The sequence below is a fragment of the Vanellus vanellus genome (genome assembly GCF_965231255.1).
Source record: "Vanellus vanellus genome assembly, chromosome: 4".
In the NCBI taxonomy this organism is placed as follows: Eukaryota; Metazoa; Chordata; class Aves; order Charadriiformes; family Charadriidae; genus Vanellus; species Vanellus vanellus.
The window spans coordinates 853,576-997,754 of NC_138909.1; the positions used below are offsets into that span (position 1 = coordinate 853,576).

At 47.6% G+C, this 144,179-nt stretch overlaps 2 protein-coding genes and 1 long non-coding RNA gene across 9 annotated transcripts; 1 reads left to right on the forward strand and 2 right to left on the reverse strand.

The window, feature by feature from the left end:
- Window positions 1–18,544: 18,544 nt before the first annotated feature.
- On the reverse strand, window positions 18,545–21,101 carry LOC309671036. Of its 5 annotated transcripts, none has more exons than XR_014269092.1 (4): window positions 20,248–21,101; window positions 19,099–19,273; window positions 18,899–18,981; window positions 18,545–18,784 (listed from the first exon to the last, which is right to left on the reverse strand). It is a non-coding gene; the product is annotated as an uncharacterized lncRNA (long non-coding RNA). The 5 variants fall into 5 exon arrangements; XR_014269093.1 differs by having other exon boundaries at window positions 18,545–18,794; XR_014269094.1 differs by having other exon boundaries at window positions 18,883–18,981.
- A 12,746-nt stretch (window positions 21,102–33,847) lies between these two features.
- G3BP2 (G3BP stress granule assembly factor 2) lies at window positions 33,848–59,763 on the reverse strand. 2 transcript variants are annotated; one of them, XM_082482223.1, is made up of 12 exons: window positions 59,579–59,763; window positions 51,526–51,644; window positions 47,072–47,153; window positions 45,871–46,044; window positions 44,885–44,975; window positions 43,835–43,937; window positions 42,878–43,058; window positions 41,798–41,896; window positions 37,206–37,308; window positions 35,497–35,625; window positions 35,186–35,304; window positions 33,848–34,414 (listed from the first exon to the last, which is right to left on the reverse strand). In XM_082482223.1, exons 2-12 carry the CDS (start codon window positions 51,618–51,620, stop codon window positions 34,142–34,144), a joined length of 1,449 nt encoding a protein of 482 aa, XP_082338349.1. In that variant the 5' UTR covers window positions 51,621–51,644; window positions 59,579–59,763; the 3' UTR covers window positions 33,848–34,141. The 2 variants fall into 2 exon arrangements, with proteins under 2 accessions (XP_082338349.1, XP_082338348.1); XM_082482222.1 differs by lacking the exon at window positions 41,798–41,896 and having other exon boundaries at window positions 59,579–59,642.
- Window positions 59,764–62,174: 2,411 nt separating this feature from the next.
- Window positions 62,175–96,739, forward strand: USO1 (USO1 vesicle transport factor). Of its 2 annotated transcripts, XM_082482277.1 has the most exons (25): window positions 62,175–62,309; window positions 62,728–62,814; window positions 62,931–62,995; window positions 68,871–68,950; window positions 74,127–74,227; window positions 76,216–76,318; window positions 76,483–76,538; window positions 77,159–77,279; window positions 79,015–79,193; window positions 79,984–80,124; window positions 80,925–81,013; window positions 81,728–81,882; window positions 82,133–82,344; window positions 83,179–83,199; window positions 86,482–86,592; window positions 87,246–87,364; window positions 87,754–87,935; window positions 88,913–89,034; window positions 90,044–90,182; window positions 90,929–91,092; window positions 91,680–91,769; window positions 92,530–92,616; window positions 94,419–94,517; window positions 94,991–95,206; window positions 96,290–96,739. In XM_082482277.1, the coding sequence occupies exons 1-25, from the start codon at window positions 62,244–62,246 to the stop codon at window positions 96,365–96,367; spliced, it is 2,883 nt and encodes a 960-aa protein (XP_082338403.1). In that variant the 5' UTR covers window positions 62,175–62,243; the 3' UTR covers window positions 96,368–96,739. The 2 variants fall into 2 exon arrangements, with proteins under 2 accessions (XP_082338403.1, XP_082338404.1); XM_082482278.1 differs by lacking the exon at window positions 83,179–83,199.
- The last annotated feature ends 47,440 nt before the right edge of the window (window positions 96,740–144,179 follow it).

Genomic DNA, 144,179 nt, shown 5'->3' on the forward strand with positions numbered 1-144,179 from the left:
CACAGTCAAGTCAGTCACAGGGAGGACACTTCTGCTGTAGTTGAACCCTTAAGCTGCAGCAGGAATACACAGGCAGAGAGTGTTAAGCTATCTTCCTCACCTGCTCTCTAGAAATTTCAGCCAATTTCTAATCAGTTCTTTCTTTTAATCTGTTCCCTGCAAGGAAGGATTTCTGTAGAGGTGGAAGCCAGAGGTACAAAAAGAAACCTGTGGCTGATTTTTGAAGTGCTTTATTTTTTTGTATTAAATCTTGTGATGAGTTAAATACAGCAGGCATTGCTACAAGGGAAGGTAATTATATTAAAAACTGGTCTATAGGGAGCTTAGCAGAGATGGCTTTTTTTTTTTTAAAAAGCACCTGCAATGATTCCATGATTTAATTCAAAGGCCACTACACTGAGCAAGGCACGTGCTAAAACAGGAGGATATGGATTAAGCCCTGCACCTTCAAGTATGGCCATGAACATTTCTTACCTCAAATGCAATTTTCTGGCACCAAAGCAGGTCAGTATTTCAAAACAGGTACCTGCACCAGCAAGTCTTTCCGTGCTCCTGTTGACAATATTGTCTTGAATGGTGTGAGGGGTTTCCAGGCTGCCCATGTAGGCACTGCCTGGTTATCCAACATGTCTGAAAGCAGATGAGCCATATGGCTGGGTAGTGCCTTGCTGTTCTCTGCTGTGTTCCAGAGGTGTTCACAGGAGCTGGCAGCAGTACCCTGTGGACATGTCAGGTCCATTACTGTGGCCAATGCCAGACTGAGTAACCGGACTCTGCTGCCAAACCATGGAGACAGGGAAAAGCTGTGCTGCCTAGGTGGAGCTGGGGAGATGCCTGGCTGCCCTCAGGGGACCAGGCAGGCTTTGCGAGTGCACTGCCGTTGGTATACCTACTGGGTGAGGGTACAGAAGACCCCAGAGTGATGTGCTGCACAGCGGCAGCTCAGTGGCGTTGTCAGTGCTACCACAGCATGTTACTGGGTACAAACTTCCGCAGAGCAACTTGGTGCCTTTTGCAGGTTACTGTGAGGTAGCTGGAGAGGTAGAAAATCATTCCTCACCTTCCTGACAAAGTTTCTTGGGCAGCAAGCTCTTCTTCCAAATAAGGGTTAAGGAAGTAGCAAAGGCAGAGGTGAGCTGCACTGCTATGGGTTTGGTTCCGCCATTTATAGTTTTAAGTTGAACTAGTTCTTGTTTTAAAATTAAGTTTTGCTTGAAATTGGAGAAGTTCCTTTAGCATTCTTTTGTTGAGATAATGGCAAGATAAGGTTCTCTTGCCCTGGTTTTTAAGTAATTACTTTGTTTTTATCACAGTTTAGGAGTCACAACAGTATTAATACCGTTATTTGAGGTGTGATGTGCATGAGCTGTCTAACTAGCTTGCTATGATCAAGGGTGGGCACATGTTCTTGGTAGCAGCTCTCTTAGGAGGGAAACTCGAGCCTGGATCTAGAAGTATTGTGGAGCTTGCCAGATGGCTGTTTCCCCTGGTTTGATGCATTGCCTTATGTTCCATTTCTAGCATATCTCTTCTGGTGAGGTGACACCACCTGCTGCCAGCCTGCAAAGCTGCCTCACTCTTTCCCTGGCTGCTACAGCCACCTGCCAAGGGCCTGTGCTGACAGTGCACTAAGGCTCAGGCAGGGACATTCAGACAAGGCATCACAGATTAAGTTTTCTCTTAAATGTATTCCCACATCTTGGTGGCAAGGTTGCACGCGGGGTGTAGATTTAAATAGATGTGCTTGAACGCCTTCATGACAGCCTGACCAGATTTGGCAATTGGGAGATAAAAAAGCAAGTACTCATCTTGTCTGCTCCTGCTCTGGTATTTTGTTGAAGGTCGTGAGATCACCATCAAGTAGGAGATGACTCTATCTCCAAAACCTCCTTCAGAGATATAAAATAATGCCAACCCAGGGAGAAGGTGCAAAGGTGTGGAAGCCTTCATGGCTTTTTATTACAGCTGTGATAGTAAAAACCAAACAAACCCCAAAGACCAGCATGACTTTTCCCACCACAGTAACAGGTGTTTTCCTTCTGTGATAATCTTTTAGATTTAGGGAGGTTGAAATTAGATTTAGACTATTGAAAGCAGCTGCTTTACAGCCTACATCCTTAACTGCCCAAGATAATGATCAGAATGGCAGCAACTAAAATGAGAGGCAAAAGACAGGAAAGAGACACCCATCCAATAAAAACAAACAGACAACAAAGAAGCTCCCAGAAAGGATTATTATTTTTGGAGAATTTCTGTGAGCAGAAATAACCAAACTGAAGTGGAAGTGACCATGCAGAAATTGCAGCCATGAGAAGACTGGTCCTGCCATTTGGTCTCATGTGAGAAACAAAACCCCACCTGCATCATCAGCTAATGCTGAGAAGCTGCTCTGTGTTGCAGGGGCAGAATTGCAGTCTGTTTTTACTTTGTTTTCTTTGATTTATTCTGGCCGGAGTAATACATTGCCATGTGCTTGCCGCTTTGTTGTCACTTCTACCTTCAGATTCAAAACTGCAGCCAAAATCTCTTTGCCGGGATCGCCATCTCTTTTTGCTATGATAACACATATCAGGATAATCGTGGAATCTTCTAACTGCCTCCTGCAGGACTGCTGAAATCTGTGACTGGCACTTACCAGCGAGAAGGTGGTGTCAAACACAATGTCGTACACTCAAATTTCAGTGGATTTATTGGAAATGAGTCCAGGGGTTAGGTAGGTAGCTGACAAAACACAGCTAGAATATTAAGATCGGAGGAGGGTTTTACTGTTTCCACTGCTCCAAAGTTACATCACATTTTCTTAAGGCTATACAGCTGCTGAAGTGCTGTTAGTACTTTAAAACATGCTTTTACCTTGCAGGCAGCCACAGTCTTTGTATTAGGCAGAATCAGCCTCTGATAATTTCTAAGCACAGTTTACCCCCACCACCGTATGTGGCAAGATAACTATCAGCAACTGCCTGAAGAAATGAGTTAAAATAAGCATCTCTTTATTCTGATGCTTAATGAGAAAGCAGTTAGTGTCTTGCAGTTTGACACTTACTTAAACATTTAAGAGCTTTGTGAAGTAAATGGCAGTAAACAGGAGAAATGTAATAGCATTGCGTTCATTTAGAGTTTAACTTCGGTTACCTCCTCTACAGGTTGTCAGCAGTGGGGCTGTGTAGATCTCAGAAGTGTGGGACTGTCTGAGAGAAAAATCGAGCTGAACTGCAAGATAGAAACGCTTGTGGGGAATTTCTGTCTGGTAGTGGAAAACCACCTGGTTTTCTAAAAATCAGTCTCTGCTATTGCTAGTCTGTGTTCACCCCCTTCTTGGATTTTTGACCTAAATGCTGATGGGTGGAGGTACAGGGATTTGATTTTCCTTTAAAAATCAACTGCTAAGTTTTTGGTTTTGGGGGTGGGGTCAAAGATGATTGTAATGATTTCGATGGAATTCACAACTCAACAATGAAAAATGGTGCTCTAAAGAAATAGAACTGGTCAGGGTCATGTATTGGAAGTTACGGGTTTTTTTTCCTAATTTAGTGAAGGACTACGTTTTTTAGAAAGCCTGCTAGAGTTAATTGCTTATTAGAAATGGAAGGTTGGTGGCCCCTGTTATGACTTGACTGGCAGTGGTTTAAACAGATCCTGTCAAAATGAAGTGGTGCTTAAATTGTAGCTGATGCTTTTAAGTTTAAATGAAGGCTTTGTTTCATTAGTTCATTAAGATATCCAATGACACTTTCCTTTCTAAGGAATTCGGGTCCAGGGATATTTTAGATTACCTTGAAAAGACTGTCATTTGAAGTACAGAAGTGAAACAAGTATGTGTGGAAGTGTTTGCCCTCGGTCACCTGAATTTAGCTTCATTATTTGATCAGAGCCAACTTCCCTAAGAAAATCTGAGGTTATGATGGAGAGTTCCGCCGGAGAATATATGTAGGTAACATAAAAACTGTGTAAAGGTGTAGATAAATATATATGTAGCATTTCCAAATAAATTCTGGTGTGACAGTACAGCAGATGGATTAAAAGCAATGATGCCAAACTCTTGAAGGGGAAGGGGGACCTCAAAGATCCCAAAGGGCACTTCATCAGTCTCTGAAGTGGGTCTGGAGCATCTGTGCATACCTGATGTTCCTCAAGAACTGAGTCACTCTGTCACTGATTACACCAGTCAGTGGGCTCAGACTGTACCATCCTGCACAGTTAACATCTAATGTGACCACCAAGGTAAGGTGTAGGACAAAGCAAAGAATAGCTATGGGACACCTGTCAAAAGTTGTTTTGGAGTGATGGACCGTGTGAGGTCCCTGATCTTGCTGTTTCTGGAATGCTTCAGATTAGCACCACTTGTGAGAATGCAGGTAGTGAGTTAACTGTAACCGTGACGGCCACTGATAGCACTTGTGTCCTTCTGAAGGGATGAGTTTTATGCAGCAAAGGTTTTGTACTTACAGGCATCTTTTGGACAGAGAGGGTGTGTTGAGCAGCGTGTTCCACCGGTTGTGGTGGCGCCCAGCAAAAATACAGTTGCCTGTATACAGTTTTGTCGGTATCTGGTCTGTATGCTGCATTCATGTTGACACTATTGTGTTAGAACTGTGCTGTGATCCTGGCTGTCTTTGAGAGAATAGGGAAAACATTTGCTGCAGGATTTAAGACCAGGAATCCTGTCTTTTCCCAGCGAAGGTGGAGAAGACACTCAGTTCTGTGGGGGCATATTGATTCTGAAGTCAGGAGTACTCAGCTAGGACAAACCATGCTCTACAGCAATTGTTTCAGTTAGCAGTCTGATTAAAGCTTACTTACACAAATCATGTGGTATGGTCCATCTTCATGAGCAGTCCTGGATAACCGGGGAGGTCCCAGCTGACTAGAGGTTGGCAAATGTGACACCCATCCACAAGAAGGGCCAGAAGGAGGACCCAGGGAACTACAGGCCAGTCAGTCTGACCTCAGTGCCTGGGAAGGTCATGGAACAGATCATCCTCAGTGCCATTACATGGCACATGCAGAACAGGGTGATCAGGCCCAGTCAGCATGGGTTTGTGAAAGGCAGGTCATGCCTGACAAACCTGATCTCCTTCTATGATAAGGTGACCACCTTAGTGGATGAGGGAGAAGCTGTGGATGTTATCTACCTGGGTTTTTGCAAAGCTTTTGACACTGTCTCCCACAGCATTCTCCTGGAGAAACTGGCTGCTCATGGCCTGGACTGGTGTTTCCTTAGCTGAGTAAAAAGCTGGCTGGCTGGCTGTGCCCAGAGTGTGGTGGTGAATGGAGTTAAATCCAGTTGGTGTCCGGTCACAAGTGGTGTCCCCCAAGGCTTGGTGCTGGGGCCTGTTCTCTTTAATATCTTTATCAGTGATCTGGATGAGGGGATCGAATGCACTCTCAGTAAGTAACCCTAGGCACGCGTGTTGATCTGCTTGAGGGTAGGATGGGTCTGCAGAGGGATCTGGACAGGCTGGACCGATGAGCTGAGGCCAATGGTATGAGGTTCAACAAGGCCAAGTGCCGGGTCCTGCACTTGGGTCACAACAACTCCATGCAGCGCTACAGGATTGGGACAGAGTGGCTCAAAAGCTGCCCAGGGGAGAAGGACCTGGGAGTGTTGTTGGATGGCTGGCTGAATATGAGCTGGCAGTGTGCCCAGGTGGCCAAGAAGGCCAACACCCTCCTGGCCTGCATCAGGAATAGTGTGGTGAGCAGGACTAGAGAAGTGATCATCACCCTGTACTCGGCACTGGTGAGGCCCCACCTCAAGTACTGTATTCAGTTTTGTGCCCCTTACTACAAGAAGGACTTAGAGATGTTGGAGCGTGTCCAGAGAAGGGCTACAAAGCTAGTGAGGGGTCTGGAGGATAAGTCTTATGGGGAACAACAGAGGGAACTGGGGTTGTTTAGCCTGGAGAAGAGGAGGCTGAGGGGAGATCTTATCACCCTCTACAACTACCTGAAAGGAGGTTTTAGAGAGATGGGAGCTGACCTCTTCTCCCTGGTGACAAGTGATAGGATGAGAGGAGATGGGTTCAAGTTATGTCAGGGGAGGTTTAGTTTAGATATTAGGAAAAAATTTTTCACTGAAAGGGTCATTAAACATTAGAATAGGCTGCCCAGGGAGGTGGTGGATTCGCCGTCCCTGAAGGTGTTTAAAAAAGGGGTAGATGAGGTATTTAGGGACATGGTTTAGAAGTGTTTTTTTTCAGGGTAGGTTAATGGTTGGACTTGATGACCTTAAAGGTCCCTTCCAACCTCAGCGGTTCTATGATCCTATGTTTCATATATTAGAAATTTTAAGGACTTAATGCTAAGGGGTTTGAAGTCTTCAAAAGATAACCAAGACAGTGATGACAGAACAGTGTTATTGCCTTTATCAGCTCATCTCTAAATTTAACACGTGGCAAGATGATCTGCAGAAATAATCATCTCAAAAAAAAAAAAAAAAAAACTAACAAACCAGTCTCAGTCAAATTACACAGGCCATTTCAGTTGAGGTTTGCTCTTAAAGCACAGAACGGTGGTGAGTGTACTCTGATCCCTAACCCACTTCTTGTCAGCATTGCAGAGAATAGTTCAAAGGGAAAAGAAGGAACAATAATATTGTCACTGCATCATACCCTCTGTTCCCCGTATCCAAAGTTAGTTCTGGTCTACCACAAACCAGCCTCCAAATTCTCTCTCTTCTCAAGGCTGGCAGAAGAATCCCCTATACGGGCATTTCTGTAGCTGTGCATTGTTCCTGCTTCTTTAGTAACTGAATTTCAAGCTTTGCATTTTTTTTTTTTTTCATCCTGGTATGTGTCATTGTAAAATGCAGAATTCATTTTCAATTCACTTTAGGGTTCAGTGAGATCTAAACTATTGTGAAGAACAAGATTAACAGATTTTGGTACTAATACATCACTTGTTCAGTTCAGGACATGGTTACTAATGCCCCACCCCGCTTGTTCTGTGGTGAAGCCTTCTGGGTCCCTCTTGCCTCTCCAGACATGGACTTGACAAGTCCTTCTGCTGACACAGCTAAGGGAAGCTGTTTGCAGCATCTTGTTGCGAGCCGCCAACTCTATTGAAGAAGCAGCCTCACAATTAGATGTTCAGAAGATCCTGAGATACATCACACTGATGATCGGTGTTAGTTCAAAGTCCTGAAATCCAAACTTGAATTTTCATACGTGACGAGCATCACTGTTTTATTTTGCTAAGGGGATGTCCATTGTAATGTCAGCGTTCCTCTCAGGCATTTAAAGATATTAATTTGCACTACTCAGCTTTTAGACTTGGAAAAGCACAAGTCTTAATAGGTAGTGGAACCTGTGGAGTATAAGTAATGCCACATTTATTTTGAGAAAGCAATAATGTGAGCTTATCTGGGTATCTTTGTAGCTTTTATTTGACTACCTTCTAACAAGAATTGAAAGAAAATCCTCTGGTGCTATACTCTTGCTATGTTTTGAAGCTTCTCAAATGTCAAACTTTATCACATAAGGCCTGTTTCCAAAGATAAGTCTTTGTCTCACAGCAAGAGTTCTTCCTGCTCAGGCACTGTTCATTTAACTGTACTTGTGCATCTTTCTTTGCGAAATGTTCATAAACTTTTAGACTTTATTTATTCTGCCATGTGTGGATAACAGAAGTGCTTCAAATTAGTAAAATAGCCACTAAAAAGGAGGTGGGGTTTTACAGGGACCGGCAGTACCTTTAGCCGGCATTTCACACACACAAAGAAGATCAACGAGCATGGAATGTTGGGTGCAAGCATATCATGCTGGATGTCCCCCGTTCCCCTGACTTCACATTTCTGCCTGGCTATAGGAAAGGCTTTTTTATTTTTGTGGAAACTGAGACAGAAATGCATTACCAAATCAACCTCAATCAACACAGCAGTTAATCATGACCCAAATGGCTTTACCCAGCCTCGGGCCTTTGTGATAGAAGTACGATGACTTAGTGGTTCTTGTAAGGCGCTTTCATAAGAAAAATAATTGTGTTCTGACATGCATCATCGGGGTGGTACCAAGCTATCTCCATGGAGGACGGGAGGCATTTGCTTTTTACAGGCTCTGGATTTTTTTTAAATCCTCATCCTGTACTAAATATGGGAAAATGCCATTCACTTCTCTTTTTTTAAGGTTTGTCTCAGCCTACTATTTTCTGGTTTAGACTGAAGGAAAATTATGTTGGCTTGGTCCTGACATAGAGGGAAAAGGTCATTGTAGAAGGTTGGTGCTGTGAAAACTGAAATAAACCTTCTTGAGTCTTATTTAGCCTGAATGAACACACTGTAGCTGGCATACAAAACTTCAAAGAACTAAAAGAGAGAAATTGATGGTAATGGAGAATGGTTTCCTCCTATCTGTAGCTTAACAGATCTCCCCGCAGGTCAGTGATCTGCAGGGGAGAGTGAATGGTTACCTGAAAGCAAGCACAATTGGGTGTAGGGGGTGAAAAGGAAAAGCAATTTGTTGCAGCAGTGGTTAGTTAACACAGTTTCGGGCCGTGTGGATCTAACGCTGAATATCAAGGTTATAAGGAAAAAGTTTCTACATGGTTGAGTCAGGTTCAAATACCTCTTACATAGACAAATCATGCAGATGATTATCAGTGGAAAGATTTGTAGCAAACAGGATGTGAGCCAAAACGGGTAGCACCAGCATCATCTACAGAAATGAGTGTGGCATCTGCTTTTGGCTGTATCTGTGTAGCCTGCATAGGTTGTCACAGGCTGGGTGTTTCAAAGTGATAGTGGGGAGCTATAGGTCCAGACAGCATCAGTGGGAGCTGCAGCTGCTCTTTGCTCTCCGAGCATCCAATCCAGCTAGTATCCCCTTGGGTCCTGCTGAAGTTTGTGTCCTACTGGGACCCGAGACGGAAGGACGGGCGGAGGGGTGGCATGAGCAGAAAGGTGCAGCTGCACGCCCTGCCCATGCTGCGAGTGTCCTGCAGCACCCTGGTCCCTGGCAGTGCCGTGAGGACACTGGTGCCATGGGTTGTTGGAGCAATGGGCACCGAGTCATTAGCTCTTTCTCTGAAAGGTCTGTCCTTCTGGCTGTTAGCCTGGAAGATGAAACGCTGCTTTTACTGCTGACTATAGGTACAGATTTAAAGACAAGAAAAGTCAGGGTTAATTTGGAGCCGGATCCAAACGTGTTTGAAAGCTAAAGCTGCAAGTTTCGGTGTGTGTGTTTGGCATATCACAAGCAAGGCTTGGCAGAGAGTCACGCTGTAATATTACTGCATAAGCACCACTTCTGCTTGCCCTCCGTGGCGTGTTTAACAAATGCTAACAGACTCCTTTTAGGAACATGCTGATACGTGTTTGGGAGGAAGCTGGTACATGTAAGTTACTGCCTGAGGTCAAAAATACTATCCGGAGTAATTACCTCAACAAAAGATATCGGTGAAAAATACATACTTAGAAATAGTAATTACGCTGCCAAGATTTCATTATTTTAAATATTCTCCGTCTTTCCCTCCCAAGTTCTCCTAGGTATGTAGGCCAACCAAGACACTGCAATTATTGTGTTTAATAGTAGCGTAAGGATAATTGAAAGTCACTGTTCCCTCCTACGTTATTCAGTATAGCAACATACAGAAACTGAGCTTGTAACATATATATTCACAGAATAATTTTTATATCGCCTTAACAAGCTTTGACAGTAATGCTAATTCTTCATTAGACGTGACAAGTAGGCTGATTTAATATGCATCTAGCACTGAAAGGCTTCTAGCACATGCAGTGAAACTTTTATTACTGTTTGACAGCTTTGGATATCTAAATGCTCTGCTTAGTCACAGAGGAGGTGCAGGCAGCAGCGCAGGTTTTCCCTCCTTTGTCTAAACTGTGGTCCTGATGCAGAAACGATTTATTTGCGTAAAGGCACAGGCATTTAATTTTCATGCCTGTTTTATTTGAGGTCTCTCTCTGCAGACATTGCAAAGGTTGCGAAGAATTTGGAGAGGGGGAGGTTGTTGCTATCTAATAAGTGACAACCTGGCCATAATCAATAAAGCTTAACACCACAAAGATGAAGTGGCAACTAAACTTGTTTCAGTAACAGGAAAACCCAGCCAAGAAAGGGCGCATTTGCACAGTACGGGGGAAAAGCAGACAAAAGCACCCAGGAACTGTTACTTGTGGCACAAAGGTCTGGTTTTCCCGGTCTGTTATTTCACCTGAGGGTGAGCTTTTAACTCAAGCCGGGCAGTTTTCTGGGAGTGATGCTTGCTTGTGGCATTGGTTCCCGTAGGATCTGAGAAAGGCACGCTCTGCGGTACGGCTGGGAAGCGGACGGCGGTTCGGGCATGTAGATGCTGGAGGGGGTACCGAGTCCCTCTGTCCGTGTGGGAGCTGCAGCCTGAGTCAGCAAGCGGTCCCTCTGTCCCTTGCACAGCTCGGGTGTTCACACAGTGGACCCGAGCAGTAACCCAGCCTGCGCAGGCAGAAGGAGGGGAGTAAGAATCCAATGCTGGCGAGGTGACAGACCCGTGTTCTTCGGTAACAAGGCAGGGGCTGTGGAAATGGCACCGCTCTCTTGTCTGCACGCTCACCGGTTTGGCTGGGGCAATGGGTGCTTGGGAGAGGGACACCCCAGCTGCCGTGTGTGCGGCGCTTGGTGTGGCTGAGCCACGCTGCCAGCCGGCCGCTGAGTCCTGCTGTACTGCACATAATAAAATAAAGAACTGGAACGTGTCAGTTAAGTATCTTTCAGTTACAGACACTATATTTTCAAAGCTTGGGGGAGCTGACGCAGATCTGGCTGACAAGTTACATCATGCCCTGCCAGATGGTGCTTTTCAACTCTTCGGTGCACTGGGAGGGGACAAGACACATACAGGGGTTGATGGCCGAGAATGAGGATACTGAACACAATTCTGATGCTCATAAAAATAGCAGATATTTACCTGACAGGTCTTTCAGATGAACCTGTGACAAGAAGTAGGAGGTGGAGTTGGTACCAGAGTTTGTTTTCATTCACTCATAATTAATTATTGGCCTGGAGGAAATAAGGGGTTTCCTTCCTCCTCTTCTCACCCATCTCTCTGTCCCATACACTGGGAAAGGACTGCAATTCTTCTCACTGGGGCTCTGCTGTAAAGCAATGTTATGGGAAAATCAGGAGGAAAACTTACTGACAGCTACACTTGGGGGAAAAAAGAGTGAGAAATCCATATGTATCATCTTATCTTCTCCTGCAAGAATTCAGATGATTGAAAGAGAAGACCAGAGAGTTGCCCAGGGGTGGGGAAGCAAATCCCAGCCAGGGCATGAGCTCAGTCTGTTAGGAATGTTGACTTAGTTGCTCAATTTAACAACCCAGCAAATACGCATTCGCCTATTTCTGTGTTCCTGTCCACTCTGCTCCTCTCCATGGGTTTGATTGGGGGGAGCTGGGAGAAGCAAAGACAGACAGGCCTGGAAAGCACATTGCCAGGAGTTTTTCCCACTACCACTGCCATGCTGGGACACTGTACACCCGTTTCTCTTTGGTGCACAGCCACTTCATTCAAACAGCCTTTTGCTGGTCCTGTGGAAGTGCAGCGGGGACAGGTAGAAAGCAGAACGCATGGCAAGAGCGTAACTTTGGCCCCAGTGAGACCTTGGTCTGGGTGCCAAATGAGGCGATCAGCATTGCTTCTTTTTCTTGTCCCCTCTGCTCTGCAGGGCAGTGAAATGTGTGATGCAGAAGTGCTTGAGATCATTCCTGCTTCAGCTCCAAGTGTTTCCCACAGTTGTGAAGCTGAGAGAGCACTTTTTCAGAAATACTTGAATAGGAAAGAGAAGTCTTAAGGAGGTCTGAGTACAGCTGTCACAAACCCAATTAGCTGGGTTCCACTAGTGCTAAACATGCTGCGTTTGAGGTCTCTGAGCCAGCCAGATATCCCGTCCCCAGCCTTCTCTTCTTGTCCCATCACCAGCATTGGTGTGGTGATGCCCCTGGGGAAACAGAATCTGCACAGAGCTAGATCAGCAAAAGGGAACAAGCTGGGTCCTTCGTAACACTAGTCAGCCCCCTGGTCCGGTTCTCTGCGAGGACGCACAAATGCTTTTGTGGCTCATGCTGGGTAGGAACAAGCGAGGAGGCAGGGAGAAAGGGAAAGCAGGCTTGGCTGTCTCTGCTAGTGCTGGCTTACTTCCTTTGCTGCACAGCAGCTGAAGTTTCCTTGCTCACACAGCAGTACCAGTGTGTTCCCAACCTCAGGGTGGAGACAGAGTCAATGAGGCTACGTGGGAAAGGCAGCCCAGCTTGTGGTGCTTGACCACAACTTTCTTCACCTGCTTTCCCACTTGAAAGCACGGTGGTGGGTACCTCCGGGACCCTCACAGCTGATCAACTGCACTATTTTCAAAAGTAGTTGGCAGTGAGGGGGTAAAGGGGCAGCTCCTAAAATCCAGGAGCCTGATAAGTGAGCTCCCCGGGCATCCATGCCGACACCTGCTGCAGGGTGTCTCTGGGCTGCTCGTGAATCACACAACAGCAAGTTTCTGCTCTTGCCAGCCAAGCTCTTGCATCCGACCGCATATACAGGGAAAGTGCTTTATCGGGAGGACAGTCAGTCACCGGAATGGGTTGCCTGGGGAGGTTGTGGCATCCCCCTCCTTGGAGGTTTTCAGAACCTGACCACACACATTCCTGAGAAGCCCAGTCTGATCGGCTGGCTGACCCTAGTCTGAGCAGGAGGTTGGACTAGAGACCTCCCACTGCCTCTTCCCACCTGAATTATCCTACAATCCTGTGGCAGTTCTGGATTCTTACAGTACCAGTTCGTTACATGGTCTGCAGAAAAGCTCCTTTGGACAGTAGGCAGTCCCTGAATGACCATGCATTGGCATCAGAGATCCCCAAAGCTGCCATGTGCCCCAGATGACCCTGATCCTCAGCATTTCCCTAGGCACAGAAATGCTGCTGGGGCCTGTCCCTGCTGTGCAGCTCCACAGGGCTGCAAGAAACAGGCATCAGACACCGTGCACAGCCGCTGGGCCCTGGCAGCCCCCTCCCAGCCTGTGGTTTCTGATGCTCAGGGAGCTTTCCTCAGCCTCTGAGACTCTGCTACTTTTCTCCTAGCATTTTTTATTTTCCCTGGTGGTTTCCTACAGGCCTTCATTTTGTGAACTTTCCACAGTCGAAGCTCATACACTGAGATCCATGAGAGACAGGGGAGATTGAGTGAAGAATTTAGAGCTATTCTGTGGTTTGGGCTGTCACACAACATTGCAGATAAGTTAGATGGTGGCTTTTGGTGACTGGGAAAGCTTCAAGCTTGGCAGTAGTAGGGTCACAGATTTTAGTGTCCTTCTGTCTCAGATGATGGCCAGCGAAACAAAGATTTCCTGTGACTGGGTGCAACACACCACCTTGGCAAGACAATAAAATTAACCTGGTTTCAGGTCACTGTGTCCAATTTCATATACAGTTTTTTCACATCAATAGCAGCTTCTTGTCATCAGGCTCATAATATCCCGAAGCACCACATCCATCAGCCCAAGCTTCTCCACAGCAGCAGCTGTTAGCAAAAGGGCAGATTTCAACTTTTTATTGCCCAGTGGTGAGCGGCTAGGAGGCTGATGTGTCAGCCCATGCCAAGACACAGCCCTCATTACTGTAATTGGGCCAGTGGCAGGGATGTGGCAGGTCCTTGCTACCATGGCCCTGCTTTCAGTTGAGGTCTGGGGCTGAGCCGGGGGGACACATCCAGATCTCTCAGCTACACAGAACACCAAAAGCCCTGCGTGCATAGCTGGACATTAAAGCAGTTGCACCCTCCAGGACTAACTGGCTACCCCACTAGTGAGATGCCTGAGTTTCCTTTCCTTTTGTAAGAGCCAGAATTGTGACAGGGTCTCTCCTATTTCTGATTTCAGGCGGTGAAGATGCACACACATCCCCCCAGCACAGGTCACACTGACTTCATTTCTGCTGCGCTGGATGGGATGCTGGCCCTCAATCCTATGTGTGCTCAGGCAGCTGGCGAGTGGCTGGTGACCATCCTGGAGAAATGCAGGCGGGACAGTTATTCAGAGAGGTAAAATAGACACTTTTTCCCTATGGCGCTGAGCTTCCCACCTCGGCTGCCGCAGTGCACCGCGGGCAGTTGGTGTGGACTAAAGCAGCAGACGTGGTGTGGACAGCCAAGGGCTTTGTCCGATCCCTGTGCAGGCAGCCACATTCCCGACAGCTTCTCAGTTGGGTGACACTAACACACCCAGACCAAAACGAGCTCGTTCCCATGACCATTACAGCTGAGACACCCAAATTTCCCAGCTGCTCCCCATTTCCCAGGGGAGTGTTCAGCCCTCCTTGCCCCTGGGCCCTACAGGGGACAGCACTGTCTTCTGCAACAAGAAGGCGGGGGGCTGCAGCGAGCTGTTGGCACCCTGAGTCCTTCCCAAAGAGGAATACTATGTTGGCACTGGGGGGTTTGTCCTCCTCAGTCATGGCACTGCTGATTTTTTTTTACACATTTTCTACACAATCCCCTTATTTTCTCTTTGTTGGTCCCCAGTTCCATGAACTTCCCGAATTTTATTCTGTATTTGGTACATGTTACAACATTGTCTACCTGCTCTTGGTTCTTCTTGTCTTCCCTGAGCCTGGCTGCTCCCAGTGTCCCCTGGGCTGTGTGGCCATCACCCACAGTGGAGAGAGAGATCAGCTGGTGCCTGTGTCACTGTCTGAGGGCCAGCCCCATCACGAGAAGCTGAGTGCTCCCATGAGACAGTGACCCCATTGTTTGGCTGTCCCTATCCCAGACACAGTTTCTAGCTTTGAAGGCTCAGGGGAAGGTCCTCTCCTGTGGGGAAGGGGGTGGGCATGGGGGAAAGGAGGAGGCTGGAGGAAAGAAAAGTGTCCCCAGAGAGCTGGGTTTGTCTGGAAGGGAGGGCGAGTACCTCGGGCAGGGGATCAGACTGATGCAGCTGCGTCGGTGGGAAAGGCGGGTGTGCTCGCAGTGCGCACAAGGCATTCACGGCAGACTGCTGGGGTGATATTTAGGGCTGCATCCAGAGTAATTGTCAGGGGAACTGGTATCATCTGCACGGCTGTGTCTGGGCTCTGTAGGAGGACAGGGAAAGGATGAACAGAACAGGTCTTTTTGTCTTCTTCAGTCAGGTACCAGAAGTCCTTAGCACTACTTATGTCCAGATGATGACCGTGCAGCACAACACCATCTGAAGCTTCCTCTCTCAGGCAGTGTCTGTGCTCGTCCTCGCTCACCCTGTGACTGTTAATAGCCCCCTGGAGCTGTGGCTGCCCCTGGACAGGTACGTGTCCTGCCCCAGCCCCTGCGGGCAGGCCTGATGGCTGAGGAGGAGCTGGCGAAGACGCTGGCCCTCATGCTCTGGGGAGAGGAAGTCTGAGTGTGGCCAGATCCAGCGTTCCTGTGCAGACCCTGGCCCCCAACAGCCGCTTTGGGGCAGAGGGGAACTTGGCTGGGTCAAGAGCATTGCAGGTGCCACAGCCCATGGGCCAAGTGGTGAACTTCTGCTCCCTTGCAGTGACATGATGGAGCAGTGGGGGGATCCTGGGGAGGAAACACTTCACCCTAAAGGTTTTAATGGAGAACTTCTAGAGAACTCAGGCAAGGACAGACCTGGGACCAACTCTGCTGATCTGAGGCCACTCTGCAGATGTTTGGTGTGTTTCTGGCACATCCATTTCTGCAGCTCCTTGTCTACCTTTCTGACTAACTCTTCACCCTGAGGCAATTTTTGGCTCCCAGCCTGCGGGGCTGCGGCAGAAGGCCGAACAGCAGACAGCAAAAGCCCCACAGGTGGGTGTGGGCCAGTGGGAATGGGCCTTGGTTTCACTGGCAGTTTCTCTCAAATGTCTGGGCAGATCACATGTGCCACCTTGGAGGTGCTGTCCATGCATCAGAGCCTGGAGGCCATCACTCCTGAGTGGCTCCCCGCCCTCCTGCAGCCAGTCAGTGCCACCCTGGGAAGGGAGATGCCTTTTTCCCCACTCAGCCCCGGGGAAAGGTAGTTCCTGCGGGACGGGCATCCCTGCAGGTGGAGCAAACGGACATGGGCTGGGCTTCACTCCCCAGGAGCAGGTTGCGGTTGCTCCTGGCAGTGGGGCAGAACTTCAGCCTCTTCATCTCCTGTGGGGACAGGTTGCTCCGGTTAGTTTCCCTTCCATTTTTTCTCATGGACAAACGTTGATCCTCTGGCAGGAAGGTGTTGCCCAGCTCATAACCCCTTGCCTCCCATGTCTCCTCACCACCTGGTGCCCGGCCTTCTCCTCCCTCCTGGTGCCCGCTGCGGGGGGGCCCTGCCACCCTGCCCGCCCTCAACGCGGGGACACCCGTGGGCTGCCCGTGGGACTGGGGTAACTGGTGCAGCCCCGGGGTGCCACGATGGAGACATTTCCCTGGGGACGAAACCTGACTTTTTTGTTTGGTCGGTGCCTGCCAGAGGAGGTTTGTTTTTTCCCTCGGCATTGTTTATTTTGGTTTGGGTTTGTCTGGGTGTATTTCTCGTTTTGTTAGTGTTGGCTTGAGAACCGCTTCGGTTTCTGTGGTGCTTTGTGCGGGGTGGGTCTCGGGGGATCCCCGTTTCAGGGCTTTAGGGGCCGAGGCCTATCCCTGTGTCCCCACCGTGTCCCCATCGTGCCGTGGGCCGGCGATGGGCGACCGTCCCCGGGGGAACTCGCGGACCGGGCGCGGAACACCCGCCCCGGCGGGCCGAGCACCGTGCGGGGGGGTGTGTCCTGCCCGGCTGCGGGGGACACCGCCTGGTGCGGCGGTCCCCAAGTCCCCTGCTGGCGTCACAATGCGGCCGGTGCCGGGGCGGGGCGGGGCCGGTACCGGGGCGGGGCGGGGCGGGGCCGGTACCGGGGCGGGGAGGGGCGGGGCGCCGGTACTGGGGCGGGGCGGGGCCGGTACCGGGGCGGGGAGGGGCGGGGCGCCGGTACTGGGGCGGGGCGGGGCCAGTACCGGGGCGGGGCGGGGCGGGGGCGCCTGCGCGAGGCCAGAAAAGCGGCAGCAGCGGCAGTGGCCACACGTTTCTTTCTGCTCCGCTCTGCTCCGCTCGGGGCCCGGCCGGGCGGCGGCGGGGGGAGCTGCGCTGGAGAAGGTGAGGGGCTGCGGGACCGGGGGAGGTCTGGTGCGATACCGGGCCGGGAATCCTCGTCCCGCGCGCGGGGCCGGGCTCTGCCCCCCCGGGGCCGGTGGGGACAGAATAGGGCCCGGGCCGAGCGCTGTGTCTGGGCAGCCGGGGAGTTCTGGGGCGGGGGGGAGCGGGGGTAGCCCCGTGTCACCCCCGGGCGCTCCGCGCTGGGGCCGGGGGGACTCTGCCGCTGCCGGCGCGGCTCGGGCAGCGGCGGCGCGGGGCGCTTCTGCGGCGGCAGGCGGGTCCCGGTGGCCGCACGGGCGGGGAAGGGCCCCGGCTGCTGCCGCCGCGGCTTCTCGGAGCGGGGGGCAGGTGGAGGTTGGGGGTGTGTGGGCCCCCCAGTGGGGGTTTGGGGTGGAGGGGGATGTTACCCCCGAACGGGGCTTTGGAGGGTGGGGGTTTGTGTGTTTCACCCGGAGAGGTTTTGGGGTGGGGGGTGGGTGTTCCCCTGAGCGGGAGGTTGTGGGGGGATATTGCTCTGGAAGGGGGCTGTTGTCTTCTTTGCCCGGGGGGGACTGTGTTCGTGGGGTGCTTGGACAAGGCTCTGTACGGGGGGGTTGTGTGTGTGTGGCTGCTGATGAAATAAAGATAAATAAAGTAATTCCCTACAGGTGCTAGCGCTGCCCCTCCAGAGACAAGGGGGCTTGCTCCTCCCTGTAGGGAGGGTGCCTCCACCCCAGTTCCCAAGCACTCACTGAAAGAGCATCTGGGCCCCTGGGCTGTGGGTGGGCTGCACTCCCCCTTCCCCCTGACATCACATGTGGGCTCAGAAAACAATTTCAGTGCTGGGTTTAGGGGGTGTAGAAACATGCTGAGTTGGTTGGGTTGTAGAGTGCAGAAAGGTACCAAGTAAAGCATTCTGAACAGTTGAAAACGGAGAGTAAGTCTTGTGTTTTCATGTTTTGAAAACACAGCCTTAAGCTTCTGAAGCTCAGAAAAGGACTAGATGTCCTCGGTTTTCATGGCTCAAAAAAAACCTTAAGTTCTTTATTTTCCAGGCTGGAAAATAGAGATTATGTGCTGTGTGTTTTGAGACTTAAAAGCAGAGGGTGAGCAGTGCCTTTCTGAAGCTCAGAAAGAGACTACATCTTGTGTTTTCAGTACTTGAAAATGCAGGTTAAGTCCTGTGTTTCTGAGTCCCAGAAAACAAAAAAAACTAAGTGCTGCGTTTTTGGAACTTGGAAACAGAGGCTCAGTCAGCTGCTTTCAGGCCCCAAAACAGGCACAGGGGGAACAAACTTCGGGTGGGTGGGAGACACAGGTGGGTGGTGGGAGGGTGTTTCAGTCTTGGGGGGTGGGAGGGGAGGGGAGGCAGGGTGCGTGGACCCCCACCGGAGGTGGGGGTCCGGTCGCGTTGGTCCCCGAATTTAGGGACGCCGGCATGCACCAGGCAAAAATCAACGCATGAGATAGTCTCTGGGCGAAAAAGCACTTTTCCCACTGTTCGTGTGTCCAACTCTTTATTCAAGGGGGGTACAACCCCCGGACTAGTTAGTGTACAATTATGACAGTTCATATTCATACACAAGTTATGACAGTGATTGATTTACGACCTCGGCTAAAGTCGAGATTGCTTTAAATGGTTGTAAAAAGAGAGCGTGTTTATTGAAGCAGCAGTACGAGCCCGGAATGGAATGAACTGGACTTTCCATCAGCTGGAGCATCTCAAAGCCAAAGGTGGACCTGAAATTACCTCAAACAGAAATAAGCCAGAGTTACAAATTGGAGTATGCAGTAGCTAGAACTGAAATGAAAACAATCACAGCAGGAATTGAAATTACCTGTGGCTTCACATACCCTGAGCAGTAACACACTGCAGAGCACGAACATCTCTTGTCCAACGTGTGCTGCTGTACAGCCGCAGTGTCCACTACCTGGAGCTGTAACAAGCCATGACGTAGCCTCTATTAGGGAGAACAGTACTTACACCTGCAGCTCTAACAGGAAGACACGACTGTCAATCATCAGGAACAGCTTCTGGATGGAGCTGAAATTACCTGGAGCTATAACAAGCCAGGGTGTCCATCCGCTAAGTCTGTACTGTGCAGGGAGCCTGGTCTCTTCCCATGGTGATTACGTCCACATCTTGGGTCTCTCCTGGTCCTGAGGACAGAAGCGAGGTGGGGAGCCCCGCTACCAGGGGGCGCGTGCAATGCACCATCTCCTCTGTACCTGCAAAAGTGAAACTGGTCAGTGAGAGCTCCTGGGGTGCACAACACGGCCCCACATAATGCAAGGGAGGTGCGTGTCCGCCTCCAGGCTGCGCAATGCCACACAGGGGCAATAGGGAAGGAGAAACAACAGCAGGCTCGGAACTCAGCCTGAAAAAACACATTGCTCCCCAGAGAAGCAAACAAGAACACACACCTTACTGAAACCCCACTGCTCAATAAGGAGCATTTCAAGCACAAGACAACACTGAGCAGTACTGGGGCCAAGAATGGGCTATTCCAATACAGCACTCGCCGCCACCACCACCGTCGCCCAGGAACAAGACTGGCAGAGCCACAGGCTGCACTTCACCCCCTGCTAAAAGTCATCGCCAAGCTCAATGCTAAACATCAAACAAAGCTGAACCAAACCAAAGGGGTTTCAGTGAGGAACTCAGAACAACCAGAAGCCCCACAGGGAAACACAGGACAGGGCTGTCGCCAGCCTGCCCATGGCCAAAAGCTACACCAGCACCGGTGCAGGCTGGATGCGCTGATGGTGTGAGGAGAAGCCGTCCTGGGGCAGTTCCACACCAGAGCTTCCCCTGCAGCGACCCATCCCAGAAGCAGGGGCACGGTCCCGGTCCCAGTCCCAATCCCAATCCCGGGCCGGGTCCTCTGCCCAGGAGTGCTGCCGGCACTGCCCCACAGCACGACATGCGACACCACCAGAAAGCACAAGCAAAAACGCTTTCCTGCCAAACCACAGCCAAGCACAACAAAGAAACGAGGTGTAGCTATAACCCCGAGCCCGAAAGCGGTGCCAGCCCCAAACTGTCCCACAACAGGGCCGGCACCAGCAGCGCTAGCCACAAGCACGGCACCTCGTCCTCCTCACCCACAACCAGGCACAACTTCCAGAGCTCGTGGGCGTTTGGGGTGTCCCCGTGCGCCCGACGCCCCCCGAGCACCGCACAGACGCTTCAGAGCACTTACCGGACTTCTCCTCCCGTGCCGGGGCCGTGCTGCTCGTCCAGCTCATCCTGCCGGGTCGGCGTCCCCCGGCGGGGCCGTGCTCCCCGCCCTGGCCCGGGCTGACCCCTCCGCCTCTCGGCTGCCTGTGGGGGAAACCCCCCCGAGGAAGCGGCCGCCGCGTTGCAGCCGGGGCGAGGGGGCGAAGCTCTCGCTCGAACGGGAGCTCCCGGCCCACACCAGAGCCAACGTGTGTCGGTTTGCCCCGGTGTCCGGGGGGAGCCCGGGGCCAGCGCCCCATCCCCGAGCCGCCGCGGCTGCCGTGGGAGCGCGGGGCCGGGCCGGGCCGACCCCGCTCCGCTCCCCCGGGGCGGCCGCAGTCTCCCGGGCAAAAGCGAAACCCGGGCGCCTCCCCGGGAAGCTGCCCCCGGGCAGGCTGGGCCCACGGCGAGGGTAGAGGTTCTGCCGCCTTCCCGTGCCCCCTCCCCGGCTGCACCCCCCGCCTGAGCCCGACCTGCGGTCCCGCCGCTCCCCGCAGCTCCCGCCGCCGCTCCGTCTCCGCGGGCCGCGCAGGGGCGGAGGCTGCCGAGGCCGGATCTCCGCTAACGAGGCTCAGCCCTGCCCGGCAATCAGAGAACCTTTCCGCAGCTTTTCCCAATCTCGCAGGTGCAGCCGCTCGGGGCGGGGGGAGGGGGGCGGCCCCGCGGCCTCCGCGCCGCCGCTCACGGGCTGGGGCCGAGCACCGGCAACCGGCGGGGAAACAAACCCCGCTCCTGTGCGCGTTCCACGCGGATCAACCCCCGGGAGCCGCACCAGCCTGATCCCCCACCCCGCCGGTCCCCCCGCCCCGACGACCCCCGACTCACCGCGTGCTCCCGGTCGCGGTCCCGCCCCGCCGACAACGCCCCCTGGCGGCCTCGGGGGATAACGGCGCCGCCGCCGACAGCACAGCGCCCCCTCGCGGTCGGTCTCGCGACCAGCGCCCTCCGCGGCCCCGCCCCACAGCGCCCCCTGGCGGGCACGACGCGGCACTGCGTGCGCGGCACATCCCCCCCAACCCCCCCGGTACCGGCGGTGGCGGAGCGGCCCCCCGCGCCCCCCGGGGCCGGAGACACCGCCCACCCCCGGGGGGGAGATGTCCGCCGCGGCCCGGACACATTCCGCAGAGTTTTTGTGTATTTCTCGGCGGAAGCGGCACCCACCGGCGGCGGTCCCGGTCCCGGTCCCGGTCCCGCCGGGGACGGGGGTGCGGGGGGCGGCCCTGAGCACGGGGGGGCAGCGCCGGGCGGGACACGGACACAGAGCGGAGAGCGCGCGCTGGGGCGGCGGGAGAAACGGGGACAGCGCGGGAGGTGAGTGAGGGCGGCGCGAGAGCCACGGAACGGCATCGACAGGTGACACTGCGACACACACGGTGACACACACACGGTGACACACTGACACACACACGGAGTGATGGGGACACACACAGGGACAGGGGCACACACACAGTGCAGGACAGACGCACTCACACTGACACACACAGTGACGGACACACACTCACAGATACACGCACTTACAGACAGACACAAAGAGTGACAGACGCACACACACTCACACACAGTTCCAGACACACACAGTGGCGGACAAACGCACTCACACTGACACACACACGCACTCACACACAGAGTGATAGACACGCACTCACAGACACACACACAGTGACGGGGACACACACGGTGACGGACACACGCACTCACACACACAGTGACGGACACACGCACTCACACACAAAGTGATGGACACACGCACTCACAGTCACACACAGTGATGGGGACACACAGTGATGGACACACGCACTCACACACAGAGTGACGGACACGCACTCACAGACACACACAGTGACGGGGACACACACGGTGACGGACACACGCACTCACAGACACACACAGTGACGGGGACACACACGGTGACGGACACACGCACTCACACACAAAGTGATGGACACACGCACTCACAGTCACACACAGTGATGGGGACACACAGTGATGGACACGCACAGTGATGGACACACGCACTCACACACAGAACGACGGACACGCACTCACAGACACACACAGTGACGGGGACAGACACGGTGACGGACACACGCACTCACACAGAGTGACGGACACGCACTCACAGACACACACAGTGATGGGGACACACAGTGATGGACACACGCACTCACACACAGAGTGACGGACACGCACTCACAGACACACACAGTGACGGGGACACACACGGTGACGGACACACGCACTCACAGACACACACAGTGATGGGGACACACACGGTGACGGACACACGCACTCACACACAAAGTGATGGACACACGCACTCACAGTCACACACAGTGATGGGGACACACAGTGATGGACACGCACAGTGATGGACACACGCACTCACACACAGAACGACGGACACGCACTCACAGACACACACAGTGACGGGGACAGACACGGTGACGGACACACGCACTCACACAGAGTGACGGACACGCACTCACAGACACACACAGTGACGGACACACACGGTGACGGACACACACACTCACACAGAGTGACGGACACGCACTCACAGTCACACACAGTGACGGGGACACACACGGTGACGGACACACGCACTCACACACAAAGTGATGGACACACGCACTCACAGTCACACACAGTGATGGACACGCACAGTGATGGACACACGCACTCACAGACACACACAGTGACGGGGACACACACGGTGACGGACACACGCACTCACACACGGAGTGACGGACACGCACTCACAGACACACACAGTGATGGACACACGCACTCACAGACACACACAGTGACGGGGACACACAGTGATGGACACACGCACTCACACACAGAGTGACGGACACGCACTCACAGACACACACAGTGACGGGGACACACACAGTGACGGACACACGCACTCACACACGGAGTGACGGACACGCACTCACAGACACACACAGTGATGGACACACGCACTCACAGACACACACAGTGACGGGGACACACAGTGATGGACACACGCACTCACACACAGAGTGACGGACACGCACTCACAGACACACACAGTGACGGGGACACACACAGTGACGGACACACGCACTCACACACAAAGTGATGGACACACGCACACAGTCACACACAGTGATGGGGACACACAGTGATGGACACGCACAGTGATGGACACACGCACTCACACACAGAGCGACGGACACGCACTCACAGACACACACAGTGACGGGGACACACACGGTGACGGACACACGCACTCACACACGGAGTGACGGACACGCACTCACAGACACACACAGTGATGGACACACACAGTGACGGACACACGCACTCACACACAGAACGACGGACACGCACTCACAGACACACACAGTGACGGGGACACACACGGTGACGGACACACGCACTCACACAGAGTGACGGACACGCACTCACACACAGAGTGACGGACACGCACTCACAGACACACACAGTGACGGGGACACACACGGTGACGGACACACGCACTCACACAGAGTGACGGACACGCACTCACAGACACACACAGTGACGGGGACACACACAGTGACGGACACACGCACTCACAGTCACACACAGTGATGGGGACACACAGTGACGGACACGCACTCACACAGAGTGACAGACACACACTCACAGACACACACAGTGACGGACACACACAGTGACGGACACACGCACTCACACACAGAACGACGGACACGCACTCACAGACACACACAGTGACGGGGACACACACGGTGACGGACACACGCACTCACACAGAGTGACGGACACGCACTCACAGACACACACAGTGACGGACACACGCACTCACACACAGAGTGATGGACACACAGAGTGACGGGGACACACACGGTGACGGACACGCACTCACAGACACACACAGTGACGGACACACACGGTGACGGACACACACACTCACACAGAGTGACGGACACGCACTCACAGACACACACAGTGATGGACACATGCACTCACAGACACACACACTGACGGGGACACACACGGTGACGGACACACGCACTCACACACGGAGTGACGGACACGCACTCACAGACACACACAGTGATGGACACACGCACTCACACAGAGTGACAGACACACACTCACAGACACACACAGTGACGGACACACACGGTGACGGACACACGCACTCACACAGAGTGACGGACACGCACTCACAGACACACACAGTGATGGACACACGCACTCACAGACACACACACTGACGGGGACACACAGTGATGGACACACGCACTCACACACAGAGTGACGGACACGCACTCACAGACACACACAGTGACGGGGACACACACAGTGACGGACACACGCACTCACACACAAAGTGATGGACACACGCACTCAGTCACACACAGTGATGGGGACACACAGTGATGGACACGCACAGTGATGGACACACGCACTCACACACAGAGCGACGGACACGCACTCACAGACACACACAGTGACGGGGACACACACGGTGACGGACACACGCACTCACACACAAAGTGATGGACACACGCACTCACAGTCACACACAGTGATGGACACGCACAGTGATGGACACACGCACTCACAGACACACACAGTGACGGGGACACACACAGTGACGGACACACGCACTCACACACAAAGTGATGGACACACGCACTCAGTCACACACAGTGATGGGGACACACAGTGATGGACACGCACAGTGATGGACACACGCACTCACACACAGAGCGACGGACACGCACTCACAGACACACACAGTGACGGGGACACACACGGTGACGGACACACGCACTCACACAGGGAGTGACGGACACGCACTCACAGACACACACAGTGACGGACACACACAGTGACGGACACACGCACTCACACACAGAACGACGGACACGCACTCACAGACACACACAGTGACGGGGACACACACGGTGACGGACACACGCACTCACACAGAGTGACGGACACGCACTCACAGACACACACAGTGACGGGGACACACACAGTGACGGACACACGCACTCACACACAAAGTGATGGACACACGCACTCACAGTCACACACAGTGATGGGGACACACAGTGACGGACACACGCACTCACACAGAGTGACAGACACACACTCACAGACACACACAGTGACGGACACACACAGTGACGGACACACGCACTCACACACAGAACGACGGACACGCACTCACAGACACACACAGTGACGGGGACACACACGGTGACGGACAAACGCACTCACACAGAGTGACGGACACGCACTCACAGACACACACAGTGATGGGGACACACAGTGATGGACACACGCACTCACACAGAGTGACAGACACGCACTCACAGACACACACAGTGACGGACACACACAGTGACGGACACACGCACTCACACACAGAACGACGGACACGCACTCACAGACACACACAGTGACGGGGACACACACGGTGACGGACACACGCACTCACACAGAGTGACGGACACGCACTCACACACAGAGTGACGGACACGCACTCACAGACACACACAGTGACGGGGACACACACGGTGACGGACACACGCACTCACACAGAGTGACGGACACGCACTCACAGACACACACAGTGACGGGGACACACACGGTGACGGACACACGCACTCACACACAAAGTGATGGACACACGCACTCACAGTCACACACAGTGATGGGGACACACAGTGATGGACACACGCACTCACACAGAGTGACAGAGACACACTCACAGACACACACAGTGACGGACACACACAGTGACGGACACACGCACTCACACACAGAACGACGGACACGCACTCACAGACACACACAGTGATGGACACGCACAGTGATGGACACACGCACTCACAGACACACACAGTGACGGGGACACACACGGTGACGGACACACGCACTCACACACAAAGTGATGGACACACGCACTCAGTCACACACAGTGATGGGGACACACAGTGATGGACACACGCCCTCACACACAGAGCGACGGACACGCACTCACAGACACACACAGTGACGGGGACACACACGGTGACGGACACACGCACTCACACACGGAGTGACGGACACGCACTCACAGACACACACAGTGATGGGGACACACAGTGATGGACACACGCACTCACACAGAGTGACAGACACGCACTCACAGACACACAGTGACGGACACACACAGTGACGGACACACGCACTCACACACAGAACGACGGACACGCACTCACAGACACACACAGTGACGGGGACACACACGGTGACGGACACACGCACTCACACAGAGTGACGGACACGCACTCACACACAGAGCGACGGACACGCACTCACAGACACACACAGTGACGGGGACACACACGGTGACGGACACACGCACTCACACACAAAGTGATGGACACACGCACTCACAGTCACACACAGTGATGGGGACACACAGTGATGGACACACGCACTCACACAGAGTGACAGAGACACACTCACAGACACACACAGTGACGGACACACACAGTGACGGACACACGCACTCACACACAGAACGACGGACACGCACTCACAGACACACACAGTGATGGACACGCACAGTGATGGACACACGCACTCACAGACACACACAGTGACGGGGACACACACGGTGACGGACACACGCACTCACACACAAAGTGATGGACACACGCACTCAGTCACACACAGTGATGGGGACACACAGTGATGGACACGCACAGTGACGGACACACGCACTCACACACAGAGCGACGGACACGCACTCACAGACACACACAGTGACGGGGACACACACGGTGACGGACACACGCACTCACACACGGAGTGACGGACACGCACTCACAGACACACACAGTGATGGACACACACAGTGACGGACACACGCACTCACACACAAAGTGATGGACACGCACTCACAGTCACACACAGTGATGGGGACACACAGTGACGGACACACGCACTCACACAGAGTGACAGACACACACTCACAGACACACACAGTGACGGACACACACAGTGACGGACACACGCACTCACACACAGAACGACGGACACGCACTCACAGACACACACAGTGACGGGGACACACACGGTGACGGACAAACGCACTCACACAGAGTGACGGACACGCACTCACAGACACACACAGTGATGGGGACACACAGTGATGGACACACGCACTCACACAGAGTGACAGACACGCACTCACAGACACACACAGTGACGGACACACACAGTGACGGACACACGCACTCACACACAGAACGACGGACACGCACTCACAGACACACACAGTGACGGGGACACACACGGTGACGGACACACGCACTCACACAGAGTGACGGACACGCACTCACACACAGAGTGACGGACACGCACTCACAGACACACACAGTGACGGGGACACACACGGTGACGGACACACGCACTCACACAGAGTGACGGACACGCACTCACAGACACACACAGTGACGGGGACACACACGGTGACGGACACACGCACTCACACACAAAGTGATGGACACACGCACTCACAGTCACACACAGTGATGGGGACACACAGTGATGGACACACGCACTCACACAGAGTGACAGAGACACACTCACAGACACACACAGTGACGGACACACACAGTGACGGACACACGCACTCACACACAGAACGACGGACACGCACTCACAGACACACACAGTGATGGACACGCACAGTGATGGACACACGCACTCACAGACACACACAGTGACGGGGACACACACGGTGACGGACACACGCACTCACACACAAAGTGATGGACACACGCACTCAGTCACACACAGTGATGGGGACACACAGTGATGGACACACGCCCTCACACACAGAGCGACGGACACGCACTCACAGACACACACAGTGACGGGGACACACACGGTGACGGACACACGCACTCACACACGGAGTGACGGACACGCACTCACAGACACACACAGTGATGGGGACACACAGTGATGGACACACGCACTCACACAGAGTGACAGACACGCACTCACAGACACACAGTGACGGACACACACAGTGACGGACACACGCACTCACACACAGAACGACGGACACGCACTCACAGACACACACAGTGACGGGGACACACACGGTGACGGACACACGCACTCACACAGAGTGACGGACACGCACTCACACACAGAGCGACGGACACGCACTCACAGACACACACAGTGACGGGGACACACACGGTGACGGACACACGCACTCACACACAAAGTGATGGACACACGCACTCACAGTCACACACAGTGATGGGGACACACAGTGATGGACACACGCACTCACACAGAGTGACAGAGACACACTCACAGACACACACAGTGACGGACACACACAGTGACGGACACACGCACTCACACACAGAACGACGGACACGCACTCACAGACACACACAGTGATGGACACGCACAGTGATGGACACACGCACTCACAGACACACACAGTGACGGGGACACACACGGTGACGGACACACGCACTCACACACGGAGTGACGGACACGCACTCACAGACACACACAGTGATGGACACGCACTCACAGACACACACAGTGACGGGGACACACAGTGATGGACACACGCACTCACACACAGAGTGACGGACACGCACTCACAGACACACACAGTGACGGGGACACACACAGTGACGGACACACGCACTCACACACAAAGTGATGGACACACGCACTCACAGACACACACAGTGATGGGGACACACAGTGATGGACACGCACAGTGATGGACACACGCACTCACACACAGAGTGACGGACAAGCACTCACAGACACACACAGTGACGGGGACATACACGGTGACGGACACACGCACTCACACAGAGTGACAGACACGCACTCACAGACACACACAGTGACGGACACACACAGTGACGGACACACGCACTCACACACGGAGCGACGGACACGCACTCACAGACACACACAGTGACGGGGACACACACGGTGACGGACACACACACACAGAGCGACGGATACGCACTCACGGACACGCACTCAGACACGCACAGTGACGGGGACACACATTGATGGACACACACACACACATTCATACACAGTGACGGACACAGAAAGTGACGGACACACGCAGAGTGACGGACACACAGTGACTGATACGCGCACCCACACTAACATCGAGTGATGGACATACACACACACAGTGACAGACATATACAGTGATGGACACACAGTGACAGGGACACGCACTCACAGTGACGGACACGCACACACAGTGACGGACACTCGTGCACACACTCATACCCAGTGACAGATGCACCCCCACAGGGACACACATAGTGACAGAGACACACGCACAGGCAGTGATGGACACACACAGTGATGGGGACATGCAGCGTGACGAACACACACACACAGTGACAGACACACACAGAGTGACGGACATGCACACACAGTGACGGACACACACACAGTGATGGACATACGCACTCACACTGACACACACAGTGACGGACGCACACAGAGTGATGGAAACACACACTCACAGACACTGTGATGGACACACACAGTGACCGACCCGCACTCACACACACAGAGTGATGGACGCACACAGCGACAGACACACACAGCGATGGACACATGCACTCATAGTGACGGACATACGCACTCATACTGACACGCACACAGACAGACATGCATACACACACACAGTGACACACATGCGCACGCACAGGGACAGACACACACAATGACAGACGCGCACAATGACAGACACGCACATACTGACACACAGAGTGACAGACACACTGACACGTGCACACGCAGACACACTCTGCCCTTCATGCAGTTCCCAGGTCAGCGGGATCATCGGCGCAGCAGCGGCAGTGGCGGCAGCCGGGTACCGGGATGTCCGCTGGTGCTCAGGCCCCACAGCCGCCGGCAGAGCAGCAGCGACAGGCGCCCACGCCCCACGGTGGTGTTGTCCCCTCGCACCAGCACAGGCGCCCAGCACAGGTTACAGGCACGTGGTGGCTCCGGCCACGTGCCCCACAAACCCGCTGCTCTCGGCTGCGTTTCCCCATGTGAACTGCACAACCCCAGCAGTCGCGGGGATGGCAAACACCTTTCTAACATCACCGCCGCAGCAGTTTACAATGGTCCTTTCGCGCAGGCTGTGCCTGCTCATGGCGACAGCCAAGGGGACAGGCGAGGCCACCACAGCGCTGAAGCTGTCATAGCTTTCCGACACCTTTTGGCTGCCCCCCGGCACTTCCCCTCTACAACCCCCCCATCCCATCCCTACGCTATGCACGTGCACTGACTTTTACCTTGCAGGCAGCTCTCGTAGCTGTTGAGGCTGCTCCTCAGAGCAGGTTTTGGTGACTTGGTCTTAGGGGTCTTCTACAGGGTCTCGTTTTTTCATCCCAGTATTTCAACTCACACAACTGTGTAACTTTTCAGACGCTTCCCAACTGCCATTTAGCAGAACCTATTACAGCCAGACATGCGCTTGGCAGAGGACTCGAAGACCCAGCAGACAGCAGCTCCCAGGAACTTCACCCAGAGCAGACCCGCGCTGCGTAGATTCCACGACTCCGACACAATTTATCTACAAGCCGTGTAAGAATAACCCTTTTTACCAACCTTTTTGGATAAATGCTGGCATGGCAATGCCACCGAACACAAGAAGGGCAAAACCCAGGGATTATCTTGCAGTATGACAATCAGTTGCACAGTATTAAGAATAAGCAACATTAAAAATGAGAGCAAGACTTTTTTTTTAAGACAGCTTAGCTCATGTTCCTCCCAGCACCATCACAGCGTTCATTCAAGATCTACCCCGAAAGCCAGGCACCGCAGCGCAGGCCCCACAGCCCGGTGGGGCGTGGGGGAATCCCACCTGGGACCTCGAGTCCTCCCTGGACCACGGCGCCCCGAGGGGAGAAGAGCCGCCAGGCCGAGAGGACCAACCTGCACCCAGGTCAAACACTCGAACCAAAGTATGTGACACTGCGCTACCGGGGCTTCCCAGCACCTCCTGACAAGCCAGCAACAATTTCCTGAAAAAAGCATTTTCTGTACAGAGAGGGATGAAACGGTGCTCTACGGGGACCTGCATTCAAGAGAATTAGGGACGTGGATAAATGCTGCAGACATCAGTAGTTTATTGGTATGTTTAGTCAAAACACATTCAGAATGGAAACTCAAAAGTAAAAATACTTTCCACCCGCAACAATTAAACTAGAATCTACTAGCATATAATGCTTGACACGTTACAGCAATAAAGATGGTAATCCACTGTCTTGTATACCTACTAAAGCCAAGATGGTCAGCCAAGTTTGGTGAAATAGAACCGTAATGACAAAATACTCCCACCATCCACAAATCAGCAACTAACAGAAATGGTCAGTGAATCCCTTCCTTTGCTCTAAGAGGTACATTTACTACCGAGAGGGTCGAGAACACGTAAGAGTCCACAGTACAGCAGGTGAGCTATCACCATGTAAACTTCTCTGGATGACGTTCCAATGGTTGTTCGTGTCACTTAAACAAGAAGCAAGCCAGAAAGCAGAATGGCTCAGTAGCTCTTTTTAATGCTCCGGTTTTTGTTGTTGAGATTATTCCCAGTGCCATTCGCCATACAAATTAATTAGGTGGCAGCAATACACCACAGCACTACAAAAAAAAAAAAAAGGGGGGGGGGGGGGGGGAAGGCTACACAAAACACACTGGTGGCAAACTGCTAACTGCTGACAGCAATTTGTCCGAAGGCTTCAAACCTAAGTAGTGGCGGTGTGTGGCGAGCAGTTCAAGTACTACAGATTTCCAGGTAACAGCTGAAAATGCAAGACCTTCAAAAAAAAAAAACAAATATGGAAATGGAAACTGGAAGAAATGTGCCCCGGAAAAAAAAGTGTATGAAAATAGTGCAAGACTTACCATCGAACACAGAAGACCTCGAGTCTGGGAGAAAAGAGAGAGATGCTGCTTCACTTTGCCTAACGTATTGGAAAAATACGTGCACAGTCTTCCAACTGACTCAAAACCAGCAAATGATTGCATGATCCAGAGACAGACTGCTATGATGCCCTATCTGCTTTTGCTTGAAATTGCAATGATTTTCTCTGAGGTCTTCCATGCTGAGAAGCAGCTTTAAGTGGTCACACTTTCACACAGACGCACACACAAACACCCCCCCCTTTTTACTCGGACGCCTCGGCGCCGGGTGCTCGCTGCACGCCCTGGCGGCGAGCCGCTGGACCGTCTGCTGCAGCTGCAGTTCACAGGAATACGCTGCAGCACGTCATCCTGAAACAGACCTCTCCACTGGAAAAACCCACCAGTCAAACGGAAGAAGAGGTTTTCTCCTTGCTATCCTTCAGTCCGGAGCCACATAAGTGTCAACTTCAGCTGAGAGTTATGTGCAAAATGAGTAAGAATTTTTCAAAAAGCGCAACTGGAAAATGCAAATACTTAAGAGCTGCTGCTTTGTTCTCTGAAAATTGCAGTATCCTCGTTTGATAAGCTCACCCTCACAAAGGATGCTCAGTTCTAGCGATTATGAGCTGGCCGAAAGCGTTCACCGTTCTTGACTGACTTCCGAAATTCACGCCCGAGAGAGAGATTTCAACTCCGCTTTCTTTAACTTTGACATTGATTAAAGAGAAGAGACAACCTGGAGACTAGTTGGATGCCTTCTTCCTCCCTTCCCCCCCTCTGCAAAAAAACAGGCGAACTTGTTAATTGAAGAGCAAGGTGGATGATAATTTTAGCAATGTTTACTGATTGAAAGATACTGCAATTTTTTTTTAATACAATTTTTCAATGATTTCCTTTAAATGCTTTGCAGCCGGTCGGCTTTGCAGCACAGTAATTCATACACTATACTGTACAAAATCACCAGCAAGACTGGAATGATGTATTCATAGAAGGCACCATCATGCTTATTACATTACCAGAGAACTCAAATACAGTCAAGACAAATTTCACTGTACAATGCTTATCGAAGGGGAAGGGGGAAGGAGGAGAGTGTTGAGCAGCCATCCCTGTACTGAAGAGGGGCAGATAGAAAAATCTGACATGAGCTATCAAACTTGTTGCGGACTCAGGGCTACGACTTGGAAACTCTGGGTTCTGTTTAGTTTACAGCTAAATGGATTCCTTCTGGAATAAACTTGTAGTCTTATTAAGGTTTGTGTGTGTACATATGTTGGTCACAGCAAGCAGATCAGATGCCCGCATCGTTTCACAAGCTATTCTGTCTGAATAAGAGGATGAAGGGTTTTTTCCTCCGATGCCTCCTGCAGATGTCAATAGAAATGAGTTCAGAGTACCCATTAGTGCATTTTGATGAGTGCGTAAACACGAGTTTGTTTGGAGCCAAGTGTTCTAAGAAGGAAAAAAAAAAGGCAAGCTTCTCCAATTGCACAAATTGCACTATTTGTGTTTCCAACAGTAATAGGCAGAAACAGTAACACTTACACAAAATGTGCAGCAGAGGGTTTTTTGACTGAAAAGACCTGAATTCTATTGGGCATGTCCTTTAGTTCACTTTTGTTGCAGATAGTTAACCGGTCTTTTTTTTTTTTTTCTTTTCTTTTTTTTTTTTTTTCAGTCCTCAATTCTCCAAGTCTACATTTATAAATTAACAGTGTGAGTCCTGTTGTGAAACTGGGGAAAGAACGTCCACCTCAATTTAAACTGGAAACCAAAGGATGCTTTCACATCAAAGAAATGATCAGAAGGGCTGTGTCACATTCCAAAGCCAAAAAAAAAAATTAACAAGAATGCAAACACGATGGATAATGTACCACTGCCAAGACTGTCTGCCCACAGTGGAGACTTCAGCGACGTTGTCCAGTGAAACGGCCTTCCATCTGCCCGGTTCCTCGTCCAGAGCCAAGTTTCTGTGCCATGCCACCTCTCGGAGGGGGTCCTCTTCCGTCACGGTCTCGCATCATGCCACCACCCACTATTCCACGGGGACCCCCAGGGCCTCTATCATTGCGACGAATATCCCTACGATCATCGCCTCCACCTCGGGTCTCTCTTTCACGAGCGGCTCTTGTTTTTTTCTCTTCTACGTTCAAGCGCACCTCACCCCGGAACATAATAGGCTTATAGGGAAAAGTTTTCAAGGCACACGTTAGTCACCATTTCACAAAGTCCACTTACACAAGGCATATGAAAACACTGCATTCGCTGCATGCCTCAGCCTACCTTCACTCACAGGTGAAAGACAAAAACTGTTAATGGTTCCCTGCAGCACATAACTTTAGCCCTAGAGGTCTACAGTAAATGGAACAGTGTTTTTAAATTCAGTTTTCATGCAAGGAATTAAAACGTCTTCCTCAAGTAAGGGCTGGGTTGTCTTTAGCCTCTTCACTGCTGGTTTTAGCCTTTTCACTTCAGGGCTAAAGTTCCCGAAGAATTGCTCTACCAGGTCTCACTCACACATACTAGAAATGATAACTGCTGCTTTCTCCTCTCAAATTCCTCAAGTCACAAACACAAATAACCCTGCTCCTTTTTCTCAGCCCCAGGACGCAGAATTGAGAGATCCATGCGATGCCCTTCTAAAAGGTTACGTACTCAACTTTCAGCTTAAAAGGATCTCTAAAAGCAAGCGTTAAGCTGCGTGTGGTGTCTATGTGCAGAGGTAAAAAAACTGAATTTGGTATGACGTGGTTTGAGGAACGCTGGCACAGCTTTCATAAGCTACAGAACACTCCCGACAGAATGAGTGTGCCAAAACTATGTTTTTCTAACAACTGCTGTTAATGAAGGAATGCTAGAAACAACAGCAACGCAAACGGAGATGGCCTGCACTACTTGGGGTTTAAGGCATTCAGTCCATCCCTTGAGGGTTATTCAGTGCCAATACTTACTTTTGCAACTAAAATTCGTTGGACCGGCTCGGAATCGTCAAATACCACGAAACCAAAATTAGGCAGTTTTCCTCCCACTCCTTTAGTATTTATGCGAAGTTCTACCACATTTCCGAAGCCTGGAAAAGCACAGGGGAAAAGCCACGTTATCAAAAACCACAGTGCTGGCTCTACCACCCCTCCGCTTCTTCCAGACAACACCTGTAGCGTTACATTGTGTAAAAATTCTCCTGTGTGGCCCTAAGTGAACGTTATGTGACTTTCCAACACAGATTTTCTTCTTAGTCTCCGCAGCTGAAATTGCTACTTACTCATGAAGAACTCTTTCAGTTCACTCTCATCAATATCGTGCGGCAAGTTCCCAACAAAGAGCTGGTGGCTGTCTGGATAGCGAATTATTCGACGATTATCTGACTCGTTCTGTTCCATGTCCCCTCGCCCTATTGTCAAGAGACAGAGGAAGGTAGAGCCACTGAGATTAGAATATGCGCGTAGATTGAGATGAACACATCTACGAACAGCACTGAGCATGTTCACTCAAACAATCCCGTACCTTCAGCTCTCAAGTGGGTGACACAGTGGGGAGGATACTGTCTTCCTCTTTACACAGTCCTGACAATTTTTTGATAATACCACAGAGTATTTGGTTTCTCTGGTTAGGTTAAATAAATCTGTGTTAACTAAAACATCTGGGCAAGTTTGCTTAAGAGCTTGTTGTTATATCTTTAATCATTAAAAAGCTCGCTGACACCCTTTGAAAATAATGTGGTAGGGCTTAAGCTCTTCCATTTTGTCAACTGAGATTTCAGCTTTTTCTCCCCTGCCTCTGCTACCCCCAGTGTAAGATCAGCTCGGTTACACGTTTTCCGTGTGACTTTTATTACATTCAAAAGTAGTAGAAATGCAGATTTGCAACTTGATTTAGCCACAGGTTGCAGCTTTTGCTTCCTACTGCAGATGACATTAACAAACCAAGAAATGTTAACCGGTAACAGATGCCATGGTTCTTTCTCGGTGCCTTAAATCCTTTTAGTTTCACTGCTGTCCCTGAGTGAAGATACACTTGCACTGATAAAAGCCAAGAACACTTTTTAGCCTAATCCATGCCACAGTTGCACTTACAGAAAACCTTCCCTAGAACCAGTTTTAGCTAGTTGGTGGAGATACTTACATTCTCTGAGACTCAACCACTTCTGCAGGCAGCACTCTGCCAGCTTCTGCCAGCTTTACACTACCACTTCAGGATAATTGCAAATACCACCCCTCCCTTTAGAATTCATGAAAACGATCAACATCCTGTAACTCTGGGCCTTTGACTAGATAGATTTGGCCAGCGCTTCACAGAGGTTTACCAAACGACCAGGCTGGACTGACGAATGCAACTCAGAAGGCTTTCACCTCTCAACACCACTTCTGATGACTGTCAAGTAAGCTGCGTGGTTTTTAGCCAGACCATCCTACAGATTTGGGTACTCTGTATGAGAAAGAAAATGCAGAGAGCTGGCTGCTCATAAACTAAGACAAACATGAGGCAGCCAAACCAGGACCGGTATTTTCGACAATTATAGAAGATGGAAAAATAAGTATGAAATTATTAACTGACTGAGGCTGACACGGTGGGAAGGTTTTCTTCCAAAACAAAGAGCAACAACGGGCATTTATGAACTCTCACTTCCAAGTGAGAGCAAAATTAGAGGACATGGAAAAAAACATTCAGATTTCCATACCAGCTTTTCAGAACTGCATCGAGCCACATGACAAGTACTCAAGCATGTAAGCGAGTGGCCTACTTACTATTAAAAAAAAATGTCAACAAAACAGAAGTTTGGAAATAATGCCTGATTTTTACAACAACTCATCATCTGCTTGGACTCCAAACCATATTCCCCCATTTCTACTTGAAGGCAGTAGGAACAGACAGTTCATCATCAGCCAAGCACAATACAGGTACAGACAAGACCCATCAAGGAGACACCTCTCATTAACTAGCCCCAAACAGACACAAGCCGATCCACGTTACCTGGTCGAGGTCCTCGGGGTGGAAAACCTGGTCTTTCCCTGGGACGCTGTTCACGTACACGAGGAGGTTGAGACTGAGCTTCAGGTTTAGCTTCAACTCTTGGCTAAAACAGGAGAAGAACATGCATTATTAAACACGGGCCCAGTAAAAAAAAAAAAACAAAACCAAAATTCACCAAAACAAAAAACCCCCACAACACAAGACATAGGTAAGCGGCATGCACAAAACGAACTCCAGAAGATATACATCCATGTCAATGTGTCTGGGAATACAGTTTTTTCACCTCTACAAATTCCTCTGTACCAATCCAGGACTGCAGTGTTCAGTTCTCTCTGCTAAAAGGAGCAAAGCAAACATCCCTCAATCAGAGCGTCTCCCCAAAACATAGCTAAGATGAATTGTCCATGTTCGCTCAGGCATTGAGACCCCAATGCTCCGTTATTCAAGAATCCCTCAACCTGACTAAGAAGCCCACATAGATCAAGTAAAGCTTCCTCATGCCAAGCTCAAACTTCACGGATTAGGAGGCACCTCAAACTTCACCGATTAGGAGGCACTCTGAGATGAACACGAAGAGACGGGCAAATTACATTTTCTGTCTGAGTCCCTGAGGGATTCTTTTCCTCGAGTTCAGAACAACTATAAAGAAATCATTTTAGCACAAAAAGAGAGAAGAACAAAACAAAAGCCCTCAGAAGTGTAATAAGTATTTCTGATACAATTAAAACCACCTGAAATGACAATTTCTACAGAGTACTCGCTGAGGATATTCTTCAACTGTCCTGATGTCAAGACCGTCGTGCTCAAAGTAGTCCCCTCTCAGGGACTAGAACATCTATTCCATTTTTTGCAAGCAAAAAATGCTTTTAAAGGCAATTTGAGAAAAAGAGGCAGGACCAAAAAAAAAAAATGCTATGCAGCCTGCTGGTTACTGAAGCCATTTGCAACATGTTTTAAATTCCATTTTCTGTACAACAATCCAGCAGCTGCTGCTGTGCTGCGTTCTTATCTTAGAAGAACAAAATTATCCTGAGGAGCATAAAGAACACTAGCTTCTGAGGAAGATTAAACTCAAGGACAGCGGCTATAGGCTCAGACTGCTGCGGAGAAGAAGTTTATATTAAACATCTCCCTTATTTTCCTTTGAGGACTCAAGACAACTGATGGTTCCACCCAGAGAGTACCTCACAGGGGTAAAAAGATTGTATTTTACGTGAAACATGCAGGTATTACTCAGCAAATAAATGTTTCAGCCCTCCTGCCACTCGTGCTCCACCCCACATTTCTAGGGCCGTTTTTTCAACTCCAAGAATAAGCTAGAAAATCAGCCTTCCCGTTAAATCTCTTTTCATTATACCTCCTCACGGGTCACTGCAGCTCCCCTGCCATCTTTCACTCACACATCTCTACTGCATTATAAATTACACCTCCAAAGCGAAACTCGATACATTCAGACCCCCATTTCTTAGATGCTTACGGCTATCAGGCTTAAACACACTGTCTTTCCCTCAACCATAGCAAAGACTTGCTAAGTCACTGATGTCCTTCTATTAAATCCCAAATAACAATTAACTTCTACCCGCTTGCTTTGCATTTCGCTGAACTTCTCATCTATCACACAAATACTCTCTGTCTACCCAAGCAACAAACAGCTAATCTCATTACTTCCTTTCTAATCAGTACCACCCCTTTTTACAGAGAAGACTGCCTCAGTGCTCTCTGGCGCTGCCTGAAGAGAAACGCACTTGCAAAAACTGTGCTCCCCCAAAACACCGCAATTATCGGCAGCATCACAAGATGCCTATAAAGAGCTGCCATTTACAGCCCAAGCAGCAGCTAATTGCAACTCTCATTTCACAGAGAGCACACAAAGTGGCCTGAAAGGCACAGAATAATGATTTCAAAAGCCAAGGACTAAAGGAGCGCTCAGCCCAGGAGCTAAGTATGCCACAAACCTCAGCCTAACGGAGCTTTGAGAACAATTAAGGAAAAGGTGACGTTGTCTCTTCTCTCCAGGAGCTCACACGGGGAGGGAAAGGGACCTCTTTCTGCTACGGCAATGCTACTGGCAATGACAGCAAAACCAGCCACAAGTCAGCCTTTACTCACCAACTTTGGAACTGAATACACCCCTGAAACAGAGGAGGATGGGACAGAAAGAGCAAGAGAAGAGGTGGCTCCAAAGGCTGGTACAATTTTATTTATGAAATCTTACAAGGCTTAGAAGTTTCTCTAGAGCGAGATGCCTGCCAGAACCAAAACGCATGTATGCACAGAACCAACTAGCCAAGCAAACGAACAAGAAACCACACTTCACGTGAAACAAAAGAAAAAAAAAGCTACGTCAAATCACCAGAATTCCAGTAGCTAGGTTAGATGCATACCTCAGATAGCTTACCACACTGTCTCTGGGGTCAACGTGGACCACGCAACTTCCTGAAGGCACTCATCAATCGCTTCCACAAAGGCGCAACACATTATAGAAGAGTCTATCCAGAGTCTGAATAGACTTAAGGTGGTGAGAGAATGCAGCACCTATAAACAGATCTCTCTCTCCCCGAAGTCACCAATTCCAAGCCAGAAGAGTCAGGGAGCACCGTGCCTGCCTCTGCCTCTCCGGCGCCCCTGCGACACCTGATGTCTTAATGCAAATGGGAGGTCAGAATGTCTGAAAATCCTACACAGAGAAGGCCCAATTTAGCAGTGTAGGCAGGTTGATTTATCATCGCCCACAAGAAGAAAAAGAGCAAGAAACGCTGACCTGTTTAACTCCATAGCTGTAAATAAACAGGAACCGAACTGGTTTATATCCAAAAGAGCGCGTGTGCAGTCCTTTGAGGGGTTCTGAGCTAATGCTACAGAGGCTGTATTTTTAACTTGAGCAAAGATGGGGAAAAACTGCAGTGATGCAGAGAACAGAACGAGAAGGACAGTTAACTGCTGCTTTGTAACATCGCTGATGCTGGCTAGGCCAGCACCCCAAAGGAGCTGCCCGCCCACTAGTGCAATCTACTGGCCTCATACACATGCACAATATCTAGCATTAACGGATCTGAGAGAACAGGAAAAAGCTGCTACTGATCTGTAACCCTTGTAGAAATCGTCCAGGTGCCTCTTCCACCAGATTTCTGTATACCATGTCTGAAAAGCGTGCAAGAAAAGGAGCCAAGAACTGACTAATTTTCTCTGCAGAAGAGCTGGGAGTTGAAATTCTTGCCACTCCAGTATTGTTCAGCAACTTCCACATCAAATTACTTAAACATGAAGTCACAGCAGAAGTAATCTAAAAGGCAGAAAGCATGACAAGCTGCAGAGGCAACACACAAGAGTGTAAGGGGACAGATATAAGCTGCATTCTGCTCTCTTGTACAGATATTTTTAAATTATTTTTGCAGTCATGTTGCAAAAATCCACCTGCTCTACTGTAAATAAATCAAAACCAATGTTGGTTTTGCATAAGGAAAATCTATTCTGTATGAGAAAAAACACAGTTTTTACTGCTCAAATACCACCTAAACGCTTAAAGCCCTGTTGAAGCTGATGAAGATAGACAGGCTTCCCAACTCATTACGTAGCCATTATCTGGTTTCCATGACAGCCCTGTCAGACCAGAAGCAACACCATACAAGGTGGTGGCTTTTTGTTGGTTTTTTTTTTCCTGTTTTCTTTTTTATCATGCATTTGGCTGAAGGGCAATCCTAAACAGGTTCCTCTCTGCCAGTAAAAATCGAAGCAGAAACCGGTGCAAAAACAACAGCTGCAATAACCCAGCTGCTCTACTGAAAATTGCAGTCTTTCGAAAAGGTTGGACGTGAGCTACCATGACATAGAGTCATTCAGTACACAGTGTCAGTAGAAGAGGTTAAAGCACGCGTTTTCTATTTTGAGGGTTTTTATATAGATGGAGGCAGCTGAATTGAGTCTCACACCAGCTTGGCATGTGCGGGACATGAGCTATCACCCAGTCAAACGTTCTTTCCTCTTTCCCCTCCTCACCCAGTCAACCTAGGAATGGGAAGATAGCATTGTCCTGGCAAGGAAATGTGAATCCTTCCATTCCTGACACAGTCATAAGTTGGTACAGGGTTCTGTGACAAGTTAATTATTAATCGATAATGAAATCAAGCATATTTCTATGGATATTAGCCTTAAAAGGACATCTTGCACCTTCTCAGAAACGGTGCTCTCATTTTTTATTGATGGGGGAATATTTCCACCAATGAAATACCCCTTTCAAACACACTAGAAAACTACCATTTTGTGGGGAGTTGTTTTTTTTGGTATTGTCTCTCCCCCCCTTCTCCCCCCCGCCCCCCCCTTTGTAAACCAAACCATATCCCGTTCAGATAGGTCAAAAAAATTTCAGTACTGATTTCCTGTTTCCACATGAACAGATTTTAATGTCACCATCACCCAAAGTTACGCCTGTTACGTGTACATGCCTGTGCTTGCGATAAGAAGGTGAGTTCATTAACATTTAAGACACAATTAATTTGTGCAATTTAAGTCAAACAAATTGATCTGTTAATTTAAAAAACTGAAGCAGTTTGCAGAAGTAATGAGACAATCCAAGGTGTTCACAGATGGGTTACCTGTGAGACTGGTGCTTTAACATGGGGTGGAATTCCAGAGGAAGAAACAGTACCACTAGGAGGCAGGTTTTTACTGGTCACTGAAGCCCAAGAGAAAGCCTGCAGGAAATGCAACAAACCTAGGCTACTAATCATGGCAAACCACTGACATTCCTACAGGGAAACTCGTCTGCTGAAAATACACTTTTGGTTCCTATCTGGCTATCAAATAATTGTTGTGCAAGCATTACAACGAAGATACTGAAGGATCTGCAGTTCTGGCCGTCTGTGGACTCCAACGGCGTGGAGCAAGCGTGTACCGTGCCCACTATCAGTACTCGAGTGAGCCCAGCTCCCTCGGCAGCCCCACATCACTGCTTTCCCATGATGTAACAAAAGCTAGGACCGAAACCCCTGTAGTGTTGAGTGTCTTCTGCACAAAGAAAGAAAGTGGATGCCAGAAGTCAGAAGTAAAAACGGAAAAGAGAAAAAGGATTGAAAAAATAATACGGGAGACACAGTGAAGCTAGAAAATGACCTCTCTCCAGCTTTCACCGGTTCCTCCCATGTCTCTGAAACTACCTAAGTGTAACCATACCAGATGACGCACGGTGTGCACGGTGGTTTCTGATTAGGCATCCTGCCTCTAAGGGAGACAGTCAATGCCTCCATATTGATTTTGAACCTATACTGCCAGCAATTTTGCAAGTGTCAATGCGTTATGGTTTTTTTTCAAGGAAGAGCAGTGGTTCCCATTGTATGAGATTTTTGCTGGTGGTAGTCTGAGGTGTTTTCTTAACATACGTTAACTGCACATTTAAAAAGGTTTACACATGCATAAAACCACACACACACACTTTACGAGCAGAGCATTAGATTTACGATAGGTGACTTGAGCAGCACTTAAAAAAACCCATTCTTTCCTTTTTTAGTGAAACTTTGCATTTTTAAAAGTTCAAGGTTCAAGTCTAGCTGTTCATACAGCACGACACTGAAACGAGGTACCAGTTTGGCTGCTCAAAAAGGCTAATAATAAGTTCAAAGCCAAATCTTCTAGTTTACCAGCTGCACCTAGAAGCACAGGTATGACTTTTAACTAACCTTTGGTGGTTCTTGTGGTAGTGAAACAGGTTCTACAGGAGGCGGAGATGGAGACTTCTCTTCTAGCTCCTCAAGGGTCTTTTCTTCTACTTCAGCTTTCAGCTCCTCAGTTTTCGTTTCAGATTCCAGTTCCGGCTCAGGTTCATGAGACGATTCTTCTAGCGCCTCCTCTATCCCATTGCTAGAATAATCAAATGCATTTAATGCAGCTTATCAATTGCTTTGTATTTTATGACTTTTTATAAGCTCCGCTACGGTAATGGCTGGTATTTAAAAGATCATTGTTTCCAGTTGCTGCCATATGGTACCTAAATATAAAATACTGTGAGAAGTTAAGCTGTACCCCTAAGTTGCATACAACGCCAGATTTTACTCTTGCTGAAGCAAAGACATGTTTTACAATTCTCTGCAGAGAATCTGAAAATCGCACAGACATATAAACCCTTTAAGGGATAGGTGCTAAACTCCAGAACTGCTGCTCCTAAAAGAATAGAAGCACAGTGAGAGACCAAGGGAAGATTAAGCTGTACACATAAATTAAGCCAATTTTGGAATGAAACCCACAGCTTATTTACAAAAATGCCATACAAGTTCCTTACCAAAAGAGTCGTGAGCCTTGTTTACTGAAAATCACATGCAACTTCTCTACTCTGTGTGTTTGAAATATAAGGAATCTGAGCTTCTTCACTGCATTAAGTGTGTACATAAACACAGTTGCTACCTTTTCACCTGGCCTTTGAAACCAGAATTGAAAATACAAATGTAAGAACATCTCCCTCACTTCCTCTCTCCCCTTAAGGAGCAGTGTTTCAAAATAATATAATGTTAACATAACACAGATCCATATTAAGTGCAGTTTCCTAAACTACCTGTTAAATTACATCCAGAATCCAAAGCCAGAGTAGTTTGTAATTTTTATTAAAAATGCAACTTTATATAATAAATTGAAGTTCTTACGTTACAGGATGATTTTCATAGTAAGTACTGCTTGCATTCTCTTGCACAGGTTCAGGTGATGGTTGTCTTTCCTCGTGCTCCTCTTCCACCTCTTCCTCAGACTCTGAAACAAAAAGAAAAACTTCCTTAAACTTCTCTGAAAGCGTGCAGAAGCCACAGTTAAAATAAAAGCATATTAAACTAGAAGTAATCAAAATAAAGCTTCATCCACAAAATAAGCCAAATTAGCTGCAAGAACAGATAGGAGACCCTTCCACGTGTTCAAGAGGCTTTGTTTCTTACTATTTTCACAAAATGGAGAAACTAGAGACATATTGCGGCTACGAAGTTCTGGGAGGAGGGTTCGAGGGACTTCTAAAGCAGCAGATGCTTTTCATATGGTGGCAGTAAAGGAGAAAGATTGGGTTATTAGCTCATAAATCTCAGTACCTAAAACTAAGAAAATTAACCTCAAATACAAGGATGATTGCCTAAGATGCTTTGTTCCACAGAACTGAGATGAAAAAAATCCAGACATTACCCAGCAATCACATATACATACATTCTGGCTGTACTCTGATTTGCTTTGCCTCAGTGAACAGAGGGGAAAAAAAACACCCAGGTCAAGTTCAGCCCCTAAACACAAATGAATTACTGAATGGGATGATATCAAAGTGAACTATATGTCATATCTGAAAACCCAATGACATTTTTTTTCTTCCAATCACTTTACCTAAAAATTTGACTGATCAGAAAAATCAAGTCTACCCGATGAAACTAGTGGCAGCAAAAGTACCACTGCTCATTATTTCCATTCTCTGCCAAGCCTCACCCAACCCGAGCCGGTTCGGCCATTCGAGGAATAAAGTACCGCTATCTTCATTTTACAGAATGCTTTGGACCAGCAGATAGTTCCGGTAACATAACCTACAGTCCCTGCCTCAGCCCCCTCCCAGATTACTACACTCCACGAGAATGGAATATCCATCTCCTCTAGACGCTTCTGAAAGCTCTGCATACATGCTAGAGGAACAAGAACAAGACAAACTTGACATGTACAGTTCTTCTCACCTTCATCAAGTTCTCCTTCTGAATCCCCAAATACTTCATCTTCGTATCTGAAGATATCATTATGGACATAGAACTTGTTTGGAACAGAACCCTGTAAAAGAGCAACGTGCATTTTTTTTGCATATACGATACATTATTAGTCAAAAACAAGGATGGATTACAGATACAAGCTTTGGGGTACACACCAACATTTTGGAATAGGAATATTTCATTAAAGCCATTTTCCACGTGGTACCTCTTCTCTAAGCAAACAATTGAACGGTAACTTCGCCCAACTGAAAAAGGAAGTTTCAAACAAAAAAAAATATTTTGCTAAGTCATGGCAATCGTAGGTTTTAACTAAACATAAAGTCCCTTGGTTTCATGAAGGAATTTGAATTTTCCCTATTACGAAAACTTTACAATAAAAAACCAGGATGAAGTTTTTACAGGGTGACTGGATGCCTACAGCGTTGCATAGGGAAACAACGAAGAAATTCAAAAGACTCTAAAACATTAATCATCGACCACACAATAGTTTGTGATGAAGTGGGGGGAGAGAAGTAGAAAGAACACAAGACCCCCTTTACCCTTACACAGCTTTGGTCTCGCTAAGAGCTAAATTTGAGCAGTAACTTGTGCAGCATCAAACCATACTCACATTTGCCAGCAGACTCGAAAAAAATACAGAACTACCCTAGAGACTTGATCTGCAGAGCTCAACATTTATTTATTTATTTATTTATTTGTGCAGCTCCCAAATGCAAGCTCCAATTTGCTTTGGATTACCCCTCCAATACTTCAAGTCTAAGGATGCAAAACAGCTCAGGATGGGTCCAATACACTTGTTTGTCTGCACTCACATACTGTGACACATTTAATAATAGCCTCAGGGCCAAGCTCTAAAAGCCAGATCATATCTTTTGCCCCAGTAGGACAAATTGTAGCTACAGGTCAGGTTTCCATCATCATTATTTGAAGCTAAACACGATCTTCCATATACTTACTTCTGGAGCAAGCACAAAAGTCTGCATGAACCTCCTCATGGGCTGCCCGTTGTTTGACAGCTCTCCCATTACTTGCACAACCACCCCATCACTCAGTGTAGCATGAGCATCCACGTGACGGATCTTGGTGTGGCATTCGCTGAACTGTAATGACATCACTTTCTTGTGTATCTCCTAGAAATAGAGAGTTACACTGAGTTTTGTACAGAGCTTGCCGCCTCTTAAATACCTCAGTCTGAACTAACACAAAAAAGCATTCCACTGAAGCTCAAAAGGTAAATACAGGAACCAAGAAGCATCTTTCACTGAGAACAGTCTACCTAAGCTCTTCTAACTTTTATTCTTAAGTTTTCCACCGGGATTCAAGTACTTCTCAGAGCATTAAAATAACGTACAACTTGCTATCCGATTTTTCCAGTTCTATTACAGCATATGACCTATTTTAAGGCTTTCTTTTTTCAAAGGGCGTGTGAGAGGGACATGATTTACGCTTAAAAAAAACCCAAAACCACCAGCCCCCCAAGCAAAATCCCCAACCCTCTATGCATCCACGTAGTACCCAAACGTCGTGGGAAAGGGTAACATCTGCACTGCCGAGATTTTTATGCTGCCAATCAGGTTCTGCTGGTGAAAGAAGAAACCAAACCTGCCCTGGGCTAAAAGCCACATTGCTCAAAGATGTGGCTATCACAGAACCGATGCCCCTAGGTGACAGACAGTACGCTGATTATGAGCTACCACCAAAGCGAAAACTTGTGTTTCCTGGACATACTTCACGTCTTCAGAAGTCATCTTCCCCTTCAAGAAAACTCCACTCACAGAAGAATTTGGTAACATAGAGAATTCCACGTAACACACAAAGATCAGAGTCCCCTTCCCAAGGAACCCACTTCTAACTGAAATGAGATACATCAATAGGGCAAGTCTAACAGGTCCTCTCGATTTTGTTTCCCATCCTAAATGTATTTCCTGCAGTCCAGACGCAAAGCTGATGTATCAAACACAACTCACAGTAAAAGCACCAGCAATCAAATAAAAAAATTCAAGCCAACAAATTCCTATCTGCCTCTGAACAGGAGGCAGTATCACAATATGTTATTTACCAGATAAGAAAGTCAAAGTAATTGGTAAAGAAAAAGACCGACTTATACACTAAGTTCTGAACATTAATGAGGACTACAGGACCGATTTTGATACGCACAGCTTGACCGTACACTGCTTCTTGCGGTTTCCCACTGGCATCCAGTCCTCCATGGACATAAGAAGAATTCCTTCCATAAAACCTGGAAGCAAAGAGATGTAAAGGTCACAGCCATGAAAAAACAGAACCTAATCCAAAAAGTATTTTAGCCAAAAGTTGTACAGCTCAAGGCATCAGGAATTTTAGCACAAACAGAAATTCAAGATATATTTTCCACTTGTGAGGCTCCACAAATACAGGAACAAATAAAGCTTATTATTCAGCATTCCAGTTTGCCCAAGATATGTAGGAAGCTCGTAAATCAACCTCAAACTTTCACTTGCTTCCTTTAAGCAAGGTGGCCGTTTTGGCTTGAAGGTTCCCCAACGTCAAAATCATCTGCGTGTGGTAAAGCCGCGCTACCCAGCCAAAGCGTTAGCCTAGGGAGGAAGAATCTGCTTACCTCTCCTCTGAACCCCGGTTCTCTTCAAAGCTTCGGGCAACAGGGAGGGATTCTACCTTGGATTCAGACTGTACAGACAACTTGTCTGATCAGCCAACTCACCTCCCCACCCATCCCACCTCTCTGCTACATGTGGCTGTTATTTCACACTTCAGCTTTCTCAGAAGCAATGGCCAAAGAGCTCATTACAAACCTCCGAAGTATTAGAAAAGACCAGATTCCTCTTAGGCATCGCAGCTGAACACAAAGCCTCCAGAAGAAATGCTGTCTGAAATCAAATGTCAAAAACCAGCAAAGGAAACAAGGCCAAACAAAACTGCATCTTACTGCTGCCACAGCAAGGGACAAATTCAGTACTAGATGTAGCCCAGAAGCAGAGTTCTATCTGTGCTTCTTACAGCTAGGCAGTGAACAGTAATTCATTTGCATTAATTGCATGATTATGTACAAGAAGTGAATCGCCACTCATAGCAGCCTCTACTGTATAACTTTCGACACAAAACTAATATTCCATATTTATGCAAACCAACAAGTAGCAGTTGTGGTTTTGGTCTTGTAAATAGCACAAATGTCTCGACCGCTCCAAAAAACCCAAACCCTAAGACCCTCTCTTGACCCAGCTGCTGGACTGGATTTCAAAAACTTTTATTTTTTATATGTAATGTGCGTATACTTGCTTCCAATATTTTTCTTATATTTCAGAGATCTTTTTGCATCTTCATTTCACTTCCACATTTTGAGTCTAGAACAGTCTAAGTTGTGGTTTGGATTTTTACTGCCAGCTTATAAAGCATGTGACAAATGCTTAATATTTTCTGGACATCTAGATTAATAGCTCAGACACAAACATCACATCACACCTTTTTTTATTTAGAAGCATGCTTTGCCTTGGGAGTGATTGCCATGAGGTCTGAACGCTAACACTTGCCCTACTTCTACAAGACAACATTATGATCCACCCCTGTAATGTACATATGAAATAAAATTTTCATTCAGTACTTCTATAAAGTCACTGTCACACAGACTAGGAAGGATACACAACATTTCTCCCTAGTTAAACAAGCCAATGCAGAGGGTCAGTGTTAAGATACAGAATTAAACACTAGAACTTCCACATTTGCCATTTCTTGGTTCATCCTGCTAACCCTAGAAACTCTTCCCAGTTTTACTTTCCTGAAAATACCAACCCAAGACTTTAACTCCCATCACCATGTCCAGAAAAAGTCTGGCAATTATTAGATTGTTTTCTTTGGCACCAACTGGACAACCATGTTGTTGAGCGTGGTCCAGCACTTCCTAACAGCAAGGAAAAACAGAAGTTCAGTGGAAGCAATGCACAAGCAGAAAGAAAACATCTCTTCACGCTCTAAATTCCAAAGTAAGCCCTCTAACAGCATAACTTATTACATGCTTTCATAGGGAAACCTTGCTTTTAAGTAAGTATTCCAACTCTTTGGTAGGCAGAAAACCTAACAAGTGGGAACCGCAGATCAGGAAAGGATTAAACATTAAGTCCTCAGTTATATGGAATTACAGATTTTCACTTAAGGAGACAGTAAAGCCATATAAATTTACCTAAAGTGCAACAGGCATAAAAACTACACTTAGAGGGCAAACTGATCTCTGCTTACCCGTAACATCAAGCACCATTAAGCCAGGAAAACATTCTGTTTCTGTGGCAGCGAGCAAGTTGTTGTTCAGACAAACAGCAAGAGAAAGAGGGAAGGTAAGATCCCTTCTCAGAAGAATGTCACTCATAAACAAGGTGGGGCCAAAGAGCAGAAGGGCAAATGTCTGCCGTATCTGAGCCTCACTAGAAAAAAGTAGCCACCTCCACAGCCCCCAAAAAGGGACAGCCGTGGCAGAGAATAAAACTGGCTAGAAGACATTTCGCACACGCAGCTCGAGAATCAGCTATGAGTCAACCGAGCCAGATCAAAACCTCTAGGACGCTTCTGTGCAGAGGTATTTAAGAGAAATTTCACAGATGCTATTGTGAGTGACACTTGTGCCAACTTTAAATTGAACAAAAAATAGTCATGAGCACAGAATTATCACCTGCACCAGGGGAGCTCCATAATGCTCCCATAGCATGTGTTAATGTTGATCCAATGGAAGTAATTTTGCCGTACTACAGGAAAGTAGGAGGGAAGGCAAACCTGGAACGGGCTGCTCTTCTTTGACTGAAGCTGTTAGGGAGGAAAAACGTACCAACAGGATTTTGCTTCTTAAAACACCCCACCCCACCCCACCCCCCCCCCGCCAAATCCTGCCAAGGTTACAGTCACTGTCATTACAGGTAAATGTTCTTACGAGCGGAATCAAAGACTATTTTCAACATCAAGTTTAATGCATGGATGATTTACCCCAATACACAATTTAACTGCCATCGAAAAGAAATGTTAAAAAGGAAAAGGCAATCTCACTGTAGAGCTAATATAATTCTCCCTCTGCCTTTGGTATTAAGCTGTGAAGCATGGCCTAATCGTCCCTTATAAACTCTTCTCTGTCTCTTTGTTTATGCAAACAATTTCTGGGTTTTAGAGCAAAACGACAGCACATTTCTCAAGAAACTTGTCTTACTAACTCGGGCTTTTCTATCATTCAAATATGGCCCTGCGGTTCCGATATCAGGATTTCCATTGCATTGTTCGCTCAAAACGTAATTGTTGCCTTGAAAAAACTGTACAGTCACACCGTTTCTAAGTCTTTTAAAAGATTTTCAACTGCCTGACCTTTACTGGCAACGGATAGTTATTGATACGGACACGATACTAACTGCTGCCAGACATGCCTAAGAGGTGCCTCCGAAGCTGACTCCAAGGCAAGAGGTCCTCTCCCAGGCCACCCAGGGAGAACATCCAGGCATGACGCGTCCTAAGGAATGCAGTTCTCGAGTCAGAGCGAGCTGTCAGTTCATATATCAGGTATTAATGCATTACATGGACATACTTGTCCAGTTGTTGATCTGATCCGATGCGTTTGTTGATGTTTTGGGGGCGAGGAAAAATTCTGCGATTAAAAATCCTGCTTTCAACTTCTGTTAGATTACTAAACATACATTAGGAAAGCTTGGAATACACTGCTCAGACACCTTAAAAATAGATTTAAACACATAAACAACATGGTTCCACAGCAGTTTGGTAATTTAAGTAAAAATGATACCATTCATTTTCCTTGTCTCAAAGCTACAGATGAAAAGAGGCATTATTCAAATGACTGAATTCTTAAGTAAGCCATCTGAGAGCTGTAAGTTGTGCTCAATCAAACAGTCCAATTTTTCACCATCAACCTCATGTCAAGTTCTGAGACAAGACCAGCCCAAGCAGCGATTGCTTTTTTTTTTCTAATACACTGGCAAAGCTACTTTCACCTTTATTTATTACAAGTCCATGCTGCACTAAGTCCAAATGTGGAAATGCAAAACCTTAAGTGACAAGATCTATGTAGTCAATCAAAACCAGAAAAAGTTAAAAAAAAAAAAAAAGGAAGAAACACATTCAGAGTACCACTTAAATACTGGACACAGGGGAAAAAAGAACCTACTGTATTTTGCACCTACCTTGTCCAGGCCATAACATTTATACATAATGTGGATAAAGCTTCTCAGAGGCAATGCAAAATACGGTATCCTGAAATAATGAGCATGATTGTCTGAGGTACTAAATGCAAGTGATTAAGTGCTTCCTCTGCCACTTTCTTCCCTTTTCTTTTTTGTCTTTTTAGAAAATTATTTCTGGAATACGTTCACATTACTGGCCTTTTTATCAGCTGAGAAGCAGCTCACTTTTCCATACAGGAAATACCTTGATAACGTGCCATACATCCATATGATCAGACTTGCTTCTAGAGCCCAAGGAGTTTTCAGTAAGATGAAATAGTTTTCCAAGAGCCCAAAAGTTAGCCAGGTCTATTTCCTCCCATCCTCAGAAATTAATGTTTATTTGATTTATAACAAACAGCACAAACTTTTGTTCAAAAACATTAGTCACATTGTGTGTGAAAGCGTTACCTGTGCAAGAAGTCAGGAGCTTTATTTAGCAGAGTGTAGTACTGTCGCACGAACTCCCGCCCTACAAGCAGGGGACTCGGCTTCTCCATCACCATTTCTTTGGTACGCAGTGTCAGATGCTGTAATTAAAAATACTCATGTTAGTTTGATGGCGGCCCTATATATCACAACTTTCCCATAACAGGATGAGCATAATGATATTAGAATTGAAGCATTTATTTGAACAAGAACTTAATTCACACAGAAATACTCTACCAATTCAGGACACCCCCTCCCCATCTCCTTTGAGTAAGTAAAAAGATTTCAGTCAATTCATGTGTTACTTGGACAAAAAGGGAATGGTGAAAACAAAGTCCCTTACAGAACAGGTGCTTTTTAAAACAAACAAACAAACAAAAACAAAACAAAGAAAAAACCCAAAACAAACAAACAAAAACCCTTTTAAAAAAAGTCTCCTCTCTCCAGGTGATCCAATCATCTAACAACCCCGGTGATCCTACACCAGACCCATTCCAGCATGTTGGTTTCTTTCCTGTACTGAGGAGTTAAAACTGGGGGCAATACTCCACTTACGGGAGTTACAAGAGTCCAAACGGAAGGGAAGAATCACTTCTGCTCACTACGCTCCTGCTTACGCAGCCCAGAATACAACTGCCCTTCATAACTGCACAGGTGTGCTACTGACTCAAGTCCAACTGTTCTGCCAGGACACCAAGGTCCGTTTGCACAAAGCTGCTTCGTATACAGTCGTTTCCCAACCTTCACTTTTGCATGCAGTTTTTCCACGCACATGCAGAACTTGGTAATTTGCCTTTGTTGAACTTAATGATGTTCCTGTCAGCCGTTTCTCCAGCCTACCCTTCCAGAAACTTGCTGTGGATCACTGCATATCATCCAGGTCACAAGAAAGGTGTTAAACAGCATTAAACAGCATCAGCCCCAGTACTGCCCCCAGAGAAACTTTGCAAGCAGCCAGATACCAGTCGGACTTTGCGGCGCTCACCACAACCCTTTGATGCTGGCTGTCCTCAGACAGTTTCCCACCCACCTCATAGGCTATCTGTCCAGTTTGGCTCCAAGGATAGCACAGGAAACCAAGGCCTCACTGAAATCAAGTTAAATCACATTTATTACGCTTTCCTCATCCCCTGAGCCAGTCATGTCATCGCAGAAGGCAAGCTAGTAAGTCAGTTATAATTTGCCCCTGGTAAATCCACGCTGGCTGTTCCAGACACGTTCTTGTCCTTCACGGATCTCAACACAACTCCCAGGAGGACGTGCTTTGCAAGCCTTCCCAGGGATCAAGGAGAAGCTGGCCAACCTGTAATTCCCCCAACTCCACCTGCCTTGAACGGTTCTTAGTTTTACTTGCTATGCTCCTACCCATCCATGCTGTCTTGCAGATCATCCATCTCATAAAACGATCTTCATCACTCCGGAAGTCTTTCTGATGGCTTGCCAGCACCTCACCTGTTGCTTTTTCCAGCTCGTGTCAGCTTTTTCCAGCTCGTGTCGTGAATTCACCTCACAAATACCAGCGTCTGCGATCACGAGATTCCCTCCATTTCTCTAATAAAAGCTTAATCGACTTTCTCTCTCAAAAGCAAATGCATAGACAAGGCAGCAGGCAAAGCCCAAATTATAAGTTTTGAACTTGGAGATAAGAAATCCGAAAACTTACTTTAGAATTATCCAAAATTTTTACAATAACCTTCCAGGACTCTGAAACACAGTATTAGTTGTGTGTCACGGGAAGCCCCAGGGGAAGCCATTTAGATAATCAGACCCAAACCCAAATGTCGGGAATACCAATGGACATCAGAGGCTTGAGCCCTGTGCACGTTCAAAGAGGAAGCCTGTCAAGAAACAAAATCTGAGCCATTTGGGGATCTTCCTAACATGACTCATACTACAGCAATAGGACACTTGTGAGAATTTTTCTTGGAAACCAACCTTAAAAGAACAAGGACCTCAGTTTCTACAGGTGAGACTATTTTTTTTTTTTGCTTCCCTGTCCCACAAGCAAATGATGAACACAAAATTGGTGATACAATCTTTTCCACAAGCGCTTGTGAGAGTACACAAGGACAGAGTTTCATCACAATTTTTTTTTAAGATCCTATTAAAAAGCAGATCATAGCCAGCATACACTCTTATGAATACAGCAATAAGCAAAGTACATATGTTAACAAATTGCTGGCATACCACAAGGAACACTGAAAATGCCTCTGGGTACAAAACATAATAATCTGTGACAAGTCATTACACTACATCAGATCTGTATCACACTAGATCTTTTCTTCATTGGAAGCTGTGCTATTTCAGGAAAGGCTGCCGAAATCTTTCAGAAAAATCTGAGAAAGGCAAGTAGGCAAGGATCAGACATAGCCAGTTCTTCCCTAACAATTTCAAACAGAAGTTGGTTTACACACTCCAAGACATGAGTACTGTCCACCTCTGTCCATATTTCAAGTGACAGCAGTATTGATTTACACCAGAGAATCACAGTACTTTACAGAACGTCTCAGTACAATTCTTCACCTGTCTCAGTATTATTTCCTTTCATTATCTCTTCAGAGATCTCAATAGGGGTAGCAGAAGCTTAATGAACTGTTCAGGTCTGCAAGTCGTTAAAAAGCAGTAAAATAAAAATGCAGGTACTCCTTGCTATCAACATGGGTGCCATGAAACCAATCTTTTAAAAAGATTAAAATCTCCACATGTCCCAATTAGTATAGCACCTCCTTAAAGTCAAGGACCTGAGTCTTAGCAGGCCCGAGGGGTTTGGAGGTAAAGGCACCAGTGAAATATAAGCCAAAACCCAAGGCATCGGCATCAACAATTTAAATAGTCCAAACTTACAAAGAACGGCATCTCCATGTTTTACCAGGCACTAATGGAAGCCACATAGGTGCACATACTCTATAAAAACTATTTTTCCAGTTTTAATCGGTACATAGTCAAGAGTCAAGGAATAACAGCTAAGCAATAAGAATCTAAGCGCTCTTCTCGCTTGAATAAAATGAGCCACGTTCTTAGATGAGCCTGAGCAGTCATTGGGAAAGCATCTTAATGAGAACTTATTGCTGGAGGCACTCACGTACACACTAGCCAGAAATAAAATACTGAAACTGAGATGGCAAACACCAGGAATCAAATAAATTTATCTGCTAGTTTCTTTATGGTGCAACTGTACTGTTAAAGAAGCCCCCTCCAGCACGCACACTGATAAAAGCTACACAGACAGGGTAACACGAGCACCCATGCATCTGTTGCCCGCCCACAGGTAATCCTGCCTACATCAAGCTGACATAACGATTAATCGACAAGATTTAATTTCCATCCTGTTCAGCACCTCTGATTGCTGTGCTACCAGGAAGGGACACTGGATTTGCAGTGCATTCTTGAACCAAGGAGAACCGGCAGCCACGTGATAAATTTCGTAATAGACTTGCAAGCTGGAGGACCCAACAAAATGTGGAATTCCTCTCTTCCCCAGGCAAGGCTCACAGGTAACAGACCCAGAGGCACCCATCGGAGGGACCGGACCCCAGAGCTCAAGGAACATGCACACGTACCAGTGCGATACTTCTTGCAATTTCAGTTAGCATGATTCAAGTGCGTAACAACTTGACAATTTAAGCCTACAGACGGGACTGGATAAGCTTGTCAACGTTACCTCAAACAACCAAGTTCCTATTTTGAGTTATTTCCACACCCACTTCTTTCAAGAAAACAAAAACAATGGGAGAGTTAGCACAGAAAGGAATTATTTGTAATTTGCATGCAAAGATAAGCAAATGAACAAAAGCAGAAAGGATATTTTCCTCCAAAGGGCAACACCAAGGGCAACTGCAGGGTAGCGCTGAAATAAACAGTAACATACACTTAATTTTCCCAGCTACGTTCTGCTAGATTCAGGTACAAGATTATTACAGACTTTGCTCAGCTCTGCAAAAAACATCTTTGACGGCCCAGGATAACAAATGCCAGCTGTGACAAAGAAAGCAAGAAGTTTGCCTTTGGAACGAGATGAAACTGTTAAGGGCTAAAAGGATGAGATCTAGTTCATGTTAGGACAATTGTGCTGAAGTACTTGGCAAAAACTGCTACAATAGTTTCTCAAGTCCACATCAAATTAATAGCATGCAAATTCATCCAGCCTGTAATCACCTTTATACATAAAACCTTACTGTGTCTGTCACTTCTTCAACTAAATGAAAAAAAAAACAAAACCAAACACCAAACTATTGCCTATCAGTTCGCACAGGAGGGCAGAAGCAATTTTATTTCTGAAGAAGTCCTCAAGGCCACTACATGTTGAGTAGTCAAAACGTTCTCTGGCACGCATCTTGCTCGATAAGCAGCTCTCACATTAGAGAAGATGTTTTTTCCTAAATTATCTGTAAGCTTTCTCATTATTATTTCCCTTATCCTGTAGCAAAAAGAAGTGTGACTAGTCATCTGTAGCAAGGCATTAAGTTATCTGAGGCGATGACTGAGCTACAGAGTGGTGGTGCACCTGCTCAAACCTAGGTATCCAGAGAATAAACTTTGGTACAAAGTCTTTGGTTGCTCCCAACGAGGTAGTTCAAGGCCACTTCCATCCTGTTTCAAGACAGACCAACAACAGTGACACTGCCTGGATGCTTCACCGAAAGAAACCCCCCAAATGCTGAACTGAGTTCTGATGGGAGCTCAAAAACATGTCATCTGAACTTGAAGATAACCTCCATCAAGACAAACTTTTAAGCTTTGGGAGGGAGATGCAGGCCTCACCATTTGTTTTACTAAACAACTATAAGCAACTAAAATACTTTGTTTTATTGACAGGTGAATTTCCTCCTCTGAACATAGAACAATTTGTCCATGAGTAAAGGCACACAGACATTGAGCTATAGTTTTACATAAATCTGCAACAGCGTGGTTTGTTCTTAAATCCATAAAAGTCTGCAACTTTTATGCTGATCAGATTTGAATACACCACTGAAACTGAAAATAAAATTTGGCAAAATGCTCTTGCGAATCAGAAAGATGTTCCCCACACAGCAACAACACAAACCAAAGCCACGAGGGACACCATGCTGCTTCCCACGCCACAGGAGCTGAGGGAAAACGGAAGGGAAGGGGAGAGCAGCTTTCACCGTCTTGGACAGGTTTCTCCTAAATCCAGATTATCACTTTTAAACTGCACTTCCTGATGTAGACAAGCAAATAATGCCTTAAAGAGTGTGTCTGTTACTGTGATCCACAACCGTGATGCTGAGATGCTGCTACTGCAACACACTGTGTGAGCGGCCACACCTTGAATAAAGCTAAAAAACCGAATGGCAACTGACAGTCCAGCTGGTGCAAGCCAGAGCATCTGTAATACAGCCCTGCACAGGCTGGCGCGTACTCTGTGGTAAAGTAAAATAAGCATCGACTAAAATGAAAAAATAGTGAAAGAGCAATCGAAAGTCCCAAACGACCCAGCTCAGTAGTGAAACCACCTTCGCTCCTTCATGCTCTGCAAAGTAAGCACTCAGATCATCCTCCATCCGCAGTAAGGGCCAGCAAACCTGTATAATCTATCAAAATCCCTTTACTTTATGATCTCCTTTACCTAATCCGCTACAATCTGAACTGGCTGAGGCCCAAGGCACAAATCAAGCTGTCCTGGAGGGTTGGTGGTTCGTTGGGGTTTTTTTGAGAGGAGCTTAATAGCACCCTGTATTTTATGCACATGACTACCACAGGAGACCATCTTCTGGGCAGTTAAGCTGCACTATCCATAAGAGCTAACGCTCACCCAAATAGCAATGACAATACAACTGCAGCCAATGGCACCACCCATTCTGGGGAAGCCACTGCATCTCCCCCTGTCACCACCCAATGCCAGGTTCAGTGCCATTTTTCTGGTATAACCTCAGATATACCTATTAGTCTGGCATATTAATTTTTTCACATGTTAAACTTGAGTTGCAACGCAGTTCTTCATTTGTCAAATACTCTCAAAAGAAATGACATCAAGTGTCACAACTGCTACAGTAAGAAGGAAGACTCAAATTCAACACTGTGCGTTAACATACTGTGTTTCCTCAGCATATTTTCAGCACTGTAAAATATTACTTAAGTGTGAGAGCAGATGTATGATTTGAAACCTCAGTTCCATAAAGGAAAACATTTTATTCATCAGGACACCGCTGGATAAGTAGACTGGACGGTCAACTCATTCTGTTTTCTCATCAGTTTAAGCTAGCTATCACAAAAAATATTTTATTCTGCTAATAAAAAATCGTATGATACAGATGATAATTACACACAGTGAGCACACATCTGCCAAACAGAACATTCCAGTGGCAAACAAAGATTTGTCTCTTACACCCAAGCTACCAGAGTCCCCAACAAGAAGGAATCCTTAAGAATGAAAAGTCTTTCCTAGGGCAGGTGTGGCCCTGTGGGCATACTTCAAATCACAATGAACACAGAATGTCTCGTTAATGATAAATTAACTACAGAAGCTAAAGCAATACCGGTTTGTCTCGAGCACCACCTCGGGCTCAGATGCAAGTTGACAAACCCTATACCCACTCGCAGAGCCATGATAATACAGCTAGACGCACGGGTAGACACAGCAGTGCTTGCTCCATTTGACCTCACATGAAGTCTGCCACAGCATGGAGCAGGACAGCATGGCCGATGCTGCAGAGTAAACATTTCTTGTAAGTTGGTCACTGATCTTTATTCTGCTACTACTCCTCAATTAAAAGTGTCCATAAGAGAAAAATAAAACCAACCCTGAGATATCTGAGCCAGCAGAGAGTGCTTTATACAAAAAATAAATGCTTACTAAGAGAGGATATATTTCCTCTCATACTCCTCCATCCCATTACAGATCAAAGAACGCTGTGCTAGCTTTAAACATACAAGTTGCGTATAAGTTGTGTACCTGTTTGAGAAATAAGCAAGGAACAAAGTAACTTACCCTATTTCTCAACAGATCAAAAATACCTAGGGCATCTTTACACTTCTTTCTATAGCAAAGTAGAACACTTGCACCCTGAACTCGAAATGCCTAGAAGATACAGAGTTTCGGAATTGCCAAACCCACATGGAAGGCCACATTAACAAAACCTATGTGACTGTCTAAGTTTTTCGGGTTGAAATCAAACAATCTCATATACTCTACTGCGTTAGTTCTTTCATGCAGTGGCGCTTGGCACGACGTTCAAGATCCAGGGTGACCCAACTAGCCAAGGGATTTAAAAAGCTTTGTCGTGGGGATGGCTCTTGTGCCCCCACACTGGAGCGGCAATGACCTCTAATTTAGCCCTGCGAGGTTAAGGCGAGCAAACGCCTGAGAAACACATCGGGCCCAGCTCAGACGCCAAATGCGAGGAACTCTGAGACCTACTCAAGGCATCCAGATCTGCAGAATAAAAGGTGCTGCGGCAACTTCAGCCATGTTACGTGCGAAAACAGAGAAGCTCAGGTCGTGATGGGGGAAAGGCGAGGTCCGCAGAGCTGGGAGAGACGCTGCGGCCCGCCATGCCGCCGCAGTACCGGCCCGGCGGGGCAGAGGAGGGCTCGCCGGGCGACGAGCTACGGCAGCTCCCGCAGTGCGAGCGCGGCGGCGGCCGCGCCATCCCGCACAGGCCGAGGCCAAACACCTCAGGAGGCCCCCGGCAAGCAAGGCGTGAGGCAAGCCGGGCGCCGGGCCGAGCGCCGCAGGGCCCGGGGCGTCCCCCCTCACCGCCACCCCTCCCACCCCGCCCGGGGGCCGCCCGGGGCTAGGCGGGAGAGCGGGCGATGGCCGGCGGCCGGCACGCCGCCAAGGTGACGGCGAACAAAAGCCCACCCTCCCCGCCGCCCCCGCGCCGCACCGGGCGAAGAGCCGGGCCGGCAGCCAGCAACGGGGCTCGGCCGCGCCGAGGCGGGGCGGGCGGCGAAGGGCAAAGCCGGGCTGCGGGGCCGCTCCCCTCAGCCTCGCGACCGTTAAACGGCCACCACCACCCCCCCACACACACAGACACCGCGGCGGGGCCTACCCCCGATCCTCTCCATCGCTCACCCAGGGAAAAACTGCGGGTGCGCGGGGCCGGGGCACGTCCCCCCCAGGGCCTGCTCGGTGTCCCTCGGCGTGTCCCGCGGCGGGGACAGGACGGGGCGCGGAGGCGGAGGTGGAGGCAGCGGCGGCGACAGGGCCGGGCGGGGGAGGGACGGCCGGGGCTCCCGTGCGCGCGTGCCTCTGCCTGCCTGCCAGCGCGCCTGCGCGGCGCCAGGGGGCGGGCGGGGCCGTCAGGGGAGGGGCGGGGCGGAGCCACCTCCTCCGGGCGCTCTCCGCCAATCACCGCCGAACTGGCGCGGTGACGTCTACTGGAGCGCCCGCTTTGGGCCGGGCGGTTGTGAGTAGAAGGGCCGTTACGGGCGGGTTCCGCTGAGGGTCGGTGCCCGCGGCTGTAAGGTAAGGTCTGTCACCCTGCCGGGCTCTCCCGCCCGTCGTAACTTCGTTAAGACCTTCGCTGAAACAGAGGAATTTCGCGGAGTTACGGTGGGAGCGGTCAAAAATGATGGTTGTGGGATTAACAGCAAAAATTCCCTTGCCGGCGTGGCGGAAGCTGGAGCCCGGAGCGCGCGGTGCCTCCCGGCTTGTCCCGGTGGCTTGGGAAGAGACTGCCCGCTGAGGTGCGGGCGCGCATCAAGCGTCTCCCAGAAGCGAATCGCTTTCTTTACCCGAGGCGGTATATGTACGGATGGAAAACTTTGCAATAAAAAGCTCAGTCTTTCGCAGGAGAACCTGGCTTCGTTGTTGTTTTTTTTTTTTTTCCCGGTGAGGGGCGGAGGCCCCTTGTGCCCAGGGTGAGGGTGTCTGACGAGCGCTGGTGCGTGTCCGCTGCGGGCTCAGGGAGGTAAGTGCCTTTGACCATCCCCTTTGAAGGAGGGATTCTTTTTCAACCTTTATAGTATCCAAACCCATTTTACTTAAGACTTTTGTTTTTCTTGAAGAAAGCCTCACTTCTACTGCTGGGCAGTAAGCGCAGGAGAGCATCACAGCAATGTACGTGCCAGGATGGACTGGCTCCAGCTCCGTGCTGCTGGGAGGAGGGTCAGCAGAGCCAGCGACGCAAAGTGCAAGCTGCTGCACTGCCCTGGGGTGGCACGGAGCGACGCCAGCCTTGGGTGAGTGCTGGGACCGCAGGCGGGCTGTGTCCTGCTGTGACATGGCCGGGTTTACTGTGAAGTACCCAGTTATGGGGCGAGTAAACCTCGGTGAAGGCTGCCTTGTTGCCCATCAAGGTAGAAATCCTCTGCTCCCTGTGCCAGGTGGTGTTTGTGCAGAAAAAAACCCAGCACCAGAGTAAAAGGGAAACCATGGCCAGCTATGAGGTTTGGGCAGGTTTCTGGTGGCACAGCCAAGCAGTCAGCAAGCTGAATGTTGGAGGAAGCTTGTGGGTTTTTTTTCCCATTATGGAAGATGAAGGTGGGGAAAATGCAGCTGCTTAGAAAAGGTGTTTGCCTTAAGGAGGGCGAATGTAGGGCAGGTGAGAGCTGAATTGCAGGTGTGTGTCCCAAGGGATGCAGAAATGAGCTGTGATTGTTCTGTATTTTCTTTGCATTAGGCTGAGGGGTTTGCTGCATCCAAAAGCCTATGTAGCTTCCTATAGGCTGTAGGTGCTCAGGTCTTCATTTTTGATGTTACAAGAAATGCAGTTAGAAATGAACAAAACTGGCTTACGAATGCCTGTTTTGTAACGAATGCTGTGATATCTCATCATTTTAGACAAATGCATTGATTTTTGCTGTCTGTCGTTGGATGGGGGAGGAAGCTATTAGTTTTCAAGTATAGGAGGAGTAAAAGTTTAGTTTCAATTAGATGATTTAAAATGTTGATTTTGTTCTTTAGTTGATGTGAAAGTAAAATCCCCGAAACTCTTAATTTAAGTTGCGATGTGAGAGGGTTTTTTTTCCCTGGAATAAAATAAACTAGTTTTAGTCCCCAATAAGATGATCAAGTCCTTTCTGTGTTAATTTGCAATTGTTGCTATAAACTTTACTGTAACTTGGTTCAGCAGTATTTTGTGGTTTCTGCATATCAGAGGTATTATTGGGAACTGCTGAGTGGGCTGCACCAGGCTGGGAGATGGGTGCAGAGGCAGAGCCCGAAGGGTCTGTGGTTCCCCAGCAGAAAGCACGAAGTGCAGCAGGAGCATCCAACCAGGGGAGGTTTAGCTTCTGAAGGTAATTTCATTACTTAGTGCTCTTCTCTTGGACTGCACCGTCACTGGCATCTGGCTAAGCTTCTGTTGTTCACCAAGAGATTCCGTTCCAAAAATGTAAGACTGTAGTCCTCTCCTTCTCGGTAGGAGTCGGTATCGCGTTTCCCTTTTCCATTGTAAACACAATTTCGGTATTCGAGGCCTTGGCGTTTGCCGTGGGCTTTTTCCGCACACGTGCACCCCTCAGGTGACGGGGCTGGGTCGGTTTTTAGGCAGGTTAATGCGGATCTGGTGTTCGTTGGGAGGAAATGCACAGCCAAACCGCTGCCACCTGACCTGTGCTCGTGGCCCCGCCCCCTGCCCTCCGGCCCCGCCCCCCGCTGGCCACGTCGGCGCCACGTGGCGGCGCAGGCGCGTCGGCCGCTTCCGTGGCGGGGGCGGCGGCGGCTCCGGGAGCGGCGGCGGGGCCGGGGGCGCGGGGCGAGCTCGGCTGGCCGCGCCTAGCCCAGCCCAGCCGCCATGAACTTCTTACGGGGTGTTATGGGCGGCCCCAGCGCCGGGCCGCAGCCCTCCGGCGCCGAGACGGTGAGCGGGGCCTAGCGGCGGGGGAGGCCGCGGGCCGGGGCGGCGGGGGGGTGCGCTGCCGGGGCGTCCCCAGGTACCGGTCGCTGCCCCCGGCGCGGGCGGTGACAGCTCGTCCCGCGGTCGGGCCGGGTGGCGGTGCAGCGGCAGGGAGCGTCCTTCCCCTGGGTTGCGGGCCGGGGCAGGGCCGGGCGGCGCGGTGCGGTTCCTGCGCCTTCCCCCGGCTGTGGTGGTGGTGGGGGCTGTGGAATCGGGTCTGTGCCGGTAGTCCGAGGGCGCAGCGCCTTGTTCTGCTCGGAGGAAGGCAGCTGGGGTGCGGGGGTTAGAGGTCCCCGTGCCGTTCCCGGGGACAGGCTGTGCCGTGCAGGGTCACGGAGCCGTGGCGTGCTGTGGGTTGTCACGCTGTCCTGTGCGTTTCCAGATTCAGAAGCTGTGCGACCGAGTCGCTTCTTCGACTTTATTGGATGACCGGAGAGATGCCGTACGTGCTCTTAAATCGTTATCCAAGGTAAGTACGGAGCTTCTTGAAGCGTGTGTGTTTTAATAGATTCATGATGCGTTGCTTAAAAACCTTTGTTTGGAGTTTGGGATAGACCGTTAACTATACAATTTTCCTCCCAACAGAAGTACCGGTTGGAGGTGGGCATACAGGCTATGGAACACCTCATCCACGTTCTTCAGACAGACGGGTAAGCATGTTGCTGGCTCCTGGCAGCCACCTCGGGCTGATAACCTCCTCCCTTCCCCGCTGCCACGATGGACAGATGTGGACTTGGTACTGGTACCGGGGGAGCTAGGAGGGGAGCTGGGCTCCAAACAACTCTTCTGGCATGGGGGCTTTTCTTGATGACGAACTGAAGCAGTAAAAAGAACAGAATTCCAGCAACTTGGATGAGAGACAGAAAGACCAGTTCCAGAGTAAAGACAGTACCAAAGTGCGTCTTAAGACTTCTTGGTGGTCAGTTTCCACTACTGTGGAAAGCTGAATCTAAAATGGCAATGTTACTTAAGTACAATATTTGAAAGAACTGAAATCAACCTGTTATTGGGCAAAAGGTGAACTAGAGAGAATTAAGAGGAGATGAATGAAGTCAGCAAATGTGTGTTTTCTCAGGTGTGTGTCATGAAATGAATTGGTAGAAGGATTCTGTGATGGGGAGCGATGTGGGCATTTCTAGTGAAAGGTTCAAGTAGATGGGGGAGCTGGACTGCACGGCTGCTGTTAAGACAGGTGACACTACTCTAAACACTGAATGTAAACGAGAAGATCGTATCTATGCGATTCAGCATTTACAATACCTCTGCTACCCATCTCTTTCTGCAGTTGATGGCATTGCTGCTGTACTTGACAGTACCCACATGTTGTAACTTGGCAGCTTTTTGCAGTGCTCTGATTTTAGCTCCAAATCCTGCACAGCCATGGTGCTTAGGTAGGGCGGTGTACTGTGACAGGTGCTCAGTCTGCATTTGAACATGAAGTTGGTAAATATTAGTATAAAAATAAAAGTTGTAGGGGCATATGTGGAGTACTTACAGGTGTGTACATGGGAAGGAGTGCATCTTTAATGTCAAGGCAAAGGAGAAGTAGCAAAGCAGCAGTTCAGTGTCTAGAAGGAGGCATCTTGCTCCACTTCTGTATATAGGACAAGAGACCCTTGAGTGCTCAACCAAAGGCTGCTGGTGGCCTTCCTTGCCCGGCTGGTGTCTACATGAGTCCGTGTTATTTCTGTTGTGTTGGCTGGGTAGTTAGAAATGAATGTCTGGCCTGCGTGCGACTGGAATGCTGCAAACAGTAAAAGGGAAGGTTATAGGAGTAAGTGTCACTGCCATGAAGGGGAAGCCCTTTGAAAAATGAGGTCAAGGAGCCTGCCTTCATCCACTTAGCTGCTCTGGAGGCCAGACTTGAACTTTGCGAACGTAGGCGGGGCTCTACTGATCTCCTTTACTTGGAGATGCTAACCTGAACCCTTCAGAGCAAGAACTTCAGAGCTTTTCCATGCTTTTTGCGCTTCACTATGAATGCTGGGGCTCTGTGCAGATGCCTTGTGTGACCCAGGCTGCAGTTCAAAAAACAAGAAAGACTTATTTCTGTGGTTTTTTTTTGATTTTCAGCTGAAAAAATGCCATTTTCAACAAAAGGTTGATAGGCAGATTCCCTATTGCATGATTTATAGAGGACCAGCATGTCAGCTGGCCTACCTGTTGGGTGCTGGGCTTCATTTGAGAGGTGTAGTTGAATCCCCTGTATCTGACAAGGTCAGGTTCGTGTTGCCAGTGGTGTGACAGCACCATTTGGTATCAGTGGCTGTGGAGGTGAGGCTTGTGGGGCTCTTCTAGATGCAGGAATACAAATGAAAGCCAGCTCTTCTGCATTCCCAGCTGATATGAGTTGTGGGCTCAGCTGTCTCCGCTGCCTGGTGTAATTGGCATATTGAACAGGGAGCATGGTGGTCTGAGAGAGGACAGTGCTGTTGCGCTCTCATCGCTGTTTCAGTGTGTGCCTGTAGGTGTGATCTTTGGACCTTTCCTGTGTCCACCTGAGGTGCCCTGAAGCTTTTTGCAGAAGTGGAAAATGCTCATTTCCTCCTCCTGTGCTCTTTTTTTTTTTTTCCTTTTGTGTTGCAGCTGCTTAAGATTATTTTTACAAACCAGCAATTCAACTTCAGAGAAAACAGAAGTCAATGGTTGTCTTCTGACATGTCACTGTATTTATGTGAGCGACTCGCGTGTGCTTGTCCTGTACGCTGCCTGTGTTGCTGTGAAGTTTTAAGATTATAAAAGGTCTAATTTGATTAGAAAAATGAAAGGACCAGGAAAACAGTATGCTGGAGACATTATACACCTGTCTGTTTAGGACGTACACCTCTAGTTGCTATGGTTTGTGTGCATCAGAAAGGGAACATAATCCATGAGGAGCCCCTTTTGGTTCCCAGTCGAGTAGAAGCAGGACTTGGTTGGGCTGTAGCAGGTGAGACTCTTCTGCTCCGCAGCCTCTTGTGCGGTGCTGGGCTGTTTGGGTGGGAAGAATGTTGGGGAGGAGTGAGCAGTAGGTGTGGGTCTGAATTCACAGGGCTTGTGTGGAATGGATAGCTGTGGACGGAGTACTGTAATGTGAGAACAGTGACAAGTGGAAACATGTGTTCCTACTATGTATTTACCGGAAATTAATGGAATAGTTCAAGATGCACAACTGTTTGATCTTCAGCAGCATCTGTCTTGCTGAAATATGTAATAGCAATATGAAAAATTGCAGCAACTTTGCTGGTAAGAGATGGTTATTTCCTAATGCAAATCAGCTCATTGTGAAATCGGCATCTAATCGAAAAGTCATTTGGTTTTAAGACCTCAGCCAAGCACGATAGTACAGCTCTTATCTTTTCCGAGAATCACGCTAACTATTATTCATGTAGCCCTTGAGTAGAAGAGTAGGTGTCTATCATCTTTGGTGTGTCTCTTGATTTTGGTGAATAAATTGTTCCTTCCCTCGGAATCTGATGCTACGAGCACGTGCTACGGTATCATCTCTGTAGTAGTTCTTCCCTTTCTTCCATCCATTTGCAGCCTCATTGCTCCACAAATAACTCGCTTCCCTTGCGGTGAATCAGTTTTCTTTAGCTCTTTGCATTATAAGGCATGCTGATATTTTGTTAATTCTGAAGTTAGCGCAAGGTGAGACGCATTGAGAGTTTCATCTCCGAACTTCAGGAGGGGGAAGGCCTAGTGTGCATGGTTGTGCTGAAATGCTGAGCGTTTCTTGTGTCCTCCTCTCATTTCTGTCCTCAAATCTTGCACTGCTGCTTTGAACTATTTACAGTCTTTATTCTGGAACAGAAATGCACCACTTCAGTCTCTGAGATGAACACGTTTGTTATGTGGTTTACTTGTAGATTGCCTTAAGCTCTAAGTCCTGCCTGAGTACTTAAAACTCACTTCTTTCACTAGTTTTTCAGCTAAGTGCACCAGCCATCCTGGAGCCCAGTAACACTCCTGAGTCAGCCTGTAAATGCTCCAGACTCTTATACACACCAGTGTTGTTATGCGATATGTTTATTTTGTAATATGAAGTAGGAACTGTGATCTACTAGAGGACTTATTCCTGAGTTGCTGTCCAGATGTTGCTACATCCCACCAGGGATTATTTTGAAAAATAACTTGGCGTTGACTATAGAACAGGGCAGTACCACTTAGCTGTTGGTGTGGGAGAAGGCACCAGAGCGAGGAGTCAACTTGATCTTTAAATGCTTTGGTTCGGCTTACATAACAAGGTTTTTAAATTTCGGTGTGACAGTTCTCATAGTTGGAAACCTAATATGAACCGAAGAGAAAGAATTCTTTCTTTTCTTAAGGCAGAGACCTCAGTTATTTATGTGCTATTAGTTCCAAGTTTTCAAGTTGTAATACGCTTCTCATGAAAACTTCTGTAAGAGGTAATATAAATGTCATTGCCCCAAAATGCCCTCTATTCTAGGCAGGCTGTGATTGATGACATGACAGGAACACTCTGCTTTCGTATGCTTTTTGTAACAGCATGGATGATGCTTGTCTCTGGTCTGACAGTGAAATGCCATAATCTTAGAAGAATGGGTAAAAGCATCTGTGAGGCAGCCTGCCTGGGCAGGACAGGGCACGGGTGCCTTCACTGCCGTATGATTCTTCTCTGCTCTTGTTTGTGAACTCAGCGCTGCACTGACATCTTAGTCGAGTGCCACATAAAAGCACGACTAGCAGAGGGACGATGCCTGAGGTGGTTTACGCTGCATTGTTGCATTGCATAAAGGCTGTCTCTTTTATGGATGCCTGAGGGACTGGTAGTCTTATTCCTTGACCAATTTTCACTACAGAGCGAAAGCTGTGCGACTTCAGTCTGAACAGAATAATCAATAAAATGTTGTATCTGGTGAACAGCAGATGGTAGGAAGGCAGCGAACAGCAAAGATAGGATGCTGCTGTCCTCATTTTGTGATGTTGTTCTTTCAACAAGAGAAACGAGACCTGCTTTTACCACATCTACATAAAATTTGCTTACTCTTTTGTAGGTGCTGTGATTTCCCTAGCAAGGGAGAGGAAAAGCAAGGCTGAGGCTTGGGTGTGTGCTTTTTTTTTTTTTTTAAGTTTCCAAGAAATAATTTCTATGTGTTTTTCAGATGTGGAATTGTTTCAGTAGCATGAAAAGGAAGCCATAGGTTTTGTAGTGTTGTGATAAAGAACTAAAATGACAATAGAGGGAAAATGTAAGCAGGCTGGAAATGTGAGCATACCTGCTGGATGAGACTGTTTAAATGGACTCAAAGCTTCCTTTACTTGCTTTGACTAACAGTTTGGCAGAGGAGGAGATAATTTTTTCCCGTTTTAGTTTCCATTACAGCCCAGCTTAAAAGTGGGTGGTATGAGTTGAGTGACACTGAGGAAAAATGCTCGTGTCCTGGGAGGACATCAGCAGGACCAGGACTCAATTCAAAACCCAACGTGAAAGAACAAACTGCACTGCCACATGATGACTTCTACCTTTTGGTTTAGTGTAGGAGTCATAGGAAGAGAGATGAGGTGTCGCTTTGTCAGCATGCTAAAGCCCGTGCTGGAGTGGTACAGGAAAAGTAGGTAGGGATTGCTCCATTGTGCCTTGTCAAAGCTAATGGATCACCTTGAGGTGTCTCCAGTTTACTTGGTAGCATCAACTGCTGTAGGTCTGTCATCTTTGATTGGTGGCCTCGCTGGCCTCAATTAAGGCTTGGCTTTGAAGATGGCTGGTTAGACAGGTTGTTTTTCAGGCCTCTGCTCTGAACTGGCTGAGTGGCTTCTTAAAATGCAAACTGATCTTTGGTGTGGAGGAGCAGCACAAATGTTTACATTCCTCCCCAAAACTCTTGCACTGGATCTTTGTTGCAGCGGAGGGTTTATGGATGGTTTAGGTTTTGTAACACAGAAGAAACAGTTTTCTCTTAAAGCAAGGCTTACCAAGAGAGGAGTCCTTGGTGTAAGCAGGTTACCTTATGCTTTGGGGTTGGGTTGCTTGCCCAGCAGCTTCCTGGGGAGTTCAGAAACCCTTAATAACTGGGTGTAGTCCGAGTCGGTGACGTGGGGGCTGTCCTGTTTGGGAGAATCTGCAGCTGTTGCCATTCCCTTCATGTGCAGTACAAGGTTTGGCCCCTGGTTCTCACTGATGGGGTAGCGGGGAGGGCCTTTGCTGGAATGGTGCTGAAGCTTCTCTGCAGCTTCCTTGGGTGCCTTTCTGGGACAGGGTCTGGATCCTTCCCAGAGATTTCTCCTGGTATACTTGAGGAGCAGGTTGGAAGGAGTAACTCTGGAAACGGAAGACATGCTTACACCTGAGGTCACTTTGTCTCACCAGACCTGGATGTGGCCACCTGAGGGGATGGAACTGGGGAGTTTGACTCCATTTAGGAACAGGACAGCTCATGGTTATGTGCTATTACAGAATGTCTGTCAACATCAGTTCTTCTCACTCACTGTAATGCTGCAAAGGGAACTGCCTGTGCAGAAAAACAATGTTGTAAGAGTAGTTGGAAATAAGTTATTAAAGAAAAGTGGTTCTTTTATTTGCAGTTCAGATTCTGAAATAATTGGCTATGCCTTGGACACTCTCTACAATGTAATATCGAATGACCTAGAAGAGGAGGAGCAAGGTAAGCGCTTGGTAGTAATAGTTGTACTAACGGGGGGGGGGTCCTTCCTGGGTGGTTCTGTTCAGATTATAAACTACAACACTCTGCAATTTGCTAATGCTGAGAATTGCTTTGCTATTGTGTAGCTGTTATGACAATGCTAAATCTTGTTGTACGCAGCTTGTGTTAAAGTAATACTCAATGACTTGCTTATTAATTCAAAAAACTATTCTGTGAACAGCAGCCGCGTTGGAATGGGATAATTCATTTTTTCTAGTAAATAAAGAATTGAATCATTCTTTTTACTGGGAGAGGACAGTCCTGTGTTTTCCTGTCAAATGGGACACTGCTATCTGATGATTTGATGAGGATATTGAGATGAAATCTCAGGTACCTGTGATAAGGTGGCTATATTTATGTGTGAAAACCTTTTCCAGCTCTACTGCGGCATTTTAGAAAGAGACTGTGCCTGTCCTTCCCACGATAGTTAGGAGTAGAAGTAGACACTCTACAGGTAGGCTCTGAAACTCCCTGCCCCCCTTGCCTTTATTTTATTTTTGAAAGCCTGTCTCGATAGCCCATCACAACTGGTCTCAAAGGCCAAGGAAAGGGCTGCAGCTATTAAAAAAAAAAAACTGCCATATTTCACAGAAACATCAGTACCCTGAAGAAAATGACAGCAGTAACCCAAATTAGGCTTGGGCAAGAAGAATGTTCTTAAACCTAAATCCCTGGATTGGAGCGGTGAGTGCCTAGCCTGAGTAAGAGCCACATGGTTCTGACAAGTAAAACAGCTGTGGATGATAACCATTTCAGGCTGGTGAAGGGTGAATGGTGTGGAAGGCAGGACAGTCCAAGTGTCCCTGTTTTTAGCATCTAGAGAATGCGGATGGGATGTAGCTGAGGGCTGTGCAAGTGCTAGCCTGGGAGGCGGCGCTGATCAGAGCGATGTCTGTCAGATGCTGAGCCTGTGTGCGCGCTTCTCCCCATCACAGTCACTGGGGAGAATGAAGACCAGGTACTAGTTACAGGCATGCAGGCAACTGCCAGGTAGGTGAGCCTGCCAGACATGTTCCTAGCTCTCACACTGACGCAGGTGGTGTAGCAGAGTGGGATTCTTCTGATGCTTGACCTGTACCATGTTGCAGGTGTTATTTGGAAAACCAATTCTGTTGGCATTTTCACATCAGGTCTTGGCTTGATAGCTATTTAAACTGGTAATTGAAGCCAAATGGCCATAGATGGGCTTTCCAAGGTTTTGAGAGGAAAATATCAACAAAAAATAAACTGTTTTGTAGGATATCCATTCTGCTTTTGGGTGAATGAACATGAAAATCCATCATACCAGCTTGTCCAAAAAAACAAAAGACGTCTTGGGCAAGCATGAATACAGTGTGAGCTGAAGGAGACATTAAAGGATACTGAATATTTGTGGGGTCATAACATCCTGCTTTTGCCATGGACCTCGAGTCTTTCTAGTTCCTGACAGAACTTGTATCTCATTTTTTAGTTTCCATTACATGTAGTGGAGTGGAAAAGCTCCTGTGAATGGGCAAAATAGAAGGTGCTACTGCTGTTTGAGCTCAAGTCTCTTGTCTACAGTATTTACCCCAAGATCTTTCTTCAAAGGCCCCATAAGTGATAAATAACCTAATGGAAAGTAGGTGAGGGTTCTCCAGTATGAATGAGTTTTTGCCAGTATGTTGGCATTAAGGTTGTGCAGTGTGTCCTGTCACGGTGCCTTCTGCAATCAACTGTCTTGTCTTAGGTAACTGCAAGAGGCTTGCAAGCTGAAACTCTTCTGTGACATGTTATTCTTAGCCAAACGACAGCTTGAAACAGTTTACTCGCCCGTCTTTTCCTTGTTCATCCAGTTGCCTGCTCTTGATGCAAGAGGGTTTGGACAAGATCAGTTTCGCAGTGCTGCTGAATCCGTGTTCATGGTTGTGGCCTTGATTATGGACTTGACAAGAATGCTATTAGTAATCTCTTACGAAGAGCAAAGCATTGACAAACTTGAGTTATATATGTGTGATCACCAGTGTTAATAAGAGTTACGGGATTGTTTAGTTTGGCCGCTTCCACAAGAACCACCTGAAGGAGTAATTGCTGCTATGGACAGCTAGGATGGCCGCTTTGAAAGTCTGAGCTGATGCTGCTAGTGGTTGTGCTGTTGGGAAAGCTATTCAACTTGTAAACCTTTCTCTTCTTTCTTTTTCTTTTATCTGCACTGACAGATGATTCTGAAGGTAAAAGAACCTTTACTTATACAAATATGGCACTTTGGTTTAGGTCTAGTTGCTATGCACACCTGTAACACGCGCTGCTGTTTAAAAAGGACACTGTCAAGGCTTGAGTTGGAGCTTAGTGAAAGCTTTTTACATCCTGCTCTACACATTTTCATTGGAGCTGAAGTGTCTTCCCAGTTTTATTTCTCATACGATGTGGGCGTGTTGAATGCCAGCAGATCTCCAGAGATGGTATTAACGACAAATTGTTGTTTTGGATGCCATGAAGGCGTGCGGCTTTAGCATGGGTAGGATTTAAATGGGTGAAAATTTTTGTGAATCAAGCTTATGTTTTCAAGAAGCCCTGAAGTTGGACACAAATGCAACCGCTGCACGTGAGCATCCTTCACAGTGTCTCTTTTAAGCAATGCATGTTAAAATACAGTGTTCATTTCTATTGTAAGTTACCACTAATGCTTCGTATGTTCTTTTTTAAACTGGTTTTATCAAAATGCACTTCACTTGTGTATCTTAATATTAAATTCTTGTTTGCAGTGCTGCTTCTTAGTGAAACACTAAGAGCTAAGCTTGTGAAGGACAAGATGTTAAGTCACAGCTCATAGGAGAACTCAAAGTGAAATGTTTTGACTTAAGCATCTATTTAAAAGGAAAAATGTTTAGATCTATGGGCTTTCCTTGGTTTGCAGTAAGCTGCACCGCGTGTAATCCATGTATGATTCTCAGCGGAGTTGCCTCTTGCTCTACAGTAGCGAGTGAGCAACTGAACTTCGGCGTTGGCTTACTGGGGTGGTTTTGTTTACTCATGTAAACCAGGAGTGACCAAGACTTGATAAGCCCCTCAGCTTCAGAGAGCTCACGATTGGACTTGTGTTCTGCTAGATGCTACATAAATGGGCTAGAGTTATTTTTGCATGTAGTCTGTCCTCCCTTTTTTTCAACTTTTGTTAGTATTTCATAATTTCTGCAGCAGAAAATATAGTGCAGACCGGTGCTGCTTATCTCTCCCTCTTGTAAGCTACCTACCGACAAGCCTGCTCCAGGGGAGAAATGTAGCTATACTGCATTAGAGAAACAATCGGCTACTTTGTGATGTCTGAAAGGCCAAACAAAAACCTCTTTCCTGTACTGGAAAGCCTTCAAAACTAGATCTTAAACTTACACCTGGCAGTGAATCACCTTTGCCAACAGTTTGAATTGGGTTGGTTGAATTAAAATTGTTTTCTGAGCACCAAATTTTTACGGTAGTGTCCTTTGCTTTCTCCATTTTGCCATACCCCTGACAAGGTACAGAGTTTGAAGATAATGTGTGGTCTTTGACCCTTTTTATAGCTGCTCAGTTGTTAATGGTTTGTTATTGACTCCTTGATGATACAGTTGGTCCTGTACGTTAAGCAGGAGGAAAAATCCTTGTTTTGCCTTCGCTGAACCAAATCAGACCATGAGATAAATTCATTAGCTTTACCACGTATGTTCTGTGCTTTATGTTTCAAGCTGTTCCCGTGCCCGTGGTTCCATCAGCTCACATGGGATGGTGTCGCAGTGCTGAGTGTACCTCTGTGTGATTTGTAGGGCAACCCAATTTAGAAGATGAGCAGCTCTTCAAGGAAGCGTTGAGCTCTCCGACTGCCTGAAGCACAGAACAGAGCCTGGGCAGGGGGGCTCGGAGCTTACGGAGAGGGGGCAGCAGAGCACCGAGCTGTTCAGGGCAGTGTGGGGAGAGAAAGCTTTGCAGGAGAAGGGCGCTCAGCGGGAGCTGGGTGTGACTGGACGTGTCCCGCATATTGCTGGCCTAGCAGGTAGTTTGTGTTCGCAGGCTTTCTGTGCTGCAGGGAGAAGCCTTGCGTAAACATAACCAAGCAAAAATAGGATTGGAATTACTGTGAAGCAGCAGGGCTCTCGGGGACTGTAGTGGACTTAAATGAAATGTCTTCTCTTTCTGTCTAAAATTAAAGTGTAATAAAACCAACTCCTGTTGAATTAGAATTGGTCTTCCTCAATTTTTCAACTGAAATTCCTTAGGTATGCCAACCTGTAGTACCTATGTAGGATTGCTTTGTGAAATAGCTTTGTGAATTGTCACACAGCCCAGAAAAACAGCAGCGGTGCAGAGCTGCTGCTTGCATGTTTTCTGTTGTTTTTTCATTGTGCGGGAATGATGCATGAAATAATTGTGTAAGATGAAATTCATGTGCCACCACAATTCTACGCAACTGAAAAACAAATAGCAATGAAGTGCCATTCTGTTCTTGTGAAATTAATTCACGTTCTAAGACTGAGAGGTTTTGATGCTAATCTTTCAAGCACGCTCTCCTCTCCTGACATTTGGGTCTTTCCTGTTGCTAAACCAAAAGAAATGAATGAGGTGTTTGAGCCATTCTGCTTTAGATGGTTTATATTCCCCACCGCCTCGGTTCAAGCCTCTTGGTATGAAATATGCTTTGCGGTTTAGTGAATGGTCCTTAGGAGGAGCTTCTCAACTGGTCAGTTCAGCTGCACATAGTCGTAGCTGAGTTGAGGCTTTCTGTACCTCCTCTGCTGGGAGGGTTCTCTTTTTTTTTTCTGAATTCTCTGCTTGCTGAAGAGTGCTGGGTTTTATCTATTACAGGCAGCTGCGGGGGTGAGAATTGTGAATCTGGTTGGGTATGATAAATGAAAACAGGAATTTTTTTTTTCTTTTAATGCTGAAAGTAGTTTGTTTAGTAGATTCTTGGTTCCCTCCTGTTTTTAAAACAAGGTACCTCTCAATAAAAGTTATATTTGGGGTAATGCAGGTTTTCATTTTTATGCAAAGCTTGTGTTTTGTGTCTGTTTTGAAAATAATTCAATTAACATCATAGCAGTGACTCTAAACCTTTGTCACCCATAGCCCTATTTTAGTAAGAATAAAAACCACAACTACCTGAAGTACTTCCAATCGTGTTGTAATACATAGTTTTTTACTGTTACAGAAGAAAACTTGCCAAAACAAGTTGATGATTTGGGAAGTCAGTTCACGGAGATTTTCATTAAACAGCAAGAAAACGTCACGCTCTTGTTGACTCTTGTGGAGGTGAGTAACAGTATCATACTTGGACTACTGAGACACGTAGTGCTGTACAGGGAAAATACCTTAATGCAAGAAGCTATGGTTTTGTCTTCCTAGTGAAGCCCTTGTCAAATGCCAGGTGTTCTTAGACATAGGGAACGTGGGGTTGGAGGTGAGTGAAGACCGTGACCTGGATGAACGCTGTTAGTGCAGCTTTTAAAGCAGCCTGACAGTGAAAGGCTTTTAGATACTTCATTAGAAACAGTAAAAAATATTGCTCCACAAACAGCAACTGTTGTAACTCATGCAAGGATAATTTTTCAGATGATGATTAAATGATAATGAGATAGTAACGTCTGTTGAAATGCAGTTGAAGTAGAAAGGGTGACTGCTTCCTATCAGCATGATGAGTTTTCCAACAGTTTTCATTTTCCAATGGTTTTATCCTCAAGAATTGTCTCTTTATTCAGAACTGTTCAATTTTGTTTCCAAACTAAAAATATGATGGCGCTTGAGAGGAACAAGAGCGACATGAATTTTTTCCCTGTTTTTTCATAGTCCATCTTCAATAAAAAGATGATATTCTACTCTTCCTATATGGAACTTAAGTCATGCTTTCTGCAGTATTAAACACTTGCCGGTATATCTCAGGCTTAATCCCCAAGTGCCAAATTTTGGCTTCAGTAGACGGATATGCAAATCGGGCACAGTTTTGTAGACTACGTTTAATGAGTTAGTAAAATTATCTTTCTGAAACTTCTCTTTGTGGCTGACAGTCCTATAAAACTACTTAGTGAGTGTAAAAGCTTGGCTTATAAACATATTCCTGGGATAGATAAATGCAGTAGATATATTAGGAAAATCCTGGATGTATCTGATTGACGTATCTGTTAAAAGTTAAATTAGGGCCTTACTCTGCAGCAGGGTGCTGTTGATTTTATTGATCCAAACTTGATATCTGCAAGTTCAAACCAGCAAGCATCTGTCCTAAAGATAGGTGAAGCCTATAGGTGGAGCTGTGCGACTGCTGAATAGCACACGGAAGTATCATTTGATAAAAACGTATAGAGCCTTCTGCTGGAAGCTTGCAATGTGTTTTTTAAGGTTTTTTTCCTCTGTGGATGCCTTAGTTCAGCGTCCTCTTTGCTAGCGATATTATGCCATTTAGGCTTTGTCCTGTACAAGAGTCAGTTTTAGAAAATACTGTATAAACCATCGAGCCTGTTTGGCGAGATGGTTAGAAAATTGAAAAGCTAGCACCTCTCTGCAGCAAGTAGAGTGGAGATGTTGATGTGCTGGAGAAATGGCCAATGCCTGAGGTAGGTAAGGTGCCGAGGAAAGGAAGACGCACTCAGTTTTCACTTACAACTAGCAACAGAGTTAAAAGAAGACTCCTTGCCCAGATTAGTGATCTACTGCCTTACTTGAAGGTGATGCTTTAAAGCCAGCAGGATTAGAAGTACAGAAAGCGCAATGAGATGACTCAGTTGAGATGAGGGTCCAGTCAGCAGCTGTTGAATGAGTTAGAGCTGACCTTGGGAGCCCAAAGGTTTGTTGCGGTTGATGAAGTCTGTCAATGGACACATTAGTTCTTGAGCTTTCTCTTGCTGACAAGACCCAATTTTGACAGAGAAGCTTTTTGGGAATAGGAAGGAGATATAAAAGGGCTTGCTTTTCTTTCCCTCTTGGATGTCTGGGTAATATGGGCTGATCCCTGGAGGGTCAGACTGACTGGCTTTTAGAAAGACAAAATAGCTAGGAAAGCTACCCCAGCAGAGAGGAAGGAAAGGACGCTGCTGGGAGTGGATGCTGCTGATAATAAAATGGAAAGAATCACGAAGAGGACAGTGTTTTGATTACTGGCCATGTGCTCTAATAGGATAGATGAGAAAAGAAATTGATAGGAGATGAAATGGTTTGTCTGTTTGGTGTCTGTTCATAACTGGTGACTAAACGAGGAAGATGAATAGTGAGGAATTTATTTCTTAATGTACCCCTCTCCATCTCTGCAGGAATTTGATTTCCATGTTCGTTGGCCTGGAGTGAAACTACTTACATCTCTTTTAAAGCAGCAAGGACCTCAAGTGCAGCAGATAATTCTTGTCAGCCCTATGGGTAAGCAGCTGAGTTTATTGCTGATGTGAAGCTGGAAGCTCAGCAAACATTTATCATGGCAGAGGGGTGGAGGAGTCTTGAGCTAGGTGTTTTAAAGACCTTCAGCATGAAAAAGCTGCATGTTTTTTATGCTTTTTTTTTTTTTTCAAATGTGTTTCTTGCAGGTGTTTCCAGACTCATGGATTTATTAGCAGACTCTAGGGAGGTTATACGAAATGATGTAAGTACAGAAAAAGGCAGTTTATCCTCTTTAAAAATAGTAACTGTCAATTGAATTACTTAGTACTTGTGCAGAATTTGGTTTAAGGTAAGCGAATGCATGTGAAGAAACCATTGTAGTTGCAAATTGGGAATATTTCATTGGGTGGCTTTTGGATATCTCGCAACAATTCACGTAACAAGCTGTTACCGTTCATTTACTGTAACCATTGTCCCTTGGGTTGGGTTTTCCTATTATGTTACGTGATCCTTCTCTCGGCCTTCTGTCAGGTTCACTTCAGTTCTTCCTCCGCGCTCATCAGATGCCAAAGTGCTCTAATTACTGACTGCAGAAGAGATGAAGAGCTTCACAAGTTCCCTCTTTCTTCTGTATAGCCACTTACTGTCCTTTTTAACTTGTAATGTGCTTCTGTTTTTGAAGTGCAAAGAGGGAACTGTTGCATGGTGTCCATGGTGGGCTTTGTTAGTTGTGTTGAGTTGCAGGGCGCACAGTTCTGGCCTCTTATTCTGGCCGGGGGTTATGCTGCTGATTTAGCATCCTTCTAAGAGCTGTGACTTGTGAAAAGCAATGTAGTTCTAGTAAAACTAACTTTAATTTCTTGTCTCCCCCCACCTGTCAAGGGAGTCTTGTTGTTACAGCAATTGACGAAAAGTAATGCAGCCATACAGAAGATTGTTGCCTTTGAAAATGCCTTTGAGAGACTTCTGGATATCATAACAGAAGAAGGAAACAGCGATGGAGGTACAGAAAAGTCTTGACTTATTCATAGTCTTGTGCTCCTGCACAGGCTATTAGGTGACTGTTCATAGGCCGATGTTAGTTTGTAATTGGAGCTGGGTCAGTGGGTAGAAGGATCAAAACGTACAGCCTGGTTGTAACGAACCAGGCAAAAACAGGCTGAGAGAGTAGGCAGGGTTTCAGCAGACTTTTAAAACTAGTCTTGAGCTATTTAGTTAAAACAACAGTGAATTTCTCTGAACATGTGTGCATGAGATTGTGTGTTTCTGTTAGGCTTAGCCCTGTGAATGTGTATACTTTGAATGGCAGTGTAGGCACATGCTGCATTTGTCACTTACCGCATTAAGCATCTGCATTCTTCTTGAGATCCTCAGATGCTTGGAGTGGCTGGAAGTAACAGCTTGCTGAGTTTCTTCAGCCTTGCTAATAATGCGGTTTGCTGGTTGGCTCCTTCCCAAATCATTTACCTGTTGGGGGAGTGGGAAAGGATAAAAAAGCATGAGCAAAAATGATACATCGCTTAGGCATTCTTCTTTTTGTTAGATAGCAACACATCATGAGTTTACCACCAGTTGTAGTTTGCTACAGGATCTGTTTCAGTAACAAGACAGGTTCCTGTTCCATGTCCTTCCTGTGGGCTGCAGGGGCAGTTTATGCTCCTCTCCCAGCTGAATTATTCCAGGTATGTTGGCACAGAAGGATTAACCAAGCCTTTAAATCAAAGCTGCTATTTTTAGGCAATTAATAATTTTAAGAGACTTGGTATGTAAATTCTGAAGGGCTGCGAGTTCTGCGCTTTCCTCCCTCCTGGGTGTCCATTCCTCCTGTCTGCAGCCCTGCTGAGGGCTGGAATTACCGGCTGCGGCTCTGCAGCAGGACTGGGATGGGGGCATGTGACAGACACCTCTCCTAGTTCTCCTGCTCCCAAGCCTCGCACTGCCTGCGTGCTTTCAGGAGTGCAAGGAGTAAGTCTTTATCCTTTCTGTTGAGTCCAGATTTGGAGGCATCCCAGCAGTACCAGAGCCAGGCCGCCTTTATTCGTGTTGTCTTCTGAACGGAGTTGTCTAAGGATTTTCTCTTCGCAGAGTATTGATGAGCGTCTCCAGTGGTTTTTCAGTACAGAAAAAAGGGAAAAAGCTGTTGCAATTCCAAGGAGTTGAGTTTGGCTCACTGAAAGGGCTATTCCCAAGAATTGCTTCTCCACCAAAATAACCCAAAAAGCAGCTTTGAAATGAGTTGAAGATGTAGCCACTGATTAAAGAATGTGTAATCCAGGAAGAGTTGCTGCGTTTGTATCACGATACAGCTCACGACGAACTTCGTTTTAGTGCTTATGCTACAAAGAGACAGTAGAGTAGCCTGACTCTGAAGTAGGTGTACTTCGAGACAATAAGTGGTTGTGAGGCTTTGTCTGAAGTTCTTCCATTTCCTACCCAATTAACTTGTACAAACTGTATATTCTTTGCAAGTAAAGTTGTTGCTTCAGACTTGTGTAAGAACCACAATTATGGTTTCCTCGCAAATATGCTGGATCAACACGGACGTGTTTAATTTCATGACTCTTGGTTATTTTTTTCATGCATGAGGTTCACAGTTCTTGATCCAAATCTAATGTTTAAGAATGAAGAACTCGGAAGTGTGCGCTCTGTTCCGTGTAGAACATAGCGCGTGGAGAAGCTCGGTAGTTTTCCATGCGTCATCTTTTGATTCATCTTTTGGTTTTTTTTTGTCTCACCAGGAATAGTAGTGGAAGATTGTCTCCTCCTATTACAGAACTTGTTGAAGAATAATAATTCCAATCAGAATTTCTTCAAAGAGGGTTCATACATCCAGCGTATGAAGCCTTGGTTTGAAGTTGGCGATGACAACTGTGGGTGGTCAGCACAGAAAGTAACTAATCTTCACCTAATGCTGCAGGTAAAAGACTTCATCTAACTTCTGAGTACCCATGTCAACACTTTGCCAGCCCTCTTGCAACGAGGAGTAAGTGTAATGTAAGAGTTAACTGTGAAATCCACGTGTTCTGTTTGGCTCAGAATTAGCTACCAGAGTTCATGAGATGTGCTGTTTTCAGCACAACTACTATTGCCTAATTGTGAACTGGTAATGGCCGGCATATCGCAGAACTGCATTTCACTAACTTAAGATGTGACAGTGATGTCAGTTAAATACATACTTAGGAGTGTTCTATAGAAAGAATCCTCCTGAATGAGTTCATGTATGGCTATGGGGCATTAACCGAGTTGCGGTGGCTGCCTTAGCTCTGGGTTCATTATTACTGACTGTCGGGCACCTTCCTGTCTGTTCACCCTTCCAAAAAATGAAATGAGGTTTTCCTGTCCTGTGGCGCTTCGTGTGGGAGCTGAACAGTAATGATGACGGTAGTTTCTCACTTTCTGAAACGTAGTTCTGAGAAATTGTGATCCAAATCATGGAATAGTTACAGCGTGATATCTCATCGCTTCATAGCAACACATGCAATGGAGTCAAATACTTGAAGATTGTAGTGTTTCACTGAACTTAAAATCAAATGGCCATATGTAGTAACGAGATGGACATGCTGTGTAACTGTTGTCTTCTACGCCCGTTTTTAGGAGCAGTTCTACTTCCTGGTTAAACTTTAAATGGGTAAACTTGTTTCATTCTGCATTTCAGAATGTCTCGAACTCTCTAACTTTTTTTTTTTAAACTCTCTCACTTTTTTTAGCTTGTGCGGGTCCTCGTGTCTCCCACAAACCCTCCTGGTGCTACCAGCAGCTGTCAGAAGGCAATGTTTCACTGTGGGTTGTTGCAGCAGCTCTGCACGATCCTGATGGCAACTGGTGTTCCTGCTGATATCCTGACAGAAGTAAGTGGGAGGGAGTAGATGTAGGGATGGGGGCATCTGAATGGGGGAAAGCAGGAGTCTACAGGGATACCGGCCTGCTGCAGGGACAAACTGCAACTAGAGTATTTGCTGAGAAAGTATTTCACATGACAGAGATGTTGGCAATGTAAATGTAAGGTACTCTTTTACATGATATTCTGCAACCAGAACGTATTTGCATATGCTTATTTGCTTCTGTTGGATTTCAGCACATCCCGGAGTGGCTGAATTGATTCATGCTTTTCCTGGTTTTGGGGGTGGGTTTTTTCTTTTTGCTCTCTTCTGAGAGAGTCCAGAAGTATTCTGACTCGGCAGGTTTCCCATGATGAGGGATTCTGAGCTTCAAGAAAGCCCCGTCAGCAGTGTAGGCCGAGGTGTTTTTTTGCTTGATAAAACGGTGTGCTTAGTTTGAGTGTGAGCGGTTCCTTCGGCGCTGCCTCCGTTGCGATGCTTTTATTTCTTCAAAGCAATGGAAAGATGAAACCTTCTAGATGTTCAGTAGAACTGGCTGTCATAGCAAAACTGACCTGATGTAGGAAAGGAAGTTGGAGGTAACCGAGTACGATGGAGCCGGGATTTCTGTCCCTTAACCTTCACTGCTGGTGATTGTTTGGATTTCATTTGAAATGGTTTTATTTAATAAATCTCTGTGCTGAGACTCGGTATGTGTTGTTCCGTACTGAGCTGTCAGGGTAATCTTGAATAATTTAGAGTGGTCTAGGTAGCAGATCATGGCTCACATAGAACTAACCAATTTTTTTTTTTCTCTGCCCTTCCTGTAGACCATCAATACTGTGTCAGAGGTCATTCGAGGATGCCAGATGAATCAAGACTACTTTGCCTCTGTAAACGCACCTTCTAATCCACCAAGGTAGAGAAAGAAGAGTGTCTAACTGGGCTAGGGAGCGATGTATTGGCGTGGGCAATGGCAGTCTAATCCAAAGGACTGCTTAAATTCAGATTTTGGAGTTATGATACAGAACAACAGCTTCAAGTTCACATTGGGTGTATTAGAGCGTGAAGGTGTGAGGTGTGTTTCCTCAGAGATTAGGCCTAGATCCAATGTTTTTTTGTTATGTGGTACCTGGGAAGTGTATGGGCAGTAGTTGAGACGCTCCTAGATGAGGATGAGCTGCCACTGTCAGCCAGAGGACAGCCTACAAAGGGATTGAGAGGCCAGGAAAATGGGCAGTTAACTGGTATTTACTCAGACTGGAGACCAGAGTGTTAGCTAAATGACATCCTTCTGTCAGCATTTGAATGTGAGGGTAGAAAAAGAGCATTCTGTATTACAAGTGGCTAGTGGCCTCATGAGGCATCTTCTACGGTATTACTGCAGGGCGCAGCAGGGAGCAGCAAATACTGCAGAGGAACACTACCTCTTTGCAGTCACATGTAACGAATCGACTGGTCTGTGTTTTAACAAATGGGTATTAAAGGTTTTACTCAAATGTTTGAAATGGTAATAGATGGGAATAGGCAAAAGCCTCTTTGCTTACCTAGAGAAGACACTCTACATTGACTGTCTGCGGTAGTCTTCGTTCACAACTCTGTCCTAATGGTTTTTGTCTCTGTTTGCAAACAGGCCTGCGATTGTAGTACTTCTGATGTCCATGGTAAACGAACGGCAGCCTTTTGTGCTGCGTTGTGCTGTTCTCTATTGTTTCCAGTGCTTTTTATACAAAAACCAAAAAGGACAAGGAGAAATCGTTTCAACGCTTCTGCCATCGACCATTGACGGTACGCAAAGCTAATGTCTCTGCAGGGAGCTGTGAACGTGCGCAACTGTGTAAGGCATCACCTGATGTCTTTTGCTAAACTATCTACCTGCCCTTAAGTGCCTGCTCCAAGCAAGGTGATTTGGCTTGTGACGTCTCCAAAACTTGGAGCTTCATTTTACTGGGTTTTAACTGCATGTTGATGTGTTACATGTTTTGGCGGTTTTGTGGCTTGTTTTAATCTGTCTTGTACCTCTCGGCCGTTCTGGTAGCTACAGGTAACTCTGTCTCTGCTGGCCAGCTGCTCTGCGGGGGCCTCTTTTCCACGGACTCTCTCTCCAACTGGTGTGCTGCTGTGGCCCTGGCCCACGCCTTACAGGAAAACGCCACTCTGAAAGAACAGCTCCTGCGAGTTCAGCTGGCCACCAGCATCGGCAACCCGCCCGTGTCGCTGCTGCAGCAGTGCACCAACATCCTCTCGCAGGTACGCTCCCGCTGCGGGAAATCTCCGGGTATCCATGAGGAATGCTGCTCCTGTGCAGGCGCATCGCAGCAATGCGTGAGGGACAGCTTAATGGGAAGGAGGATTCTCGCTCCTTTGCAGACCACTTTTAAGCTTTGCTTAAAGCACTCTGGGCTTCAGGTGGAGAAGAAAAGGAGCAAATACTGCTTTTTCATCAGCAATTGCTGCTTGATGTCGTCTGCCCTCAGTAGGCAGAGGGTCCTAAAGCATCTAGACCTTAAACTTGCCGTAAAAGACAAGGCAGGCTGGCAGGATCCCCAGTCACGTTTTGTTGCTGATGAGTGCCTGGTTAGTATTTAAATTGCAACTGCTAACCTGAAACATCTTGAAGATACCGGGTGCTCATGGATTGGTGGTTGTTGGTTTTGCTAGTCAGAGCTAAAAGCCTTTTTTGAACTTGTTCAACATCTAAACCCCTGGCTTTGCAAATGGCAAGCGAGTGAACACCTCCTAGCCCACGCTTCCTTGTGACACTCCCTTCTGTTACACATACTTTTTCCCCAAACGGTTGTAATAATAAGGAGGTAGTTAGCTCTGGCAGCAATTAGACTTTCCTGCACTTGAGAAAAATGGCAGAATGCTGGAATTTTGAATTACTTCATGTGACTTTATCTGCTTTACCTGAAAATCCTTTTTATCTCTTTCTGGGCGTTTTTGTCTAAGCTAAATTTGGGTCGGTAAAACTGCCCATGGCTCTTGAGTCTTAAGCAATACGAGGGGACTCAGACTTTGGGGGTATGTTTCTGAAATGTGTTCCACTTCAAGGTTCTCAAGTAATATGTGTGTAACTTGCAGGGTGATAAGATCGACAGACGGGTATGTATTTTTTTGGCACAGCTTCGGCACTTTCTTGCCAAAAGCAGGCCTCTTCCTCTTGTCTTGGGTTTTGCTGGGGAGGTTTCCTTTAACTGCTTTTTGATGTGTTTCCACTGACAGCTTTGTGTTTGGGTTTGGGGTTTTCCCTGGCATAACAAGCTCGCTCTGTGTCTCCAGGGGATTCTCTGGGGGTGCTCCACAAAACTATGGGATAAAGATCTCGGGGAGCACGGGTGCTTTCTTTCCAGTGGGGCGGACTCATTCACCATCTGTTCACCTAAGAGATGTGCTTTCTTGTAAGAAAAATTACAGCTGTTAGAAATGATGCGGTTTTCTCAGACTGGCCTGTAGCTAACAGCTGGTGCGGTCTGAAGTGGGAACATGCTGGTTTCCTGACTGCTGAAAGAAAAACTGTTTAACCTGCCTTCCGGCCGCTTTGTACGTTCTACTTACCAGCAGACGTTTTAACCTTGGAGCTACTACTTGTGAATAGCAGGGATCTCATAATTAGTGAATGATCCCTGAACGTGGTTGGTTGACTTTCAGGCTGTGTTACTTAAAGCACTGATAAGTTCGTTATCAGCAGCAGGAAAAAAAACAATTCTGAAGTATCAGTCTTGTGGATTTGTCTGCTTTATTTAGCACATTTACCACAGTTGTCCTGAGGGGTGGGGTTGTATTGTTACCAGCCCTGAACTGCAGAGCAGCAGCCACGGAGAGCTGTCATCTATCACAGTAGGCGTTACTGTGTTAGGTCTATAAAAGAGCTGTATGCTGTTTCTTTTTTAGAGAGGGTGTTTTGGACTGTGGCAATCCTCAAGCAGAAAATGTTAATCTGACCTCAGAATGGCGTGCAGTGCTTGAGAATAGATGTGGCTTGCGACTGCTTCCAGTAGATACTGTGTGCTGTAAATGCTGGCTCGCACAAGCAAAAGTAACTGAGTTTTGGACAAGTTAAGTGACGCTTCTACCAGTCTTACCTTAAGAAGCAAGAGGCGTGCCAACGTGCTTTGGGACAGGACTGCCAGTTACAGCAGTTGTTCCCAGTGCACGTGACCAGGCTAATAGTGTTGGGACAATAAGAGCCAGTCTTATAATGTGAGAGAGGGGAAAAGGGTTTCTAACATAGCTTGTTGTGTTTGAAATAAACATTTCTTTTTGTTCAGTTAAGGGAGATTCAACTCGATCTCTTGACAAATAGTAACTTGGCATGACTGTCTTTGCGCAGATAATTAGGCGTCACCAATGTGGTGTGGCAGATGATTTTCTCTGAGCTTTTAAGACCTATAATTTGTCACCTTGTGTCTTAATTCACGCTTCACCTGAAGACTGGAGCATGAACACAGTTCTTAGCCTGACCTAGTGGGTAATAGAAAGTGGTGAGACAGCTCTCCCAGCATCTGTCTTGCCTTTGTGGGTAAACCCGCTACACGCTAGTGAATCTCTCTTAAACGTGTCTTGCCATTAGACTGCCTTGGAAACAAAGGTGACCTCATGAGCAGAGATTGGGAAGCGTTGTGTTGCATGCAAGTCATGAACTAATTGCCAAGTGCAAGGTGGGTAGGGGAAACGCACAGTGGTGACAGGGAAAGGTATAATGAGCGGAGCAAGAGGAGAGTAGAGTTTGGTGGTGAGTAGGCAACTCGTAGTGAGGTCTAAGTGAGTGGAAGCCCGTTGCAGCATTCAGCTAGAAGGGTAACAGCAAGGAAGATGTGCTGTTGTGTTAACACACAGATTGACAGGGTCACAACAAAGCTGCAGACGAACCTATAGCAATAAGTGAACAGTGACCGCTAGCTGGGCATGTAGTACTCACTGTGAAATGCAACAGGCAGGTGCTGTGCAGTTGGTGGTGATGGCTGTGTTCTCTGCTTTTCTGACGTACTTCACTTGGGTCTCTGGAGGTAACGGCGATGATCAAGATGAAAAAGGGCCAGATGCTTCTTTACCAGCATTAGGGTCGGCTGCACAGTCTCAGTATCTATAACCTGTGTTCTCCTTCTTTATGGAGATTGTTTTGTCTTAGTGATGGTGATAGACTGCAGCGAATCACAGCACCTCAGAAGGAAGTCCTTGAAGGCAGACTCTTCAGGGCTTGGTATTTTCTTCCAGAGCTGCTAGACTCGGTTCCTGTCTGCCTCATGGCCCACAGTGGCAGTAGGGTAGCTGAGAGCCTGCTACTTCTGCAGGCAGAGCTTCTTGCCAGGTTGCTGGTCACAGGCTGTTTCAATGGCAAACTGGAACTGGCTTATTCAAAGATCTTGGGGGTTTTGTGTGGTGTGTGTTTTTTTTGTTTTACTCGTTCGCTAAAGCTAAAAGCAATGCTGCCTGCAGCTTTAAAGCACAGGGGTTATTAGAGGCAAGGATGGAAGTTCAGTGTCGCAAGCACAGGTAACTCTCCAGCACAGACTCTGTTGTTGATGAATACTTCTCTCTTGCCATTGTCTTGATCCCTCTGAGCACTTGTTCCAGTGTATTTTCTTGACTCTGTTTAAAGGTATCCCAGCAGTTCTATATGCCTCATTGCCTTTGAGGCTTGACTTCTGCTTCCACGTACTTTACCCATTTTATTAGGTTCTTCTATGAAGTTTAGTTTCCCATGCAGGGAACACTTTTCTTGGTTGCCTTCTGAATGTTGACCGTCGGAAGAGATGTATGCCCATCTTAACGCTGCTGTGCCCACAATATCTGCAGCAAAGACAAGAGGGACAGAATTGAGAAATCAATTTGCAGATGAAAACTACTTTTCCCTAGTTAATAAAAACAAAGACTGCAGTCAGCATTCCTCTTCCTGGCTTAATGTGCGTATTGTCTGAACCAACAGCCACTCCTGTATTATTTTATAAGTAAAGAAAGATAATATTAGGAACACGTGGTCATTTTTAGTCAGCAGGGGAAGTACTTTTTTTAGGTAATCTTACCTGAATTAATTTATACAGGGGTGGTATATATGTTCCTTCATGTTTCCCTAGTACTAATTACAAATGCAGAACTAATTTGTTACGATTTTTATATTGGTGCTAATTTGCATTGAGTCATATTTCATATCTGTGTTGTTGCTTGTTTTGCTCTGAAAACCGTTAAATATGAGTGGTTTAATACTTGTTTCATCAAAACACTAAAGCTGTGTTCAGTATAACTAACAAATGAGTATTTGGAAAGATATGACTTGTTGTTTTTAAAATGATGTGAAAGTGGATGAGTTCTGAATCAATACAGCTCTTCTTGGTATTTGAGTCCTCTGCTGTAGAAAGATAACGATGGGGGGTTTTATTCTTTCAGGGCAGCAAAGTACAGACCAGGGTCGGACTACTGATGTTGCTTTGCACTTGGCTAAGCAACTGCTCGATTGCTGTCACCCACTTCCTTCACAATCCAGCCAATATACCTTTCGTATCCTTGACCTGCTTGCAGAGTGGAACCGCTTGCCTGGAAGTTACTTGGAGTACTCACGTTTGAATGTAAACCTTTATCCGGATGGGTTTGCAGGGATACTGCATGATGTAAAAGAAAATGCACTGGGGCAAGAGATACCAGCACCTTTGCCAGTGCTCTGTGTATGCTGACCTGTCTATAAGACACACGTAAGTTAAAGTACCTTGGAAAGCTATGTCATTACGCCAGCGAAGTGTATTTCTATTGTGACAAGCCCTTGGATATTTTTACTGTGACTTACGCTTATACCCAATAGGCAGGAAGAATGCTTCCTACTTCTGAAGCTTACTTCTGTGCTTGCGTTTCAGGAAAAAGTCTGAGTAAAATACGTAAGGCTGCACTGTCACCTTATGTAAACTGCAAGCCTGTTTTGGAACAACTACATCTCTTTGGTTGAGGCAGATGGTTACTGAGGAAAGAAATGTCAGGGAAACCACTCATTACCCAAGTCCTTCAAAACAGGAGCTAGCTTTGCAAGCGTTCCATCAGCTAGTTTGCCTACTTCCTAATCGAGCTTGGGTTTACCTGTGAAAATAACTTGACTGGGAATTTATATAGGAATAAGTATTGTGCTTATGAAATATCTGAGATAACCTTAACAAGAACTCCAGCTCACAGGGCAGATAGCTGAAAACCTTGGAGAAGAGGAGCAGCTTGTCCAAGGCCTGTGTGCACTTCTGCTTGGCATTTCCATCTACTACAACGACAATTCCCTTGAAAATTACAGGAAGTAAGTATGATACAGAAATAGAGGACTGGAGGGAAAGGTTCTGCGAGTGGCAGGTGGTGGTTTAAAAGGCTTTTAACTGAGGCACTGCACTCAGCAACATATGGTTGAATGTTTCATGTGCATGTTCCTTGCAGGATGCAAAACCACTGACCCACCTCTAGCAAGGCAAAGCAGACAGTGTTGGGCATAGGTTCTCCAAACAGCTGAGTTTCTGGGCTGAGAATACGTGTCAGTGGCAACTGAAAAACTGTATCTTGCATGCAAAGCATCTGGTGCGGTTAAGATTTGAGACAGATGATCAGAGTTGTAACTGCAAAAACCACCTTGAGGGAAGGATGGGTTCATTTCTCTAAGTGTTGCACTGTGAGTGATTTGTGTCTTCCTTTTAGAGAGAAGCTGAAACAGCTGATTGAGAAGAGGATTGGCAGGGAGAACTTCATTGAGAAGCTGGGCTTCATTAGCAAACATGAACTTTATTCCAGAGCTGCTCAGAAACCGCAGCCTAGTTTCTCTAGCCCAGACCACATGATGTTTGATCATGAATTTACCAAGCTTGTAAAAGAATTGGAAGGTGAGATGCGATGCTCATTCCTTGAGTTTATGTGATGAAGTGATGACCAAACTACCAAGTGTTCTGAATGCAACCCTCTTAGAAGTAGCGTGATAACAAAATGGAGTGTTCTGAAAAACACGTTACAGTAATAGCTGTTATCAATCATATACCTAAGCTCGCAGTTCAAATACTTAGTAAAGATATTCTTAGTACAAGCCTGTAATCGGGGCTTGTACAAACCAGATAACTTTATATTCTTAGATGAAATGATTCTTAATACATGCTGTGACTTAAATGCAGCTCTTGGCCACAGCGCAGTATCTGTGCTCACATAGAGACTCAAGTATTGAGTGCATATGATGGTCATAGCAGCTTGATCTGTGGAAGTACACAGTCTAGATAATTGCTGTTTCTAACTGATTCGTTATGAAAAATTGATTGCTGAATTTGCCAGCTAGTTAGAAAATTATAGGGTCTTCCGTCATTCTTTTCTCTGTTTCACAAAAGAGATGGCGTTGTCATCACCCTGACCATCTCATTAATGTCCTGTTTATTAATATTGCCCACCTTAAATCAGTATAGAGAAGGAAAAAACCTTTAAGCATCAACAGTAAAGATGGTTCTGCCCAATCACGTTTAATCTGTGTTGCCTGTGTAGTCCCAGGTCTTTCACTCATTTGCACAACCGCTTGGGCAAGAACTGTAGTGGAGCCATACTGCAAGGAAAAAACCTGTTCTGATTGGAAGGACTCGGAACACCCATTTGCTTTTCTGAAACTCTAAAGCATTAAGTGTGCAAACCTTGCTATAAAAAGATTGCCGTTTCCTATTGTCTTAAACCTGCTTGTCACAATTGCTTGTTTTTTTTTTTTGAAAGCACGGGTTGAGTTTCTAATGCCATGGACTCGGTTAAACTCAGTGAGGCTGTGAGACTGCTTTGAGGACAAAAGAGATGTGTGAAGTGGGCTTTAGTTGACAGAAACTGTTTTTGACAGGTGTCATAAGTAAAGCTATTTACAAGTCCAGTGAGGAAGATAAAAAGGAGGAGGAGGTCAAGAAGACATTAGAACAGCATGACAACATTGTGACTCACTACAAGAAAGTCATAAGAGAGCAGGTAAGACAGGGTTTCACTGCACGAGTGTCTCCAGAAGCTGTTCTGGCTTTCGGAGGCACCGCAGAGCAGTTTGGTACCTGATGTTCCAAAACAAGTAACAAGGGATCTAGCGATGCAAACACTTCTAAAAGCACTTTAGCCGCGTTCTTAATCAACTGAAATGTCAGCGTTAAGAATACTGGTTAAGTTTGATTCTTTTCCTGCAGTACACCTGTGTTTTCCTGTGTCTGAGTATTTATTTTTGAATGAGTAACTTGAGAACTTGCAGCCCTTCGCAAAAAGATGTAATTCTTAGTTCTGTACTCTTACCTTCAGAAAGATGACAGATGGAATGTGGCTGAATGTAGAAGTGAAGTTGGTCAGTGAATTTTAATATACCTGCTGTGGTTAGAGACTAAATTTTTGTTTTCCAACGGTAGTTCACTTGTTTTGCTGCCACAACTTACATTCAGAAGTAATGGAACAAAGCTAATAACCCTAAACAGCTAATGGGGAACTGATGCAGGTGTCTTTAGTTAAAGGATTTGGAATGGACACGGAATACAGGGGTACGTGTGGAAGTAAGGGGCACTTTTCAGCTGCCAGAGAGACTTTATTGAACACACGATGACTGCAATTACTATGGCTTCTTTAGAGACTCCTGAAGCGGACCAAATGCATGCAGGCTTCAGTGCAATGGAAAAAAATGAAAATGATCAGATATCCTTGATTTCCTTTTTTTCTCGGTTGCCGTCCCTGGTGTGGGGATGCCAGAGGTCTCCAAAAGATTCACAAGGCATTGGTGTGGCGTGACAGGCTGCTGCTGTCTTTGCCAGGCTTTCTTTCCTAGGAATAGCTAGCTAGGTTTGTGTGAGGCTTTTCTGCTCACGGCACAGGTAGCACTGACAGGGTCACTAACTAGTGGTGTGTAATGCTGGAGCTAAGGTTTGTCTGTGTTAATTTGCCTTCCTGCCAATATTGTATTCAAAAGTGTTATGACTCCAAGTGCCTTTTTCTTCTCCTCTCCCAGGACCAGGAGCTTGAAGAATTAAAACAACGAATTAACACTTTAACATCTCAAAATGAACAGCTCCAAGCAACAGTTACACAGCAAGTGTCGCAGATCCAACAGCATAAGGACCAATATAATCTCCTTAAAGTACAGCTAGGTAGGCTGCAGAAAGAATAATCAAAAACAACCTTGCTAGCACAAAGATCTTGTGTGGTTTACGGCAAGCTACAGAGCAGCTCCTGCAGACAGCCTTCTCTCGCTTCAGGCATCCTCTTCTATGTTCTGCAGCATATGAAAACTTCCCGTAGAGATAAAACACTTTTTTCAACTTGCTGTTGAGCATTGCAAACAATTTTAGTAATGACCTTTATTATCTAAAAATACTAGATTTTGCTTTAAGTGCCTTAAAACGTACAAAAGCAATCACAGTAAGAACGGAGAGGACAGCTTGAAAATGGTATACGCTGAGGTATAATTTGTTCTTGCGCTCTGCTTAAGTCCTGGGTCTCTTGAAATAATAGTACTGTTTTCTGCCAGATCCATTGGAGCACTTGAGCTGGGCCTGTCTGCCACGTAGGGCTGCTGGGGTTCACGGGGAGAACGAGCACCTGAAAGTGACTGCTGTAGAGCAGAGAGTTCACTTAGATGGACACACAGAAATACTGCAATTAGCAGTAGCTCTTGACCTGATCCTGATTTCGCTTTAGTTGCCTGTGACAAAAAGCAAAGCCCTTCCTTGCTACCCTAGCTACTTTCCCGCAGGTGTGCCTGGCGGGGGGTGGGAACTGAAACCATAAATGCAGAAAACTTAAACAGATGACTAATGCTTTAATTGGGGTGTTTGAAGCTAACTTGAAAATGTTGTTGTTGTTTGTGACATTTGTTATAAACCCTTTCTTTTAGGAAAGGACACTCAGCATCATAATTCCCACAGTGATACGTTTCAGATGAATGGCATTCAGATGGAAGAAGTGAGCAAACTGAAAGAGGAGCTGGAAGAATGGAAAAGCAGGCATGAACTGCTGCAAGGGCAGCTAAGGGAGAAGGATTCTGTAATAGAAAAATTGGTAAGCACTGTATCAGCACAACTTGATGCAACTTCCAATTCTGTTTTCAAATGTCATTTCCCTTAAGCTGTGTAAGTCCTCATTATGATGGCAATTAAGCAATCATAACTGATTGCATGCTGATAATAGGAAATGTGGTGGGAAGTGGCTTGAGCAGAGCCTTTTCCGCTTTGCGCTGTTCCCAAGAGCAATTTGTGCAGCTGACCTGTTGTACTGTAGAATCGGTGGGGGAAAAACAGTAGGTGTCCCTGCGGAGCCTAGTGGGGGTAATACCTAAGACACAGTTATAGTGGCCTGTGTTTGGTGGCCTGCAGGTCAAAATGCAGGATGATGTGTGCTGCTTCTATTTTGGGCATGTCTTTTGCATTTGAATTGCTGAAAGATGCTTTTGCATCCCCTGTAGAGGAGACATCCAGCTGCTGCCGCCATGTAGTCGGAGAGCTTTATGATGTGCATTTCTTACCCTCTTTGCACCTTCTGTGCTGGGAACTTTGATCACGCGAGCACGCAGTTCGCTTTGTGTTTTGACAAGATGACTGTATTTAGTCTGTCTGCTTCTATGGCTGATTTTCCCTTTGCGGTTACAGAAGTCTTCACAGTTGGAAGTGGGAACAACAGAGCAGTCTTCACAGACCAGCAAATCCGGTGGCTTGGAGCACAGTAACGAAGTACAGAAGGTGAACTTGGGGTATTTCAGCAAAGCTGCGGTGAACAGTGGTAGCTCGGGATGGGACAGGAGCTTTGTCAATCTTCAGGGAGGAGCATTGAAGTTTTCAATGGTGTGCCTTTATGTGATGATGGTACTCATCTTGGAGCATCAAAATAGCGCATCCAAAAATTAATCAGTTGTTTTTGCTAAGCAGGCTTGAGCCAGCAGAATACACTTCAGCTGACTCTTCAGACTTGCAAAATCTGTTTATCCATTGCAAAACATACCTTTAAATATTGATATCAAAGCTTCCAGGTATTAGACTCACAGCATACAGTAAGTGTTTAAATATCTGCAGATTCAGTAATGTACGGTAGCTGTTGCTCAAAAAATACAAAGCAGGGTTTCTCTGATTAGAGAAGAGAAATGCTTGGACTGGTAAGTCAAAATGTGCTGAGAATGGTGATGTGTAAGGAACGCTCATGGGAGTGCTGGCGGTGTGAAACACCTTTATGAACACAGTTGAGGCTGGGAGAGACGCCTTGGGCGGGCATTCCACAGAAAAAGGTTCCAAAGAGCCAAGCGGGAAATCGTGCATGTTGCTGGCTGGTTTTGTCTCCCAGAGAAACGGTTGCTTTCCTCTCATTGAGAAATATATATGCAGCTTTCCTCCTGTGTATGCTAACATGAAGCAGTTAGTCTGTTAGCATTTAACTTAAGAAAAATTAAATGTGACCCTTGCCTTGTCAAACTTGCTTTAAACTATGTTTTGTCTTTTTGTCCCAAAGGAATTAGAAATGCTCAGGACTCAGATACAACTGCAGTCTGCAGAAATCTCGAAGCTTCAGATTGAGAATCAAAAGCTACAAGTAATGGTACTAGTTTCTTATTTTCTCTTTGGGGACTAAATCTTGAAGACTTTTCTGCTTATGCTGTCTGTAGCTACTGTCATAAGCCAAGCTTGTTTTAAGAACACACATCAGCAAGGGATACCAGCAGAGTTTTAAATGAAGTAACGTGTTACCTAACCCAGAGAAGTTAGCACTCCTTGAGGCCATCTGTCCTTGGTATTTTTAAACAAAGGAATACCAACTAATCATTGTTCTAAGCTTACACCCTAATTGAAGGAAATAAGCTCGTGAGACACAAATGCGTGATACCATGTGTGTTAGGGGGTTTGTTATTATTAGCAACAGTTGGGGATACTCATTTGAAAGTTGCTGTACAGTTGAGTGGCAAATGGTAGGTGCATCTGTGCAGACCTCCAAATGCTTCAGAGCTTTTTTAACTGTGTATTGGAAAGATTAGCCAATGAAGCCTTAGAATAGCTAAAAAAACACAATCGTGGCCTCAAAACTAGCTAATGGCACTAGAAGGTGAGCTTGAGAACTTCAATGACGAGTTGTACGCAAATGTCACAGACGCTTCCACAGCAAAGCTAACGGATAAAGCTGCAGGAGCATGGCCCGCAGGAACAATTGAAAGGAAGACAGTGTGTGATGTTTGGTGCTCAGGCAGAACGAAGGTAGCTCCTGTGTGCCCTGCTTGGCGACTCCGCTATAATGCAAACAGGCTAGCTGGCCTGTGGTAGCTGGACTCGCTTAAATTCTTGCTTGTGGCTGGTTTGTTCTGACTAGTGCACCAAATTCTATTTTTGGTATTGTGAGAAAGAGGACTTGTGCGAGGAAAATACCAAGTGTTTAGTTTAACGTACAGATAGGGGTAATGGGCACAAGTTAGAACACAGGAAGTTCTGTTCCAATACATGGAAACACGGTTCGGGTGACAGAGCACGGGCACAGGCTGCCCAGGGAGGGTGTGGAGTCCCCTTCTCTGCAGATTTTCAAGACCCGCCTGGATGCAGTCCTGAGTAATGTGCTTGGGGCAATCCTGCTTTGGCAGGGGAGTTGGACTAGATGATCTCTAGAGGTCCCTTCCAACTCTGAAAATTCCGTGATTCTGTGATACAGATGATTTGAAAGAGGAAAGCTTTAACAGTTCCACTGTCCCGTCTCAGCTGCTCTGACATGAGATGCCATTGCACACGTGTTGGCCCTGTGTGCTGTGAGCAGAGGCACGCTGAAGAGCTCCATACTGCCACCAGTTGCCGGACCTCCCCACTGCCATCCTCCAGACTTGCCTGCCTTCCCGACGGCTTTGGCTTCCATGGGGTGTAACTCCAGAAGCAATTATCTTGAATTCAGGCCACCATGCGGTTCTAGCTGAAAGACAGCTGCCACGTTTGGGAAATAACTTTGGGTAGGGCTGGCTGACACTAAACTATTGCTATTTTTAGTCGTCGCACACAGATTTGGGTATTTAGCTGAAATAAAAAATAATCTTTGGTACTTAAGGAGCATCTGAATGAAGGCGGCTGGCCTGTAATAGACAGGGTCTGCCTAGAAAATAACTAACAGTCTCTTAGAGTGCAACTTGTATGAAATAAGGGTTGCCGCTTGTGTTCTCATTTGGTGTGCACGTGTGTATGTGTTCATTGAGACCTCAGGAAGCACAGATCTGTTTCCTGATGCCTTGCAGCGCAGGATGGATATAGCTACCACACCATAGCTATGCCATAAGAAGAAAATATGCTTTTAAATTCTACAACTTAATGTCTTAGATGCTGTCTCTGTATGCGAGGCGTTCGGCGCTCTGATACTGAATTTCTTGCCCACAGAATACAAGTGCAGATCCTGTGTTAGGAGGCAGCGGTGCAACAGCAGCGAACAACTCTGAACTGGAGGGAAGGCTTGAGCAAGAAATAAAAGAATTGAAGGTTGGTAGCGGGTGAACACCAAACCAAGTCGCTTAAAACTCAGCCTTCAGTTAGGAGGGGTTCTACAATAGGAAAGGCATTGGGTGGAAGTGGTTTGTTTCCTCAGCATCTGCAGTGTTTCAGGCTGCACAGGGTAAGCTGGGTGCACCTCCTCCTTTTCTTTCTCACTTGGGGAATGTAGGCCTTGTCTGCCTGGAAAGAGTTGGTAGGGGCAGTCTAGGGAAGAGCTTTACTTTGACACAGACAATCCAGTTTGCTGGGAGGAAGGCAGCCACTGTTAAGACTTCTACCCACCTTACTCCTGCTTGGTCGTAAGGGGAGTTTGGATAAGAAGTGTGTAGGATCAAGGCCACAGGGCACTGGGGGGGTTGGAGCTGTTACAGGGAGTGTATGGAATGTGGTTGTAGGAAACGAGGCTTCAGCTCTTCCTGTGCTTACGGTGTAATGCGGTGTGGCATTTTTCCTGTTGCCAGAGTGAAGTCAAAGCCCTTTTGGAGGAAAAAGAATCACTAAAACAGCACCTGGACTCCTCCAGCAGTACAGTTGCTATCTTGCAAGATGAGAAAAGTAAACTTCAGCAAGAAGTTGCAGAATCAAAGAAAGAACAGGACGATCTCCTGGTGCTTTTGGCTGACCAGGATCAGAAACTATCTGCACTGAAGATCAAATTGAAGGATCTCGGTGTACCGGTAAGCAAAACTAGGGGTCATGTGCGTTCTCAGTCCCGAGCAGTCCGGGTATGGCAATACTTGATCCACTCAGTCTGGCCAGGCATCCTTCTATAACTAGAGGGCTGTGGAAGGTACCGGAGTAGCTTAGTGTTAGGCTTAGGGCTGTGAAGAGGTACCTGCCAAACTGCTGTGAGGAACGCTGCTTGTCCTGTGTGTGTCTGGAGTGGTACCTGACCGCGTGCCTGGCCTTGCTGCAGCTTATCCTGGCTGCCAACCAGAAAGCAGATGATGGCTGCGCTGTAATCCTAAGGGATCATTCCACAGATAGTACAAGTGATAACTAGAAAGCTTTACACTGCCCCTTAAGAGCACCACAAACTGTGCGGGCAGTTTCTGGGAGCTTTGTCTTCCGGACAGCTTCTTTTAAGAATCTGTGTGACTGTAAGGTGGACATTAATGGCTTTTGTGCTGCAGCTACTGTGTGCGAACGCCAGGCTAGGGCCCGGGTTCCCTATTGGGAGACAATCATTCTGTCGTTTACGCAACCCTTCCTAAAGGAAGGATTAACAATGAATAGTCAACTGGTTTAGCTTCAGCTGCAGGAATAGGGTTTTAAAGAGTCTGTGTTGGGCAGAGGCATTATTTGTACTGAAAAGTACTGGTAGCAAGCGTAGATCCTGTAAGTGTAGCCAAGGAATCTGAGTCTGTTGACTTCAATAGGGAGGAGGTACCCTAGAAGGCACAAGCAGCTTCACTTGTGGCATTGCAGAGCACCGGACAGACACGTCTTCCTCCTCAGCATCTTTGAAGAATGCGGGTTTTGGTTCACGTGGCTGTAAGGCAAATGCAAGCGCACGTGGCGTTCCTTATGCGAACAAAGAGGGCAGAGCTGGTGGTGCTGACGGGGGGCTGCTCTACCAGCAGTCACCCAGCCTTACCAGAGAAGGTTAAAAACTCAATGACATGACAAGATGACAGCTGCCTTTATTAAGCACTAATTGATACAGCTGGATAATTTTAGGTTAGCTTTAAGCTTCTTTCCAGTCCCTCAGCATTTGTCTTGCCTTGAAAAGGCTCACAACAGATCTTTCTGCGTTTCAGGTTGAAGATGAAGACGATATTGAATCTGGAGATCAAGGTGATGAAGATGAGGACGGGGATGAAGAGGAGCAAGACTAGAATGCTTTTGTGTGTTACCATGAAAACTAGATTGCATTGTTATTGGGGAGAAAAATCTATAATTGGTATACAAAGCAAAACGTGCTTATGAGCAGCAGATGGGAAAAGGGCAACCGTGGGACTAGTTCTAAGTTACTGAAGCGTTTGAAAAACCTTCATACTAGGTAAAGCAAACAAAAATCACTGTTTAAGTTCTACATGAGTATCCCGAATTGTACTTGTTTAGAAGTTGCTTTAGACACCGTTTAAAGCATGGGGATGACAATGTTGCTGCCGCAGTTCATTGTCATTGACTGAAGTTCTGTGCATTTGTCTATGGTTTTAACCTTCTGGAACTCTTAACATAATTAAATACAGAAGTATTTGGTTTAACACCTGTCAAATGGAATCTTTGCCCCTGCCTTCAGCATGGAGCTTCAGTGTAATTCGTGGCTTCCTTTAAGAGCAGTGGTGAGGTGGAAGGGTTGGGGCGGCTGCGGGGTGCGGTGGCCGCTTGGCCGGTCTTGTGGGCTGGTTCTCTGGGTGCGAATGGACCTGCACAGCGTCGAGTGCCTTGTCACCTGATATGGTTGCATTCGGAACCTCCCGTGGGGAACCACAACACTACACTAACGATGTGGAAGAGGTTTCATGGAAACCTGTGCGAGAAAGGTAGCTTGTTTAAGAAGAATCTCTGTGGAAAACACAGACCAATATGCTCTTCCTAAAGATCTAATGTGCTACTGAGTCAGCATAACAAATAAGTGAAAAACCTGTTGACTACTTCAGTAAGCAAATGAGAACTACTATGATTTATATAACTTATTGGCTCTTGACAAGTGAATAAAAGATAAGATTTTAAACGAAAAAACCTGAACACAGTAAATGCATTGATTTCATTGTTTGGTAATAAAAATAGGTATGTCCACTTAGTTCTCATTCAGTTAATTCTCTTGTCCTGTTTTAATAAAATATATTTTAATACACATGTAAAATTGTTGAAACCCAGTGTAGGGTGGCAGATGACAGTAACAATATACTTAGTACTGCGGCTCTCCTATGAGTATAGAGGTGTGCTGGTTCAGTCTTTGCTTTTTTCAACAATACGGATTTCAGTAGCTCACAGGTCTTGATTTATTTTTATTTTCAGTGCTAAGTGGGGCAGTGAAGGGTATTTCGGCTGCCAAGGGTGTTCTGGAGCTCTTGTGTCAAACTGGATTGAGTGATAAATGGCTTTTAAAGTTAGCACGGGGAATAATAATAATAAGTAGTGTAACTTAATGCTCAAGCTTTCTATGTAGGGACTTAGTACCAAGTAGGTGAAATGGTGTGCTACTGTCTTTATGCACAGATACTACCGTCACAGGATGGGACTACTACAAATAGCTGAAGAATTTAAGTACCCAGCTCTTGCTTTGTGCATGGATGTAGGCTGATATTTCTTATGCCTTGAAAATTCTGTTAGTGACTTGGGTTCTCTTAGGCACAAGGCAATTGGACTCTTAAAGCACGGTGCCTGTAATCTGTTAAAGAAGAAAATGAGTTTTAATCTGGACTTGACGGTATGGGTTTTATACAAGGATCTAGATCATTTTAGTTGTCAGGTCCTCTAACACTCACTTTACATTAGACATGTCTAAATTTAATTTTATCATCATCATAATGACTTCTGTAAGCTTAAAACTAAACGACTACTGAGTGGTGGAAGCTATGTGTGCCTTTTAGATAGTTCCGGTCTCGTTTACTGCTGTATTCGCTTGCTATCATCTGCTGTGTCTCCTCACCAGTGGTAAGGCTTATTAACTATTCCCATGGAACATTAGTCTAGTGTGGTTGAAACATCCAATTAGATTAGCAGGTAATCAGACTAGGCATGGAGCCATCCTGCTACTTACGATGTCTCTTACACGAATGGTGTGATAAGAATTGCAGAGATGATTACTCCAACCTGGAGAAATGGGAGCTCCTTTCTGCATGACCCATGAAGTCAGTTTTAAAAAAGCCTTTTTTCATGAACCCTGGTACAGGTGACAGCTGCAGGACCTGGTTGTCCTGTGAGCATGGTCATTGCCGTTTGCTGCTGTCAGCAGTACTTCCCCGATGGACCTGGTGACAATTCGTCCTACGCTGCTTAGACAAGACAGACCTACTTATTTATATCTGCTTGAACCTCTTTACCCATCACTGTTAACTGTCCCAGGAAGCAGTGCTTATCTTTGGAAGTGTGCGATCCTTCAGTGGCAATGGAGAAGGAGTGGTGTTAGGAAGCCTTGTGGCTTTGTTGTGTATGGAGAGCCTGTAGAGCTGGACCAGCAGGGCAACCTGCTCTTCCCTCCCCCTGTCCCGCTAAGTGATCTGTGGCCCTGCACGCTCTTTGTCTGTTCTACGCACCTGTTACGTTGCCCCGGATGTTTTTACTTTATTGTTTTCTGGGTGCCTTTCTGTGAGGTCTCTAAAAATGCTGTGGGCAGAAATAAACAGATACTTACGTAAGTTGTTCTTCATGGCCTAGGAGGCAAGTGTATCTCTCCACTGTAGAGGGAAGGGGAATAGAGAAAGGAAGATATGGGAAAAGAAACAAACCTTTTCCTTCTGCTCATGAGACGAAATCACCTGAAAAATAAGCACAGACACCAACTCAGTATGGGAAAGCCTAGGGCACGTGATTGATGGTCTGGCCTGATCTTGATCAGGCACTGTTCATCTGGCAACCTTACCTGGACATCAGTGCCGCTCCCAAATGATGGTATGCCGCAACATTTTTTTGTTGCCATTCTCTGCAGTGTTATGCTTGGGAAGTTCTTCCTTTTGGATTCAACTTCAAAATGTTTGAAATTGCAAAAAATGAAGGAAGAGATAACTAGGTGGGGTAGGAAGTTCAGGAGACAGACAAACTGGTTACAAACAGGTTTTAAAGAAGCTTGTTCAAAGCGTTTTTCCCAAGTAGAAAACCTGTTTTGTTGATTATTTTATTGCACCATCCTAGTGTTGTATCTCCCTGCTAGTAGTAGACGGGCCTGGATTATAACTGTATTATTGTCAAATGGGTGGCCTTTGCCCAGAAGGTATTCACTTGACTGTGCATTCTTGGCTGTGTCATGAAAAGTAGATTTATTCTTGATTCTCTGGAATCTCTTCGTGCCCCATCATGACTGGGACACCATGAATGCAGGGTGTTTTTCCTCACTCTGCACAGTGTTTGGATCCTTTCCACAAGTGTCTTTGTCAAAGCAAGCAACAGAGGGTAGTGAGGACGTAAACCTATCACAGCTTTCTAGCTTGCTTGTGGCACGTACTGACATTGATACAGATAAACAGTCCAAGAGATGCTGTGCTTCAGAGAGTACCAGGAGTGAAGAGCAGAAGTAAGTAATTCTGATTATCGTATGCCAACAGTAGAAAGCGTAACCCACCTGGAGTCCAGAGCTGGTGCTTACGCACCATGTCCAGACCAGGCAGTGGGGGCCCCTTCATGTACACCCTTTCAGTGTAAGGGTTTCCAGGCACGTTCCAGTGCTCCCTGGTCTGAACATGGGAAGTCTTTGTAATAATTCCTTTGAGACGGCTGCTACACCATTTTCTGGAACAGTTATTGGCAAAGTACGGATTGCAGGGAAGCAAAAGCAGCCTTACCTGTGCGTTGTAGCCTCTGCCTGCTGCTGGTCTTCTGCAAGGCTGAAATTTGCCAAACCTCTTCATTTGTGTGAAGTTCTTCCTACAAAATAAAATCAAAACCAAGTGTTCAGCAGTGCATACACGCTCAAGAGATCTGTTCTTTTATAAATACTTTACTAGTAAGGATGTCTCCCTTTCTTTAAATTATAGGAATAAGGGAAAGTTTCAATGGGGAGAGATTGGAGACTGATTGAGGGGGGGAACTAGTTGCCCAGCAATGAAATCCCGGGCCTGGGCAGCGCTTGGGTGAGGCAGGTGTGGGTACCCATGGGACACGGCTGCTCACCAATGCCCTTCAGTCACCTGTCGGTGTGGGTGGTGTGAGCGAGATTTAATGCTGGCAAACCTGACACCTTTCGGGAGGATCGGGTGCCCCCATACCACCTGCAGCGTCGTTCTCCATCCCATCTTGAGGATTTTTAACCATTCTGCACACCCCTGGCCACCTTGCTTGCTGAACCAATTGCCATTGTCCCCTAGGGTGGTTCCTCCCTCAGCCCCTAAGGGACACTGGAGGAGAACAACCAGGACCTTTTCTCCTGTTCCTGAGTGCCGAAGTGTTGGCCAAACAGCATCTCCACTTTAAATAAAAAGCTGACTGTGTTGCCCCAGCCTTGTGCATTCATGAGCAAAGGGACAACTGCCATCAAATGAGCAAGGTCCCTGTGGTTAGCTGAGTTCTGCGCTTTTCTTCTGTGGCACAATTCTGTTGTGAAAACAGAGTGAAACCCACTTTTCATTTGCTCGCTATACCTCTCAATTGCTATTTAAGGTGGGACTCTGTCATACTACTTATTCCTCTCTGTGTTAAATCATTTGGCAAATTTCCAAATCACACATGGTACTGTTGTGCCTGTGCATGTACGGTCTGTATGAAACAGCCTTGTCAGTGACCCTTTGCGGAAACGGGTGTCAGGAAGTGACATCTCCAGCTCGAGTCCCCACCAGGCAAGAGGCTGGAGCTCACCTGGCACACCAGTCCAACTAAATTTATTTTTGAAAAACCACAGGCCCTCTCTGTGGAGGCAAGTGGTGAATCTATGTCACTAGATCAGTAGTTACGGCACTTACAAAATGCTCTCTGCTAATTTTATAGCCCTGTTGTGAAGGCTGTGGGTACATATCTGAGTACATATCTGACTCCTTTGCTCCATGAAGCAGGTGCAGAACATGACATTATTTGAAGTGACATTTCAGAAACAAGAAATGGGTCTGGACAAGCCTGTGACCACTTCCTACCACTTATATAAAACCAGTAACTTCATAACACTGTTCTTGACCAAGGACATCCTACTGGGAGCAAACTATGATGCAACGGACTTGGATCCCGAGGCTAAGGTGAAGGTCAGGCCAAGGCTGAAAGTACCATTGGTGCATAGTGTTGTGCCTTGAAGCTGAGAATTTCACTGCTGGGCAAAGAGGGGACAGTGAGTGGTCATTACCGGCTGCTCACAGGCAGCACGTGTTTCACTAGAAGCAGTGTAATAAATCACAGGGCAGACAACCTGCTTGATTGGAAGGAGATACCGGTGCCAGTCAAGAAGAGCTGTTGCTCTTCAGGCTGGTGCGTTTCCAGACGGGAAGATCCTTGAGAAAGCACGTGCTCGGGGGTTAGTGTAACAGAGGGGCCTCGGACCGATCCCATGAGAGCAAGCCATGATGAGCTCAGCATCAAGAAAACGGAATTAGCCCCGATGGCGGGTGAGACCTGAGGCGCAGGACAGCTGAGTCCCCCCAGCCATGTCAGCAGACGCAGCCGTTGCAGCCAGATCAGTATCGCCTTGCTGACCCGGGGTGATGAGGCTACGTGACAGATCGGGTGAGAGAGGTGCTTCCCAGCTCACGGGGCTGACACCGAGCACACAGGTCACAGAATCAGGCCCACGCTGCAGGAATGAACTGTTTCTGACTCTTCTCTTGCTGCATCTCCACTTAGGCAAGGGAAGAACAGCACAGGCTGTGCCTGGAAGTGTCACCAAGAAAATCAACTGGGTAGTACGGAGATGTGCCGGGCTCTGCAGTCCCTGCCCTCTTCTAAGACAGTCAGCACAGGAGGACTGCACCCCACATCCAGAGAGCGAGACGGCTCTCACCTAAGTTTCACCACCAATGAGGGGTTCCCAGAGCTTCCCTGATGGTTGCTGAGTTGTCTGGTGCAGGCAGGGCTCTTGGCGGGGCAGGGATTTCTAAACACCCTGTCTTACACCAAGGAGCCACGTGGTGAGCCTGAGGAAGGCAAGTTCTGCATCCACAACAGCAAACCAGCTTGCTCTTCGGCTTCTTGGCTCTCCGTTTGGGCCACGTTGGGGCCAACGATAGAGCTGGTGCTTACGCACTTCTCAATCGTGCTGGCCCCAGATTTCCAACGGAGCAGGAGCCAACTTGCAGAAGCGCACGAGTCCAAGGAGAAGCTTTGTCAGTACTTGCATGAATCTAAATTTCCTTCTTAAACTCCCAATCACCTGCTCCTCCCCCTGCAGACAGATCTGTTGCCTGCATCTTAACGTATTTCCAGGCATGTTACGTGAAAGACCTTTCTTATTCGTTCTGTATCTATCTGACTTACCCCAAGTTTTAACCTGTCCTGTCTATTCATACCTCTTCTTTCAGAATAAAGTGCAGAGTGGAACAAAGGGTCTGAAAAACTGCTATTTGCAGCTTAAGACGCAAAAGAGGTGTAAAATGACAGGATCTCTGCCGCCTCAGTGAAGGAAGGGCCAGGCTGCTGCATGCTCACATCTCTAACTCTATGGGCTCCCTCTGTGGTGTGTACGTACACCAGCAAATCCATCATGGATTTGTACATTTCACTGGGTAAAGAACTTAGCTCCCAGATATACATATGGTCCAAAGAAAAAGGAGAAATAGAGCTTCCCCACTAATTAGGGCTGTCCTGAGACACGTACTGGTTTAAGCTATCAGTAAAAGCCTTCCTGCACCTCATTTGGTGACAGATTAGCGCTGCTGAACACTCACAATGAGATTCATTCAGTCTAAACCGAGACCAAAGTCCAGCCAGATGTTGTGTTCGTGTCATCTCCCACGACACCATCAAGTTGGGTAACAACAGCACAGCATCGCAAGCTGCGTCTCCGCCTGCCCTCCCGTGGTCCCCTGACTCTCATCCGCGTGCTTTCAGCCCCAAAAATGACGCTGCGAGGGGCAGCGCGTTTGCTGCAGGCTGCATTCTTCTCCCGGCAGCTCGGGAGGGCGTGAGCGTGGCTGGGCGAGAGAAAGCTGCCGAGGCAATTAGTTAGACCTTGTTTCTCCTTAGGCACGTCTCTGTAGCCATCTGGGCCTACCACAGTGACCCTGGGGGAGGCTTTGCTACCAACCATCCTGTGTGCCAGCTCCAGTGTGGCCACCAGAGGTCAGGGTGCTCCCACGCAGGCAGGCCAGGGCCCTGCTTTGGGGCAGAACAGAACCAACCCCACCGATGCGTCGGATGTATGTGGCTATGGAGCCAACACCTCCGGCTGGGGGGCTCCCGGGAAATGCAGGCGGGAAGGCAGGCACAGCTAGCTCCCAGGCTGAGGACGTGCCCGGGCGCTGGGCTGCCCTCCCGTCCTCTGCCCTCCCCTCTCGCTGCCACCTCTTTGTTAAATTGCTGCTCCCGAGCTCAGCGCGAGGTGACTGGAGGGCTGCTTGTTTACTTATGTCTCAGTAAATCAAGGAGTTACTAAAAAATCACCCAGGTTGAATGAAAAGCTGTATCCGACCGGAAATATTGGCATGCTTGAGATCACACAGGTGTGAATGGCAGGAGAGAGTGTTTGAGATACCTTGTTAAAGGTTTCTAAGCTATTTTAAACCACACAATGGAAAAAAAAATCCGGAAATAAGACCAAGTGCAAAATGTGTCAATGTCTCTCTCCGCTCACACAAACACCGGCAACTGGAATGGACCGCCTGAAAGGTTTAAATGCAGCAAGTCATTTATTTGTTGGGAGGGTTGTTTTTTGGTCTCTCTCCAGGGGAGCTGTTTTCCCAAACATCTGTCGGCGGGAAAAACATTTTCCCAGGTGGCTAGAGAAGAGTGCATCTGTTAGGATGCCTGGTCAATGAGCAAAGGGCTTCTCTGGCCTGTCACGGCCGCGAGTGAGTCCAGGAATACGGGAGGCTGCCAAGGGTCTCGCTGCTTGCGGCAGGAAGCAGTCGGTTTTGGGCCAGAGCAGCAGGCAAAGACAGCGGGTATGGCACCCCAAGATGCTCTCTGTGCAGGTTAGTTCTCCCCTGCTCCCTCCAGCGTAGCCGCCCAGGAGGGTGCACAGTGGACGCGCACAGGGGCTGGGGCTGGTGCAGCAGAGGCGAGGAGAGCAGGCTCGAACAGCGCACCGGTAAGGGCAACTGCTCCCTTCTCAGTAGAAAGGCAGGAGGTTGTGTCAGCCCGCCCAGATGGCACATGCCAGAGGTAGAGCAGAAACATGCCAGGCTCACTCATCACTCCAGGAAATCCGCTTGGATAAGAACAAACTTTCTCTATTATTTTTTTTTTAAATCTCTCAGACACCTACACTCAACTTTTGTCATAAGCTGTCTGGAGCTGATTTTATCTCGCACGCTATGCACTTCAATGGGAAGGAAGGGGGTGACTGTTGGGCAACGGACAGAAGCTTCCACTCGGAGCAGCCTCAGCTGCAGAGCGATTACTCACTCCTCTTCCCGGCAGGGCCCAGTCTACCCGCTTCCTAAAGCATTTCTAAACGTATGTAGCTGCAGGCCACCGGACTGGCTGCCGTGCCGGAACTATGGGGCTTGGACTGAGGTCCGAGGGGCTTGACTCGCTGGGAGTTCTGCCACCTTCTGGGCAGCCCGAGCAGGTCTGCTTTCCTCCTGCAACCGCTATGGACCCGCAGCAACTGCTGCTTCTGACCCCCATTTTTGACTCTGTTGTATGAGAAGGATAACAAGTACCTTTTATCTAGAGGCTAGAAGCTTTCAGCAGGGCGTTTGTCTCTTCATTCCCAACACATTACTCTCAATCCAAGACCAGAGCAAGAGGCATCTTTTCTCTGGGATTTCCAGCCCATGCGTCTGCCTATTGCCCACACGTGTGAGCGCACATCCAAAAGGGAATGGGGTAAATGAGGCCGCCCGGGCAGATTACGCTTTGCCCTGGTCACCTGCATGTTGTGTTGGTGGCGTTTCCACCACAACCACTCTAGCTGTATACAGTACAGACATCTGTTTGTTTGGCTTGCTTTTAAAACAAAGCCGGGATGCTGAAGAGTGAAGTGTCATTGATGCTATTGTGTGCCACCCCTCAACCTGACCTTCGTATACTGCTGAAGCCAGCATACGTCAGCTACGGCCACGTGCCACCACTGCGCTGTTGTGGCGGTGAGGTCCGCTTTCCACAGGTTGTCCTGCCTGCGCCGGCCAACCGAGTGGGCTCAAAGACATGGCCTTGCTTCGTGTTTCTGTGCAGCCTCGAGGACTCGGCATTACTGTACCCCGAATGCCGAATGAAGGATGTTACTGACCAGTCCCACCAGCAGCGCAACATTTTTCTGCCTATGGCTGAGTCGGTGGCCTTGAAGGGCTCTCCCAATGACAAGAAGTGTCACAACTTGCACTTGTTTATTGTGTGCTATGCAGGTCCACAGAAGCGGCTGGACTTAACGGCAGCTATGTCAGACACCTGACAGCTTTGAAAAGATGCCCTTTATCCACAGCTATGCTCTAGATGTGTGCTTAGGCTGGTTGCATCATCGGTGTAAATCACTGACTTGGCCATCTGAGGACACAGAGAGCGTGTGAGTGTCTGAGCTGGGCCCAGCGCTGTGGGTGAAGTGCTCTGATGTGATTACTTGAGACAATTTCCTGGTGAAGTTTCATATACATTTGAGTCACGTCTGCCCTTTGCTCTGGAAACCTCCTGCTTTGACCTCAGCAGACAACAGAAAAGACCAAGTGAGAAATCCCCCCCCCCCCTTCCTGCTTTTTACCCTTGAAATGTAGCATTTACAATGGGGCTGGCTATACAGTATTTTAATTCAGCCTTCAAGTCCTGCTTGAATGTTCCTGGTGACGCTCCCAGCTCCTCATCAGATGTTTGAGCCAACTTCTGATTGAGCAGATAACATGACTGTTATTCTTCTTTCCCTGTTGCTTCATGGTGTGCAACAGGACATTAGTCAAAACGGTTGCTTCCAGGTACCTGCTGTTTCAGGAACGACCTACCTACAAATATCTATTACTTGCAGATTCGCTGCTGTATTTCCCTGAAGAATCTCCCAAATGAAGTGTCAGGGCAACAGGATTGATGATGTAGCACATATTTCCAGCTCTGAGAAGATGACAGGACTGACAGCAGCTGTAAGTCAACGTGAGACCAGAACTGCCCAGAGGATCCCCGCTTTCTGCCAAAGCCCCTCCTCTCTGCCAGCAGAGGAAAGCGGTATCCCTTTCCGTGAAGATGTGCTTCTAAGTGCCCGCTACACCCGGCATTCCGCAACGTGCAACGACCTGACTGAAGCGCCAGGAGCCTGCCTCAACTGTCTGCTCACATAGGGTGCCTGCGACCCATACCTGCCAGAGGCCGTGGTGCTGCCTGGGAGGAAGGAGCCAGCTTGGAGGGAAGAGGGCTCTTGCAACGTGAAGGCCACGCTCGGTTTCTCCCTGCAACTCTGTGGCTTTCCAGGCAGATTTCCAGGCGTGCGTGGACGTCTTGCATCTGTCTAAGCCCCCAAGAAACACCCGAGTCCTAGACTCCTCAGGAAAGAAACCAAGGGAAGGAAATGCCCATTTCAAATGGCCTCTCTCTTAAAAGGTCTCCAACCATGCATGTGCCATGTGCTTTCCACAGCAGCCCCTTCTGTCCAGTTCCCTCAGACACAGGTGAGCGCAGAGCAAAACTGTTTCAATCCTTTGTCTCTCTGTTCTTCGTCCAAAGGATAAGAGAGAGCAAGAGAAAAGAGGGTTGCTGGTGTGATGGAAAAGCCACTCTAATGGGGACAGAAACGGGGACCCCCTTGACATTGTGGCCAAAAGACAACGTCATTCCCGTCGCCTGTGCATAGCCCCTTGCTGCCCAACCCCTCCAACACCTCAGCCGGACAAGAGAACAGTCCTGCCTGCTCAGAGTTTTCTGGATCAAAGCAGAAGGCAAATTAGGGAGGAAGGAGCTGTCCCCCTGCAAGCTGGGTTCTAGTAACACCTTGGAAGACAGTCAGCATGTCGGAGCAACGGGCAGCAGCCAGTGCCTGGGTGTGCTTGGCAGAAGACCAACCGGGCAAAGACAAGCTCTGTCTACTGAGTAAATGGCAAGCAATCTCCTGTGAGATCTTGGCAGCGGGATGTATTCTGTAAAATCACGGCTTCCGCTGTGGTGTTTGTTTTGTGTGGAGCTGGGGTTTGTCCCATCACCATTGGCTGGGGGGAGCTGCTCGGTTTCTGTGAACAAAGGCACTCGGGAACCCCGGGCTGCTCGGACAGATCCCAGCCCCACCGCTGCCTTTTCATGAGCCAAGCACGTACAGCCACGCAGACATCCTTCACATGCCACGCAGACTTCAGCGCCGAGAGCCGGTCTTTGACTCAACTGTGCTCCCGGTGCCCCAGCCCTAAAGAAGCGTTTTGTGATCATTATTACCACCTGAAGTTTTGAATGGGGCTCAAGAAAAGGTGGTGCTTAAAAAGCACCTCGTTTGAATTCATGCCAACTGCATATTTGTGATACAGGACTGAAATGTGTCCTGGAGACGGATTTATGGCATGTGATGGAAACGCTGCACCTCAGAGACGGATTTTGCATGAGTACGGATACACGCATCCATGACTGTACCTTTAATCTGTCTGGGACTCTAGTTAGAATTTATCGCCATGGCTGCAGGTCAAATGAAATCCCTCCATGTGCCTCAAAGATCCCTCCATGCTAAGGACTTAGCTGGCATCAGCGGGGTGGGGGGCACCTCCCTGTTATCTCAGAAACTCTGTACCGACAGGGGGCTGCTCTTCAGTATCTGTTTGGAAAGAGAGATACTGCTGTGCTGGGTTTAACTGCACCCAGGACATCCCCAGGGGACCAGTATGTCCGCACCACAGCAAAACCCACAGGTTCTCATGACTAGTTCCTATTGACCTGAGAAGGCTGTGGCTTAATATTTGTCAAGACCATAAAGATCTTGACTGTGGTGAACTTGAAAAGAAACTATGGCAAGAATATGTTTAAATACTACCACTGCATGCATTAATATTATTTTAAGCTGGTGGATTGTTTATACATTTGCAGGAAACAAGGATTATAGCTTGGATTTGGCAAATACATTTGGCTGAGTCAAGAAATAGAAGGGGGTGGTGACATGTTTCATTTTTGTTTCAGTTTGTTTTCATATAATTTCATTTCTCTTTAAGGAAATCCTTTGGATTTATTCCTTTTTAAATGTGTCTGTGGTGAAAATAGCCAGGATTAGACGCAGAAAAAAGGAAACGTTTTGCTCAACACCAAAGAAAGTTTTTACGAGTCTTCCTTTCAATCTGTTGAAAACATGCTTTCAGGTCGATGCAGAGGGCAGTACTGTCTTGGATTTATTTTTTTGGTTCATCCTTAACAAAAACGCCCCTCTCAACCTAGCTTTTTAAATGTATCTACTCACAGCAGATATATTTTAAATATACCTATTAACAGCCTGTGAGGTTGTGAAGTAGAAACTGAAAAACAAAAGCAGCACTTCCAAGCTGATGCAGCTCCGCCAGGCTACAAGGTGCAAATGCTGCTTGACCAAAAGGGGACAGAGACGAAGTACCCGTCCTGCTCAGTGAGGCAGATGGTCCCAGCTGAAAGCCAAGCGAGTTTCTGCGGCATGTTTGCTCCAAAGAGAAGGTTGCTGTAGCTGGTCTTGTTGATCTTGTACGAATTGGAGTTGGGAAAAAAGAGGGTTAAGCTGGCTCCCTCTTATTTCAGAATACACACTGACTACGTGTACTCATAAATACTGGCAGCACACAGGTGTTTAGGAAAATGGAAGATTTTGGTTCCTTCACTGTGCTCAGGAAAAGCTTTCCCAGCGCGCCACTGATCCGGCCTCATTTGAGGCAGCTTCCTGTGTAGACTGGGAAGATTTCATGAGTTTTACCTTCTATCGGGGAGGATGGAAGGTGCTTTTTAGAGCCCACAGCCAGAATGCAAGGCTTTGCACAGCCCGTTGGCAAATGAACAGAGGTAACTTGAAAGGCATGCTCCTGCGTTTCTCCCTTTCTTTCGATCTTTCCATTTCTATACTATCACGGTAATTTTCAGTGAAACAAAACTGGGCAAACCCTCTGGCTCGCAGCAGACAGAAGAAGGCGGCCCAGACTCAGCTGCCAGGACGCATTCTGCCAGTTGCAGAAGTCAGGACTCACTCCCCCAGTCATAAAATTAAAAATGAGTTAAACCTCTAGCAGGTGTTAATAGAAGGCACGAACCACCCTGCAAACCGCAAGCCTTGGAAGAGGTACAAACTAAACGCAGACAGGAAATCCCCCACCCAGCCAGGACCTGGAAGTTGCCTACACCTGAAGGAGAAGTAACTGGGGACGGTTTACTTTAGGTCGATTATTTGCAAATGACTGAATGTGACTGACGTCGATTCCCTTAATTCTACAGTAATGTCATCAGACAAGTGAAAAATCAGCCCTTGCTACCTCCCAGCTTCCTCCAACTGGTAGGTTCTCCCCTCTCTGAAGACCTGATCCTGGTCTCCTTGATGCAGGTGTCAAAGGAGCACTCCTGCCAGCCAGCACCTCTCTATACAGCTGGGTCACAGTCTCAGCGCATTCAGGTCCGGATGAGGGATGAGGAAAGGGAATTACGTCCATAGCCGCAAGGAAGGCTAACTTTCTTGGTAGAATCGGGCTGCGATGTTTTAAGGATTGCTGCTTACACAGAATGTCTTTGCTTCCATCTTTGCTATTCCTTCACAGCGATCCAAAAGCTGACAGAGATTACAGGGCAACAAAGAGAGGTGCATATTTTACGGATAAGGCAAACCAGCCATAAACGTGGCCAATGTCCACACGGAAGAAGCTGGCTGGGACAACAGCCCCATACTTTTCTCTCTGGCATCCCATTCCAGCTGGCCCGAATCTTCGCTAGAGTAACACATCTTTTCTGAAATGCACCCACTCTTACTAGTAGTCAATTCTTCATTTCCCTATTCACACGCCTCCCCTGCCCCAGCATGCCCTTGTTAGTTCAGACTGGCTCCAGCCAACTCTATGTGTATTTATCTTGCAGAAACAATCAATCACTTACGTTTTCTGGTTTATGGGCGTTCTCCCATCTGGCACCTGGCTCCATCACAGTTTGTTGCATTACGTGACCTCCCTGTCCTCCTGGAGACTCTGCGATGGCTCCCAGCTCCGTGCTTCAGTGCCAACAGCCACAGGTTAAGCCCTGCAACAGAACGGGGAAGGATCGTGTCTCTACAATGGCCAGTTTCTCCTTTCGCTTTCCAGGTATGGTTTTGCTGGGAAATGGGAACTCATTTTAAGTGTCTGCTGACACTGACGGACCGGACTGGGTGAATTTGAGAGTTCCCTGTCCATGTGCCACAGATGGGACATAAAACCGATCAGAAATACACCAAGTGGACACATTTTCACATGTCATTTTTTCGGCACAGAAACCACTTGCTATGAATAAAGGGAAAAGAATAACTCAAGGCCTCTGGAGACAGAGGCTGTGGTGGTGACAAGCTATGTTCCTACAAGAGCTATGAGCTTGGTGTTGTTATCTAATTCTCAGTGTACCAAGGGAGCATATTTACATTGCAAAGTGTTCTTCATATACCAATGGGTCTACGCAAGACAATTAGTAAGTATTTTTAAAGCTTTCCAAATAAACTTCAAAGCAGGAGCACGTCCTGTTGGAAGGGAAGGGCTGGCTACAAGTGGGAGCCTTGAATGCCACCTGCTAATCCCTTCCTTCCTGCCGTCAGGCCTCCCCAAGGGTGGGCTTCTCCTGCCTTTGTTTCCTAGGAGAACAGCCTCATGAATCATAAGAAAGCTCTAGAAACAAACCAAATATTGAAAAAAGAGGCTGGAGCAGCAGGCCTCAAAGCAGAGGCTGGAAGAGTTACACAACTCCCAAGCCCAATGCCGTGAGTAAACGCTGTTTCACAGAGTGGGCTGCTGCTGATCACCTCTCTCCCAGTTAGCATTCCTCTTTTCAGAAGCAGGAGTACTCACGGCCAATGAGGCCAGCGCTCAGGTGCATGTCTGCCCAGATATGGGCTAAATAGGCAGAGCAGAAACAAGTGGGAAAGGACTCTGGCTCTGCCACCCCCCTGGCTCCTGGCGCCAAGGAAAGGAGCGCACTGCCAGCCCCCCACCGCTCTGCGGACACTAGCTCAGCAGCTCAGTACCTCCTCGCTGCTCAGGTGCTGACACTGGAGGGAGATGCCACACTTCACACAACCCTTTCCACACGCAAGATGGAAAATGTGACCTGTGGCTTCCTATGTGACAGCTATTTGCTGTGAACGCTGGCAGGGTGAGCCAGGAAAACCTTCGGCGCCAATCTCGGGCCAAGCTTTCTTTTGCATCCCGTGCCTTTATGTTCCCAAACTATTTCAAATCCAGCGAATTAAAAATTGAGAATCAAATGTAAAGGGATTGCACCTCTTCAGGTGAGATGCCTCGTGTCACTTATAAGATCCAATCTGCCTTCTTTCTGAGACCACAGTTATCTAACATGCTCCCTTCTTCTCCCAGTGAAATTCCCACCAGGCTCAGGACACCACTGTGTTTCTCTGCTGCCTCCTGTCACCACCCCCAGAAACTTGGGTACCTGAAGGGCTTTGGGAAATGATCAAGGGATGGAGCAGAGGCAGGAAGCTTGGCTCCTTGGTAGCCTGAGAAAGCTGTGGTTCCTCTCAAGGCAGAGCAGCCATTAGATGAAACGAAAGGCAGTCATTAGGTGAGGACGCTCATGGATTGCCAGGCCTGCCTTACCCATGCCCACAGCACTGCCCCCGCTCAAGTGTCAGATTGCAGGGCACATCTTACTTTAACTGGAGACCCAGTATAATTACAGAAACATGCATCTTTTGGAAACATAATTGACCCTTTGGAACTGACACACCATGAAGGTGAAATTAAGAAAAGCAACAACGCATTGCAAATATTGGGGCGATTTCCTCTTGGCACATAATTGCCTGTTTTGTGACCTAAAAACCAGTATTCCTTACAGTCCTTCATAAGGGTACAGGTTACTTAAACTATTTATAGATGCTTTGATCCTTTCTGCAATCGAGGCGGTGATACACGGATCAACCAAATGTGACATAATTCTTGATGCTGCCATCTTGATGAGCTATGCCTCATGTGACCTACCAACTCCTCGTAGTTGCTGTGGGCACACTTTATCAGCTCCATCTATTGCAGCCTTCGAAGAGGTCCCTCCCTAGCGCAGAGGATGCTTGAGAAACGCAGGATACCAGGCACGCTATGTTGTGTCATCGGCCCTTGATGAGGGGTTGAGGGAAGTCCATCTTGGCAGTACTTTTCCACTTGCTTTCCTACCAGGGAGCTGGTAACCAGGCTGTCATGACATGCGTGAGCTTTAGTGAACCGATCCTCGCAGAGCCAGAGGTCAGATTGGGCTTGGAATACCTCAGAGGTTCGGTGATGCTAATACAAAAAGTGAGTTATTTTCAGGTATGAGAGATTTCGGATGTTCCTTCCAGAAAGCCCGCGCAGTTGAATTGGAATGGCCCTAGATAATAAATATTCAGTGATTTGCGTTAATAGTCACTGGAGATGTCTGAAAAACATGAGGGTGAAAGGCTGTGGAGCTCTTTTTGTTCAGCGGTGACTTTCTAGCCCTTCCCATGGGCAGATAGGAGCAAAACTCCAGAGCTGGCAATTTCCCACGAACAGGAATCATAAAGAACGCGAACTTTCTGTTTTGGCAATGCAATCTCTTTGTTGCCATAACATTAGTATGCTTCATTTTGACAATGGTGAAAATATTTGTCTGTCAAAAGGTAGTAATGATATATCGTGTTTAAGATGTGAGATGGTATGTTGCCTTTTAACTGTGAAAAGCAAATTGTAACACAAAGAAATTAATAAAAATTAGTCTTTGGAGGCAGGATGAGGGAAGAAGAGCAGTCCCTATGAAAAGGAAACTTGAAGAGTAGAGAGAGAAATAATACCCCACACAGCAGAGTGGTTCGGAAGCCAAGAGGCTGGCCGACGAGGAGATGCACCTGTCCTGCTCAGCACTGGTGCATGCTCCTGTATTGAGTCTCAGTCCCAGGCTGCAGCCTCCGGCTCAACTTCCTGTCCCAAGAAAACATTCTGCCTTGAGCAGGTGTTTGTACACCTCAAGGGGTAAAGACTGGAATAGAAAATGTCGTTTTTTTCTTTTCTATCCAGAGGACAAGCTAGAACCGGCTTCCCGGGAGCAAGGGCTTGACTCCTGTCCCTGGCGACAGATCTGGTGAGAGACAGGGCAGAGGTGGGACTGGAGAACTGCTCTGCTGGAAGGGCTGTCTCGGGACAGAGCAGGCAGGGCCTGTAAGAGATCCCTCTCATCTTGTTACCATGGGAACATGAAAACAGGCAGAAGGGGACTGAGGATGCCCTAAGAAAGCTGAAGACCTACAGAAGGAAGGGGGAGAGGACCTGGAAGCAGTGAAGGGCCACTGATATGTTGGGTCCTTTCCTTAAGATCTCACTCCTGAGATGTTCTACAGGAATAGTTTTCATTTCTAGCGGGCAGAGCTGCCTTGGGTGGTGTGGAAGCAAAGTGGGACTCAGGTTTCAAGCAGCTGGAACAGTGAATGGCACTGCTCAATCCATATCCCTGTGGATTTGCTTGCGATGACTGCCAGCACCTACCCTTAGTTCCTTGGCCTCCTCACTGGGGCGGATAGACTGATTGAAGCCAAGACTGATTTAAGGACCCCTAACCCTCAAGCCATGGGTGGAAGGAGAGGAACTCACATCCAGCTCTAGACCAGATACACGAGGCTTTGTTGCTCAGGTTGGAGGATGTCAAAGACGTATCGAGGCCTGGGACAAGCTGTAGACCGTGACTTACTGGAACGAGCTAGTCCGATTTTGATCCAAGGCAAAAGAAAACCGGGAAAGGCTCTTCTTATAGATTGTATCGCCACTGCAACAGTGGGGATGAACCTGGAACTTTCAGCATAGATCTGCTTGTGAAATCCTGGCCTTTCAAAGTCTGTATTCCCATTTGAGCCTCTTCTGTATTTTTATTACAAAAACCTTACAGTTATACATACAGGGGAATTCCCCCTTCTCCTGCCTACGAAATTATGTGACATATAAGTGAAAAAGCCTCCAAACGGGGCATCTGAAACAAACTTCACTAAGTGGCCTGTTTCTCCAAAATTACACTTCCCATAAATATTTTCTTCTCTCATTTCCTGTGTGCTACTTGTTACGTTATTTGTTTAAGTCAAATCACCATGTGGCAACTGCTAACAAACACAATCTGACTGTAACTGCCCTGGGAGCGAGTGAAACTGCATGGACAAGAAGGACAAGCAAGTGGAAACGGAAACCACTGATATGGCAAAGTGCAAACTGATAAAACCAATAAAACACCCTCTCCTTTCCTGATTGGCAATGGACTATGCTGGTAAACTGGTCTTTAACGTGGGTGACAGCGACCTGCTTTAGGAAGTTTTTTTTTTTTTTAAAAGACCAGAGGGCACAGCGCTTGGGCTAACGTGGCACAGCTGCTCATGACTCAGTGCCTCTGATGTCATTCCTGCTGTTGGCACGGAAAGAGAGAAAGAACAGCGAGTTCAGATAGGACCAAGGCAATTTCTAACTTCAAATGGGTGGGATATCACGCACCAAACTCTAGGAAGGCAGCGGTGCCTGGTCTCCCTGACCAGCGCCTCATTAAAACTCCTCCTCCCTCCCCACAGAAAACAAGTGGGGCCAAATCCTCTTTTCCACCCTGAGTACCGGTGGCCACCCTGCTCTGCACAGGCTCTCTGCGAGGCTTCATCAGGCTTCGCAGAAGGTGAAGGACCTTTGCACTGAGATGGGGAGGTATCCAGCCCGACATGGAGAGGAATATTTTGCTGGAAGTGTTTTACCGTTCAGGTGGTTACTAAAGGAAGGCGCTGTGTGTGAGCGGTGTGTCTGCAGGCCTTTGTCTCTTCCCTGCTGCACCCGGAGACGTTGGCATCTTGGTTTGGTCCTGTCTCTGGAATGAGCAGCACTATGTCAGGTGGCCCTTAGGGACACAGGGGCGGGTGTCTCAGCGCCTGCCCCCTAGACTCTCCACAGAGGCAAACCTGGCCCATAGCTATGCTCGGGCAGATGATTTCTCCTCATGCTGGCTGCTTCCACGGGCTGTGTGGGTACCCTTTTTGCACCAGCCAAAACGACTCGAGACAAAACCTGACTCCTCTATGAAGATGCTTTGGCGTCCGCAGCCGTTTTTAATTAAGACTACACTCCAGCCCCTGGAGTAATGGTTGCATGCCAGTTCAAGGGAGACAGCATTTCTAAAGTACCTCCTTTCTCCCTTGTCCCCAAGAGGTTAGAGGCTTCTTCTGTCATCATCCTTACTCGCCATGATTTCCCTTCTCCCTTTTTCATGAAGCAGCAATTTCTTCCCCGCATCGGCATATTCTCTGCAGCCTGTAGGCAGCATCAAAGAAAACGACAGCAAGCTGCGGCCTGTCCCGTAGGAATGCCATCCATCGGCAGGCAGAGGAAACAGCGGGAGGCACACAGGAATGACCTCGCTGGCGGAGGCAGGCTGCGAGGTAAGGAGCTGCAGAAGATAAAATGCACCTGTTTTATTGAAGGCGTGTTTACATCGAGGATCAGATTCTGTCTTACTCTGCTAAAACCGTAAAGTGGAGCGGCTTTTCTGGAACAGCTCCTGAATGGGCTTGTCTAAACAGCAGCAGGGGAACATCAAAAGGTGCAGTGATCATCCGCAGATAAGAACCTGAACTGTCTGATCCTGAGCTACCCCCAGGCATGGCTTAGTAGTTTGTCTGCCCCTGACGAGCTGTCTCTATAGCTCTCCCTTATACCAGAGCCTCCTTCCACAGCGATTGCTTCATACACGTGGCAAAGGGCTCACTGACTGCCCGTCAAGAAGGTTTGATACCCAAAGAATAGTTACATGTTGGATAACCCCCAGCGTGAAGCCCTTTGAACAGAGAAAGGAATGGGAAGGCAGGCTTGGGTCAGCGCTAGAGCAAGCAAGTCCCCGCTGCAGTGACCCAGCCACAGTGGGAAGTGTGTTTGCATCAACCATCTTTCAGTAATTATAGCAACAGATGACTCAAGATCAAAGTGTGTTTGTGAATGATGTGGCGAAGTAAATCTATGTAAATCTGAGCTTTTTTATCTCTGGATCTGTCTTTAATGCTGACTTCTGTCCGGCTGTAACCTGCCCTGGGAAAACATCTCGGCTTCCACCGCTGCAGCGCTGGTCTGGACAGACCCCCGCGAACTGCTGGGCTTCCTCCACGCTCTCCTCCTTGCCTCGTGTGCAGTATGGCTGGGGCCGGCAGCCGCCCGTCTTTGGGGTCTCATCCCCAGAGGAGTTCTCAATGCAGAAGGGCACGCTTACTGTCACAGTGAGTCAACAGAGCCAGGTGCCCGGGCGCTTTGTGCTGACACGCCGGGGTGCTGCTGGTGGTTGCTACTTCCAGGGTCTGCCCCTCCCAGATGCTCCTCCACTGGCTGTAGCCCAAGTGCTCCAGAGATGGTTTCTGATCCAACTTCTTTCGCCCTTGCCCAGCCATAAGGGCAGACTCCAAAGAGGGCTTGACAGGAAGGCCCCTTCCTTCAGGGTGACACAGGTGACAGATGGTGGCTGATCAGGATGTGGAGACGGTACCATTTGCCCAACCCTCTGAATATATCCCATGATCGCTCTTCATCTAGGTTGAATCTGTTTCATCTTCTTTCTGTCACGTATCCTCCTACCAGCTTCTATCATGTGTTTATCCTGTATTTTCTAATTAGTTAATTACTTTGCCCATGATGCTAAGCTCCAGTCATTACACACACCAGGTGTTCTCTTTGTGCCATCGATCTGTAAGCGCTCCATTGGGATGTCTCCTCTTTGCACGACCTACTCTGGACAGCACCGCACACGTCCGGGGAGATCTTTCCAAGCCCTTGAATGTCCTGCAACTCTCCTGCTCGTTCGTCTAGTTCCCACCACTTTCACAGCCTTGCTTTCAGCTCCCCTTCATTTGCACTACTGCAATAAAACACTGCTTTTTTTTTTTTCTTCTTCATCTTTATAACATGGCTTTTGCCTACAACACTGTGCACATGAGGAGCAGGAGAATTCTTGGTGTCAGCTTAAAACACAACACAGGATAAAATCCTGCCAGAGGAGTAACTCGCTGGGTGAGAGTGCTAACGAGGCCCTTAGCTGTCCTTGCCTGTGTCCCCTCAGAGGCCGACCACCAGGGGCTCGGTCCCAAATATCAGTGGCCTGAGCTGCCCTGCAGGGAGTAGGAATAAATGCCTTCTAGGGCCACAGTAAGAAGGGACTGTGATGATCAGTGGTTCAATTTGCTTTGTCACTTGCATCACGGATATTCACCCGCCTCACCTCGTGCTGCACAGGTAGCGGATGGTTGGTTCCCCAACAGAGGTTAGAGGAAATGAGCCAGGGAGAGGTTTTCTAAATGTGAGAAACAAAGAGAGAGAAGTTACTCCACACACTGGTCTCTCGTGTGGTTGCACGCTGGCTCCAGACATCTTTCCTGCACAGTTCCTGGCTAAAGGTGTTTGAGTCACAAGCAGCAGAGTGCGGACAGAAGGCCCGGGTGGCTGGGGGTTAGGTGGAGAGAACGAATCCTGACTTAGAAAGCGTTCCCCAGACATCCCTGAGACAGTCTCGATCTCTCCTGGTGATCGCTGTTGCTTTCATTTGCTGTTTTAATTCCAAAGGCGCCTCCATAGCCAGCGCCTTCGGCACAGTTACCATGTGGCAAGGATGGCCATGTTAGATATAGTTTAGAGTTGCCACCTGGGACCAGGGACCGATGCCATCGATACACAGGATTTCCCAAATCACATCAATCATCTAGATTTTTCATTGCTTATGCTGAGATGCTGTGTTGCTCCTACACGCTTATTTCTCAATAGAGCAGAGAGGCTTAATTACCGGGTTGCAAAGCTCCCAAGGGTCTTATGAAAACCGAACTGGAAGAGCGAAGTATCGTGACGTACTGGGATTCCTTAAACCGTGATAGGTTGCTAGCCGGTGATTTGCTGTAATCCAGGGGAAGTCTGTCCCCAAAACCAGCTGCCCAACATGCATGTGTTTTGGTTGCTATCATCAAAGTCTACAAGATGAACAGGCAATTCATTATCATTTAGGGTAGCGCTTTGAATGTTATCATTTGAGCTTCTTAAAAGCTTAATCTTTCTGTCCCTGGGATCACATCTACCTGATGAGGAACAATTAGGGTATCCTGTGGTGAAACACTGGATTACTATTAATGAAACTTGCTCTGCCCTAGAGTTTTAATTGACTCAAGTGTTTAAACACATGCCTGACTTAAAATATGTAGGCACTCTCATTCCTGTCACAGGAGCTACCAATGCTTTTCATGCAATGCCATGAAATGCTAACTATTAAAAACACGTTTGATCATTTATTAACCTCAGTTCCTCACATGTCCTACTCAAAATCCCTCATCAGAAAGTGCTGAGTATTTAATGTGACCTTGAAACCAAGCAGGGCTTTAACCACACGTTTCTTTTCCTTAAGTCTTGCAGGAATAAACATCTGGATTTTGCAGTGCAATGGCTATCCATAGACTCCTGTTTGCCTCTGAGCCACATTCAGTTGTGGTCTGTAATATCTTGAACCATTTTTGTCAAAGTTTTCAAGATGGGAGCCAAGCTTTCACATTTGCACACCAAACAAATGTCAGGTGGCCCTTGGTGGTGACGTGCTCCCGCCAAGCTGTAGATAAGCTTACAGCTGAGGTGAAATGCTCAAACAGCTTACGTGGTGGGGACAAAGGGGGTACCCTGGACCACGACTGCCACCTGGACCAGACTATAAAGACAGCATAGCTGAGGTTTTTGCCCATATGCAGAAGGCAAAGGGAGGTTTGCTAATTATTTAAATGAAGTCAGGGTTTGACGATGTGTCTGTTCTCTCACCCCACCTGTCATGGTTTCAGCTGGGATGGAGTTAACTCTCTTGCTAGCAGCTGGTGTAGTGCTGTGTTTTGGATTTGGGATGGGAACAGTGCGATAGCCCACTGGTGTTTTCAGTTGTTGCTAAGCTCTCAAGGCCTTTGCTGCTTCTCACACCTCCCCGCCAGCGAGGACGCTGGGAGTGCACAAGAAGTTGGGAGGGGACACACCTGGGACAGCTGACCCTGGCTGCCCAAAGGGGTAGTCCAGACCATGTGATGTCATGCTCTGCCTATAAACTGGAAGAAGAAGGAAGCGGGGGGACGTTCAGAGTTGATGGCATTTGTCTTCCCAAGCAACCGTTACATGTGATGGAGCCCTGCTTTCCTGGAGATGGCTGAACACCCGCCTGCCCTTGGGAAGCAGGGAATGAATTCCTTGGTTTTCTTTGCTTGTGTGTGTGGCTCTTGCTCTGCCTATTAAACTGCCCTTATCCCAACCCATGAGTTTTCTCACTTTTACTCTTCTGAATCTCTCCTCCATCCAAACCGCGGGAGTGAGTGAGCGGCTGCGTGGTGCTTGGTGGCCGGCTGGGGTTAAACCCCGACGCCACCCTTCCAATTCTCCTTTCCCATCACAAGCTATCGGATGGAGACAGTGAGGTTTAAGGAACATGCCCCGTCTTTGCTACCTGTGTGTATGACCGGGATACAGCTGCATCTCAATTCCTGCATGGAGACTCCCAACCACTCCCACAGTACTGGTTCAATTTTGTGGGCGTGGAGCAGATGCAAGGTGCTTGCCCAAAAAAGAGCAGAGATGGCTAGATTTGGTGCTCCGGGCCTTCCTCTCGTTGTACTTCATCTTCACGGGAGAAGGGCCAAGGAGAGAAAAGGCACTGGTTGCTGCCAATGGCTATCAACGAGGAGCACTTCATGCAAGTCACATCTGTTGCCCTGCTAAATCTCATGATCCAGGAATGCAGATATTGCTCAGGCAGTTGCCAGCTGGCCAAAGCAACTGCAGGTGTGTATCTTTTTATTTGTTTATATATGTAAATCGAGTCCAAAGTCTCAAACGATTAAGTCATGCGATGCAAAGCATGTGACAGAGTGGTTAAGAAATAGTGAAGTGCACACAAGGGGGACAGGAGGAAAGCATTTCAAAGTGACAGCTGTGAGCTAGATCATGTCGGAATTGGGTAACCTGGATTTAGGGGAGAGGTTGGAAAGGAAGGGCGTAGCACTGGGAGATGAGCTCGCTCTTTCATTTTCTCTGGAAAGGGCCCTGATGCTCAGGCTGCAGCCCTGATTTTTGGTTTATGTCTGCTACTGGCAGGGCTGATGTGCACCCACCAACCTCATCAGAGAGGGGCCTGACTGATGCCCAGAGAAGCCACAAGTTACTGGGATCGGCTGCGGGTTTTGGGACGTGCTCCTGGCACAAGCAGAGATCTGCCACTCCTCTCCTCTCCTCTCCTCTCCTCTCCTCTCCTCTCCTCTCCTCTCCTCTCCTCTCCTCTCCTCTCCTCTCCTCTCCTCTCCTCTCCTCTCCTCTCCTCTCCTCTCCTCTCCTCTCCTCTCCTCTCCTCTCCTCTCCTCTCCTCTCCTCTCTCCAGTTGTTCAGCAGTTTGGTAGATGTGGGTTGCCCCAGCAGTTTACTCCTGCCTTCTCCGTGGCACATGAGAAAAGGCAGAGAGGTGAATGCAATGGGCTTGTGGATGGGCCTCTGTCTCCGGGACTCATGTCGGATCACACGGGAAGCCTTCAGCTGAGTGGAAAATGCCCACTTTAATGGCAACTGGATTTGAACCCATAATTACCACAACCATCACATGTCTCATTTGCAGTTGTGTGCACAAACAAATGATTTGCCCATGCACTTCTGCTTCACATTACATGCTGTTGCGTCCTGGTCTTTAAAAAAAAACCCACAAAACCCTGTTTTTAGCAATACTGGTCTGATCCCCACAGAGATGAGTAGGAACTCCTGTACTGACTTCAGGAGAGCTAGACGGTACCCTTACACACAAAGCAGCCCAGTGGCAGACATCAAATGAAGTCGTTCCCTAGCAGTCTACTGATGTTATCACCGTTTCTTTGAGTAGTTAGAAAGAACAAGATTCTGCAATGACACACCACAACGTTTGTTGTGGTACATGAAGACAACTAACAAAAAAAGCCTTCCCAAATAATTAAAAAAAAAAAAGGGCATTTCATGTCCCTTTTGTTTTTCACGGACCAAGCACCTCACATGCAATTTGCTCATGATCTGCCAAACAAAAGGTACTAGGGTCCATCATAGAAGACTGACATAAAATAGCTAGAAAATCAAATCCGGAGAGGAGAACTGCACCATTAAAAAGGAATCATTACCTTACACATAAAACTCCAAATCAGTATCACATTTACTAAGCTTTGAGGCATACAGTTCCAAGGAACAATGAAAAGCTTATTTTAAATTAATTGAAATTGTTACTTCTGAGTTTCCTGACAGTGGCTGCTTTCATCCAGAGACTAAATGCTGTGTATAGCACTGCCGTATGGAAAGCACCGGGACAGCCAGTCATTGTTTCACCTCCACTGACTGTTGGCTTTGTAGAAACGAAGTATTTGCAGTTTTGCTATGAGTATTTTTCTTTTAGGTATAAGGCTAATACAAAACCAGCACAAAGAACTAGGTTTGAGTCTCCGATAAGGAGGAGTGTCAAATATTACAGGCTGTTATGTCTTGGGGTGTTTTTTTTTTTCAGAAGGGATTTCTAAACCGTGAAACTCAGATGCATCAAGTCCCGTGAGTTCCTGAGTCCCTAATAAATCAGCAAGGTGGATGTGGAACATATGTTAAAGACCTAACTTGTGCCTAACCCCAGTCAAACGGAGAGTGAGAAATGTGCAGACACTCAGCAGGGACGCACGCTGACATCCTGCCGCGGCCCTTCAGTCAGGGAAGATGGGGCAGGAAAACCGAGTGGGTTTAAACTGGAGCGTGATAAATGAATTAACAGGAATATATAAAGTGCATGTTTGTTATGCCAGGGGCTGGACTCGATGCACTAGGAATAACTTTCCAGTCCTGCATTCCTACACAAAGCCTCAAATACACGTTAAGTCATCTAAATAAAGTGCTCCCTGACCTCACTGGATGTTGCACAGGGGGGAAAAAATCAGACTGTCTGCATTTAAAGTTTACTCATTATATATTTACACTAACATCAAAATTTACACACACAGCACTGATGTATGTAAATGTTGACTTACATTTTGAGGTTTGCTTGAAGGTATTTGCTCCAACACGCCGTATCAGTTTGGCTATTTCCTTGCTAGATACCCTTGGCAGTTCTCCCCTAGAAGAGCAGCCACTCCAGGTACAGAAAGACGCTAAGAGGGTTGCGCAATATGCCCTATAGACGTCTATGCCCTGTCATCATGAGGCTGTACGATTTCATTCAATTACCAAGTCCTAATATGCGTGTGGCACTTTGGACTGATCGTCTGTTGGCTTTTGCAGAGTTGTTAGCCAGAAGGGGAAAGTATTTTTTTCCATTGGTGCTGTCTGTTATTCCGCTGTGAACTCCCCCAAATCCTCAGTGTCAAAACACCTGGCAGTGCTGTCATGTCGGTGCTGCTTGTTTGTCCTGTTACCCCGAGTGCCGTGGCGGGTGGGAATTTGGCTGGCCCTGGGGAAGCGAGCCACATCAAACACCGGCGCTCAGAGTTGCATGTGGATTGCGCTGCCTGTTCACTCCTTGCTGCGATTTGGGTAGGCCAGGATGATCTTCTAAGAAGATGTCCCTGCACTGATGAGAACGATGGGAAGGAATCTCCATAAATGATATGGGGTTAGCGTGGTGAGCACAGTGATTCTGGACTAACACCAGCCCCGCTGCTAGTGGCTGCACATGAGTCCGTAGAAGTCACCTTTAAGCTTGAGGCAAGAAACATCATGTAACCATACAGAAGTGAAGTCCGACATCCACATTTCCATCACCAGGTCTGGTCGTCCTATTTTCCCGGTTATCAGAAGGCCCACAAACCGAAGCAGGTCAGTTGCAGCCCCTGCCTACTGTACAGCCTCGCATAAAGCAACTTTACCAGCACCTGCAAATCCAGTTCAGTCCCCGGAAAAACGCGAGCAGAGCAGTGGTACAGACCATACTTCAGGGTGGAGACTCTTCTCCCAAAACCAGCTGCAATTGTTTGTTGTGTAATGGTACCAATGAAGTTTTGCAACTCCCTCATATACTGGGAGGATTCACTTGATCACAAGAGTAATTTCACTTTCTGGCATCTATCTTCCATCAGAAATTCCAGGCCAGAGCTTTAAAAAGCAGCTAGTGACTTAGGATCTCATGGCTGCTGAACATTAGACTGAGGTATCTCGGCCGGCACGCACAATCCTCCTCCCCAAACCTCCTCCTCATAACAGGAATCAAAACTGTGGGTCGCTCCGAAGGCCCTAGGCTGTGATGTGGAGCTAACACTTTTCCAAGATGAGTCACAAAAGCTCCTTCTGAACCAAAATGTCAGCTCTAAGCCCCCAGACAAAGATCCCTGCACAGGATTTCAGGGAGCACACACATCCTTCCCTCAGCTACAGGACCACATAGAAGTTTTAGGCACAGCAGTGCCACAGACACGAGGGGTACATCTTAGGAGCACCCAAGGCCACCTGCCAGCATCAGCAGAGGCCACAAGCCCTGGCAGTGCTGACAGGCTCATGGCAACACCAAAACATGGCCACTCTCAGCCTCATGCCAGGCTTTGAAGCTCACACAGCCACCCGGCTGACATGTGAGGGGGGACGTGGACACAGAGCCTCCTCGAACACAGAGGGTCTGATGAAAGGTGTCTAAGCTGATGCTCCTCTTGCAGCTTCCTTCAGGCCTAGCTCACAGGGAGGTGCCAGCCGTCACCTCAAAAGGCTTTCCTCAAAGCAGTCCTGCCACATGCGTGCTGTGCTTCATCAACAGCATGGCAAGGGGACGCCCGAAAGGCGCCGGCTGCACTACACTGGCACTTGGCCCGCCTGCTGAGTGGGGTTTGTGGTCCCAGGGGTCCGCTTTGACGAGCGTGGCTCCTTGCCCCCGAGGAAATGAGTCCAGTCGTGGTGTTCCCTATCAGTTTATCTCCCTCTTGCGTCACGCGGCCGCTCTCTATGCTGTGGGCGACTGGCAAGCATTAGCCAAGCTGCTGCTGCCTGTCAGGTAAGGCGGGAAGGACTGGGAGGCCTCTGTAGTTACGCTTGTTGCAGGAGACCATCAGCAGGGCTGAGGGGACGAAGTAGGACTGTCAGCAAACCGGCAAGGAGCAGCTCCGTGCATGTTTGCCATCTGGCAATCAGGAGTCCAAGCGCAATGAGGGCCATGAGCAAACTGGGGAGTCTGCCATGGTGTGGGGGCACAAGGGTCACCTCCCCAGCTTGTCGAGTCGTACACAGGGGACGGCAGCCCCACTGCTCGGCAGCTGGCCATCTCCAGCCTACAGCCCCCGCGGCCCCAGGGTGGGTTTGCTGCTCGGCCTGAGGTGATCTGCGCGCAGTAATGTGCAGGGCTTGTGAAGGACTGTTTGGTGGTCCAGCACTTCTGCACAACTTGCACCAGCTCGGCCTGCTGATACTCGGAGCTGGGTCCTGTTTCGGACACGCTGTGGACAAGACTGGGCTTTGTCTGTGAGACCCTGCAGGGGAACCCTGGCTAAGTAGCTCTGAGACCTTTCCAGCTAGTAAGACTGACCCTGTTTGGGTGATGCTGCTCGTGAAGTGGATCCAGGGAAGCTTGGCAATTGTATCTTTGTATCTTACAACTAAAGGTCTTCAGTTAAGCTATAAAAAAAGCATCCTACCTTCCCTGAACCCATCTTGAACTCTGCCCTACACCAATCCCTGGCAAAATGGTACCTGCATCTGTTCCACCCAGCACACAATCAAATGGTGACTCATCGTCACGTACTCTTATTCATGCATTTATTGCCCAGATAACTCTCCATTAAGCTAATGAGTCATTCTTTTACACCCACCAAATGCATAGCTAGGATGCTGTTGCTTTCTGCTATTCATAAACTAGAAGAACAGACATAGCCTTGATCCAGAAAATCTATCTCCTCTAGAGAAGCTCTTCAAAGGATGCACAGCTGGATTTGTGACCTCTCCATAGAGTCTCATTTAGCACATTTAGTGAAAGTAGGGGTATGCTTTTCCTACGCACCTTATTTTGAACCTTGTCTGCTATTTAAAGGCAACTGGACCCTGGGTGGAGGAGGGAGGAGGCTGCTGGTGAGATATGTAAGGCTGCCAGGTTTAATAGGACTGAGTAAAATGTAGCTGTTAAACAACTGTCCAGGACCCTTGCAGCTCACACATTGTCCCTGCTCTTTGCTTGTGAATTGAGTGAAAGAGATCTCCATCCACACGCCCAGAGTTCAGCTCACTTCAGGTTACTGCTGGCTCCGTGCATTCCTTGCACTACCTTGAATCCAGCGCAGTAGGTAAATCTCTAGTAGGATCCAACGACGAAGAGAAAGGTAGTGTTCACACAACTCCGCTGACCCCAGGGCACCAGTCTCCTAGGACGCGCTGTCTCTTACAGACTTCTGTGACCGTCGCAAGGATGGGAGCCCAAAAGGCATCCCCTCCCGATCCGCGTGAATGAGTAGTGCAAAGCTGAGCTCCATGTGGGTTGTCTGGTATCTCCAGTGGTGACACCCATTCTTCAAATTCAAGGAATTGGGTTTTCTCTGTGTGTTACAGGCAACAAACTAGGCCCCAGTGACTACTGCAGACAAGCACTCAAGAGCTAATGCTACTAACGTTAATTAGGTAATGCCTCATACCGGTCTACTTGTAGAGCCGGAGGATTTTGGTCAGGGCTGCGCAGGCCTTAGATGCCCAGGAGTCGTTGGCCGTGTTTGCAGCTGCTTCTCCACAGGCCAGGAGACAAAGTGCTTGGCATAGTGTACCTCTATGTATGCACAATCCACGCAAACTTCTCTGATATATTGCCAGTTCGGCAATATTTTGAGTGCTCCTTAAGACCCCAGAAGATAGGGATTTCTGAATGAGGCATGAATCTCTGTTTTTTTCCTTAAAACAGGTTTCGTTCCCTCAGGGCTGTGGACAAGAAACCTGAAAACATGATTTCAGTGCATCCAGTGAGCTGAGAAACCAGTTGGAAAATAAGAAACTGTCTGTAACTCATATTTTTGTGAGAATAATATAGTTTCTATGTAAGTATCAAGGTTATGAGACCCAGTCATTTATTTTTTACACGCTTGATGCAGTCTATAAGGTATAGCTGTAGTTGAATGCTCTTTTGACCCCTTTCAGGTGTGCTTTGCAGCTGAGGAGATGAGCGGCCTGAGCCTTGTAAATAAAACACTGGCTTGGTGTCAGAGAGAAAGGTGATGGGAAAAGTTCTACCGACTTTCTCTCTGTTTGTGTTGCTGACAGGTCAGGAGTGTTAAACCAGACGTAGTTTCGCACTGACCTTTCATCCTGCCGGACCAGTGGGTGCCCTCAGCCACTGAGCTGACAACTGCTTAAGTCAACAGCCAACCGGTTCAACTTCTTAAGGCTTATCGAATTATTTGCATAAACACTGCGATCAGAGCAAGAGTGAAGGAAGATTGGCTTGAGCTTTAGAAAGGCTTTTTCCTACAGTTTTCTTAACTTCACTCCTCTGTCTGTCCCTGAGCTGCCCATTTGAAGGACTTGCTCCCCAGGGACTGAAGATCCTAGGTTTCCTCTGGATGGTGTCTCGAGCTGGAGCCTGCAAGCCCTCTGAGCCTGCACTGCCAACTTCCACTTAGTGGAGGCACTGGGGGGGAATTTGTTCTTTCTCCAGTGAGCTGTATTCACGACACAGACACAAACATCGTATCGTTGAGATCCTTGATGTGTGTCTGAATTTGGCGTGGTGTTAGAGGGGGACTAAGAGAGACAGGCGTTGCACAACAGCTAAGACTCACTTCCTTAAGAAAATAAGCTAAAGATACCATGCTGTGATGCAGCATTGTGGCACGCCTTCTGTGGCTTCACTAACACGAGGTTTCCATACCACAAAGCATTTGGCACATGAGTTTTAGGCAGCTTTCTCTCTGAAGAGGGGAGGAAGGTGTGTAAGGGTGGTCTTCACGATCACATCCCCTGCCAGCAGAGTGCAGGGCAGCGTAGGTCAGAACAGAGCTATGCCTCTGGCAGGCTGTGCATCCCTTGTGCCCTCGACAGCTGTTTTCTCCTCGCGCTGTGACTCACTGCACCATAATCCATGCAGAGAAACAAAGGGCATTTCCAGCCCACAGTTCCCTCTCCGGTCAGTTCAAGTTCGAATCTGGGGAGAGTGCTCTTGCAAGGAGAGGAGAGCGCAAACCAGTCCGTATGCGCGTGTAGTGAAGCAGCTCCCATGGTTCCTCTCTGTCTCTGAAAGTCCAGACTCCTCACTGGACTGCCATAGCTTTTGAAATTTTCTTCATTTCTTTTTCTTAGTTCCCAGAACTTGCACAGGATCCCAGGCTTATCATCTCTGCTAAGAAAAAAAGTTCTCCTCACATCTTTTCAAAAAGGGAAGGATGTAATGCTGACCAATATTAAGAAATGCACTCCCCTCATTTCAGATGCAGTTACTGGAATGTGCTTGGTATTCAGATGATAACTTACGTCTGTAGCAACTTGCTGAGTGATGTCTTGAATCATGCTTTGATGAAGTGATGTGTTTGAAGTTTCTGAAGGCAATACCTCGCTATCATTCCCTTTTCAGTGCTGTCACTCAGAGCTCTTCAGCCTTGCCCCTGTCAGCAGGTAGACTAGAATCCCATTCAACTAAACCTAAACCCCATCTGGGCTTACTCGATTATTGATTAAAAACAGGCATTAAAAAAAACATGGACAACAGTCTTTTCTGAACAAGTTTGCTTAATACAAACAGTAACAGTATGTTTTCCCCCAGAGCCAGACCCTTCCAGCCACCCATGCAGCCGAGCTTTGTGCAGGCCATGGCATGGGACTTTTGGGGTGTTGGCTTCTCTCGTTTCGAGGCTATATCTCCTACATAAATGGGGTTTAATTGCTCCTTCCATCGAGCCTGACAGAAGAGTGTGAACACACCCACTGGCTGTAAGCAGGCCTGTGACTGTCTGCAGATCAAAGTTGATCCTACCTCACGGCCATGAGCACATTCCAGGGTAACGAGAGCCCTGCGAAAGGTATGGAGAACCCTGTAGCCTCGCAGTGCTCCCCACCCACCGCTGACTTCCATTAATTAATTAACTCTGCAGCTTTGTACCCTTATCATAATCCTCCCAGCAACAGCACAATAAATTGTACTTGCAACAGATGCTTAAATGAGATGATCCCAGGCCTTTGCAACTTGAAACACGGGTGGGAAACTCATAGCTTTGTGGTGATCTCCAATTCATTCATTATACAATCGGATCTTAATTGCTTTAAGAATATGATTCTAGTAAATCTGGCCTCTAGTACCGCTCCTGTTAAAGACTTCAGTTGCTAAATCTCTACCGCTATACACAGTCAGTCTATCCCTTGTGGTCTTTTTTACTTCAGTGGGCTCTAAAGGATTGAATTATCTGTAGAAACTAATGCTGTGTTCACCCACCCTGTATTTACCTACTGAGTGGATAGGTAACAAACTTGTCTGTTTTGAGACAGTGAAGAAGAAGGCATTTCTATAAGGAAATTGATTTAAAATGAGGGACCTAAAATAATCCAGATGAATCATCCACTGGAGATGCTTCTTTCTACTGGCTATAAAGGAGGATAGTCATGAGACGCTGAACTTACAGACTACTGAAGCTGACTACAATAAAGCCCACCTTATGTGTGCAGAGACCCGACTATGAGAATAAACAGAAGGTTGCTTCAGCGTAAGATTTGATGTGAGAAGTGCGAGGGGACTGACGCCTCATCCTAACACTGGGGAGAAAGTCTCTGAGCGGGGAGATCAGTATTTGCCTGACTGGTATGAAGTTCTGTGCGTATGCATGGGACAGAAATGGAAATCTGCAGATTTAGCGGCCATGCAATTAATGATCTGCATGACTAGACCAGGCAGCATGCAGCTCTGAGGAGGCTCTTTTCAGGCAAAATGAATTCCTCACAGAGTTGAAAACTTATTTGGGAGAGCTGGAGAAACAAGAATTACTCTGTGTCTGTGTGTGCACTGACAGCGATCAACAGGAGTTCCTGGGGACCAAATGCTTTTAATCTCAAGATTTTGAGAGGGGTAAAAGAGCTCTTCTTTTCTGATCCTTTCAAATTGTCCAGTCAGAACATCAGCATTTAAAGCTCTGGAGCGTTTACCTGGTTTACTCTGCGGTTGGCTTCGCCAGTATTTCGTCTGGGGCATAATTCTCAGCAGCAGTTTTTAATAGCTCCTGTGGGAGCTCCGTGTTATGAACAGGTAACATAGAGCAACATCCTCGGGGTGCTTTTGAAGATGATTCTTCTTTAAAAAGCAAGACTGCATCGAGCTAACTCACACCATGGTCCTTCTATCCAAACAAAATGTGTCTAAACAGAAACATAGTGCAAGAGACCGATGCTGCTTATGAAAAATTCAGAACCAAGGGTCCTGCTGAATCCTGGACTGACTGAGGTCCTTCCCTACAGCACTGTGCCATGGTGCGCCTCCCTGCCTGCTTAGAAACTTCAAAGGCGCGCTCAGGTGTCACTAGAGGCAGCTCTGGTGACTCAGTAGGTGGCAGCCTTCACCTTGACTTTGCAAGGAGTTGTCACCCTGTAGAAGGTGTTAGGGGATCGCTGAGCACTGGGGACAAAGGCACCCCTCTGCTGGCATGAAGTGTTGGAGCCTGGACAAAGCCAGCTGTGAGACTTCACCCCGGGGTGTGAAGAGCCCCATGACAAAGTGCGAGAATAACTCACCTCCTGGACAACGAGTGGCCCTGTGGGTTGGCTGAGATTTACAGCCCTGGAGGTACTGCCAGCACGCATCTCTCACTCCAGTACACTCCAAGGGATCTCTATGTACCACCAATGCAATTAAAAAAACAAACCGAATGGTTTTGGCACTTTGGAAAAGGTTTGGATCAGCAAAATCACGGGTCATTCATATGCTAAGCAGGAAGAGGGAGCAGCATAGTTTTTCCCTAGTGTTTTTTGGGGGAAATTTGCTACACGGAAGAAAATGGTGCCCATGAGAGCTGTGTTTTGGGAAAGGGACAGCTTGGGGAGTAAACAGAACCTAGCAGAGCTTTATGTGGGATGTAACTCACATGCCCATGAAGAAGGGAACGCTTTCACTACGCAAGTCAACATTCATTCCTCAAGGAAAGTGGAATGAGAAAGCCTGGGGCGGGGGAGGGTCTGCCCATGGAGAAAGCAAGACAAACTCCTGCTGGCGAATGGAATTGCTACTTTCAGCCTGTCTCCTCCTGGCACCAAGATGAGGGACCAGCCCCGAGGGATCAGTTTGGTGGGGGGCAACATCCTCCATCTGGGTGGGAGAGTGCTGAGCTACAGAGGCAGAAGCCTCTTGACATGGTTCAGCCTCTTGACATGGTTCGGCCCAGCTAACCCCAGCCTCGGCCTCCACAGCCCTTCAAACCCAAGGTGCTCCTAAGCATGGTAGTTTTGATTTGAACTATGACCCTGGACCCCTTTCCCAAAACTCTTAAAAGTTTCAGGCACTGTCAAGCTGAATTTTTTTGAACTGTTCACCTGAAAATGAGAGGAGGAACCGTTACTAATCTGAGAAACCATCCTGGTTTCCTCAGTGGATACTGGCAACGCCTACCTTACTACTCAGCATTATGCCTGCCTACCCTTCTCTCTACCCCTGAACGAGCTTGAACGAAATAGCAAGCATATTTTCTCCTCTTACTGAGAGGCAGATTTATACTCACGCTCCTGTCATTCTCTCACAGTACCTTACCTAAATCATCATTGTTTTTGGAGAGACGCCAAAACAGTTTGAAGGAATGTGTACAGGACCTACCAGAACAGGGTTTCCCCATGTTTCTGACTCTATAATCCCCTTATTCAGAGCTAAACCAATAGGTTCACACCTCCCTGCACAGACAACCTTTTCCAACTCCATCCACTGCCTTTAAAAACAAACAAGGAAACCCACAAACTCATGCCCAGCTATTACCATGAAAGAGAAAACAAGAGAGACAAAGCAAAAGAATTTGCCGCATGCAGATCTATAAATGTTAAGTCCATGAGTGAGAAGACATTTGTTTTTGTTCCGCGTAGTCAAATATGTCCTAATCTTTAAAGCACCTTTACTCTAAAATTGCAGCTGATTGCTTAGTCACAGAGGATTTGCTATTTATACAATGGCCTTTGCTGAGACCCCAAAGCGGTGATACTGCTAGACTATAAATTTAAGCACGGATAAAGTTTGGGGAAGACACTTCCGTGAAAAGCTGCCAGAAGTAAGGAGGTTGGCAGGACTTTGCTGGGACCACCGTATTGCCACAACAGATTGCAAAATTCAAAGTTGCAGCTCCGAACAGGCTCTGCAGGGTGAGCGTTAGGTATGGAAATCATTGGGTGTTCACTAAACGCATTGGTGACCAGCTTTGTAAGCAGTCCATTGACCGAAGGTAAAACACACTGCCCAGAAAAGACCAGAAGTTGAGACTTTACCCACTTCGTCTGTGAAGAGGTTAAGCGGCCTAGCCAGTTCCACAGAAGAGGACTAATGACAGTGGTGATGTCAGCTATAACAGTTCCAGGCTTTCTCAAGCAGCCCCTACCAGCTCTATTTGCTGGCCCTTGCACTTTCTGGCAGACTCTCCTGCTCCTTCGTTATCAGACTGCCATCTGAAACAACCAAAAAGACAGCCTGCTTCAAGCTGACACCCCCCGAGCCTGGGAACTGCTGCTCTGAGTGCCTCTGCCATTTTCCCGTATGAGAAGGGAGGGTCAGGTTAGTGCAGTTATTCCAAAGGGAGCCAGCTGTGGTGCGAGGATTACTAGGGGAGACTTGACGAAAGTGGGGACTTGCCTTCACTGTCATCTTTCATCTTCCACGACCTGCTCCATCCACAACGACACTGTCTTCATCTCTATGTCAGTTGTTTGCCCTGGGAGGAGAAGGCACGGATAAAACGCGAAAGTCAGAGCTAATCCCTCTAGCTTGTTTCCTTCTTCAGTGACTGCTGGTTCTGGAGAATCCACAGACCTGCTCTTGCACACTTTCTCACAACCCCGGTATCTCCTTGATCACACACTACCCGAGGAAACACACACCTTGCAGCCCCAACGTGTTTGTCTGGCTGCAGCCATGTACGATCCAGACTGGCTGAGCGTGGCGTGACAGGAGCAGACCTGGGTTGAAGTGCTTTGTACAGAAGGCTCTTGCACGCTCTTCATATGCAGCTGTATCCCTGGGGCAAAAGCCCCATGACCTCCATATCTCAAGGCTTTCTGAAGAGAAGCTGATTGAAAAAAGGGAACTTTTGCTTTTTCAGTGCCAGGCCCCACCCAGAAGCACTACGCCATCCTATTGCCTGCCTCGTGGTTAACACTAAGATACGGGTGCACAAACCACCCACAAAAGGCCTCACACACGAAGCTCTTATTCCTGCCTTTCCTCACGCTGCTTCTCTGTGACACCAGCATGCCTGCCACCCAAGTCCTGTCTGCGCCAGTTTGGACAAAATGCACAGCCAGGCACCGGGGGGCGGGGGGTGCGGGGCTAGCTTAATCCTGCAACATGGCCAGCGAAATGCACCTTCCCCTGTGGGGCCTGAGCTAGGCACTAGCACGGAGCAGGGACTGAGCGGCAGTCTTTGAGGGAGCTAGTTAATCTGGAAAGATTTCTCCTGAAGATCATGGATGCTTGCGACTGCTTTCAGAGGCTGGTCAGCTCAGTGAGGTGTATTGGCTCCCTGCATCTCTGAGCCCTGATAGCATCCACACGGCAGGGTCTGGCCACTGAACCGGGTGAAGAAATCCTAAATCATGTAGGAGCTTTTAAAAACCAAGGTGGACGCAAAGTCCCACAGAGGCCTATGACAGAGGAACACAGGACTACTCCCTCTGTTGTAGCTAACAATGTTCATCCCAAGCACAGCACCCATACGAATTAACCAGCTTTACAAGACCCTGTCAGCTATTTGACAGGCTAAGAAAAATACCTCCTCTAAACTGCCCTGTTATCCAAGGGCATGTGGGAATGAAATTTCCACTGTTAATTATCGGTAAGGCCGTTGGTGTCTGGAGCTGTGCAAGTATCTCATATGGAATGCAAACAGGGCGCTCGGATGGCCAAACAGCTGCTGCATTTAAATCCTGGCCGTGGCCTTCCCCAGACAAGCTAATGTAGCTTTACATCCTTCCTGCGCAGGCACAGGCGGGTTTGTTATCCACACTGATCGCTGCACAATTGCTGAGCACGTCCCATGCTGGTCGGGGCAGTTTGTTTGGTGTGCCAAGGTCAGGAAATGTTAGTATTTTGAGAAATTTTGTCTAAGACAAAGCCCCTGGCTGTCATCGGTGCAGTGACAATGTAGCAGAGCATAGGAATTATCAGCCGGATAACGTAGCCTGCTGCACAGCGTTGCGCCTTCTCTGAATGCCTTGGACCCGTGGGCTGAATTTCCCTGTAACCAGCTCCCGCAGCTAACCGCGTTTCGTTTGTCACTTCTTACTTGGCAGAAAGAGTCGCTTTTATATCCCAGGAGCTCCACGAAGAACAGAGAGGCATGCAGGTGAACGCTGTCTTTCTGGACTGGAACACGGCAGTACAGCAGACGCACGTTTGTTGTGTACACCTTTTGCATATGCAGGCTCTCACCTCCTCCACAAAGCTGGAGTGGGCCTAATTAGAGAGTAAAGCATCAGTAGCTAATCTGCAGAAGGAACAAGAGAAAAGTATGCCAGTGGCTTATCACCAGAGATGGGCAGAACCCAAAAGAGGTTTACTTTCTGCTAAAGCCGTCTCTTTCCCCTGTAAGTTTGGGGGTGGTTTTGTGGTTGTTTGGCAACCAGGCATAGGAAACATTTTTTAAGCTTCATCTGTGCCTCTGAGGAAAAAAAAAATAGTAATTCCTTCCCAAGTTATTTTTAGGCTGCATCCAAGACTGTAAAACTGGGGTAGAAAAGAGTATATAGCACCAGGCTCTAACTGGGCATGAAGAAAGCAACTGCGTTAACACCAAGCATCTGGACTTCAGGAGAACACCTCCTCCCCTTTTAGCTCTCAGTGGTTTCTTCTTTCTTCTGCATACGCGACACACAACATTGTGGGGGATTTATTTGCTGCTGCTTCGATCGGGAAACACAATACTGAGTCTGTACTACCTGAGAAGAGGGCCAGTCGGAGCAAGCAAAGACAACCTGGAAAGGGAGCCACATGTGCACAGAGCAGCGTCATGGTCCACAAGGCAGAGCCCACACCAACTCCCATCGCATCTGCAGCAGCCACCAGCCCCATTGCTCCGTCAGGGGCTCCTGCCTCCAGCCCTGACGTGGCAGAAGACGTGTGGTTTTAGGCTCCAGGAGGCATCCCTCTGTTGTGTACGCTTACGCTTTTTAAAGGCACGCACCTCGTTTGAGAATCACGTGCACTTTCTAAGACTTCAAAAAGAGACGTTCCCATGAGCTTACCTGCTCTTTCTGGGCTGGTCCTGGTCCCGCGATGAAAAGCGCATTCCAGTCTGCACATGGAAACGATGGACTGCTTGGCAGGCAGGAGCTGGAATATACAGACAGTGCATATATGTATTTTTGCAAGGTCAGACTTTTTTTTTAATCAATAGCTCACTGTGGTAAACTCTTCTGGCACCCAAAATATCTCTGGATATGAGGGATACCTGGGGATGTAATAGGGCAGGAGGCCGGTAAGTAAACACGCTGCTTCTGCTCAGACTCCCTGACAGACGTACAGACCGCCTGCAGCTTCTCTCCCCCTCACCTGCACCTGCTCGTGCCTGTAGCCTCGGGCTGAGAGATCATTTGGGCAGGGATGCCCCTTGTTGGAAGCTGTCGCTCAGCATTCCTGCAAGCAGACCTTTTCTGACCCAGCAGGGAGAGAAGGATGTTGCTGGAGTGCATCTGGCATTGCCAGTGGACGTGTATTTCAGGAGGCAGGCAGCAGTCTAGTTTTGGCACAGGTCTTTCCACACAGCATCGCGTCTTGTTTGGTCCAGTGTCCCTGGAGACACCAGGAGAACAGGCTGTGAAGGTGCGGGATGGGGTTGTTTTATTGTGAAGAGACTAGCTTCTCAGTTTGTGCTTGACTCAGTTGGGCCAGTGGCACCTAAATCACACAGGTATCGAAACAACAAAGGACCTGGGCACTATTTCTGTGTCCTTGCCATGAAAGATGACTTTCCTGCTACTCCTCGGGCCATCATCGGTTAAGTTTTCCTGATGTCTCCGCTACTGTGAACAACAGGGCTGGATCACAGCCGTACAAACCCACGCACCTAGCTTGTCATAAAAGTGGCCTGACAACAAGATGGCAATAGACAAACGTATCGACTGCTTTCCTGCCCTACATCAAGACTTCACACTGCATCCTGCTGGCCTGAAACCATAAAATGGTACCATCCGAGACAAGCCAAACCCTGCCAGTTGGCGTCAACTCTGGCCATCAGCGGACTCAGCACAGTGCAAAACCTTTTTATCAGAATATTCCGTGGGGAATACACATCCTGTTCCATGATTTTACGGATGTGTGGCAGCATGAGAGCGACCATGATAATCCCCCTGTATCGACTGTTCTTGACATTTTTGGTCGCAGGGGCTGCAAAGGCACCCCAGTGGAGACAGGCTTCTCCCCCTTCGGTGTCAGAACTGGTGGGGCTGCAAGCTTCGACAGACTGGGATCTGGGACGGCTGGTGAAGACCATGTGAGGTAGCACCTTCCAGAATGTAGTTTGTCTCCAGTCTAAGGAAAGACCTAGGGCCCTGTTTTATCTATTTAAATTTTTGTGTGGAATGTATTGCTTTTAGTAAGGTTTCAGGTGAGTTTATATTTTAGGTGTGTGGTTTTGCAGCCAGCATTTTACAAAAATATCCTGCAATTATGAGCTGCACAGCTTTAAAAAGTTTGGAGGTTGCCATGAATAAGCCATTATTTACTAGCACTTCCATAATGAATAGATCATATTCCCCTAAAATTCAGAACAGGGAACGGTGAAGGTTTTCCCAGTCCTTTGAACAGTAACTGTGTGAGTGTATGAACCCATCTGAACATGGAGGTTTTTCTGTGGGACCCACAAGTCAAATTCTCCTTTGGCTGGTGTTTGTGGAGAGGTAGCTTGCTTCAGCCCAAACACATGTGCCTCAGAGCACGTCTATCCCAAGACAACACTGAGCGTATGTTCTTTTTGCTGACAATGGGAGCCGGGCACACACGTCTAATTCGGTACATGCTGACTATGCATAAGTGTACAGATCTGGGAATGTTTCCCACAGCCATACCCAGCATTGGAGGGCTGCGAAGATTCAAAATGGGAGCTGAAGGTACATGCCCAGCCTTACAGAAGACTTTCCGCCATTTTTAGTGCCCTCTCTCATTTTTTCCCTTGCAATATTCAAATACAAGAGTATTTTTCCAAACTACAAAAACTGTGTATGCTACACATCTCAGGAAAACAGTACTTGTGGAAAGTCCACAGCCTCCTCTGTGTACACAGCAATCTCTGTTTTGGGGAGATTCATCTTCCTGGAGTTCAGACCGCTGTCCTCGAGTAGTTATCTGACATGGGGCAAAGAACTGCCCTCTGTGTGAACCTACCGCCTTTCCACTGACGGCGGACAACCAGCAGAGACTCGATGTCTCCTCTTCTGACGGCTAATGCGAGGGTACCAAGTGTGCACTATGAAGCTACGGGGACTGCACTAATGCATACAGACTGGCAGAGCTAGTGGCTGGAAGGGTGGCCTGATCCCTGGCGCTGCATGCTAGGAAAGCAGAGGGGCTCGGCGGAAAGATGCTGATGAAGGGCAGGGTTCCCTCCATGCTCGCAGAGGTCCAGCTCTGACCTCCCTAAAGCAGAGCTGTCACTGACACCAATGGTGGCAGAATTTGGCTAACACCAGAGCACCCTGTCTACATGTTTATAATAACAGCTAAGTTTCTACCTGGAAAAGGTTACAATCCCTGTGGGGCCCGGAGGACGTAATTATAGAAAGGCAGGCCTGGGGTGATATGTTTAAGGCACGGCTTTTTGAAGACATTTCCCCTAACCCAAAGGGAAGAGGCAAGAAGAGGTGCACATACTCAGGGAGTATCTTCTAAGCACCACCTACTACGGCACTGATGTGGCAGACAGCCTTTCGTTAAGCCGAGTGCCTAACCTGCACTGGTGCCTCACAAAATCTCCCAGCCATCTCTTAGCCCTTAAATCCCTATAAACATCCCAAAGTAGCACAGGGCCCTTGGCTGCCACAGACCAAGTTGTGTGTGGACAGCTAAATGCGCTTCTGCAGTCTGGCTACAGAAAACAGGATTGCTCACGCTTGCAAAACAGCGTGAGAACATGTGAACAAAGTCTGCAGACTTCTTCCTTGTTCCCAGTTTACTCTGGAATAATTGTTTACTTTAGCCAAGCTCTTCCTGATCTATATCCACAGATCAGCGTTAGGCTCAGCACTGCAGCCTGTCAGGCAGTATCTCCAACATGAAAGCAGACACCAGAGATACGACAGGGCAATTTTCTCCTCAACACCTCTCTGCGATGGCTTTGAGGATGTCGTGGCTTTTAGGCACGAGGCAGCAAATCGGAGGCTGGTACTGGGTTTAAGCCACTGCCTTTCAAGCCTGAGCATCTGGCCAGCTGTTTGGCCCTGAAAGTGTGGTGCCATTTTCCAGAGCAAGTGTGCTCGCTTTGTGGTTTCTATTGTTTACGTGCTCAAGAACCCCAGCTTTTATTCTCTGGTTACCTGCCTTGCCTCCCACCAGTCTTTCAGGTCTCGTGTTTGGCCGAGAGCGTCCGGGGAATCTCCAGTCGCATCTTGCTGGTCACGGCCACGTGGCTGGTGTGGGCTCCTGCCTGCGCTTGTTTGATGTGTGACCCATGCACAGGCTGCCCCTTACCTGAGACACTTTCACGCAAACAAAGGAGTGACCCGTCTCTCGGGGTGCGATGCTGGGGAAGGGTGCACTCAGACACCCTGTCCTGATGAGAGGCTCTGATGCTAATCACCTGCCTTTGATCCATTTGCCTTTCAACTAAAACTACCATCTTCTCCCCTGTCTCCCTCCAGGCTCTTCTCCAAATGAAGACCTGTGCAGCTGCCAGGGCACATGATAGGAAGTGCCACATCCAAGCAGATCAGAAATCTCGAGCCTTGGCGAGGATTTTCTACAGGTAATTGAGGGTGTTTGCATTTTGCACAAGCAAAATCAGTACCGGTTTGTGCAGCTAAGTACACGGCTGCACCACTGCCTAGTCTGGACATGCAAATAGTCCTTGGTGAGAGCAAGTGCAGCCTTTGGACAGACAATTCTAATCTGAGACCTCAATTTTATGCCAGCCCCAGAAAACTGGGGTTTACCTTGCTAGCCCAAAACCAAGTAAGAAGTTCAGTCACTAGAAACCAATGCCAATTTCTTGACATCAGTGACCTACTAGAGATGGGTGACGCTACACTCACGGCCCTTGCAGATCTTCCTTTTAAGGCAGGAGGCTTCTTCTAAATGTAATTTCTGTGCACCACTAGTAGCAATGTTAACATTTGACAGCTATTTTCATCTTACTCAAAATAAGGACTAAATGATATTTCCACGACAGGTTATCTTCACGGTCTGGGAGTGAATTTTATTTCGCTCTTTAGTTAGTAGGTTTTAAACAGTTGCTTTTAAATTTGTCCCCTAGATCCACATCAGGTTGGGTATCAAACCCATCAGCATTTCGGAAACATTACTCCTAAGCAGAATCCAAATTTCATCCTGGACAGAGGCAGCTTTTTTTTTTGTTGTTGTTTAAACTTTTGAAATTCACGGCTGAAGACCAGGCCCACATCTGGGTTTGGATCCAGGTATCCCGTAAAGCATCAAAGCCCACAGGTCCCCTCTGGTCCATCTAATTCCCCTAACTAGTCCAAAAGAGTGCATTCCCGGACAGACTGTTTCTAGGAACAGTACATTAGCCTTGTAACTCATTAATGCTAATAGCAGTTGCATAACGCACAGCTGAAATGTGGCTGTACAGTAAGCTAAGAACATATCCCAACTATATGAGGTATATTGCCAGTCAAAGTTTTTAAATGAGGGTCTTTCCTTACTATTACAGCTGAATTTATCTTTGATTGCAAATGCTTTGGAGGAGCCCACGTTTCACGGTATCACAAAGTCGTGCCACTAGCTCTAGCATAACCATAGAATCATAGACTCACAGAATGGTTTGGGTGGGAAGGGACCTTAAAGTTCACCGAGTTCCAACCCCCCTGCCCTGGGCAGGGACACCTCCCACCAGCCTAGGTTGCTCCAAGCCCCATGCAGCCTGGTCTTGAACACCTCCAGGGATGGAGCAGTCACAGCTTCCCATGGGCAGCCTGTGCCAGTGTCTCACCACCCTCATACTGAAAAATTTCTTCCTAGTACCTAATCTAAAACTACCCTTTTCCAGTTTGAAGCCATTATCCCTTGTCCTATCACTACATGCCCTCCACTTAAATGCTGCACGCTTGGCCACAGTCTGGAAGGAGGTAGGAGCTCACCTTGTCATTGCCGTCCCTGCGCAAAAGCTGAGGAGCAAAACCTCAGGACACCTCCAGAAGGGCCTTGGTCACTAACTGCACCTAACTGCCAGGGAGCTCAAGCATCAAAGATGACACGTTGTACTTTAGCCCTCAGGGAGCCCTGAGCACTGAGATTCACGGTGGAAGAGGGCGAAGGGACATCCAGGTCCAGCGATGTGACTAGCTATTCCAAGGCAGGGTCCGAAGCCATGCAAGGAGAGAGCAAGGTTAGGCAGCTGCAGAGTCACTCACTTAAGTTAGCTCTGGCAATGAGCGTAAGCAGAACCATGCTAACAAAACGGAAATCTCAGCCTTTACAAAAATTGCTAGCGCCTGGTGTGTTGCACGTAAGTGCACAATGAATTTTTTCCCTGTTCTGCAGATTTGGTCAGTTCTCATGACCCAGTACAGCTGTCTCATCCCGTTGGCTTGCTAAGAGAACATGAACTATGCCCTCTTCAAGGCCTTGTTTCTCTTCTTTTGTCATAGCCTCATCTAAATGCTCGTGATTGTCTTTAGATAAACAAGCTTTGGACCATGTTTAAAATATAAGGCCAGCTGAATCCTAGGGCATCAGATAACATCTGATGGAGCTCCGTATGTACAAGCTAGACCGAGCCCTTAGTTTCTGTGTTGCATTGAACAGCAAACAGCCCTCTACTGCCTGCTCCCTGCCAGCAAAACTGTGCAGGGTAATTCCCTCAGGAGACACTTCTCTGTGTCCTGACCCTTGAACTGCCAGTGCTCAAACTGACCCTTGCAATTTGGCAACAGGCACCCGAAGAGTCTTCAGCTTTGCTCGAGTCCCACGTAACTCAGCTGCTTTGTCAGGTCCCCTGACTTCCCCTGAAGTACCATGAAAGAAGCTTAAAAAGAGAAGCCATCAAGCCAAGAAAAAGGGCAGAATTTTTCATTGTTTTTCTGAGCTACGTCCACGTGCCTTCTGGCAGCCATTCTCACTGTGGGCTTTGCTGCTCCAACAGCCAAGGGCTGCCACACTGGCAGTAAGGGTGGAGCCTCTGTGTGACCACCTCTCACTCTGGGGAGCGAGTTTTCCTCACCCGAGAGTGAGCTGATTTGCTTCAGGTGAAAGCCAAAGTGCCAGCCAGGTTGTAAACAGTACAGATGATGAGCAAGTGAGACGTAGCCTTCAGACACTGATGCGGTGTAGGCAAAGCCAGAGCAAGTCCACGTGACGCAGCAACACAGACAACAGACTTGGCTGTTCAAGGCTGCTCCTAACTTTCCGCCTGTTTGGACCAGGTTGGGGAGATCCTGATGCCGCTGCGGTGCCCGGGAGGGATGTGCGGTTCATTCTGCCCTCTGCCTCTGGCCGGGGACTGCCCTGCGGCAGCCCTTGGTGGGGGATTCCCCCTCACGCATACCCAGAGAGACCAGGGCTCAGCAGGAAGGCAGCTGCTGGCTGGCCAGTCTTCCCTGCGTGCTGTGCCCACTTGCCCACCATGATGCAGTCTTTTGCTCTAGATGCCAGTGTTTTGCACCGAGCCACAGAAACCAGTGTTCAGCTGTGTGGAAGATTGCTGCCTCCCAACATCTTTGCCTGCTGCACTGTCACTTCCATTTGGGAACGTGTCCTGCTTGTAGCTGACTGAAATAAACGACAGGGCTGAATTATGAAGACACGGGGCTGTGGGAGGATGAAGAGTGCTGCTGCAACTTTGAAACAACAGAAAATATTAAATAAACCCTAATTCCCTGCTGGCACATATACACACTATAAATAAACATTATAACTATGTAAATAGCACACAGCTCCTAGGAGGTGGATCACCTTCTGAAATAGCAAGCAGAGGAGTCTGCTACTCTACAACAGAGGGATCGTGTTTGGCTAAATTATACAGTTCATTTAACTGCATGCTGTACAGCAACATAATTTTTGGAAACCATATAGTTTGGCCCTGCTGAGTGATTCCCAGCAGTAATTCCTGCGAGAAGCACACACCCAAGCCAGTCAGAATTTCTGGAATGACATTCCAGTTGCTCAACACCTGGTTATGCAGATAGAAGAGAAAACAGAGCGACGCCTTAGCCAGTATAATAGATAAGGGTGTGAGAATTCAACTGGCTGGCGAGCACATGAAAGTGTGAATGACCTCGCCCCAGGATTGCTCAAGCCATAGGAGATGTCAGTATCAATACACACATCTTCGTTTATAGTCACAGGACAGCTCTCTTCTCAGTGTTTGCTTCTGCCCTCAGATCTTAACCCCAGCATGGAGAGAAAGCGCGACGCTTGTCGAACAAGGTGCTTGCAAAGTGGTTTGCTTCTGCAAACCGACTGCAGAAAAGGATTGATGAAATTCTCTCTTTTATTATTCCACCCAGTGGAAGACCTTCCGCCCCTTCAGGTAAACTCACATGCAATTAGAGGAAGGTCGAAGTAACGGGTTCTCCGTTTTCTCCAGGCTGAGACTAGTGGCTCCACTATATTATCTCCTACATAATGACTGGGTGACCTTCCCTGTATTAAATAGAAAGAGGCTCCTCTCCGTCATAAAATCACTGAGTGTACTCAACTTCTTTTTGTAAAGCAACAAAGAGCTTGAAGCAAATGCCATTTTGCATCTGTGTCCTCAGTATCTATCAGCAATGGGCAAAGAATTCTTATTTTGCATCCCTGACCAGAAGAGAAGATATGTATCGATAGTAGTCAATTAATTCACTGACTAGCAGATTTTGGCAGTTGTAGCCCATACCCATGGGTTAGGTAGGAGGGGTGAGGTGAGTTGCTTGATATGAATTCCTCCTTGTCCCAGCTGAGGTACAGAGACCATTTTGCACCAGCGAGATGCAAGGAAATAGATGGTGGGTGGAAGCTGGGGATAGGTGCTGGGTGAAGGGGGCACCTCTAGCCTCATGCCAGTGACACGTGGGGAAGTTCCGGAAGGAGTACAAAACCGAGCAGTCTGGTGCTAATACAAGAGGCCCAGCACACGTCCTGCAAAACCCTGAGTTGAAATAAAGAGCACAGTGAAATGGTTGCAGGGTGGGTGTTCGCATTTCAAGCAAATGTTTTCCCCTGAGCGAGAGGGAGATCTTCAACAGCAGTGTGTTACGACTAGGTTGCTAACCTGGCTACAGCATTGATTGAAGCGATTAAGCTAACCCTGTAAAGGCAGCTTTGGTAAACAAAGACTTGTGAGCATGAGTAGGAAGGATTAGATGAGCTAAAAATGCAGCAAGCAGTGCCTCTCCCATAGGAAGGGAAGATGCTTGCGACAGACGCTAGTACCTGTCCCAAAAGCACCACGAGTCCCTCAGTCGGTCAGCCGGCTTGCAGCTCCTGGTTTTCTTTGTTAGCAATGAATCAAACCCTTCGTTCCCGGTCCAGGAAATTCCTAAGGCACGTGCTTTTCTACTGACTTCTCTGTGCTCCAAGAAAGCAGTCTTCTACTCCTCTTTCATTTTTTTTCTGTTTTTTTTTTTAGCCTCTCTTAACAGCTCCACAGTAACTGACACAAAAAACATATATGGGAGCCTCCTGTGACTTGAGACATGAGGTTATATTAGAACACGTCTGGGTGTCTCCAAATTGCAGGAGAAGGGCCAGATCCTCAAAGATAGTAACAGACTAAATTCTTGCTGGAAGAAAAGGATCTTTGAGTATCTGGACCTGTCCTCATCCTAACTACATCTGTAACTTGTCACACAGTAAGAGATACCTGCCAAGTCTCTTGTTTCTCACTGAATTCAGCGGGGTTCAGATTGGCCCGGCACAGACTAGCAAACGGTTCTCTGGAAACGCTTGTCTCAAGCCCCAGTGAGATGACACACGTACAGCTCCCTCTCCCAGCTTGCTGTGCACTATTATTGAGGTTGTCAAGCCAAGCACCCAAAATTCATAACGAACCTTCATTCTGCCCGCTCACCTATGTGCTTCACATAAGGCCATGAAGTATGGGCTACACCAGACCGTGTCCAGAATTTTCATCTATGAATTGGCTTCGATTGAAGCCAAAAGCCCAGACTATTTCTCTGAAGGAAGCCCTGTTTGTTCAACAGGCAAACATCAGTGAAGTCCACAAAGGTGTTCAGTGAGAGGGCGTTTGAGTATGCAGGAAGGTCAGTAGCGGTGGGTATAACTATTATTGGATAAAAAAGGGAAAACGAGGTGGGAACAAACAGTTCTGGGTTCCTTTAAAATATCATCAATCAATTAGCCAAGCTCATGAATGAGTAAAGGAATGATCTAAGACATTATGACTATGATAGCTAAATAACGACAATATGGAGGAAGGTGTTAACTGTAAGTATGGCTGTAGTACGGCCAGGGAGTCCCAACATACTCAATGAGAGAGATCCTTAGGCATAGCAGATCCAGCAAGCACTTACTCCAGGAACAGCACCATCATTAATC

Excerpts from the sequence above, each read along its gene's own strand:
- USO1 (XM_082482277.1), top strand. The coding sequence starts at position 62,244 with ATGAACTTCTTACGGGGTGTTATGGGCGGCCCCAGCGCCGGGCCGCAG. Across the intron at positions 62,996-68,870 it reads CACGTTCTTCAGACAGACGG|TTCAGATTCTGAAATAATTG; the intron begins GTAAGCATGTTG and ends TTTTATTTGCAG. Across the intron at positions 68,951-74,126 it reads CCTAGAAGAGGAGGAGCAAG|AAGAAAACTTGCCAAAACAA; the intron begins GTAAGCGCTTGG and ends TTACTGTTACAG.
- G3BP2 (XM_082482223.1), bottom strand. The coding sequence starts at position 51,620 with ATGGTGATGGAGAAGCCGAGTCCCCTGCTTGTAGGGCGGGAGTTCGTG. Across the intron at positions 44,976-45,870 it reads CTTTTGTGCTTGCTCCAGAA|GGTTCTGTTCCAAACAAGTT; the intron begins GTAAGTATATGG and ends GCTCTTTTACAG. Across the intron at positions 43,938-44,884 it reads AGAAGGAGAACTTGATGAAG|AGTCTGAGGAAGAGGTGGAA; the intron begins GTGAGAAGAACT and ends TTTTTGTTTCAG.